This window comes from Electrophorus electricus, chromosome 13 (assembly GCF_013358815.1).
Source record: "Electrophorus electricus isolate fEleEle1 chromosome 13, fEleEle1.pri, whole genome shotgun sequence".
Taxonomy (NCBI): domain Eukaryota; kingdom Metazoa; phylum Chordata; class Actinopteri; order Gymnotiformes; family Gymnotidae; genus Electrophorus; species Electrophorus electricus.
Window position 1 is genome coordinate 5,966,541 of NC_049547.1, and position 144,179 is coordinate 6,110,719.

At 38.4% G+C, this 144,179-nt stretch overlaps 8 protein-coding genes and 1 long non-coding RNA gene across 16 annotated transcripts in view; 2 read left to right on the plus strand and 7 right to left on the minus strand.

Annotated features, from left to right (window-relative positions):
• LOC113579851 (signal-induced proliferation-associated 1-like protein 1) overlaps window positions 1-7,208 on the minus strand; it is a 39,192-nt gene extending 31,984 nt beyond the window's left edge. For all 3 annotated transcript variants that reach the window (XM_027014038.2, XM_027014037.2, XM_027014039.2), the window contains exon 1: window positions 6,981-7,208. The gene's annotated coding sequence lies outside the window, so the exon portion shown is untranslated. The remainder of the gene's footprint in view (window positions 1-6,980) is intronic.
• Window positions 7,209-11,629: 4,421 nt separating this feature from the next.
• gpx2 (glutathione peroxidase 2) lies at window positions 11,630-12,613 on the minus strand. Its single transcript, XM_027014047.1, has 2 exons — window positions 12,392-12,613; window positions 11,630-11,983 (listed from the first exon to the last, which is right to left on the minus strand). The coding sequence occupies exons 1-2, from the start codon at window positions 12,611-12,613 to the stop codon at window positions 11,630-11,632; spliced, it is 576 nt and encodes a 191-aa protein (XP_026869848.1).
• An 877-nt stretch (window positions 12,614-13,490) lies between these two features.
• On the minus strand, window positions 13,491-15,998 carry LOC113579856 (ras-related protein Rab-15-like). Its single transcript, XM_027014046.2, has 7 exons — window positions 15,875-15,998; window positions 15,463-15,523; window positions 15,162-15,222; window positions 14,949-15,026; window positions 14,702-14,791; window positions 14,477-14,542; window positions 13,491-14,325 (listed from the first exon to the last, which is right to left on the minus strand). Exons 1-7 carry the CDS (start codon window positions 15,996-15,998, stop codon window positions 14,188-14,190), a joined length of 618 nt encoding a protein of 205 aa, XP_026869847.2. The 3' UTR covers window positions 13,491-14,187.
• Window positions 15,999-17,078: 1,080 nt separating this feature from the next.
• On the minus strand, window positions 17,079-21,823 carry LOC113579858 (protein max-like). 2 transcript variants are annotated; one of them, XM_027014049.2, is made up of 5 exons: window positions 21,688-21,823; window positions 21,373-21,399; window positions 20,133-20,240; window positions 19,515-19,638; window positions 17,079-18,599 (listed from the first exon to the last, which is right to left on the minus strand). In XM_027014049.2, the coding sequence occupies exons 1-5, from the start codon at window positions 21,721-21,723 to the stop codon at window positions 18,415-18,417; spliced, it is 480 nt and encodes a 159-aa protein (XP_026869850.1). In that variant the 5' UTR covers window positions 21,724-21,823; the 3' UTR covers window positions 17,079-18,414. The 2 variants fall into 2 exon arrangements, with proteins under 2 accessions (XP_026869850.1, XP_026869849.1); XM_027014048.2 differs by having other exon boundaries at window positions 19,515-19,653.
• A 3,662-nt stretch (window positions 21,824-25,485) lies between these two features.
• On the plus strand, window positions 25,486-30,180 carry LOC113579865 (sodium/bile acid cotransporter-like). Of its 3 annotated transcripts, none has more exons than XM_027014065.2 (6): window positions 25,486-25,712; window positions 26,344-26,965; window positions 27,669-27,873; window positions 28,207-28,379; window positions 28,598-28,797; window positions 29,019-30,180. In XM_027014065.2, the coding sequence occupies exons 2-6, from the start codon at window positions 26,547-26,549 to the stop codon at window positions 29,072-29,074; spliced, it is 1,053 nt and encodes a 350-aa protein (XP_026869866.2). In that variant the 5' UTR covers window positions 25,486-25,712; window positions 26,344-26,546; the 3' UTR covers window positions 29,075-30,180. The 3 variants fall into 3 exon arrangements, with proteins under 3 accessions (XP_026869866.2, XP_035388416.1, XP_035388417.1); XM_035532523.1 differs by having other exon boundaries at window positions 28,207-28,343; XM_035532524.1 differs by having other exon boundaries at window positions 28,207-28,305.
• A 58-nt stretch (window positions 30,181-30,238) lies between these two features.
• On the minus strand, window positions 30,239-38,826 carry LOC113579864 (sushi domain-containing protein 6-like). Of its 3 annotated transcripts, none has more exons than XM_035533142.1 (7): window positions 38,740-38,826; window positions 37,504-37,642; window positions 36,673-36,873; window positions 32,188-32,382; window positions 31,793-31,931; window positions 31,060-31,418; window positions 30,239-30,930 (listed from the first exon to the last, which is right to left on the minus strand). In XM_035533142.1, exons 2-7 carry the CDS (start codon window positions 37,610-37,612, stop codon window positions 30,905-30,907), a joined length of 1,029 nt encoding a protein of 342 aa, XP_035389035.1. In that variant the 5' UTR covers window positions 37,613-37,642; window positions 38,740-38,826; the 3' UTR covers window positions 30,239-30,904. The 3 variants fall into 3 exon arrangements, with proteins under 3 accessions (XP_035389035.1, XP_026869865.2, XP_035389036.1); XM_027014064.2 differs by having other exon boundaries at window positions 36,673-36,864; window positions 38,744-38,821; XM_035533143.1 differs by lacking the exon at window positions 38,740-38,826 and adding an exon at window positions 38,254-38,724.
• A 1,192-nt stretch (window positions 38,827-40,018) lies between these two features.
• mthfd1b (methylenetetrahydrofolate dehydrogenase (NADP+ dependent) 1b) lies at window positions 40,019-53,756 on the plus strand. The gene is made up of 27 exons (XM_027014069.2): window positions 40,019-40,193; window positions 41,902-41,986; window positions 42,513-42,572; window positions 42,808-42,861; window positions 43,136-43,272; window positions 43,442-43,542; window positions 43,797-43,933; window positions 44,734-44,845; window positions 45,093-45,220; window positions 45,883-45,980; window positions 46,313-46,486; window positions 46,782-46,918; window positions 47,008-47,054; window positions 47,151-47,258; window positions 47,374-47,448; window positions 47,610-47,712; window positions 47,855-47,931; window positions 48,050-48,190; window positions 48,560-48,628; window positions 49,621-49,732; window positions 49,985-50,124; window positions 50,234-50,275; window positions 50,666-50,766; window positions 50,883-51,060; window positions 51,165-51,272; window positions 51,829-51,981; window positions 53,101-53,756. The coding sequence occupies exons 1-27, from the start codon at window positions 40,114-40,116 to the stop codon at window positions 53,188-53,190; spliced, it is 2,847 nt and encodes a 948-aa protein (XP_026869870.2). The 5' UTR covers window positions 40,019-40,113; the 3' UTR covers window positions 53,191-53,756.
• Window positions 53,757-55,485: 1,729 nt separating this feature from the next.
• LOC113579872 lies at window positions 55,486-58,848 on the minus strand. The gene is made up of 2 exons (XR_003410919.2): window positions 58,555-58,848; window positions 55,486-55,874 (listed from the first exon to the last, which is right to left on the minus strand). It is a non-coding gene; the product is annotated as an uncharacterized LOC113579872 (long non-coding RNA).
• Window positions 58,849-87,343: 28,495 nt separating this feature from the next.
• On the minus strand, window positions 87,344-88,488 carry tmem121aa (transmembrane protein 121Aa). Its single transcript, XM_027014071.2, has one exon. The coding sequence runs from the start codon at window positions 88,379-88,381 to the stop codon at window positions 87,431-87,433; it is 951 nt and encodes a 316-aa protein (XP_026869872.1). The 5' UTR covers window positions 88,382-88,488; the 3' UTR covers window positions 87,344-87,430.
• Window positions 88,489-144,179: the final 55,691 nt, after the last annotated feature.

Consider the following 144,179-nt stretch of genomic DNA (forward strand, 5'->3'; position numbering starts at 1 on the left):
ACCCAGCCAACTCCCCAATTACTATGAATCCACTCAGCAAAACAAGAAAATATAAAATATTTTCAAGGCAAAAAGTTCAGCTGTCTGCATGAACAAACTGTGAAAGTGCCGCCTCCTGGTGAACACACATGCCCCCTGGCAAGTAAACCAAGCCAGGTGGAAACTGAGTGGAAATTTGATGACGGAGGAAGTAACAAGGATGAGTCAGGGGAAGTTGGGTCTGCAGGTCCCAACAATCTCTGTGAATTTCACAGGTGAAAAGATGTAGTGTGTGCACCATGCCTGCTGTTAGAACTAAAAACAATATAAAACAATGTATTCATTAAAGAGTTGTGTGTGCGATCAGTAACACTTCATGGCTTTGTGCTGTCCTAAAATGGTTGTATTTGAAAGCAATGAATGGAACATCACAGACAGAGAGGTGATCTAAACTAATACTGTGCTGTATTCGTATGAACACTGCAAGCCTTATTTTGACAGTGGAAAACAAATGCCTTATTAAAATCTCAGCATTGCTTTGGGTGGATGTGCTTTTCATGGTGAGCTTCTGCAGTTAGCTACAGTTCAGCACCCAAGACTAAAAGAATACAGTGGTCAGTCACTTAACTGACTCTCATAAGCCAAGAGCCACACACAGGAATAGTGTCAAAGAGGACTCTAGGATCTCACTCTCTTTCTTCCCCCTCTCAGGGGGTGATGACTAACAAGCAATATAAAACAAGTTCTTGCTCACATTAAAATGTGTGCATTTTACCAGAAAAGCATTTTTCAAGCCATAACTGGTACCACAGGTGCCACCAGCACTTCACAATGCATTATCCACATCTAAACTAGACAATAGTGTGAATTACATAACATTATGGACACACCCATGTGGACTTTGGGATTGGTCACTTCTGCCAGGACTTCAGGAAGTGGCAAAAAAGAGCAGGACGCTGCCAGGACTGATAGTGAGTGGCATTTATTATTCATCTGCCTGATCATTCTTACACAACTCCACAGTGGTTCATCTTTTTATTTTACATTTCCCCCACAACTGGAATGAATTCTATGCAAACTTCTTAAACGTCATTACTTCTGTTGAGGACCCCTTCACACAGCACTGTAAATCCTTTTTAATGAGATTACACTTGTATTTTATATGATTACATGTGTATACATCCCCTGTACATGATTATTATCTAAACAACGTCTGCTTGTTGTTTCTATTACATACTCACTGTGTACAGTGCAAGTGCCACAGTCGGGATCTGTTTTTAAGTAAATTTTATAGACTGATTTATTATTATCCCAGAAACATAACATCATCTGTGATGTTATGATATCATTCCGATTAGCAAGCTTGGACTTTATGGGATAAGGAACAGCAGGGAACTCAGGCCAACGCACACAGGCAGCAACACACAGTTTTATATAAACATTTAAAGCCTGCTTCAAATCATTTACACCCTAGTCGTCACCTTTTCCACACCCAAGTTCAAGTCTGATCTTTAGTTTAGTTTGGTTCACATGCTATGCTTCAGTGCTCGTCTTTCAGGTGTCCTGCTTGAAGTGTTGCGAGTGGTAACACAACCTTGCACATTTAAACAAACATATGCACTACACTATAATTAAGATGGTGAGTAAGAAGACTGGATGCGAGACTGTGTGCAAGAATGTATAGATTGTAGGCTTTATAATCTAAAATGCTACCCCTGCTATTGGCCAATATTTCCTCCAGATAAAAACAGAGAGCAGGAGTCTCAATAAGTAAAACATGAGCCAGTGATGCTGACACTAATTACTCTTTCCTTGACGCACAAGTCTGTGTATGGGAAAGCATATATTATTAGTATTATTATTATTATTATTATTATTATTATTAATAATAATAATAATAATAATGACATATTAGGACCACTATATGACTAAACCCCCTAATAATAAATGGCTTTAATAAACATGACATTTTTTCCAGATCATTTTGCCACCAGTGAGCCTACAGACATAACCCAATGAGTTTCTTTTGCTTTAACTGGGGGTGCCAGATGATCACAGTAGATGAGCTGAATCCAGAGCCAGAAGGTCACAAAAGTGGTATGTCAGAGCAGAGTGGTGTTCCGAAAACCCTTAAGCCTAGTTTGTTAAAAAGTAATTGAGGGAAGACTATTGGTCTACAGCCAAGAGACACGTAAAGCATGCTAGACACAAGAGGAATTCAGAGAAATAAATGTTCAGTCTGATCTTAAAGGAGCAAAGTAAAGAGTGCACAAAGGGTCAGCCGACAACGGTCAGATACATTTAACAGAACTGAGACGAATTTGGGTCTCTCTCATTACTTAGGAACTATCATTAATCAAAAGGAAGGGTTTATTAACCTGGTAAACAAGCATGTACTGTATTTGATTTCATTATTTTGTAATTATTTTATGAAACATTTTTATTTTAGAATTTGTAGAAATATTTTAATCGATAATCTTCATTGTTACATCAATTTCATTTAATCTTTCACTTGTGAAAACTGAATTTAGATTTCAACTGAAAAGTGCTGTTTATACGAAAGACTAATTATTATTATTATTATTATTATTATTATTATTATTATTATTATTATTAATAATAAATGAGACCAGAAAAAGTAAATGCTTGAACTTGCTCTCCCCTCAAATCAATACCTTGATATGTATTTTGGGACTTGCACATCAAGACTTGGAACTTTTAAAAGAGTGAAAATTTAAAGATAAGGTAAGTTCTGTATTTTTAAAAATAGCTAAACTGGTGCTACATCCTGATAGACATTACTAAAGTAATTGCTCTCAGGGTGTAAAAGTCCCTTGGAATTTAAAATTAAACAACAAAATATTTTTACACAGTCACTGGCAGTATTAACTTAAACATACAACTTCTCTATAAGGAGGTGGTCCGACCTCACTGTCAATTATTTTGCATGTGCACCCATATGGGATGGCTAATCGCCAAGTGTGCATGTGTTCAGAAGGAGGAGCTTTAGAGGGAGGTTTGGATGGAGGGCATAGCACTGATAGAGGGGGTGGACTCCTTCAATTGCCAAATCTGAAGAAAAACAAACTTGATTACAGCACTTCGTTACAGCACTTATCGCATGTGTTTATTGCCCGTGATACTTTACTGAGGATCATTACAGTCCTAGTGGGAGGCAAAAGAAAATCTATATCATTCTGCCCCTACATGCCCCCTTGTACAGTAGACCAGGATGTTTAGGGAGAAGATACAAGGCACTGAGGCATACGTGTTCAGACACATCTGGCTGTGTGTGCTTCTCTGCACAGAGCACCTTATGCTGTGTTCCGTATAGTGGCTCCATGTCTACTCTTTTCCTTCTCAAAAGTCCTGTGACACTTGTCTGGTTAGGCAGAGGTCTGCCAAGGACTAACTATTTTCAAACAGTAGTGTCTGGGCAAGGGACTGAGACACAAAGGCATATTCCATGTAGCCATGCTGCAGTTCCAAATTAAAGCACATAGTCCATTTCTTTTCCAGGGTTCACAAGCTTATCATTTGTCCAGCTCTTTTGCAAATTAATGGAAACATACCATATACGTGGTGAGACTGAGAGATCTGACCATATTCATTTCCAATTGCCTTAAAGAGATTCTAAGAATGCAAACATGTTACCAGGGAAGCAATGGGGACTAAAAGGAACAGAGCCATTCTATATGCAAAGCTGAGATTTACAGCAATTGTAATTTAACCTTTCCAAGTCCATCATCACCAGGCTTCGAAAGATGTTGAGCAGAGGGACATGTGACGGTCAGGAGTTGTGCATGGCTCTTTACATGAAGCAAATGTCCTCTCATCATTGCAGGAACCAACAGACAAACCCAGCCTTTACCATCGATTTACCTTCCTCCACTAGTTGACTCTCACAGTAGACAAAGACAGTATTGACCAAGCTGACAGGAACCCACTAAAAGATTTAAGTTGACTGTTTGATGTGCATATCTGCTTTGCCAATCACCACAGTGTTTCTTGAACGCGGATGAAACACGATGGAGAAAGCAGTTTCCATTGTTCACATGCATGTCTTCCTCAGTGACCTGAAAAAGATGACATCATTGCTACTACAATCATAAGGCCTTTTCCCGCTTGTGATTGGCTGCTGCACAGTAATTCTAGAAACACAAAGCTTTACCATGTAAAACAGTACAACAGGAAACACAAATCACAGGCATTATTAAAGCATACAGGCAAATTAATTAAAACAGTGACCGCAGAGCATTGCATGGCCAAATAAGTATCTCAAAACTGGCCACTTAATTAATAACATCTAATATACTGGTTAAAGAAATAACTGCAAAAAGCCACAATTATACCATGCCAGTTGTAAGTACACCTGTTGCAGCATTCCTTGTCAATATGTATACATTGAAACACACGTTTCAGAAAAGTTCTGCTTGATCTGTTTTAATACACAACATATACTAATTATATTAATTAATCAGCTCATAGAAATGTATACTGTTAGAGGAGATATGATGGAACTGGCAAAAATAGCATTTTTCTATATCTCAGTTTAAATTAAATTCAACCTGAAGAGCAGTATTTTTTTCTGGCACTTTCCTAATGCATGTATGGTTTGGTTCCTAGGTGGAGAAATATTCCCAATAATCTTGGGTGAGGCACCAAGAACCAAAAAAGCCTGTAGATTTTGCTATCTCTGCACACCTGAGCAATTAGAATATACTGCAAATACTTCAGCACGCTAAAACAGTGGCCACATTACACCATGTTTGCTCATTTACAGAAAATCCAGTTGCTGCAGGTGAAACTGTAGAGCTATAAAATAATTTTTATGTTGCTATGGCCATCAGTCAGAAGAAATATTTATAAAAGTCTAAAGGCTCTTCAGCAGCAAACCCAGCACTTGTTTGCCTTACTTGGAATCTATTTTCCTGGGCCTGTGGCTATCCCCATGCATTTAATACTAAACCAATATTGGCTTTAGTAGTCTTTTTTGACAAGTGTTTTGCACAGTAATTAATTATTGACACATGATGACTTACATTTTTGTTAAACCTTTAATAATCAAAGAATTGTGACAACTCCACAAATGTTGTGCTTCCTTGATCTAGACACCATAACTACTAACTTACTGAGAACAAGTAATTTAAATACCTCATCCATTCTGCTTCCATTCTGAATTATTGCCCAATATTAAGCACAGGAATCACCAATTTGATCTAGGGATACAGTGACAGTCCTCTGCCTCCCCTGAACCTTCCACAAAGAAGTGCTATAAGGATCAGAACTTCTTTCACAGCTCTATGCTTAAAATGCAATTAAAACAAACACACATAAGCAGTAGTAAGGGAGAAATATTCACCATTCATCTATATGGAACAGTTTTTGGCCTTCCTTGAAGCTCTGAACTATTACTGGTGCCAGGGAGCCATCATCAGCATGCAGGGCAGGTGCCTCAACCAGGGGTTAGACTAAAGCAATGAAATGCAAGTCATGCTCCTCAGACAGGAAGAGTACCCTGCTGCAATCTGTTCAGCACTGAACATCAAAGCCAGATCTACAAGGTAAACACTTTCTCTGTAATGCTGCATAACATGCCATGAAAGATTTTTAGCAGCTTGCTCTGCTGCACATTCATGTGGCAGATGCTTTCTCGTAAAGCAGGAAAATGTGCACACAATGTCATCTGCTCAAAATTTGTTCTGCAAAAAAGTAACCTCAAATTGGCATCAAGGGGAAGGGCATCAGACTGATTTTGGCTAACCTAAACAACAGAAAGGCTTCTCAGTGACAGCATTTAGGTTCAAGGGGCACCGAATTTAGGACATTCATTTAGCATTTGTTCAAATGGGTTCAAATTGGTTAAAACGATACGGTACACAAATCACGGCTATCCCAACATAATGTTTTCATGCTGTGAGTCCTGACTGGAAATTTAAGATAAGGGTGTAGAAACGTGGTGGTGATTAAAATGACTGTTCATCCATTTCAATGGAATATGATAGACTGTCTAAATGACACTTGCTGATTTATCTACCGTCCAGATGTTCCGTGGCTACCTAAATTAAATTTTAATTAAAAGCCTGATATGGGGAGAAAAAGGTCACGAGTTCGATGTCGGCTGATAATTCCTGCAACCAATATTATACCACTAAGACACTTACCCCACACACTTTTAAACTGGTCAATGTAAACGGCACTAACAAAAACATTGAAGAAACGGCAAACGGTGAATTCACAGTTCCGATGTGTGTCCACAACAAATCTATGGAAAGGACTGACTAAATGATCATGTCTGCTGCTTACTCGAGCAATTTGCAAGCTCAAGATAAGCAGTAAATTATAGATGTTATCATGAATGATTGCATGTCTGAACTGTCAACGCTTTGCTAGAACGCAAGTACACTGTAAACCGCTAGAGATGAAGAGAACTGACTGACCACAGCACCGACGGAATACGGAATGATGAGCTCCAGCTAACCTGAGATGAGTTCCCCCCAAACGTCGCAACACAAAGCTCAATAAAGCGGTAGAGCCGCTACCACATTGCCTAGGATCTCCAAGTGTTCAGTCTACCTTACCACTACGGTTTTGGGGAAATTGGGCCCACGTTGACAGATTTGCAAACACATGAAAAAACATTTCAGAGGAGCTGAATAACTTGACAACCATCTAAAACGACAATTTGGTGGCGTCTCGAAAATCACCAATGCCGAGCAAAACTGAATAGTTTCTTGTCGTCGAAACATTTTCTCCCTGGCTCCGCGCCTTTGGAATTTCTCGGAGGGGAAATAGCCTACCCTATTCCGCATCGTAACTCGCTTATAGAATGTTTTTTTTTTTTAAAGAAAATAACAGGAAAATTAAAAACATACATGATGCCGCTCTAAGCGCATCACTGGACAAATTCGTGCATTCATACAGAAATAATTAAACGTGGCAACAATTAAACCATCGTGGATCCTGACTTTGAATTGCTTTACGCCGTGTTTCAGACTCACCTTTCCACTCCTTTTCAACTGCTGCCTGGCATGATCAAAATACTAAGCAGCACTTGCCCACCATTTCGTTTCTAATGAGAGGAACGCACACCAGCAACACACTAAAGTGCTCTCTGAAATTCAGCAACCGCTTTTCCACCACGTCGAAATAAGGTAATCCTGTTATCTTGTTGAGTAAGACTTAAAGTTTGCTTCAAAGTTGCGAAGCTGTACAGCTGCACTGTGCAGTTGCTGAAGCAATGAGATCACTGCGATTTTCTGTATCCTCCCCCTATCGGAGTCTCGCGAGAAGCATTTGTACAATGGCTTGAATTAGAATCCGGCTGAGAAAAGCGAGAACAGTAAAAACGATACAAATCGTAAATCACCAGCAGACTCGGATTTTTTAAATGCCTTTTCCTTTCGTTCCTTTCGTATCTTCCCTTTTTTAAGTTTTTGCCCTCCTTCTGTTACCTTTAGCCTCTGGAAGTTATTAAAGGATCAATAAGTAATTTCAATGATCATGAGTATAAGAAAGTTTTATTATTGTTATTATTATTATTAATAAATAGTCCTACCAACAAGTAGCAAACAATATTTATTAAAGTGAATATTTATTATTTTTTACATTATATAAAGTGCTGCTCACATATGATGAAGACTCAAATTGCTATGTAGTCCTCAAATAAACCAGTTTATGCTCCATAGAGCAGGTCCCCCAAACAGAGGCAACCATGTTTAAAATAGATTTAGCACAGAATCTCAGAAACATCCAGGCCACTAGGTGTCAGAATAATGGCAGACAAATAATTTGAAAATGGCTTATTGTTCCTTTAACTGCTCAAAAAGCAGTCATTGTAGTTATGTTATGACTCCTTACAGCATTGTCACTTGACATACTTGTGGTAGTGGAGGGCGGCAAAGACCTGTGTAAAGATTAAGCATAAAATGCACTCATAGAATGTAGCATAATGATAACAATAATGATAGTAATTCAAAGCCTATTTGAAAGCCTCCGAACTTACATTATGCACCAGTCAGTCAACCAGGAAATAATTTTAATCAGAAAGTATGGTCTAGGATAGTCTCTCAAAGGCCAGCCAACTTTGAATGATCACAAGTACCAAAAAATTGCAAGCAGTAAAAAAAACAAAAAAACAAACAAGCATCCTCTAGTAAGTAGATGTGCAATTTAATTTTTATTTTTTAGGCATGCACAAATTTCTTAAAAGACTCATGCACCCTGCATACAGGTCCAAACAGTTAACCTACCAAAAGCAGGTATCTTAATATCTAATACTACCAAATATATAATCATATCAGAGACTGTTCAAATAGATTGAACTGAATTCTTCAAGTCAATTGTATTCAGTTGAATTCATTTGAACTTTTCAAGATTTAATTTTTCAAGGGTTCCAGTGATTCTGGGTCTAATTGTTTTTTGAATTCTAAAGCAATATTTTCAACCATATTTTCTTGGGAGTACTAAATCTAAAGCTTACAAAAGATTTTTTAAAAACATTGGTGGTTAATGTAAATCATATGAATCCCTAATACAAACGGCTGTGCCTGGTAGCTTTCTTTCAAACTCTCTACAAGACTGCCTGAATTCACCAATTCATTGATAATTTCATTACATTTACTGTATTTGGCAGATACTCTCATTCAGATCCAAGTACCTTAGATCCTGGGGCGATAAAAATCAACAACTAGTACTGAAAAACAAGAAGTCTGTGAAGGGCTCAGCTCTTTAGACCATATCAGACATGTTTAATTTGTTTGACTAGACTCTGGACATAATGCAATACTGTTGCTTTTCGAAAAGACAAGTATGAATGGTTCCAAATAGATAGTGGCTGGATCTCAAACTGCTTCTCATGTCCTACATAAGTGTACTACAATAAAGCATAAAATAAAGGCTTCTGGCCCCTAGGTAATGCATGATATGTCAAATAGGGAGACACTGGGGATTTAGACAATGAAGACTGAGTCTGTGATACAGGAAGTAAGTAAAGAAAAAAAAAGCTTTTGATTTTGTAGCAAACAGTAATATATACAACAGTAATACAGTTAGTTAGATAGATAAGCAGCTGCAAACATTTCCCCATTCAATACATTTACATTTTTTTATCAATGCAAAAAGTGGCACAAACAACATCATTTCTCCACATCAATTTTTCAATTTCCTACTAATGTAAAATCATTTTCTGTGCAAGGTTAGTATTTCCAGTTCAGATACAAATTATAAGTTCAGTACTACTTCCAAATGCTTCATTCAGTTCCTAGAAAAATCTTCAGTTTCTACAAAATCTATCACATAGTGTGGATGCTCAGTTTTCTAGGATTTTAATTCACTTAAGTGAATAATATGATGCTGAACCTCAAAAAAACACTGTATTGAGAACTCAAACTAGTACTTGGATTTAGGACATGTTTTCTTAAATGCTAGGTTTTAGCATTACCTGAAAAAAATACTTTCTGTTCATGTCCTTAGGATATAATTCCACATCACATTTCTTTTTCAAATTTGACTAAAAACAACCAAAAACAATTTTTAATTAGTCTGAATGCTGAACAATTTGTTTATAATATGTTTTTAAAGCCAGGGTATTCTTTTAAAAAGAAAGGAACCTAATTAGTGTGCTACAGTGTTGCTCTGCATAGTTGAAACAATCTGGCAGAGACTTTGATGGATTTACTCAATTACCCATTTTATAGACTTATAGGGCATCTTAACAGATTTAGTTTTAAATCTAATCTAACACCTGTGCTTAATATCCAAAGGCTCACAGTCTTTTAATGAGCTACAGAGAGATTTGTCCACAGGAGGTTTGGACAACAGCCTGCAAACCCTGTGGAAATCAGACAGGAAGCTTGTCTAGTAGATTTATGTTACTGATTTATGACCTATGGAGTGTATAGTCAGTCCAACTCTAAATGAGTTCCAAAAATACCACTTGGTGACATATAAACAAGCTGAGGTGACAAATTGTTTTCTACTAGCCAATGAAAGAAACTTGAAAGAGAAGCTACCTCATTTGAAAAAACAGTGCCATGACATATTAGATTACTTATATATGTTGAGTTTTTACATAAACCCATGCATCGTTTAAATTCAGTTTACAAAAGGGTTTGTAAAATGTGGTTGCTCCAGGACACATAGCATCACAGCCTACACATCAGATTTAAAAATCAGATATGTGCAGATATATGCCTTGAAAATATGAAATCTAAAATTTTGCATTTTTATATTGGCAACAGATGATTGTGCTCTTGATGTTATGGGTTGTACAGTATGTAAACATTTCTACCCTTCACAGAACTGATCCAATGCATATAATCTGTGCAATATATGGATATAGGCAGTAATTTTGACAGGGATCCCTTAAATTATGAAAAGTAAAGTGTTGGGAAAGGAATGGAATTTGTTGGTCAAATAATAGAAGCTTTAAATAAAATATTATTGCAAAAATAATTTTTATTACCAAAAAAGGTATTTGTTTTGGATTAACAGTAAAGGGAAAGGAGAATGAGAAACAGGTGCACTCAGAATGTGACAGAGAGGCATGAGGGATGGAATGTTAATCACAGACAAGATTAAATCATTCTGATCATGTGACAACTTGTTCTGGACAAAAATAGACAACAAATTCCAGAATTGACAACTTTGGAGCACATATTTGAAATGTTTTATCAGGTGATATATGGGGATACATTAATTTAAAGATTTTTTTTTCACTGATATACGCATATTTAGTATTACAATTAGTTAGAACAGAATGATAATTGTTGATCCAAATAAGTAATTGAAAAAAATAGTATGAAAATATTTTCTCTTACACTGTATAATACATAGTACATCAAATGTATAGCAATTTTATCTGTGTATTTGCCTATTACTGTAGAACTATAAAGCTTTTAAAAAGTGGATTAAAATGTGATTGATGTTAATGAACTTTGCATCTGTAACAAGCTTTAGTCAGTGCTGGGACCATAGGGTGAAAAATATGATCTATTTATATAGTTCTGATATTGAAAACGAAACACTTTATTGTATGATGTGTGCCTGATACATATAGTCCTGTTGCAAATGCGTATCAATAGCACCATCTAATGGAGAGAATTAGATAGCAATAAATAAATAAATAAATAAACATCCACTGAATAATTAACACTCTCTGCCACACAGGTTTTCTAAATGACCGATGATAATTAAGGTTAGAGAGTTAGATAATAAAATTAAAATGATTATTAAGATTAAAGGAAAAATCATAACAGAATAGGATAGAAATGTATTGTGAAAGAAAATATATCTGAATATATTTGACTTTATGCACCATTTCTAATCTGTTGGCTATATTCACTTATTCATATACCAACCGAACCATGCTACCCCTTTGATATCAAAGTGTAAAGTGAAAACAAATTCAATGTTATTTTTGAATAGAATATTTATTTTTTTAGATTAAAGCATTATCATTGAAGCTGTTAGGAACCTCTACACTCCTTTTATATTTACACTGTTCCAGTTGATACTCCTTAGTGTGGTTTAGAGCACCAATTTCATTAAGTAAAATAAAAGAAGGTAGAGGATACTAAAGTAATGTGCTATCTCAATCCCATTCTGAGGCTCGGTGGTACAAGGAGAATGAATGAAACACCAGTTTTCATTAGTTCTTGGTCAGTCTCAATAACCTCTGGATGTCAGGCTCAATGGCAATGGTTTCAAACTTTCTGCTATATCTCTTCACTGGCTCGCCTTCAGGAGCAATGAGGAATTTCTCAAAATTCCATGAGATATCATTCCTGCTGATGGGACTCCATACTAAGAATTTGGGGTCCTGTATGAGGGAAACTGGGTCATCTTCAGGGTATGGGAGTTTGTCTTTTAAATATGAAAAGACAGGATGTGTGTTAGCCCCGTTCACGTCACACTTCTCAAAAATGGTGAAGCCAGGGTCATACCCTCCCCCAGGTCGTACGTGCTTCAAGCAGTTTAAGATTTCTCCATTTGTACAGTTTTCCTGGAAGAAGAGAAAGAGGAGATATTGCAGACAATTTCAACTGACAATTAAAGGGACATATCTATCATTTTAGGTATGGAAATGTACTGTAAAGAAAAGTATTCCACAAACTTACAAAGCCATTTTACAAATGACAATGATTTTTCTGTCATAACTGTACATTTGTGGCACATAGACTCCTGTCCAGTGATGGAGAAGACAAAGCTTTCTCAGAAGTGTCTTAAATGTTTATTAATGGTCTGTCCAATTTTGGCATCACCAATTCCATAATTTGCCATTCTTTATTTATTTTCATCATCATCCAACAAAGGATGAGAATAAAATACTTCTAGCCCTAATTTAACACTTTTTTTCTACCAATACTCTAGTAGAACTGGTTAACTGGATACCAAGACTTATCTCACCAACCTGATAGCCAAACTGGTTACAGGGGAAGCCCAGGACCACCAATCGGTGAGGGTACCTGTTCTGGAGCTCACTGAGTTGGTGGTAGTCCCGGGTGGTGGTCCCTCAGAGTGAAGCCACATTCTCAATAAGCACCACTCGTCCTCGGAAGACATTAAAATCTATTGAATCCCCTTCCAGCGTCGTAGCACGCAGGTCATAAAATGTCTTAGCTATGAAAGTCATGGTCCACGCTTCTGCATGCCCACACAGTGGTCCAGGTTCCTTTTCTAAATGTCATGCAAGTCCTCCTGGTCACCTAGCTTCAGCTATAAAGGTGGAGTGTCAAATAGCTTAGAAGAAAACAGATATACAAGAGACATGTGATATGTTGATGTGGTGAAAAGACCAAAGTAAGCCATCTCAGGTTTTAATGTGTAAACCTGCACCCATCTTCACACACATCCAGCCAGTTCTGACTGAGGTAAAGGGAAAATAGTCATATAAAAAGATTTTAAAATGCTCAAAAGAAGCTGACATTATCTTGACTGTGTTGTTGAAAACTATAGGTAACAAGGAGTTACAACAGAACAATTATATAGTCACTGTTTAGATGCAGATATTTTATGTACTGATATAAATTGTTCTCATTCACTCAATCTATGCTGCAGTTATTTGCCATATTGAAAAGGGAATTTAATCTTGATCTCATGGTCTCCTATCCACCAAAATGTGATGTGAACCCTCCAACTTCACTGAACCCTACAACTTTAGAGATGTGCATCTGAGCCATTAAACATTCAGGAAGTCATTACCCATGTTCCCAAGTCATTAAAAATAGATAAATGTTCAATCTAATCCCCTCCAGCGGAGCCAAGATTAAACTCTGATTCTATTACACAGAATCCGTAACGTGACATCACTGCTAATCTGCCAAAGAACTACAGCACAAGCTTGTTAAAAAAAAAAAGTGATGATTGCACTCTGATGTAATGGCCAATGTGTCTGCAAGACGCTTGCTCTTGCCAGTGCAAATGTGCATCCTTCACCATTTCTGACAATTACAGTTTGCAATTAATTAAAATACATTTATTTTAGAAAACATTATGAATAGGTCACATACATGTGCATCAATAACATTACTGTGGAAAATAATGTTTTAAAAACAAACACTGCTCTAATAGGTACACACAGTCATAGGAAATAACAAGTATACCACATCTTCAGTTTGTACATACATAATCAAATTCCAAAACTACCCCTTGACTGCCTGACAAAGGACTTCAGGCCAATTCTTGGTCATTTGCTGTATATCTAGACCAATGAGCAAAGATGTCTTACATATTTAAGGGTTTTTAATACAGGGAGATCAACACAGTCTTTCTTCAGTTCTAAGGTTAATAGGACTAGTATGGAACCTTTTTCCTTGCACAACACTGCAGGCCATTCAAGGTAATCCAATAACAAATTCAGTTCTCATGGCTCAGCCTATTTGTATAGAACCCTTTGGGATCATTCAAGTGGAACAATTTTCAAGTTCACCTGAAATCTTAAAAAAAAAAGGAAAAAAAAGAAAAAAAAAAAGTTTACCCTCACCTATGCCACTTTTTGCATTGATGATCAGGAGTGCACTTCCCGTATGTTTGCTATTCCTCAGAGCATAATATTGTAATTTTTTGTTTTTTATAAGCACAGTCAATTTGTTATGTACAACGAAAGGAGGCTGTTCAAATCATAAATCACCTATCTGACAGATTAAACAGGTATTTTGTATCAGCTAAAGAGGGAGGGCAAAGATCCTTTTCACGTCCACATTTCCCCTAACATAAACATGTGTCATATTCATCCTCCTCCTCCTCTGGCTCAGTAAGAGTGAACTCATCCCTGTTGGGTGGCAGTATACTCTTCAGCTCTGTCCTGTAGGCTTGCAGTACCATCTCAGTCAACCGGGTGAATGCCTACAAATGACAAAGCACAAGAGTGTAATACTAACCCCACATTAGTCACATTACAGTGGCACAGTAATGGTCCTGACACAGACCTACTACTGTAAGCATTTTAGAAGTACATTGCAAAACATCCACACACACAATGTACTTATGAACCAACCTCAGTAATATTGTAGTTGGTACAGGCACTTGTCTCAAAGAATTCCATCCCATAAGACTTGGCAAGCTGTAACATGCAAACTGTTTGTGTGATTTCATATTACATCATTTTATTAGAGCGATGCAAATATATATGTGTGTTTGCTTTACTTAAACTCAAGCCATGAAACAATGCAGACCTAAAACCTGTTACAGGAGACGTACATGACAGATCAAATATTGGCACCTTGCTCCCCTGTTCTGTGGCCACCCGTCTTCCGTGCTCCTCGTCACGTTTATTGCCTACTAGAATCCTCTGCACTGCATGCGGTGCACACTGGAGGCAGGAGCCAGAGATAAGCAGAAACATGCAGCCAAAGACTATTCAGCCAAATGCAATTAAAGGCAACACACAACCTCATCAAGGTGTGTGTGTGTGTGGGGGGGGGGGGGGGGGGGGGGGGTGTATGAGAATTCATGAGAATGAACCTCACCTCATCCGCATCACTAACCCACTTTACTATATTCTGGAAAGAAAGTGCGTTGGTGATGTCATACACAAAGAAGATTCCCTGTAAAAAGACAAAATTAACCAATACCATGATGACATCAATCTATTCCATGTCCAGTGATGATTATTTTAAAAAGGTACTGGAAGGTAACAGACAAGTAGAGGAAAGAGGCTGGTATATGAGCCATACACTGACCTGTGCTCGTCTGTAGTACTGCTTGGTAATAGTTTGGTACCTCTCCTGCCCAGCTGTATCCCTGTGGAGGTCAGATGTATGCACAGAAGTATTTTTTCAATTCATTAATTCAAATAAACTCCATTCTATTTTTTCCCCAACTTAAATTGACTATCCTCTTTGTGTTGGCTAAGGAACAACTGTGGCACTTTTAAGTCACTCTGGATAAAACAGTCTACCATAAATGTAATTAAAGAATTAATGTTATCCAAACAAATCCTATATGCAGAGATTTCAGAATGGGATATTGCCTACTACTTACCATATCTGTATTCGTACATGGATTCCATCTACTTTGAGAGTTTTCATTTTGAAATCCATCCCTGGATAAAGTTGACAAATGTCAGGATATATGCACATGACAAGATAAAAACTGTTGAGTTAAAACACTTTACACTTAGCCACACAGTGTCTTAGTTCGTTGACCTGGTGCCAAATAAACGTTCATATACTTGTTCGGCGTCAACATTGGACAAGAAAAACTCGAGAAACATAATATCTCCAGATATCAGTAAGATAACCCTAAGAACAACTTAGGATCTTTTTCCCCCAGTACCGTCTTACTTAACCTACAAACCTTGTGTAGGTTACTTCATTACAAACCTCAACTTCTACCCATCAGCTATGCCTGCGATCAATACCAATGTGATAGATACATGTGATCATGGTCTTACCAATGGTTGAAATATGCGGCGAAAAGAATTCATTTTCTGTGAGTCTGCACAACAAACAGGTTTTTCCAACCCCGGAATCTCCTAGGAGGAGTAGTCTGAATAGGACATCGTATTGCTTGGCCATAGCGTGGAAGAAACTCGATACAACCGCCCACGCTCACACCTGAACTGTACTAATTCCAGCGTAGTCCTCCTTCCTGTTTGTCATGGTTAAGCAGTGAGTCGTTCACCACCAGTGGCATCAGTCAAATCTAAGGGGTTTTAACCACTCAAGAGGAAGGTAAAGAAACCCTTTAGTGGTTTTTCCCTGCAATCCAATCACCGTTCAACGTGCGTGCGTTATTGCAGTAATTATCTTAAAATGTGATACGTGTCATCGTTTCCATTTGACGTGTCCAAGTCTATGCTACTTTTATCTACGTTTCTTTAGTACGTTTAGACTCTTGGCATGTTCACAGACACTGGTAGATAAGCCTTTTCGAATAAATAGTCTTCGTAAATTAATTAGCCGATTCGAAATGATCATAAGTTAAAATACTTATACGCGTGTGTATTTTCCATTGCTTTTTACTTAACGAGCTAGTCCTTGTCATTTGTGTAATATGTGATTTAAACTGACCTTACCCTAACATGTCCATAAACTATAGTTCTGCAAGTTGCCTAAGCACAATTTCGTAAAGGTCTAATACTTTAAAACTTTACTTTAACAGGCGCCTGTATTTGCAAGAAACACAAGAATATGCTGTAAAATACAAAAGGCCAGAATTATAATTTTCATTCATTTTTACAATTAAAATGACATTTTACATTAAAATAACGGGGACAGTGAACACATTTAATTGGCTGGTTGTGTTGTTTACACATAACACCACCCTTAACCTCGTCTGATCACAAGTCCCAAGTAGTACAATGGCGCATGACGACTGGATGGGGGAGTAGCATCTTGTAATAGGAGAAACCTGAATAGAATCACAAGAATCCTACTTCATGGTATCCACCTCTGGTCATTGCCAAACTCTTAAGTATTTTCTGTACGTATTCTTTCATTGTTTAGGCAAAGGCCAGCATAAAGAGGACACCGTATTTGCCGTTTCTCCTAGTCAATGCAACTTAAAACGTCTTGCAAATAATCCCAGTTCTAATACATGTGATTAGCAAAACGGGAATGCCTGTAAAGACATCAGTACCAAATAAAGCCAAAATATAAAAAGGCAAGTATCACTTTTAATGAAACCCACAATCTTAAGTAGTTAATATTTGAACATTACAGCCTGATTTATAATTGACCAAATCTGTCCCACTCATAATGAGAAACAAAAGGTATTGACAGGAAACCATATTCATAAAATCAAACTACTTTGTAAAATCAAATTGTTAAATCAATTATTTGAACAGTGACAATATAAAGTACAGATTTATGATAACGCAATGTGCCATCTAAATAGCATGCAACAACGTAATGGTATCATACCTTTAACGGTATGGAACTACTCTGCAAATAAACCCTACCAGCACAATCACAGCTGATGAGGATAATGATAAAATAGTTTTATTTGAGGTCTTGTAGTAAGGGTATACCTTAACTTGCAAGACAGTTGGCAGTATGTACAATATACCTGTATTTGCATGGAATGAATTAAAAGGAATACCTATTCATCACACTTTCTTATGAAACAACTGAAAAGAGAAACATTCCCCTCGCAGGCAAGATTTCATGGGAAGGTTAATCTATGAAGATTATTACATTAAGGAATATACAGTGCCATGTACTACATACTGAAATGGACATACTTACCTGCTGATTAAAACGACAAAAATGACCCTGTGTACTTGTGTAACTAACATTCAAGTTCCTGTAGGGAATATTACCTGTTTTAAAAGTCCTCTTCTGGCAAACCAAATAAAAACATCAAAAGTTCCAGACCTATGAGGTAAGGATCCATAAGAGCAATAGGCCATCTAATTCCACTCAGTCTCAGGAAAAATGACACACTACACATTATCAGGATACAGAATCAATGTTACATTAAATAAAATTTGCAACAAACATTTCAAAAAGTAGGGGGACATCAGACTTCATACCAGTGAGGTGGACTGCACCTTATATTCTTTTTTTTTGTAAAGCACCATTATTTTTGTACAAAGTTAACCTAAGTCCAAGTTAAACTATTTTTAATTATGTTTCTCCTCCACGCATCACCAAATAGGCTATTAAGGAAACAATACAGGGCTGCTTTGTAGCTTGATATAATTTGTGCATGACTACAGAAGAGGTTACAAAACACCTCAGTCCGACACTGTTGAGCTGCCACGTGTCACTGAAAAACGTGGCTGGTCTTGTGAGTGCAGAGTGGCATCAGCGTGGAGAGAGAAAAAGGTAGAAACTTTGAAGCCTTCCTTAGGATCCTCCCACACTTTCTGAACACCCGAGGGGGGAGGGGGGGATGATTGGGTTGTGGGAGGACACGAAGATGGGGAGCCCATTGAGGAAAGAGTCTGAACCGAGGCATTCCCAGGTGCAAAGGTGCCTGGTGGAGCATCTAGCTGGGCTCCACACGAAGTTTCTTCCTGGTTGGGGGTTCCTCGGGCTCTGATTCAGAGCTGGAGTCGGAGCCACCGTCGAAGGCCGACACAGCGCTGCCCTTGGGGTTGGTGTACAAGCTGCTGTCCGAGGAGTAGCTGCTCTGGAGCTGGATGTTCCCTCTGGCTTTTTCCAAAGCACGGACTGGTGTCAACACAAACATGCATGCACACAAACACAAAGGTTTACTGAGGTAATGACTGTTCAGGTTTAGGCACTTTCATTTTGATGATACTCTTGCAGTAACTGATTAAACTACATGAGTACAGGTACACTAAAAATCCACTGTAATCAAATTAAAGTCTCTAACAATGGTGAAAACGGCAGTGCTTAAGGCTGTTATATTTAGTGCTCTTTATGTAATTTGTTTGTTTTACAAGCATTTGCCAATTATGTTTAACTAGCAGCATGATGACAAGCAGAATGTAGTTTTATTATTTTTAAGACTACCAAACAGAAATGGCTAAGCCTCCCTCTTATCTACCCATTATGCACCTTGTTTTGCATTGTCAATTCTGTTCCTGTGTTTATGTGACAAGGATCACAACGGAAATAAGCTTTAGGGGTCAACTTGATTTTTTATGTATAATAGCTGCAAAGTAGTGTTGTGGGTATTTAAAATCAGCCAATAAATTCATTAAATCATTTGTAAACATTCCAGCCCACTTCATCTAAGAGTTACTGTGTCATGGCCATGTGTTGCTACCAGCTAATTTGTCTTTATTAACGACGTGGTTGCTGACAGCAGGTTAGAGTCACAGTTATGCATCCTGACAGCTCAGTTCCAACATACAGTACTGGTTGGTACTAGACTTTGCACTGCGTAGTGACCGAAAACAAACCAATAATAACCATAATAAACCAATTATGGATTTTAGGACCAAAAAGCAGGAATGTTCTTGACTGCACAACCTAAACCCGACTGAAAATGCAGACAAAACTGAAGGCCTCTGAAATAAACAAGAACTGAAAATGGCTACATTACAGGCATGACAGTATTGCAAGGGTGTCACCACATCTAATGATGTAAGGCACAATAGCCTCCACTGTACCACTCACCCTGCTGCTCCAGCAGAGCATTCTGTTTCTTTAGGTCATCAATGTCCTGCTGGTGCGTGTGATTCTTCCGGCGCATGTACTGGATGTACTCTGTGGCTTTGTCTAGAATCTGAGCTCGGGAAGCCTGTTTGACAGAGTGCTGTCAGCAAAGGATTGCATATCTAAACCATGATGCAGGGTTGCGCTGTCCATCACACACACTTACACACAGAGGTTTCACTTACTGGACTATTTACACACTTACCAGATGTGTACATACTTAAAGACTATGCTTCCATCTCTTAAAGCCCAGTTATCTGAACCCTGATTAAGCCTGGCTCCTACTAGATTGCAGAACCAAGGGAAATGTTCTTTATTCTAGGCACTAATAATTTCTACAATAATTTATAGTAATATGTTTTGAAGGTGCAAAATAAAACAAAACATGACCTAAGACAACCTAAATTTAAAAAATAAAGCATATGAGCAAACAGCAAAAAACAAACAACAGGTAAATCCAAGAAAGGCAGTTCAAGTTAATCCCCCCAATACAAACAACCACTAAAAATAACTGACAGATTTCTACAAATATGTATGATTTGAAAAACAAGTCATAGAACAAGAAATCTGACATTCAACCTTCTCTCCTTGTAAGGAAGGCACAGAGTCACGTAAACTGTGGAAGCTGTCTTTGATGTGGTCCCTGCGTTTGCGCTCCAGTGCATTGTGGTGTGCCCGCTTGTCTGCCTGTTTCAAACAATAAAAAAGTAACAAAAATTAATAATATTCTTATAACTTAAATTGTGAAGACTTGTTTCCCAGAAATATATTACTTTAAATATTTCATCTTGGTATGTTTCCAGAAAGAAAATCTGATTGAAAATGTCTAATGTTTATTATTGCTACTTTCTTTTAGTGTGACACTTGGAAATAAATTAAATGAAAACATGTATTAAAAGGTATTTTATTTTTTCATGCTCAAAGTAAAATAGCTGGTGCTACCAACAGCATCACCTGACATGACTCAATTTGCTGAAGAGTAGAAGAGTACATTTGATCACACACCATTATAAGCCTTTTTCTTTAAAAGCAGTCGGGGTCCTGGACCACCCATTCACTGTACAGTTCAGTGATTTCCCTGCCCCATCAATCTCATGTTCAACCTCACTAAAAGCTAGTAACTAACCTGATGAGTTGATTCTGCTGTATTGGACAAGAGAAAACACTAAAATATTCTGTGTTGACATGCTCCATAACCTAGACTGAAGGAAACTAAAGTGAAACTAAAGTGTTGGAAGACAAGGCTGCAGAACTCATCAGCTAGTTAGCGTTTCCAAGCTCACTGGTGTTAATCGTCCATGTTCATTCTCTGATCCACAATAAACAAATCCCTCGTCTTCTTAAATCATCAACGCTTACAGGTTCCCCTACGCGGGTTGATAGTGAGAATCTCAGCTAAATATCATGAGACGTTAGTTGGTCAAGTCATTCGTAGCCACTACTGTCGTTAATAACCACCAATAAGCATAAACAATACTTAATTCTATATTGTGCTGCCATAATCTAATAGCGTTTTAAATACATACTATCTTCGCACGGTTTACTTTGTTTGCACCCCAATATCAGTATTTGGCTCAGGTATTTATGAAATAGCTAGCGAGGGATTTTTATTTTAAAATGTTTATTGGCCAAGCAAAAACTATAACATTATATAAAATCAGTTGATAGACAAAAAATATTGCAAAAGAATGAAGGTGTATGTCTATGTTGATATCTTGCTTGGAATTCTTCGGGCTACAAAACAAGGCCGTGGATATAGAAATAGCTCGCCAGCTAGTCGAAATGCAGTTCGCTAGCCAGCCAGTCACTAGCTACATACCACTGGGAGAAATCTCGATGACTCTTCCTGCAAACAGAAAATCTAATTAACTGGGAGAAACATTCACAGTTGTGAATAAGCGTATATATCAAATGCATAAATCAAAATAAATCAACCTGAGTCGTAACACACATTAGCATAGAATCTGCATGAAAACATTGTTAGCTAGCTAACAATTTAGCTTTATCTAGCTAATGAGAAACAAGTTCAGCAATACACGCGTTTTACAAGCTTTCATATGGTGATCTTTCCATTTTACGAAAGACAGGAACTCCGTGGCTCATTAGAGAGTTTACAAAGACCTCTGACACTTACATCACTGTCCACCTCAATGTCATCGTTATCGCTCATTCTTTGACTGAGTTAAAAATATATTACTTATATCCTGATTAGATCGCAAACAGCCACCACAGCGAGAAGAGGAACTCGAGTAGATATGTACACGTGACTCCACAATTCCGAAACAACGCGAAAAGTACGCATGCTTGATAGCGCGAGGCATAATGGGTAAAATGTTCTTAAAGGAGACAAATCTTTAATATTTCTCCTACAGCTAAATTACACTTCACCTTGTTGGTTGCACAGAGCAACTGGCCTCAGCTGCAAAGTGCTTTTGCAATGACATGGGTGCATGCCCAGCATTTTTTACTTGTTCTACTTTAAAAAATATATATCTCACAATTCACGATGGAAAAAATACATCACTGGTGTAAATTCTAATCCTTTCAATGGTCTCTGTACACCTTCATATTCTAAAATTTGGTATAAAACAATGCCTGTAAATAAAATCTACACGGGTGTTACTACTGCTTTAAACCAGGAACTTTCTTTAGTTCCTAAAACAGATTGTTTTAGCATTTGAATAGCCTACATATTATTGCTTAAGAAATATATTTCATAAGTTTTATTGCACTGTGCAGTTTGGTGGAATTTTACAGGCCATCAAAATTAAGAACATTTAGTATAGACAGGGCCATAGCAATTTCTTAAGTATTGTTACAGTATGCAGTTTGTAACAGAATTACAGTATTATATCTGTGCCATAACACAACGTCCTTCACTGATGTGCAATATAGTTTTGATACCTGAGCAATTTAAGATACAAAAAGACTTGAGGGAATATTTCCCAAGTGTCTCCACTAACAGCAATTTGATGCCATCTGAATTGCGGAGGATTATCCAGTAGCGATGGACCTAGAACAGGAGCTGCTTGTTAATTCAAAGACATGCTTTGATAATTGAATGAGTAGTTTAAAAGCAAACATGATTTATTGGTGAAGCACACTAAGTGATGGGGGAGATAACATGTCTTTTAGGGCCTCTCCATCTCTGCATGCTGGTGCTTAATTACATGCCCTGCTTGTAGGAACTTGTTTATTTCTGTTGGATAGGTGGGAACCTTCTCAGATTCCTCTTAAGTGAACATCACTCGACCATATATAATAACTTAGTTGTATATGCTCCACATCTCCAATGCTACCTTTATATATAAATATATTACATGTAGGACAATTCTCAAATAAATATACTCATATATACAGTATTTAAGTATGATCAGCCATAACAATAAAACCACTGACAGTTGAATGAATAACATTGATTATCATGTTACACTGGTGGTCTATGTTAGGCCGCAAGAGAACAGTTAATTCTTAAATCTGATGTGTTGGAATCAGGAAAAAATGGACATAAGGATCTCAGTGACTTTGGTGGGTGGGCAAATTGGGATGGCTAGATGAAAAGGTCATAGCATCTCTAGAAGGGCAGGTCTGGTGGAGTGTTCCTGTTACGTAGTGGTTAGTACATACCAAAAGTGATCCAAGGAAAGACAACCTGTGAGCCACTGACAGGAACATTGATACTCCAATCTCCTTGATGTGCATGGGGAGCAAAGGCTGGAGGTAGTGTGGTGCTCTGGGCTCTGCGCTGCTCTGCTGGGAAACCTTGGGACCCATTTTTCATGTGGATGTTACTTTGACATGTGAAAGTTGCCATTAGATCTTTGTCATTTTTTAAGCTCTGTTCTCTGGGTTGTAACTTATTTATGATGTGCTTGTTTATTAAAGATTATAGTTTAACAGCATGTTGAACACTCATGGTTACATCTGCTAAGTAAAGGAAAATAACATTAACCCATTCATTTAGTTTAAGACAATTTTCTTTAACCTGCTCTCTCACCAAAGTACAAAACTCTCTTCATTCTTTATCACGGGTATATCAATTTGTTCAGTAATGCTTCAGAAAAAATCAAGTGTGTGCAAATGAAATTGAGATAGTCAAGAAAAAGAACAGAAGCAAAATGGCTAACAACATTCTGAGGTTTATTTAACAAACCCTCCACAACTGCCAAGTCCTATAGAACAAAAGCAGATATTCAAGCTGGTCACTTTCTGCCAAGCCTAACTGACCATGTGGCACAAATAAGTGTGAATGCCTGGATGTGGTAGATAAATGCTACTGCCACACTTAGAGGCTGCCTCTTTGGTTTACTCTATTGATGCTATGGAATACTTTCACACAGTGCTTTTGTCCTGCTTAAAAGCAGGCAAGTCGTTTCTCAATGGAAAAAACTTAATGCTAGGTGGCTTTGCTATTTACTTTGTAGAGTATGCCATTAGAAAGTCAGCAAGGCTGTGCAACCTGCCAGACTTACTCACTGTGATAAACTCCATCAGATCTTTACAACTTTTCCAGAATGCATGACTGGTCTTCAATCTTCTGAAGTTCCCACGTCACTCCACAGCTGCGCTCCCTTCATTGGCTTCCAGTAGCTGCACGCATCAGAATGAAAATCTTGATGCTTGCCTACAAAGCCAAAAATGGACCAACCCCTCCATTGATGATGTCAGTAGTCAAAACCTGATCTGTACCTCGAGAACTTCAAACCTCAAGTACAGCTCAGCTTGAAATACCATTCTTCAAGTCTCATATAAAGCAAGCATCGAGACTACTCTCTATCCTGGCTCCTAGATGGTGGAATGAACTTCCACTTGCTGGCCAGACAGCAGAGTCCCTTGGAATCTTCAAACACAGACTGAAGACCCATCTATTTGTGGAATATTTAAATGACCACTGACCAGGCTTCCTTGTTGACTAACTGAAACTAGTATTTATTGTAGGGTATTGTTTATTACACTGATGTTGACTATCAAACTCTCATACTTATTGTTTATTGCACTTACTATTGTATGATATAGAGCTTATGTATTTTGCACCTCTAGGCATCAGCACTGATCCCTGTATTTCAACACTATTCTAGTTCATTGGACTCAAACCTACTGTATGGCTAGGATGTATTCTATGAGTAAATGACAAAGCAGTTTTGGGACACATCATGGAACAGACAGACAATTGGATTAGGATCAGGCCAGTCAAAAGCTAATCTTCATCGATCACAATATCAAGTCAAAAGGAAAATAGAAGTTATTATTTTATGTGTATGTATTACACAGGGCTTCCAAGGATGTGTTTAATTTGTGCTCATGTTTGAAGCATGTGTAGCAGCCACACACCCATTCAAGGAGGAAATGTCATCAATGCGCGAGAGCGCACATGACCTTTTCCTTTATTTATTTATTTATTTTTAACAACACTTTCCCGACTTTCACTGGTGAGAGATCCAGAACTGGTTACAGACTTTCCTGTCTTAGTACCATCCCTTTGTTAGATTTTGTAATAATCAAAATCTTAATCATTACATTGTATTTTTTATTCGATTATTAACTTTATAACTCCTTAGTATGTATGGTTAATTTTAAAGTGACAAATCCATGGTCTTTACAACTTTTTAAACTTACTCTACTCTTCTCCTTTAGGTTGTTGCCTGATGCATGGTTGCCTGATCCTGGTTTTGTATTTTTTATTTTGTGGTTTGTAGTCTTGATTTATGTTGTATTTGTAGAATGATGTAGTCTCTTATATACCATGCAGTTATATTGGTTGGTGTATTATTTGGTGTTGGTTGGTATAAAGATTTTTGCTGTCCCTTGGAGGGATTTTTTTTTTTCTGTGTGTGTGTATGTATGTGTGTGGCCTAAGAAAAGGGAGACAAACAGCCCTGTTTTATTTATTCATTGTTCCTGGGATTCCTATGTTGTGTGCCTGGGATAAAGAAAAGGTTAGTGGTTCAAATTGGTTAACATAAGTATGACAACTATAAACCACGATGTGACAAAGATCACAAAGAAGAGTCAAAAAGGGGTTAAACAGAGGAATACTAGATGAGAAAAGGAGGATACAAAAGTGTGTGTGAGAGAGAAAAAGTGAGAGACCGATTCAGAGTGGCGGACTTGTAGAATAACTTACATCAACATTATTCCTGAATGTTTTCAAAAATGAAGGTAAGAACAAACATTTACAGTGTAATTTAAATAAAAAATGATGGCATATTGTTGTCTTCCAGTAGTTAGTAATGTTTTGTTAAAATGTCATGTTTTTGCTAACTGTTCTGGTTCAGTAGGTTAAATAAACTGTAATGATAATGACTAAATAATATAAACTTTCAAGATACAACAGATTTAAACCTTTAAATAGTGTTCCTGTATTATTATATGCTTTGGGTTATGAATAGAACTTGACATAAAAATTATAGTGGGTAATTAATACCTATAAAACCATTTTATGCTCTTCAGGACTTTAATTTCAACATGGTAGATTTTTTAAGTGATTTTCTATGGCTTGTTTTTTTTTTTACATCAAAGCAACAGATAAAAGTACACACTAACCATGGAGTTTCTCTCTCTGTGTGAGTGGTAAACTATAGAGAACTAGTAAGATGAACAATACATTATTTCATCCCTTGCAATAAGAATGATCATGCTTCCATTACTTTAGCATCTGGGTTAATTGTGTTAACTGTTAACTGTATTAAACTGAACAACTAAAATGATTTACCCACTGTTGGTATCAATGATCATTTTCCTCCTTTCAGCCTTTTTCATGTTCTTTGTTAATTTTTTCTCCTTGTTCCAGGACACGATGTGTGAAGTTCAACAGTTTTAGAGTGAATGAAAGGGAAGAACACAAACAAAAGTTAATCAAGACAGAGGGTTGCAGGCCCACCAAAAATCTCACAATACATTACAATTACAGCACTTTTTTAATAGAATACAAATTATTTCTACCACACTTCTCATTTTAAAATCCAGCAGTGAGCAGAGTAAGCCATAGTTGTAATGGGACTTATGAACATGACAGAAGATCACTACAGTGTTGTCAGCCAAAGCTATGACTACAGCCTCCTCAATATCACCTCAGAGAACATCACTGTCCATGGGGGCTTCCTGTCCCTCTTTTCTTCAGCCATGGACAAGCTCCTCAATGGCTTCTCGATCATCATTCTTTTCATCACCATGACCTCTCTAGGCTGCACCTTGGATATTGGGAAAATCAGGGACCACTTTGTCAAGCCAAAAGGTGTAGCAATAGCTATGACAGCTCAGTTTGGCATCATGCCTCTTGTGGCCTTCTGCCTAGCCAAAGTCTTTCAGCTAGAGTCTACTGAGGCTGTCACTGTGCTGATCTGTGGATGCTGTCCTGGTGGGAACCTCTCGAACATTTTGTCCTTAGCTATCCAAGGGGACATGAATCTAAGGTAATATAATCTCTCAAAGAGACACTGAGCTGCGCACAGGCTGACCATACAGCTGACCCTACATCAGCACTTTTACTCTGAAAAGTCTGTAAAAGATACGCAGAGCCTGTCTACATACAAATAGGACAATTTCCAGTCACCTCAAACAGTATGTAGAATTAGTTATAAATGAATCTGATTAGTGTTACAATTTGATTTGGACTACAGGGGGAACTGTATAAAAACTGTAATTATACCTGCTGCAGCTTTTTTTTTTTTTTTCTCATGGACTGAGGCATGGCAAGGAACAGAGTAAAATATTTGGAGGTTTTTATAATGTTTTTGTTCATTTTGGCCTAGTCTATTTAGCTAGCTTGGTATAGTACTTCCAACGATCGTTCCGGCAGATGAATACACTAGTATGATTCAAGCATGCAACAGTGGAACATTTGTGTCTGTATTAGCCATGTTTACAGTGTGTATACAGTGTGTGTAATATGGATGTTGCAACTGAATGGAGTCCAATGGAGTGGGTGGCTTTATTTTAATTTGTTTTTACAAATTATTCAAGCAATTGATATAAAACTATCTGAGGAACCTAGACACCACCCTATACGTGTATTGCTCAAATGTGAAAAAAATGTGAAAAAGGTGGCTTTTCAAAACATTATTGAAAAGAATACAAAAGTGATAAAAAATGATACCAAAACTCTATCTTCTACAGCATTGTGATGACCACATGCTCCACAGTCATGGCATTGGTTGCAATGCCTTTTCTCCTTTATATGTACTGCCAAAGTTTCCATGGTATGGAGTTTGCGGTCCCCTATGTTGGTATCATCATTTCCCTCATCACGATCTTGATGCCCTGTGCCATTGGCATCAGCATCAACCACTGGGCACCACGTTATTCACAAATCATCCTTAAGGTAAATCAGCACATAAGCCTGCCCCACAGTGCATCAGGAACAAAAAGCATCTCTAAAGCTAAGTGATTATTTCATGTGTATTATGGCCCATTAAAAACTACTGAGTTGTAGGAGACTACAGCTAGCCTTCATTGATTTGCAGGAAACTGTTCATTTAAAACTTTAAAACTGTATTATGGACTTTTACCATATAGCCTGCTGAGCTAAATATAAACTCATATTGATACTGATATACTGTAGTGTTTGCAATAACTTTGAATGAGGTTCCATGTCTAAAGACTTGAATGCATTTTGTGGAACAGAAAAAAATCATATTATTGCTCTTCTTATCAGGTTGGTATGAGGATTTGGATAACAGCCTGTGTGGCCATTGGAGTATTGTCTGGAATTGCTATCGGGGAAATGGTAGTGTTCTCCCCACAGCTCATGGCAGTGAGTTGTCTCATGCCCTTCCTAGGCTTCCTTCTTGGGTATATCCTGTCAACCATACTCCGCCAGAATGCACAGTAAACAAAAATCTTTTTAAAAGCACTTCTAAAACAAAATCATTTTAAAAGAAATGTTTACCTGTTAAATGTCTGATATTTTCAATTGTCTGTTGAGCACTTTGCATCTTCATATTAAATGCTTCAGGCCAGTAAGGCCACTCATGTTGCTAAATCTACCATACTTGTCCAGTGTTATCATGAAAGTGGAACTGAACAATTCTTGTTTGCCTCCACAGGTACAAGAGGACAATTGCCATGGAGACTGGCTGTCAAAATGTCCAGCTGTGCTTCACTATTTTGAAAGTGACATTTTCTCCAGAGGTCATTGGACCCCTATATCTTTTTCCATTAATTTACTTTGTATTTCAGGTGGTCGAAGCTCTGCTCTTCATAATTCTTTTCAGATGTTACCAAAGGTGTAAACCCTCAACTAAAGGTTTGTTATTTTGCCAGTCTGTTCATGAGAAATTAAAGTACTTCACATGAAAATACTTTGACTAGAGCTATAACCTACTTCCAACCATCAACCATCTTTTTGATATATGTACTCCAATATGTGATTTGTAAGAAAGCAAACATGAACAGATTCAAATGGCTGTCATTCTTGTTAACATGACATTCTGGTAGCTATAACATCTTTTTCTTTGGAATTTCCAGTAGAGAAAACTGTACCTGGCAGTTGTGGACAAACTGGAGAAGATGAAGTTCTCTAATAAAACACTTCACCTGGGCAGCCCAATGGACATAAAGGATTAAACTGCAGACCATTAAACTGACAGCAAAAAATCATCATCCAACAAAACAATTTACCCAATGTTCCATAGGTTTGTTTTAGAATTCTTAGAACAGCCTTAATACTGCATGGCATAGAATCTTCCCTTTTGCATAGAACCTTTCTATTTTTTTCCCTTTACTTTTTGAAAAATTGGTGTATATGAATATCTAGTTAGAATATCTTTAGTTAAAAAAGTCAAGTTTTACATTTTGGACAGTAATAAGGTAGGCATGAAAGATCAATGTCGCAAACAGTGTAAAGCAGTTAAAAGAATATTTAATCAGAAAACATCAGAAGTTATTTACAATGCAAAGATAAATTAAACTTTTATACAAAAAAAACCCCACAAAACAAAAAACTACTGCTTGCTAGTTATTTCATTCTGTTCCAAAATGAAAACTGAGGTGATATAGTACAGAACATCACTTTTTGGCATTAAATAAATCCATTTACATTAAATTATTCAGTTTGCTCCTGCAAAGAATCATTATATCCTTCAGTGAAGTTTTATTTTACAATGCTAATCAATAGCACTTCATATACAAGGTCTGTTTTTTCAAATTACTAAATAAAATTCTCCAATGCAAAAGAAAATGCAAACATAAAATCTGAACAATAAAACCTGTCATACTGTCAAAAACATTACGCTCACCCAGACATTTATTTAAGACATATTTATGGTTTTATGAGTCTCTAGGAAAATAATACAACCTTCAACAGAAACAGCTAGTTTTTAGATTTTGACATTGAAATATCAGATTTTGCCAGTGAGGTGGTAGCCTCTTTGATAATATGTATACTCTCAAAGCAAATATATGATTTTTTGGACCTGTTTATTGCCAGCCACCTCCTAATCCCATCCTAAAGGATCTTACAATGCTATCAATAACAACTAGCATGCCGTACATAATCAAGATATTTTGATCAGGCATGCTAAATTGTCACAATGTCCAGTAGCCAATTCTTAATCACACGCACACGCACACACGCACGCACACGCGCACACACACACGCACACACGCACACACACACACGCACGCACACACGCACGCACACACGCACGCACACACGCACGCACACACGCACGCACACACGCACGCACACACGCACGCACACACGCACGCACACACGCACGCACACACGCACGCACACACGCACGCACACACACACACCTCTTAACAAATGGCTGGCAGTGACAATGAATAAATGGGGGAAACTGACATGAGAATAGAAATAGCCCTTAGTATGGTGTGGCAGTTGGCCAAAAACAAATTGAACAAAACCTTTAGTGCTACCACAAGTATCCATGCATCATTCACAATGTCAAGTGGTATTCTGCGCATTTTAATAATGTATAAGGGTGAGGGGGTTTCTTGTGTGCGGGATCAAGTATGATCATGTGACCACTGTGGTTGACCTCTCTGAACAGAAAACCCCACAAACATTTAATAACAAAATATTTAAATACCAAGTTAGGCCTTTCATAAATCATTTGCTCTCTGTACAGTGCTGCTACATCTCCTACTCATAAACCTGAAGGACACAGAGGAGCATGTGTGATATACGCATATGTGGAATTAGTGGGAGTTCTTGACTGGACAGTATTGGTGGCTTCTATCAGGCACTGGGCCTGTCAAGTTCAGTATCACCTGAGATTGGCTGAGCGGTATTTTGCAGAGGTGCAGCACAAAGAAAGATCACAAGTCAGGCCTGCAGGACTGCAGTCTTTGTGGAGGCTGTATGGCAGCTTATAGATGTCCAGGAGCTCTCAGGATTCCTTTAATAGGGGAATGTCTACAGAGAAGAGTACAGGAAGATTAGTTATTTACTTACTACCACAAGCTTGACAATCATTTGGTTTAACTCTTGATATGACTTTGGTTCTCCAGCATGTGAAAGAAATCAATCAACCACAGTTCCTACCATCAGACAGGTCCTGCTCTGAGCCATGCAGAGACGTATGTAATCTATTCTGCTGACTAGCGTCTGGGTTGTGACACTGGAGTGCTGTGGATGCGGCTGTCGCTCCCTGCACAGCATCCAAGGAAAAGGAGGAGGAAGAGGATGAAGAGGAAGGTGGTCGATGCACAACTGCATGCTGCGCATGTGTGACTGAGGCCTGGGCTGAAGGCTGCTCCAGAGATTCCAGCTGCGCGTCAGGGTGTGGCCGGGTCAAGACCACACCTCCAGCTCCAGACACAGCCTCCTCATAGGACGGCAAGGTCACCTGTACACCCTCCACCATGATGGTCACAGGCTGCCCGGATCCTCTTTGCTCACGCCTACCAAAGGGGAGAAGGTGACTGAGAATATTCCTAGACTTCAAAGCATTTTTGAAGAATAACGCATGCTGAAAATGAATGTAAACAAAATGGAAATGATATATTATGATGAATAAAATTATTTGGCATATTTTTTCTCTAAACCTACATCTAGCACTGAAACATGCATGACATAGTAATTGGAATTGTTAAGCGAGAAGCCAGTCGCAGAATGAGTTTAAGTGCTTTGGTGTTTTAATGAGGCACACCATTCATTCAATTTATCATTTCCAAAATGTGCAAAAGCTTCAAGTTTGCAATAGTTATTCATGGGAAAATAAATCTGCCTGTTGTAATAGCTGGAAAAAAAGAAAAAAAAAAAAAAAGTGTTTTACCTTCCATGATTGAAAGACTTTAGCTTGGGCTGCAATAACACAAATAGCACCACCAGCAGGAGGACCAGTGCCACAGAGCTGGCAGTGGAGGCCACGATAGACAGTGTGTTTATTCCCAGTATGGGAGATGTATTCTTTTCTGCAGAGAGGAGAGTTTAAAGAGTTACCAAACCTTCCTCCACCGAGAGCTTCCAGGCAGGCGCATAACTAGGAAAAGTGGGGATTAGATGCATAGCCCTTGCTCCTTGCTTACCAGATCTAGCTATTTGTGGGAGCTGCTTCCTGCACTACACTTAAGTCATTTTTAGCATTAAAGAGCAACAAGCCTAAGCACACTAACCGTGCTTTTGGAGCTTAGGAATAAGCCACAGACATTAACAGATAATTACAGTTACCCTGGCTGAGCACACAGCTGATCTGCATGGGGCTGTCCCATTCGCCGCTCTGGCAGGTGAGGTATTTGTAGTCCCCCTTCAGTGTGTAGCCTTCGTCACAGAAGTACTCGACCACTGTGCCATCCGTCAGACGATGGCATGGGGATGGATGGCAGGTGTAACCCCCATTATTTGGCTCAAATGGAGGACCACACACTGGAATACAAAGCATGGTACAGAAAAAGGCTTGATTAAATGATGAACAGAGAAATTATGCTGAACGTCACCATTTTTCTCCTATATTCTCAAATGAACAGGACCGAATAGAAAGTTTTGCTATATAGAGAAGAATGAGCATAATTAGTTTGCAGTTTTTGAATAAATGTATTAATGAGCATTTTGTATACAAGTGTACCTAAAAAAATAAAAGAATAACATCAACCTAACCAATAAACTCATATTGCGCATGTTTATTAGTAGAGACATACTGTAAGTGAAGAAGAAAGATCCAATTTCTGTATGCATAAATCTGAGTTTAGATGGTTCTAAACAAAGGATGGCTCAAACCAAGAGCACAAACACATTTTGTTTACAAATTGTATTTAACTTTCATAAAGTATGCTCTTTAAACTATGCCCAGATGTTTACCAAGTCTCATGTGCAATTTTGGATATAACAACATTGTTGCCCTTGCTGAATTTCTCTGGAATTTGCAAGGAATTTTCACCAATTGTTCCTCAGTGAAAGAAACAGGACATCACCCAGAATTGTTCTTCTACTGCTATAGTCCAGGGACGGAATTTTGTCTGCTGTTTCACAAGAGGGAATTGACGGACCTTTGTTTTAGGCTGCATGTTGGCATTTGCAAACTTGCTGAGTTAACCTGGGTTAATCTATTGCCCTAACACTGATCAGATGTCAGCTCAGATTCCACCCTTACTCAGATTAATTAATTGGGGAGATAGGCCTTTCAGCCATTTGCTGTTGTTCAACTGTCCATGTGGTGAAGAAGGGAAAACCAGAGTGGGACGTGTGATAATAAGGCATTAAAGCTTGTATCTCTGCATGATACCTACCTACCTATTGTATGTCTGCTACTTTAACTAATGATGTCTTGTTTGATTTAACTCTGTACTTGTAGAACACATCTAAAAGTTGACAAATCTATCCACATAACGCATGGCATGCATCAAAGCTTGTACAAACCTTAATATTACTATATGACTATCACATCTGAACCTATGAACATCAAAACAATGGATGGAGATGGGGTTTCTATAGTGCTGGCACTATCCTACAACCTGCAATCTATATGAGGGTGTAAAATTCTTGGGCATCTTTTAACTAGAAAATTGGCAACATGGAAACAAGAAGAGTTTTTTAAACTTTCATCCCAGTGTCTCCCACCAAAAGGTTTCAATATTTTATAGTACTTCATTTTTTACATAAAAATGGAACATATTTTAAAAAAAGACACTTATAGCAGCATTTTAATGACTAAACATCATTAATAATTATTCTATCTTTTTTAATGAAATTAGTGGTGTATAGTTTGCAGACCTATGTAGTTTTGAACCTATGACACCACCAGTGTCTCTATTCTGTTGGCTTTCAATGCTCCAAGTGTTTTACCAGCACAATTAAGAATAAGTCACCAAAGCTTAATGAGGCTTCTTCTGCCCATCACCAACAGAGAGCAAAATTATGTTGCTCAATACTAAACACCTGGGTGCCTTGTACTGTTAAACACAGCCCATTTGCTTCCTTCATGGAAGCTTGCTTTGTGCATTGTGCCATCTGCTGGTTTGCATGATACCTACCTACCTATTGTATGTCTGCTACTTTAACTAGTAATGTCTTGTTTGATTTAACTCTGTACTTGTAGAACACATTTAAAAGTTGACAAATCTATCCACATAAGGCATGGCGAATGCAGGCATGAATTCTGTAGAATTTAAGAATTATGACTAGATTTTTTTTTAAATGTATGTGTAGCTTCACAACCTCATTAAGCTTGGGGGCTTGTTCCTAATTGTGCTGGCAAAACATCTGACACATTGGAGCACTGAAAGCCAACATCAGAACAGTGCCATCACCTCAGCCAAATCTAAAACTCTGGATGCATGGACTTCGGACTTACGTTTTATGACATTTACTAAAGTGACGAATGCAATTCAGGGTATGCAATTTATATTAATTTGGAATACAGAATGAGTTACAGTGTCATCGTCAGTGGAGCAATTGTTATCGAAGACCAGACGTTCCAATAAAATTTAACATACCTACCGCCCCATATGCAACATACATCATGCTTATGCTGTTTGGAGGGGAGTGTAGGAGCTAAAAAATAAAAAAGGTAACTACTGCACTACAGGAGGCCCCACCAGCATGCAAAAAGTTATGATGCATTATTTATGTTGCAACATCCTTGATCAATAATTCCTTTAATCTGATCCAGATTAAAAGTATAACCACACATCCATATTTACTGAGTTTGAAAGACAAATTCAAAATCTTATCAAAGTATTTGGTGGCACCACTAGACTGTTGTCACAACACCCATTTTGGGAAAGCTTGCCCTAAAGGGAATATTGTAGGAGAAACTTTACAGTATTGCATCCAATTTTCTTCAATGGGATTTTTTTTCTCTTCAATGCAAGGGTACTTCATTGTGCTTTCACTTGGAATGACATCTAAGAGGGAATCTGGAATGGCATATAAAGGGGGGGGGGGGGGGGGGGGGCTTTTGTGCGAGGGGAGGGGGGTCTTCAAATGGCTGAAGATGCTACTTGTGGTACCATAAAAGTTCTAGCAGTGAGGGCATTCTGTCAAAGAATGCCCAGAGGAGGTTGAATCCAAGTCCATATACAGATTTAGAGGCATATAAGAAACCCATCCTGTCACCAACTTCTACAACATATGGAATATCATAGCCATTCTCTGTCCACCATTTGTTTTTGAGCCCCCTTGTTCGGCACTGGACAAAAGCCATGGCTCTGGACTGAGCCTGCCTCTTGGCTTTGCAAGTGATGTCCTGCTGCCAGGAAGAATAGGCCTGTTGTTTTTTGGAAATAAGATGTTCATTGTTCCTTATCATTGTCAATGAACCAGTCCTGGCTTTTCTTTCTATGAAAACCAAGGACTTCTCAGTCAGTGTTCAGGATGATGATCTACACTGAACTCCAGTATGCCTCAACATCATTAAGGTACTCTGATGGCAGGCGGTCACACAGAGCAGCTTGAAAGAGTGTCTCCGGTATTTCCAGGTTCCTGATGTTTAGGCTGGGGCAGCATTGCCTTTTCTTCCCTCTTCTTTTGGTCTGATGGCTATAATTGAGTAGACAAGACAATAGGCTGTCCATCATCCACCTGTGCCTATACCTGTAGGAGTACCCTATGTAACACTGCATTCCATGTTCTCTACTGGAAAGGGTACCCTTTGTGACAATCATGTAGTGTCTGCATAGAAAGCACTTCATAACAGCATCGTTTTCCAGTGATAGGGCACCTTAAGTTTAGACCATTGTAGGAGCACCCTAAAGGGTACTGCATTTATTTCTCCACTAGAAAGGCATTCACTAAAACATATTCTCTAATTATCGTGCTCTAGAGGGCACAATAAAATTGCATAAAGATGCATCTTAGAGGGCACTTGATCATGCCCCCTACACATACCAGCTGTCATCCCCCGCCCCCAAGTCCACCAATGCAAACACTGATTATATTTTAATTAAAATGTAAACAAAATCATTGTTACAGATTGTTTCATCCATCACAAAGTCTGATCTCAATGGTAGGGCGAATGCTTTTCTGTTGCACCACTTGGGAGCATCTTTGCCAAATTTCTAACAAAAGCAATCAACTTTGGGCAGCCTCCTGCTGAAAAAGCAGCTGCCAGTGGACCTCTGATGCCCACAGAGGAGCAAGCAGCATCAGAGATTTGTTTATTGTCGCAGAATAATACTGTAAGCCCTGTACCTAACTTGCTCAAGCCTGACAAAGTAAACCAATTAGTTTTAATTGTTTAGTAAATGGTAGCCCATTTTGTGTGCTACTGTTTTCTTCGTTAAGCACAGCACACTGAATATATACCATTTTGCTGCCAAGACAGTGTTTTTCCTTTGAACTGTTTTGTGTTCATTTCATAAATGTCATGCTAGCTTATATTTTTTCTAACTCACTGTTAAAGATTTTTTTTTATCCTGTTCTCTGTGGACAATGTTCAATAAGAGATTAACCTACAGAAATATATAGCTAAATAGCATAGGCTATGTACATTTAAACCTGTAAGGTTTAAACATATTTGTTAGTTTTCTATTATTGCCATGTTGTAATGTTTGTAACATATGCAATTGTTCACAAAAAGTGTTTCTCTGCGCAAACTCCGGTTTATGGGGGTATTATTTGAAGACAGAACGAAAAAAGTCAATGCTGCCTGACCCTACCTCACAGGTCATTTTAAAAATTCAGACAGGACATTAAAACAAGTTCAGTTATATTACTCACAGTTATTGTGCAGACAGCGAGGTGGGCCTGAAGTCCAGAGGCCCTCTCTGGTGCAGATGACAATATTGGGACCATCCACAGTGAAGCCTGAATCACAGCTGTACTGGAGCACAGTGCCAACTGGGAAGGAGCCTCTGTTGGTCTCTGTTACATTGACTTGCCCGTGCTGGATGGAGAATGGCCTCACACAGCCTAAGAAGTCAATAGTCATCAGAAATTCCTGACATTAGACATGCTATGGAATCAGAAATGTTTTTGAAGTACTACTTCATAGGTGTGGGCAGAGAAAATGCAATCAATAATTGCAGGCTTATAAGTACAAGACCAAGGGAATGTGGTTTCATCTTATGCAATCATGGTGAGCCACAGAAGTGCTAGAAGGTTTTATTCTATTGTTGGAAAAAAAAAAAGAAAAAAGGATTACCTGCAAAAAGGTGATTTCAGCCAGAAAACAACATTCTGTTTTGTGTTTTGAGGACATTATTGACTGAGAGAATCTCTTTGGTAGGCTTGGGAAATGGGTTATTACAAAACTGTATATTACCCCTTAGCATTTCTAGGTTAACCCTTAAATTGCTAAACAAGAAGGATGTGTTGTTTTCACCCTCACAGACATTATATTTAAATGTACATAAGTCTCCCAAATACAAAGACAGCTCACAGATAAATAGATATAAACAGATATAAATATATATAGGCTAAATTTCCTTTAATACATATTAATATCATACTGTTTATTGGTTGCAATATTTTGCCTCAAACACAGTATTAAGCCCAAGATCAGCACTGCAACAGAGAACATAAATTAAAAACTGGCTGAATGGGTATTACTTGATGCCAGGGCAGTAGTTAGTGCACTCAGGAAGAACAATAGCGTCCAAGACAGTGGTGCTGAGAAGACCCCGACAGATGACGCACACTTATTAATTCCTTTTGACATCTTATTCCTCCACAGCAGGCCTATGGTCTCCTGAAGAATTAAACAATATTTAATCTATCACTGTACATTAATGTCGGAACGCCACAGTATAACTGCAGTAACAGATCAATAGCTTTCTGTTTAGTATGAAGAGCTACCCTGGCTTGATTTAATTGGGGTTATCATACATTTTCAAAAGATGACTTTTTTTTTTGTAGAACAATGTTTTCTAGTTGACCATACAACTGTGCAATCACTGTTTAATGCAAAGCCATAAATTACTGTCAGTTAACAGCTACACTTTATGTTCCACGCCTTGTGAATGAAAAACGACTTCCTTGTTTTGTTTCCAAATATAGTTAGTGCAATGTGACTTAAAACTGACGCTGAACCATAGCTAAATGTTGACGTGGTAGCGAAAACCCTGATTTTCATCACAATAATAAAACTATTATGCAACATATTTAACGTATTTAGCAATAAACTAAAAGATAGCTGAAAGATGATTTAACACCAGAAACGTTGCTAGCTAACTAGCCATCTACCAATTGTTTACAAAATCGAAACTGGCCGGTAGTGTAATGTTAAGAACTCTAACTTAACTGGAAAATTAGCAACACAGAACACCTTCAATGTTCGACTAACGAAATCGGGTAGCTAACCTGAAATGGTGATATTCTTTATTGACGTTCCAATTTATCTAGGTTAGCTACATTTGTTAGCTATCGTTTCATCTCAACAAAAGAAGCTGAGACAATGGCTACCTAGCTAACTAATCCTCGTTCCGTGTCTCAGATAGCTAGGTAGCTAAAGCGTTACGTCAGCTAAGGTTAATTAAAATTGACAGCTAGCTGGATGAACTGCCAATAATCTATCACAACAGCAGTTTCCCCACTGGTTGACAATATAAAACCAGCTAGGTGAGGTTAGGCTGTCAACGTTAATCTAGCTAGATTAGGTTGAATGTTTTGTTTTCTAGTAAGCAAGATTTTATAGTTCTTCTCATTTTGGTAACCGTAGCTAGCGAGTTAGCGAGCTATCGAGCTAGCAAAGCAGTTGAAATCTAGCCACTCGTGTTTAACTAGTGTACTCCGTTGAGCAAATGTTACTTCTCCCATGAAATATTAACATCGTATAATTTGACTCACTCACAGGCTCCTGTTCCGTGGACAAGCTGAACCTTGTTAGGGATAAGTAGCTAGCAAGGTAGCTGTGCGCCCTAGTACAACTGTCAGATAGCTGACCAGATGACCTGCCCGTTAAGCGATTTCGCTGCCCTTCTAAAAACAAGATAATTTCTAGAGAGGAGAATCGCCACTCTGCAATGTCTTCCGCGTTTTGTCAGACGCTAGAGGCACCCGCGAGAGAGTCCGGAATGATTGGGGTGAATGGTGCTAAGCGGCTAAAAACGAAAGGTTAAACTAGTTTATTACCACTTGGCCAGGATCTATCGTTAAAGTTGAAAGGCAGAAGTGTATTGTACACCAAAATAGCAGAGAAAACGTACACGTGTATTTCCTTTCTCCTTAAAGCCAGCGGGTTTTTAGCCGTAAAACGTTAGCATTTATGCTACTCCAGGGTCAGTTCAACAACCAATCAGCACTCAGTAGCAGAAACGCTGGCGTTTTAATGCCCAAAAACATTTGCTGTAGAACAAAATATACAGGTGCGTTTTGTTACCATTTTAGTTTAATACAAACTTTTACTTTCCAAAATTAGAGGAAGATCCTGGCGCTGTAATGAGAATCTTTTTTTCGTTTTTAGCCGTTTAACTATTCATGCACTGAAGACGCTTTCGCGGGCGCCCTCTGGTGTTTCGCAGTCATTTTTTATATAACGAGGAATTGTACGTGAACGAGATCCATTGACAACTACAACTGTAGCTCAGCTACAAGCGCAAACATTGTCTGCACACGTAGACGTTACGTTGTGCAGTTTCCGAAGAATGTGGTAAAGAGAATTTATGTGGTGTCGGTTATGTTATTATTGAATTAATTAAAACCAACCACATTCAGTTAAATCAATTAAACTGCAGCAGCTCTAGTTGTCCTTCAACAACACTGAATTCATTTTTTAAATAGCAGAAAAAAAATCCTAACTGGAGCAAGATACATCACAACCATCCTTGCTCCTTTTCACCTTGCTGATCTATATCAATTTTTATGTGTTCATTTACGACATGTCAGGGACCCAGGTCAAAGAACCAGAATTAATCTCAGAATTTTACGAATTTTTTAAACAGAATTGAACGTGTTTTCACATACAATTTAACTGTTAAGAGTCCAGTTGTTACTAGAAAATCAGAAAAATAGTTTCCCCTCTAATGAAGAATCACCACTTTTGTAGCTTTATGTCATTGGTGAAAAGCATTACGCCTACAATTTACGTCAGCTTTCATTGGTATTCATGAACGTTTTAATGTTGATATTGGGTCATGCACAGCTTGAGCGGTAGTCAAATTTTCGTGTTTAGCGCAAGTTACGTTCAGAGTTTCTAAACTCGAGGTTGTCCATTAAGTTTTAATGCAAGTTCGTTCTCCGTTAAGAGAATCTACAGAATCCGGCATGTCAGCCAAAATTATCAGCGGAAAAGAGGTTTCTGCGTAAGTTTTGTCTGTATTTTCTGTTAAGAGCCAGCGCTGTGCAAAAGTGATACCTAGGAATGTAACTTGGCTAACCTACCTACCTACTTAGCTAGCTAGTTAGCTAGCTAGCTAGCATTTTGGCATGCATGTGAGAACTTTGAGAGAATTTATGTAGTTTAGCGACAGTTCGCTTAATGATGGGTTGGAATCTTGCATAAAAAGAGGAACATTATTTAGCTACCTAGTTAGCTATCTAGCTAGCGTTCCTAGCTCTGTCGTGCACAAGAAACAAACGCGCCTGCCACGTGCGGCACTTACGCGTTTATAACTGTTAAATATTCCATTACGTTCGGAGTGATTAAGATGATTAATTAAGTACTGAAATTGTTTTATTATATTGTGAATGTGTATTATGTAGCTTGCTGGGGTTTTTTATTTTTTATGGTGGCCTCTTTCTCTGGCACTAAGTATTCGTCTGCAGTGTAAAACCTAAAAGACGTTTCTTTTCTTTTAAATCAAAAGTTCGTAAGTTCAGATATAGACCGAAGCGTCTTTGCAGAAAACCACCGGAGAGACCCTTGAGAATCATTCAGACTTTATGTCGTCTATGCCCAGCCTCGCGTTTGCACGCCCTCGCGTGGAAGTCGAGCATAGATTAGAGGAGCGTTTATATGTTTGTAATGCCGATGCTTCACGAGTAGAGAATGTTATGGTCCCTTTTAAGAGCAGGATTTTCACTTGATTAGCTGCACCAGTAGTAACAATTGCTTCAGCTACTTGCCTTGGTCACAAGACTGAATACCTAAGGCATTTTGTTTTGTCCATTGTGTGACTAAAGTCGTCAAGTTCTTAACTGTCAGCCTATTTAAAGAAAACAAACATTGTAAAAATTGTGTGATCTCTACTAACTGTATTTGAACAGTGATAATGAATGATGAGACCATGATCATTTCAAATCACTGAAACAATAACAGTTTAGGCCTGCTGACTGACAGAAAACGGTTCAAAAGACTTTTACCCATGTTCATGGCTAAGGATGTTTCATAGTGTTTGTGATTAATTACTGTTGGCTTTGGTATGTTTGTGATTCCATATCTATTCACAGTATTTATTCTCTTGAATCATTGTGATTTCCTCTATTTTAAATGGGAGTCACTTTTGCAAGACTTTCCTGCTGTCATTATATCACCTCTGGATTTCAACTTGGGCGGAAGCTCTTAAATCCTGAATTTCAAGACAAAAGCTTGTTTTTTTTGTCTTTTTTTGTTGTACAACAACAAAATCAAAATTTTGAGATATAAAATGTCCTCGTGACATTTACTCCTTAGAAATCCATACTTGGTAGCAATCGTTTTGCACAGAGCACAGTTAGCTGTTAGTTCTTTTTCTTTCTCTTGAGTGTATGGTGTTATTATCAGTTTGTTATACCATCCACCTTTGGAGTCACTGAAAACAAGGAAACATTTTGACCCAGTTTTGACTGTTTATCATTATGCGATCCATCCCAATGCACAGTTGGACTGGCTTTCATTCTTAAGAGCTTTAACCCCTTTGACAGAGCTTTTGTCCTTTGACCCTAGTCATGCCATGGCTTATATGGGGCAAGGGATTACCAATTTGAAATGGTGTCATATTGATTTTTTTTTTCTTTGTCTCTTTCTCACACTCTCTCCTCTCCCTCCTCTCTTTGTTTTTTTTTTTGTTTTTGTTTTTTTTCAAAATCTAGCCAGGTGAGAAAGGGACTGAAGAAGGAGGTGGATGCTTTAAAGTCACAAGACCCAAACTTCAGACCAGGCTTGGTAGTGTTACAGGTCAGAAAGAGGTTTTTTTTTTGGCATTATAAGCTCATAGCCAAAATATACTAGGAGTGTATGAGTGTTTGTTTGTTTTTAAAAAAAATGTAAAAATAAAAACCTCACGCCTCTCACACCTCATTCATCTTCTGAACTGCTTGAGGCAGGATGATAAAATGTTCCAGCATTTACTCATAAATACAAATAACAAGCTGCCCTCCAAAATAGAAAGCTCCCACTTGGCTTTCTATTAGTCACATTATTTTCTAGTCTTATTCTGGTGGTGTTATTGACATTACTCAAGGCAAGAGAGGCATGTAGGTCCTTAGATGTTACCCTAGGACTCTTTGTGACTTCCCGTAATATTATTCGCCATGAAGTTAGATATTTGCATGATGACCACTCCTTGAAAAAGGAACATTTTTTTTTAGGTCTTTAATGTTTGGGGGTGGGGCTACCATAAACTACTAATAAATACAGTTGACTTATTAAGTCTGTAACTTGGGTGTTTACTGGTTACTGCTACACTGTATCTGCATTGCAGGTGGGAAACCGAGAAGATTCCAACCTATATATTAGTATGAAGCTGAAAGCTGCCAGTGAGGTAAAGAGCTGTATAGATTAGGTCATACATCTAGGTAGAATTTTGTTTATAATTTCCAAGTAATGAATTACAATAATGTACTATTATTATTAATAGAATTTTATCTATAAGCACCTTTCAAGATACCCAATGTCACTGTACAAAAATATGTAGTAATATTAGAAACACAAATAAAAATTATACAACAAAATTAAGATATAATAAAGGACAACTTTTTTCTTCTTGTTGATTTTAGATTGGAATCAATGCCATACACAAGAGACTTCCCCAGACTGCTACTGAAGATGAGGTGAGAGAACCTCAGGACTGTTTCCTAAATCTGTTGGCACTAATATTGTTTACAACATTAAAATATAGTGACAACAGTGGGTGCATATGCTAAACTTGTCTACACTGTATTTAGTCAGGAGGGTACATGCAAGCAAACTCTAAAAAGGAAAGTTATGCAAATAGAAGTTTATATTGTAATGCCTCATAAAATAATGTCATAATGTAAAAAAAGCAAGGTAGTAACCCTTATACCTCCCCCACTCAACACAACACACGCATACGTACACTCACAGGTTCTGCAAAGCATCAGAGAGGTTAATGAGAACTCCAGTGTCCATGGATTCATAGTACAGCTGCCTTTGGACTCAATTCACCGCATTGACACAGAGAAGGTCACCAATGCTGTAGCTCCAGAGAAGGATGTGGATGGGTAAGAAAGAACCCCTCACCCAATTCTGATCACAATGACACACATGTTAAAAAAAAAAAAATGGAGATGCTGATATTTATTACTTTCAATTTTGGAAGGCAAAGTAACTAAGACTTGTTGAGCTTTTCAATAAGAAATAATGCTGTAAAGTGTGCTTTCTGTTTCCTAGTTTGACTAGCATAAATGCGGGGAAATTGGCACGTGGTGATCTTGGAGACTGTTTCATTCCCTGCACTCCCAACGGTTGTATGGAGCTCATTAGACAAACAGGTTGGAGACATGTTCTTTAGTTTGAACCTGCTGTGCTGAGACTTAGTTGCACCTTTTGAGTCTTGCTTGTTTGTGAATGCAGGTATTATTGGTGACTTCCCTGCACTACAAATAAAGCATAAGAAGCAAACAAGCCCATTGTATTTCCTAGAATGATTTTGTCAAAAAGCATAAATAGGTTCCGCACTCACCAGTGGTTTAACAGTTTGACTGAAGGCACATCTCGTGGATTAATGATTCATACATTTATGCAGGTGTGCCCGTAGCAGGAAAAACAGCTGTGGTGATTGGTCGCAGTAAGATTGTTGGCGCGCCTATGCATGACCTCCTGCTGTGGAATCATGCGACTGTGACCACCTGTCACTCAAAAACCACTGACTTGGCTTCTGAGGTAAACCTTTAAACATACTTTCACTGGTCACCTTACTAGAAACACCCATTTTGCACCTATGCATACTGGCCATTTAATTACAAAAATATAATGGGTGCATTTTATAGGTGTACAATTACATACTGTAGCCCATGTTTTGCTATGCACAATTTCTCAGTTACCCTGTTCATCACTGGTCAGCTTTTAACAACAGGATCACTGATGCCTGAATATTCTCTTGGTAGTGGGTTATTTGTAAAACAATGGAGACTGACTGCTATGAGTTGTTAGGTTTTTACACATCACTGTCACTTCTGGGTGGGAGTGGTCTGCCACCCCAAACTATGAAACAAACAGCAGTTCTGTGGTCAGAAAGCTGATTACTGAGAACATGCTAGAAGATAAACTGTCTGGCAAATGATCTATAGTTTCTGACTGTACCTACAATGTTGGTGTCTCTAATTACGATGACTTTCACTCTGAAAAACAAATGAACTAAAGTGGTCAGAGAATTTTCCTGTAGACAAGAATGATATACTCAAGCAAACATTAAATTGAGATTTCACCTAAAACAGATTTAGATGTGTTTAAAGCTATACTGAATATGTTGTTCTAGATGAGCAACAACATGATTTTTCTGGGCCCTCAGGACTTTAGTGCTGTCTGGCAGTGAGAAAAATAGCTGTTGTTTAATGAAAAATGTCAGTATTATCACTAGTCTGTAAAGAGTAAATGAATGTGTAAAAAGTAAATGAACATAAGTTTATTAAACAGAAATTAAGGATCAGTAAAGTTGTATGTGAATACAAACAACTTCACAGGTAGGAAGAGCGGACATCTTGGTGACTGGGATTGGGAAGCCAGAATTTGTGAAGGGCGAGTGGGTGAAGAAAGGTGCTATAGTCATTGACTGTGGCATCAACCATGTTCCAGGTTAGTCGGGAGGGAAGAATGAAAAAAGCATGTTTCAGCATGAGAACATTTGAACAAAGTGTCAATTTGATCATCTTACTACTTTTTTTTTTCATTTAATTTTTACACAGTTTTATCTCAGTGCTAGTGTTAGTCACTGGCATAACCTCCCTACTGTGAAATCTGAAGCCCTTAATGACCCATCTCCATATCTTGCTGATCTATTGAAGCAGCATTGCCTAACCACTTTTACTGAATCTCCCTGCAGACAGCACTAAACCGAGTGGGAAGAGGGTGGTGGGTGACGTTGCTTTCACCTCTGCTAAGGAGCAGGCAGCCTTTATCACCCCTGTTCCAGGTGGAGTTGGCCCCATGACGGTAGCCATGCTGATGCAGGTACACCTCACTTTCTTCATGTGTTATCATGTGTGGTATCATACTTGCACCATTTGTAGTCAGATGCAGTTCTAGTTGCATATGTTAGACTCAGGCTTCTCTGGATTAACACAGGAAACAAAGCAAATTAATGATATAAGCAATATATATATTAAACCAAATCCTGTACTAACTGTAGTATACTAATGTAGTAAAAGATGAGATGTTTGAAATTGGAGTGAAGTACACAAGATGTTCACAGAAACGGAATGTTTCAGACAGAGGTCCATCATCAGTGGTCCAAGCACAGTGCCTCTGGAATTCTTGGATGTGGATCCAGATTGTATTAGAAAAAGCATTAGAAAAATTGTTTAAATTCTAACATTCATTCTATGGTGTACTAAATTTCCGAGAGTGTAGATCAGTTCTTTTTCTTTGGGTTTCCTAACTTCATTACTGCCATAGCAACAACTGGCAATAAAAACGTGTCACATTTAATGCAGTGTCCATGAGCACTGATGTGCATAACCACTTAAAATGACAAATCCTTGATTTTATATAATAAATATTTGTGTAATCCCTCACCTGTTTTGTACTGTAGGATTTTGGGTACTGGATCTTTTTACCTTTGTTATTCATCTGAGCTGTATGTCTGTCTTTCCTCTTCACTGTGTTCTCATCAGAATACTGTTCTTAGTGCTAAGCGTTTCCTTCAGGCACACCAACCAGGCAAATGGAATATGATTTATACCAAGCTCAACTTGAAGAGACCTGTCCCGAGGTTGGTCCGAAATAGTCAGATGTTAATATTTGTTAGGTAGTTACTACTGTCAAGTAGTTGTTCCCCCAGAAAGATTTTCATTTGATTCTGTTGAAGATGAAGTGTGTACTGAAGACCCATTTAAGTAGATCAGTCAGAAAGTCATGGCGTCTTATCAGACATTAAAAGTATCATATGTAATCCTTCAGTGTGACTACTAAAGATGCCAATTAAAATTGTTAATTGTCAGTTTACCAGTTGTACTTCTTGGAGAATAGAATAATTATTTAAATATCTTTTTATCTGTGTTTGGTGTTAAAATATTTGTGTCATTTTTCCTTTATTCTTCTCAGTGATATAGACATCTCCCGCTCTTGTGTGCCCAAGTGCATTGACCGTTTGGCCAGGGAGATTGGCCTTCTCTCTAATGAAGTAGAACTGTATGGCAAGACAAAGGCCAAAGTGCATCTGGAAGCTATTGATCGATTGCGAATCCAGCCTGATGGTAAATACGTGGTGGTGACTGGGTAAGAAATCTGTTTAACTGTTTTCTGGTCAGTCAGATGTTTTCACATGTGCATCAGAATAACATATTGTTTCACTTTTTGACACTTGATTACTCTGGCTAAGATCATTTTAAGACGATGCTTTCTCTTGCACAGCGTTATACCCAAGTTGATTTTTATTTAGATTTTGGTTAAATATTGGACACATTTTGTGTGACACCTCTGTGAAAGGTCTGACACCCTTTATTTGTAAAGACTGTATATGACTGTATAAGAGGCCTTGTCAGTAGTTAAATGTTTGCCATGAATTTTGTAGAATCACTCCCACACCTCTTGGAGAAGGGAAGAGCACTACTACCATAGGCCTGGTGCAGGCACTTGGCGCTCATCTCAATAACAATGTGTTTGCTTGCGTACGGCAACCGTCTCAGGGCCCCACATTTGGCATTAAAGGTGAGCCAGGCCGGTCATATTGTGAGATTTGCCATAATACTTTCCCACTTAAACATGGAGATCATTACGGTTCAATGTTTTTTCAATAGGTGGTGCTGCTGGGGGTGGCTATTCTCAAGTTATTCCAATGGAAGAGGTAGTTTGGCTTTTTGTAGGCTACATTTGCAAAATTCTGCTTCAGACACATTGTTAATATTAATATTATGTGTGCTGTATTTTCCACCTGATTTAGTTTAATCTGCACCTCACTGGCGACATCCATGCCATTACAGCTGCCAACAACCTGGTGGCAGCTGCCATCGATGCCCGCATCTTCCATGAGGCCACTCAGTCTGATAAAGTGAGAACTGACATTCTTTGAGCATAGGTAGAACTTGGTGTGAAAATGTTCTGATTTACTGACATTATGATGATGACTGGTAACTCTTATATGTGTTCTTATGATTACCATTCAGGCACTTTTTAACCGCCTAGTACCGCTAAGTGGAGGCCACAGGACTTTTTCCCCCGTGCAGATTAACAGACTAAAGGTGTGAATATTTGGCAATGTTGTATTGTTTGTTGAGTTTAATGGGTTCGATTTTACTTTGGGCATTTCCTAAATAAGGTATACACTTTCAATTAATTTTAATATTAAAATTGTGTATTTTAATTCCTGTGCTTATTTGTAATGCTATTTCTTACCTTGCAGAAACTGGGCATAGAGAAGTCAGACCCCTCCACATTGACCGAGGAGGAGATCACTCGCTTCGCTAGGCTGGACATTGATCCTGAGTCCATCACCTGGCAAAGAGGTATGAGAGTCTACAGGCACAGAAATAACTACTGTGTGCAACAAATACTAATCCATCTTCTTCCTTCTTTATACATTTCTGGAGTCTAGATGTCTGTACCCCTGGCTAGACCTTTTTTTGTTTGGTTTTTCTTCCTTCTTAGTGTTGGACACCAATGATCGGTTTCTACGCAAGATCACTATTGGTCAATCTCCTACCGAGAAAGGCTATACCAGAACGGTCAGTGATATGAACACACTACACATCTGATGGATATCACAGAAAATTATTCAAGTGAACACTAAAGTGTGTAGTGGCTATTTAAGGCTCAGGTGGTGTGTGTGTGTATGTGTTGCAGGCTCAGTTTGACATCACGGTGGCCAGTGAGATAATGGCTGTGCTAGCTCTCACAAGCAGCCTGGAGGACATGAAGCACAGACTTGCTAAAATGGTAGTGGCCACTAGTCGCAATGGAGAGCCAGTCACTACAGAGGACCTGGTCAGTGACAACAGTGATTGAAGCATATCATTTCTTTTATTTTATTTTTTTTTTTTTTTTGAAAATCATTATGAGAGTGTCTGTCTGTGTGAGATGTGTGGGGTTTTTGTTTGTTTGTCGTCCCCCGCCCCCCCCCTTCTTGACTTGTACATAGGACTGCTTCCAAACATCTGTTGCATCTGTATAGATTTTTAAAAAAGGTAAATCAGTAGAAAATCACAATATGTGACTCAGTGCAGCTTATCACCATTAGCTCTTATGCTTTAACTGTGTATGGGAAAGCTAGGCTGGTATACACACTGAGGAATACAGGTTTAATATTTAATAAACCCTTAATAAAGGTTTAATATTCCTTCTGTTTCCTTTCAGGGTGTGTGTGGAGCACTGACGGTGCTAATGAGAGATGCCATCAAGCCCAATCTTATGCAGACCCTAGAGGTGTGTGTGTGTGTGTGTGTGTGTGTGTGTGTGTGTGTGTGTGTGTCATACAAGGTCATACATATAGCTGTTCAGCTCACGCTGGTGTGCTTGTTGTTTTCCTTCATTCTTATTTATTTATTTGTAATTTATCCCAGTTACTCTCATGTTTTCTGAGAGGTTATTTTGTTCTATGGTAGGTCTTGCCTGTTTCTGACTGAGTGTAGAGAGAAGCCTTGACCAGAGTGTATGAGTGGAGCCAGAGCAAATACTGTTCCCCCTCAAAGAAATGCAGTCACCTTGCTCCTGCTCTGCTGGTCTTCTGTTCCCTGCTCACTTTCTTCCCACTTACACATGAAACAAACTTGCTACGTTGTAGACTTTGTTTTCATGATAACACTTCTGATATTCTGTTTTACTTTTTCACTGACCATGTTTTTAACAACTGCTAACATGTATAAAAAAAAAAAAAACTATTGTTAACAATGTGTTTAACATTGCCATGTATTGCAATGTGGTCAGCACAGGGGTTTTCAACCTTTTAAACCAGTGCCTTCCTTCTGTTCCCCTACTAAAAACACCCCTAATCTTGAAAAAGACATTCTACTCCTACTGAGAAGATAATGAAGTGCTTAAGATTACCAGCAGAATGCTGTTAAAATATTTACTTCTGTTGAAATATTTATAAATGTGAGTGTTAAGTGTTTTAATCTAAAAACCTTATCTCACGCCTCCTGACAGGTTGCCCCACTGGTTGAAAAGCCCAGTGCTGGCACATTCTCATGGGATGTAGCTATTGGAGTGATCTTGGCATGAGTGTTAACTTTAGCAAAAGCTGTTCCTTGCCTCAGGCCAAATCTTACCACTCGGTGTTCTGTTTCCTTCTGTACCACTCCATGGTCTAACACAGTACTCGAAGCTCGATTGGTTTGCTGAGCTCTGCACACACGGGGCACATGTCATCCCTTTAACTGTAAGTAATTGTTTGACTCCCAGTATTTCTGCCTTTCTAGGGAAACCCTGTGTTTGTTCATGCTGGGCCTTTTGCCAACATCGCTCATGGGAACTCTTCCATCCTGGCTGATAAAATTGCCCTGAAGCTGGTGGGTCCAGAAGGATTTGTAGGTAAGATTTTATAAAGGGCCTGAAATGCATCAGCACTGGCCTACAGTTCTCAGGTAACTTCTGTACCAAAAAGCATCTCCCAGATTTTAGTTATATGACAGCAGTACAATAAATAGACTATACCGTATGCATACAATGCTCATCTTCATGAATTGCTGTATTCAGGTATTTTATCACATTTTCTCATTCTCTCTATGTCTCGTAAGTTTGTGGAATGAAGTCTGTGTGTCCTTTGTGCTTTGTTTCTGGTAGTAACGGAGGCAGGCTTTGGTGCAGATATTGGGATGGAGAAGTTTTTTAACATTAAATGTCGATACTCTGGACTGAGGCCTCACGTAGTGGTGTTGGTAGCCACTGTCAGAGCACTGAAAATGCATGGAGGGGGACCATCGGTGAGCGGGATCACTTATTTGTAGGACTTAAATAAGATAATGCTATATAACTTGCCTTAGTCAGCCACGATAATAAAATAAAATAGCTGTTTGGTGTTTTTTCCCCTAGGTCACAGCTGGCATGCCTCTACCAAAGGAATATACAGAGGAGGTAATATTGTGTGTTTAATTAATCTGCCTGAGAAGAGAGTTGTGTGCATTCTGTACTGCAGACATAAGTGAAAGAGGTGATACTAAATTATGATCTAGGCACAGAGATTTGGAACAAACTGACTAGTCAACTGTCTTACCCCACCCCTGTAATGATGATTTTACATTTATGGCATTTAGCTGATGCTTTTATCCAACGCAACTTACAATTATGAGCAACTACAACTTGAGCAATTGAGGGTTAAAGGTTTTGCTCAGGGGCCCAACAGTGGCAACTTGGCAGTGGTGGGGTTTGAACCGTAAACCGTCCCATTACAAGTCAAGTACCTTAACCACTGAGCTACCAATTTCAAATATTTGTGTTATGCATAGTTATAGGATTATTTTTCAGAACCTGGAGCTGGTGGAAAAGGGCTTCTGCAATCTGAGGAAGCAGGTGGAGAACACTAAGCACTTTGGTGTGCCGGTCGTCGTAGCAGTTAATGCTTTCAAGTATGGAGTTATTGATAAATAATAGGATATTGCAGTAGACTGTAAACTACAGTGCCTACACAGACATGTCATGCATATTCAGACTGGGAGCTTTCTCACCATGGGGTTGTGTGCAGGACTGACACAGAGGCTGAACTGCAGCTGATCTGCAAGCTTGCTAAAGAGGCAGGAGCTTTCGATGCAGTGCAGTGTACTCACTGGGCAGATGGGGGTGCTGGAGCCGTCGAACTGGGCAAAGCTGTGCAGAAAGCTGCGGAGGCCCCCAGCAACTTCAGATTCCTGTATGACACTGAGGTAATCCCATTTTCACTTGCTGTGACTTGCTCCTTTCATATCCATGTCTTTTTTAAGTAGTTTTTACAAAATGTTTAATTTTGCGGTGCCCTACCATTCTATAGCTGCCTGTTGTTGATAAGATCAGAATCATCGCACAAAAGATTTATGGGGCAGATGAAATTGAGCTGCTCCCAGAGGCCCAGCATAAGGTTCATCTGTACACCAAACAGGTAAGGCCCTACCATGACTGACTATGAGGGTTCCGTCCCCTAAATGAAAAATGAACCACGTGTCATGTCATTATTAATAGGTTGGTTTAGAGAATGTTTGTAAAGCCCCAGGTTCCCACAGGTCAAGAAATTTCTGGAACATGTAATTTTATAAAGTCTATTCCAGACATGGAAAGTCAGGGGATTTGATCATTTTTGGGTCAACTCATGGAATATCAGTGAATTTGGTTTGTGGCATTTTTACATTTTAATTGCCATTTATCAAAAATGCTTTTATTTTATATAGTTTCCTATATTGTGTGAAAGTGGTTCTTACGGTTACTTCAACTTTCTACGCCCCTTTAACAAATACGGCCCATGTTTCCGTTCGTTTTAGGACATGGAAATTTTACTCTTTTAGTCTGTAAATTTTTAAGGAAACATCAGGGAATTTGACATGTGACTTGGTATGGGAACCTGGAAAGCCTGTTTGAAAAAATGTAAAACTGCTTCTTGACAGAAAAAATGAGTACATCTGTGCGTGTGTGCATCTGAAATGTTCTCTTTCTCCCCATAGGGCTTTGGTAATTTGCCAATTTGTATGGCAAAGACCCATCTGTCTCTTTCTCATGATGCAGAGAAGAAAGGAGCTCCCACTGGCTTTGTTCTGCCTGTCCGCGATATCCGTGCCAGTGTTGGCGCTGGGTTCCTCTACCCACTGGTTGGCACGGTGAGCTCTTCTATAGGAGTAATTGCTTTCTGCCCTCAGTGGACTTTCCATGAATTGAAAGGATTGAAGTACCATAGGCTAAGATTTGTGCCAGGGAAACATAGTGTGCGTATACACAGAGTACCTTAAGCATATTTAATAACTGGGATTTATGGTTATTCATTAATTTTCATGTGAATGTTAACATTAATGTACACTTAAATAGGGCTGTAAAGATAATGTCCCCCATGTGGATATATGTTCCAATATCAAGGAACCTCTGAACTCTGCCCATCAATTATAATTCACGCGCAAATCTTTTGTGTGCTATACAAAGGGTTAACTGAAGTCTGTCACATATGCCCCCATCCAGTATAAGCTCACAAAATTTATACAAATTCTATTTGAATGCAAGTTGCTAGTTCGGAATTTGAGTGTAGGGAGACTGCAACCAGTGAAAACGTTCATTCAGTAGCCAGGTCTGTTAAAGAAGTCACATTTTAAAGTTTGGTATTAGATTAGTTAACAAGTGCATGTGTTGTATATTAACATTTTAATGAATACATATAGTAGCCCAGGTGAAATTCTGGAGAAAAATGCTGGAGGATCTGAAAAAAATACAGTCACTCACCTGCCATAACACTTGCTCCCAGTTATGTGACCACAAAATCAGTGGATAATGTCTGAAACACCTGTGATTTGAGGCCAGCGGTTTAGGCCAGAGGATTACAAACGTTCTAGCAATGCCTCCATTTCAGTGTGAAGAGTATAAAGTGACCTGTTGAGTCAGACACATCCTATTGGCACCTGTTGTCATCATCATCTTGGGAAGGAGAATGATTAGTTTCTTCAGCCCAACAGACCAAAACTCATTGCAAGTTGTAATGCAAATCTGTGTAATGTAACAATTATGAAAAATTTGCCCAGCCCTCCCAGAACCTTTTACATACATGTTTTTCAGTGAATTTCCCACAAAACATGTTAGAAAAGGCATGCAACTTCAAGTTGATGACAGTTTCCACTGTTTATTGATGGATGAGTTGTGTGATGCATTGAAAACCATCGTCATGGAACAACTTATTAATGTTCTTGTTTGCATGAGAAATAATGCAGTTTTCACTTTGCAATTTTTCAATGCAGATGCCGACCATACCAGGCCTACCAACACGCCCCTGTTTCTATGACATAGATCTAGAGCCAGAAACAGGAGAGGTCATCGGCTTGTTCTAGAGAAGACACAGCTTGTGCAATAAAGAACTCACTTCTAGATTGCTTGCTTAAAAGTCAAATCAGGGAGCTGTACCTTTTTTGTGTGTTTATTGTTTGTTTTTTTGGTTTTGTTATAAGATTCTCTTTGCTGAATATTAGATGTTAAGAAGTTGTCTGCATCACATGGCAGAGATCCTTTGAGTTTGCACAAGAGCGTGTTTGCCTAAGGGTGTGGCCATGCTTGGAAACTACTGTAGGAGAATGAGGGTAGCACCTGTGTTTTTTTTGTTTTTTGGGGGGGTTTTTTTGTTGTTTTTTGGGGGGGGGGGGTTGGTGATTTTTTGTGACTGACATCACTTTTAACAGATGTTCTTACATTAGCATTCTCTGTCTGAGATGATGCACACTGAAAAAGTGAAATGTTTAGATTGGTTTGGGTTTTTACCTTTGCATCAATGAGACCCTAAATAATCTATATTATTTCTGTATATAACCCTATGTAAACTAACAATTCTTTGAATAAACTGACATTTTACTGACCTTACTAGAACTGTTAATAAAATCACGTTAGATGCCCACTGAATGGCCAAGAATTTCCAGAATGTGTGTTCCTTTGTCTAAGCAGTAGCTAAATGCTATGTCTCACTTGCTGTAAAAATAGCAGGAATGTGATCATTTGAGTTTAGCAATGTTACAGTAATATACTTATCCGTTTTTCAGATTAACTATAGTTTTGATGTCTATGGTGGAATGGCGTAAAATTATACTGTTATACAAGTTAAAGGTGTTAGTGTTTGTAAATTTTATTGAAAGTTTGTTCTAATCATCCAGTTATAAAAAAGAAATTATTAACTATTTGCTTTTGTGCCTTGCCAAGCCTGATTGGCACTTTTATAAATGGTTGTCCTTGCATGATCCTTTTTTTAACTTTCTGTGCATGTCCTTGAAATTGCTAAGTAATATTTAAGAAGCAAACAGAGTGGGTCTAGTCCGAGTTTGCATTTCTGTCAGTGCGCTCAGATATCGGGTATAGATAGCTGCTTGGTTATATTTCACTCCCTTGGACAGATGTCCTAACATGGATCAGCCACAGCTGCAGAATAGCAGCAGCAGCAGCCATAAATCACCTGTGCCAATGCTGTGAAAGGCTGTACTGTCTATGATTTTCTTTGATTTCTTTTACTGTAGCTCTGAATGGGTCCACAGAAAGTTTTCATTTTGCAGTGTTTTTTATGACCTTTTTTCCTGGTTGGCTGGTGAAAAAAAAAAAAAAAGTCTCTTTGCCCTCCTGAGGTATCACTTAATCTTATTTTCCTTTTTACAAAAAGGAAGTAGTCCACTGTCTTCAGAAATAGGGTAGCCCCCTTATATTTTCTGTCTGTCTTAACAAGTTATGCACGGTATTTTTTCTCTCTCACATACATACATATAATTTCTAAAGTAACCCTCTTGCCATATGCTTCCTTTATATTTAAATGAAAAGATGTGACCTGATTCTAAACATGGTAAGTTTTACATTGTAACCACAGCTACAGAAAAATGCATTGATACACAAATTATTTCTACACTTGCATGCACATTACCAACACTGTCTTTTATGAAAGGAGTCGTGCTAATATTTAAAATTGCAATATGCACTTGCAGATTTAAAAGTTTGTTTGCATTGTTAAGGTTAGATTTTGGTCATCAGGGTTCTAGCTTGGAATAATGTTCTGAGATGTCTAAAGAGGCCAAGGCCACTAGTCAGCAGAATCTGCAAAAAAAAAAAATCACACTGATTTTCTAAATATTCTTACAGAAGTCAAATCCTTTACTTACTAAATTGGCCATAACCAAATATGACTCACTAGATAGACCTGATTCAATGGCTATTCTACAAGCTACTCATTAGCAAGCTATAACCTCAAATTAAAACTAAAACTAGTAACTCAAGGTTCTTCAAATATCCCAACATAATTACACCTTTCAGGCAAATAAGATTTAATTGTATCAAAATGAAACAAAAAAAAAAAACTGCTCTTTGACCTCGCCCAGAACTGCTATACTGAAAAAGCCGCGTAGATGTTAAACATGACAGTGCTGTCAGTATGGATGTATGCTTGTGTATTGTCTGTAAAAACATGGGTCTATGCAGAGCTCACAGCCTGAATGTATAAATACTATATAGTGTCTTATGAAAGGTAATGGGTGAATCCATTTATATTTTCATTTTTGATAAAACATTTGAAAAAATACTAACCTGCTTATAGATTCCTCATTACTAAGTTCTTCTCTTACAGGAATTACACTACATGACAAGATGACCATAAATAAATGTTTCAACACACTGGTCTTTAATCAGAATAGTACATTACAAGTCAACATTCATACCATAAACTGTATTTAGTCTATGGTTCAAACCAACTGCTCTATATAATGAGCACATGATATTATTATAAACAAGGACAACCAGTGTCACTGAGATGAAGCATAACATAACACATTCAATTTCAGCAGGTCAAGACATCTTGTGCTGGGTTTAAGAATTAAATCTCACAACAGTTATTTTCATAACAATTTAACTACATATTAGATTTTGGTAGCTCAAAACATTACAAACTAGCAACTATGTGAAGATGTGCCCTCTTGAAGCAGGGTGTAGGGATATCAGCCTACGGACATGGGGATGGTGTCCTCAACACAGGACAGTTGACTGTGTCCATAAACTGCAAGGGAAACTGATTTCACTTATCTGTGGCATAATGTCATCAATAGCAATGTTCTTGTAGCTCCTGTTAAACAGCGACACACGACCAATAAGAACAGAGTCAGTATATGGTTGAAGGTATGACTGGACACAAGGATAAAGATAAGACAGAACTCTGTTGTTCAGTTGATACTGTGCTAAATCAAATTTTCAGTAAACACAATACTCAAGTTCTCTCACATACTTATTGTTCTTGATTCAACTATAGTTGAGGAAGAGTATGCTATACCAAGAAAGTTTAAATTCAAATCAAACTTGAAAAAGTAAAAAAAATAAAAATAAAATGCTGCTAATGCATCACAAAACCCTGGAAATCATGGAGGTTTTATGTTGACCAGTTAGTAGCCTGTAGAACATTCAATTTTAATTCCATTTTAAAGCATTTTGGACTAAATTCTAAAGGGCTTTAGTCAATAGGTGGTATTTCATGCCCTACTCCGTTGGGTGGTTACAGAATACATGCAATACATTACTCAGGATACAAAAAAATATAACGGCATTACTTGTGGCCATTTTATCATTATTTTTATCTTTAGCTGAAGAAAGAGGGTTGCACTGAGAAAAGCATGGAAAGATCTCAACCTTGTTTATTTTGACTTTTTTTTTTTTAATTTGGCATACTTATTATAAACTAACATACTGCATGTTCTCTCATTGTGCTTAACTGCATTCCAACTGTATTCCAAATATTATATTTAAGTACCACTTCAAACATCAAGTGTAAAACCATAGTCTAATTCATGTAGTTATCAAGCTATTTAGCAAAAATACCAAGGTATTACATTTTAGTCCATATTGTACAGCACTACTTCACCCCCGATCTGTGCATAGTTGCTATCAGCCTTGCTCAAGGTCTGAGAAGCAAAAGTGATAGCAACCTCATAGGGTGATGCATTGCATGCCAACTGTATTGACATGGAAGGGGTAAAGTGTGTGAGTACCTTTGACTGTGTTAGGGCTGTTTCTGCCTCATTAAAAGCCTTCTCACACCTGTCCGTTCATTTCCAGTGTACATTATTGACTAAACTAGCTGTTCTTTTAGTGGTTGCAGTGTTTTAGCCAAGTTGTGAGCAAACTTTTGTAGAGGAAGCTGCAGCCTGCTCCTGCAGTTAAACCTAAGGTACCCCAACACCCCTCACAGAAAGTCTCCTTATCAAGATGCTCTGGAATGCCAGTTGCTGCCCTGTGGAGCAATTGGACCATCACCCCTGGGACAACTCATAACACCCACTCTGAAAGGCCTTGTTTTACGAATAGCAGAACAACTTTGGCTCAACTAAAAGGGTACTACCTTATCGGTCTCCAAACCACTCTGTGAGGAAGGTTTATTACCCCGCCAGGACACATGGCCTAAACTGTAGGACCTCAGACCTGGACTGTGGGGGGGTAACAAAGTCATAAAGCATCTCATGTGGAATTTAGGGATGACTTCACAACCTGGAATACTTTGATCAAGAAAAACTTATAAAGACCATATGTTTGAAGGAATGCTGGAATTTGAGGTTTCCTTTGTGAAAGGCCTTTTTGCGAGCATTGCAGTGAGACCATGATCATGTATAATCATGTATATAATCTTATCAATTGTTTTTTTTTTTTTTTTTTTTTCTTTTTAACAAGGTTTTGTATTTCTGACAGACTGTATGGACAATGGATGCATAGAACCCCGCAGTGCCTATAACAGACTTTCTGGATTCGTTAACCATGTATGCCCAAAAATGCATTGTTATATACATATCAGGCTCAACACGCTCAATTTGTGATGAAGTCTAACTAAGTTATCATCAGTGAACTTTCTATTTATATTAACTTTTCTTATGTTTGGTTATTTCAACTATTCCATCGTTTGCATATTAACCATTGTACATGTATTACTTAGTGACTACCTCTTAATCTCAAGTATAACAGACAGGAAGATTATTTGAATTATTAATACTAGTAATGCAACATACATGCAGAGTAATCATGCTCTCTCTCTCTCTCTCTCTCTCTCTCTCTCTCCCAGTAACCCAATCTGTTTTTAAGTTGTGTCTCTTGGAAAATGTAACTGCTTTCTTACATATAATTGTGTGCTTTATATTTCTTATCAGAACATCTGCACTCTATATCCATATATGTGGACAAAATGGCTCAGGTGAATTAAGGTAACTGACCCCACCTATTATAGTTTAAAAGACATATGTCTCATAACCAAAGATCACTACCTATTTGTTTTATTTTCTCTTCCTTTTTCGTTAAAACTGTTTTTTATTTTTATTTTTACACGCCAAAGTCGGACAAAGAAGTATAAATATGCATGAGCGAAGCTGAGAATGATCTATCCCCCTCCCCGAGTAAGGGTTATAATCATCAACGCCCAGGATCAAAGTGTAATAAGGAGTTTTTAGGTGGTTAAACGTTTGGAAGGTTGAATCCACAAAAGAAGTTAGAACTTCTCGCGACAAGAATTAAAGACTTAGCATAGTGTCTTATTTTATGTTCGTCTTATATCTAGTGTGATAGTCTTTCTTAAACCACTTAATTTGTTTTCCCCTATTCCGTCAAGATAGTCGATTTTTTGTTTCGGCCAACAGTAATTAGTACTAATTGTACAACCTTAGATTTCTACAAACCACGTCTAGGATACGCTCTCGCATTGATACCTGCGAAGTCAAGGGACCGTCCATCTCAGCTCTACACTCAGTGAAGCTCAGGCTCGCCGATTCGGGACAACCTTTGGTACGGGGTCGTTGTCAGCGCACTGGAATATTTTGGATCAGGTGTATTTCCAGCATACAACGGCCACACCTAAAACTTCAGTGATCCCTCTTGCGCGGACGGACCGGCCAAATTGACGATTGTCCCTGGAAACTGACTTAAGAACTATATTCGTAAGAGCCTAGAGATAATCCTGTTCAGGTTAATTTAATACTTCCGCCACTCGATAGTTGGTACAATAATAGGAATAGGAATCTCCTCCCTTTTTAGGCAACCTTCCGGTAGTGACGCTCACCGCCAGCTCCGTTAACTTTCTGGGATAGGCTAGTCTTAGCGAAGTTAGCACCCTAGCTAAACGGCTCTCTGGCTTGTACGAAAGTTCTTCCCTCTGATCGCAGTTCTTGTCTTTGTTGGTGGTTTATTTTTATGTGATTCATCCTCTTTATCTCATCAGCCCCCTTTCTTTTTTTATTCCGTTGTCACTCGTTAGGTATTGAGTACGCCTGGGCCAAATCCGTCATAGTAGTCTGTAGCACCCGTTTCACAACGTCAATAATTCGTTTATTCATTGATCAATAAACTTCCTATTTATTCAACAAGTTGGTTGTCGTGGCAAATGTATTTGAAGCAATGGTATTCGTGAACTGCACAAGATATCTCATTTAGGAATGAGACTGATAACTTTAATAAGCTTTCGGTATTTCACCATTGTTAGTTGACATATTTTCCATATATTTTAGGGTGATGCCCCTTTTCAATAATTCATAAAATGATCTGCTTTTGCTACACTTTGAATAGTACATTTGCAATCCTAAGAACGACTTCAAGTGTCTCAGGATGTGTGTCTGGTGATGTGTCTATAATCATTTTGAATGTAGATAGTGCTTTATGGAGACCAGTGCTCTCAATTATATGACCAAGGTACGCAAAGGCACAATGAAAGAAGAGTGAAAGGGTGACATTTACCTTGCTTGACATGAAGGCCATACTCCTGTATGAAGAGTAGCTTCAAGGTTTCTGAAATTATCACAGTCAAGTTGTCAAGTTAGAAATGACAGAGAAATGCCAGCATATACATCTTACACAGTGAGGTCACAAAAGGGAGAGAATTTCAGACTCTTGCATGATCTGTTTGCCACTGACAGAGTACAGTGGGACTTGTATGCAGAGAACATTTCACTTTAGAGAAGAGGTGATAATGGGCATTGGCACCTCTGCTCTGCACAGTCCAGGATCACTGTAGTGTCAGCAATAGTTCTTGAACTCTGCTGGCAAATGTTCTCTTATTTTCTCCCCTGGTATGCAGATCCTGACTGACCCTAGGACAGTGTACAGATGCTCAACATTGAAATTATCCAAGTGACTGTGGATTGGTGGACTCCATACTGGTTATCAAGCTCACGCTGTTGTGAACCCAGTGCAAGATAGTTCAGAAACTTCTATGGGCGGCACAGATTGAGTCTATTAAAATCTAAACGTTACATGATTTTTAAACTTTAAAACAAATTCCATTAGCCCTGATCATTGTCATGCTGTATTGTATGGTCCATGGAAATTATTGTTATTCTTATTGTTGTTACTCTAAAAAGTTCTTACTGCAGTGGACTGTGAAAGTGCTGCGCTGTCCTTGTCACACTGACCATAGATGGCTGCAAGGGCTCTATTAAGGCCTATGCACACATGAGGACGTAGTAGGATGCAAGTGTAAAGAAATACAATTACAGTTAATTAGACATTAACTTTTTAATTGGGACAGGTGAACATGCCTGTAAACTTAACTAATTTTAGTGCATTTACCTTTAATCTGAGTCTGCTGTACACCTTACCTTGTAAAAAACCGAATGGCCCTGTATGAGCCAGCAAAGTGGTGGATCTCAAACCACTGTTTCATAGTTAGCTTCTTGGTTTGTTTCCTCAGATAGAGAATCTCATCTCTGAAAGACATATTTTCATTGAGAGCCAAGTGGACACCTGCAGGATCCAGAGCTCAAAGGTTGTTGTGGTTCTCGGGGATTGTAGATTGTTTCATCCCCTGCCCATTGCTTTCCTCTCTCCCAAATCCCTAAGTCTTCAAAGTGAAACTGAGAAATTGTACAACTCAAACAGCAGCAGAACTCCTCCCTTCTTTAACAGCTGCCTTCATGTCTCAGAACCATGCCTGCCAACACTCCAAAATTTCTCAGGAGTCTCCCAAGAAGAAGAATTGCACTTCTAAATTTTAGTCCACTAGGTTCAAGACCTGTCTCTTTTTAAGTGCTACCCACATCAACAAACCACAAGCATTTTTTAAGATATGTTGGGCTGACTTTAGCTTAGAGCACAGTGGAGAAAACATGCTAGATAAGTACACTAAACACAGACAAGCCATGGAGGAACAGAGTGCAAATTTTTTCTTATTTGTTATTGAAACAGTAGTCCAGATTAATTATTATTCTATGAGTGTTTGCTCTTATTATACTCCTCTTTTAGGAGTCACAAGAAGTATGTAATTGTGCTGCTGATTAACTATTCAGCTTATATTAACACACACACACACCTCTCAGTTTCAGTTTCACGCTCCATTGGACTCACTTTTTTATGTCTCAATTTTTTGTGATGTAGATTTTAGATATTGACTTTTTAACACTTTTGTACATTCTGTATGTCTTTTGAAGTATGTTAATATGAGTTATGAATTTAAGAAGTATTCAAAGTAATTTTACTTTCAGTGCCTTGTATTTATTTGATTACTCTGTGGTGTTGATTTATATGGGGGTGGAGCGTTGAATGTAGACCATTTGCTGACAACCCAAAAAATCTCCCTCGTTTAAATAGCCTCAAACACAATAGGGAGACTAACTGTGAATTTTTCTCTCTAGATAGAAATAATAAATTTTTGCCTGGCTTCCGCTTTGGAGGGAGATATATGAAAACTACAATAATGTATAAAAAGTACTTTGTCATACTTACAGGAGGCTTGTATATACCTTTTTGGTTGGACATCTGGTTTCTGCCCCCATCCCCCCCGCCCCCTTATGTTTTTCCCCATAAGAAATTAAAGGCAGAATATTGAGAACATTTATACACACACAGAGTGTTACCTGTATTGCTCATGGTTAGCTACCATGGAACTTCTTGGTGACCACTTCTTTTTCTGAGACATTAAACTAAAGTACGTTTCCTGAGACATTATTGCCACTTGACAAAAATCACAGCAACAGTATAAATAGTAGACATGATTTATCTGGCTGAGATTTAACTGGAAGATTGTCAGCACCACCATGTGATAAAAGCAAAGTCACCTCCCTGTCTTCAGAAAGACCACTCCCTAAAAGGGTGAAAATAAACTCTGTAAAATACTGGTGCCAAATTGGAAAAACAAGTAGCACTCTGCATAAAAGTCACATTTGTACATATATACACAACCATTTTCTATTGTAGACGAAGTAGGTTTGAGGAAATTTGTTCAGTTACTAGGCCCTACATACACTACCCCTGGGAGGAAACCTTGCTGAAGACAAAGAACAACTCAATGTCATAGTGAGGAATCGGGAGTAAGGCGAGAAACATGCTCGTGGATGGCGCAGCCTGTGTGAACCTATTACATCTGCAACATGTCACCTGCCTCATATCTGTCCTAAATTTGATTGCCAGATGGTTACTAGGGCAAACCCCAGAACTGAAGATCACTTGCACATGTGCATGAAAAATACTGGTACATTTTAAGTTAAGCACCACAGCCAAACAGAATATGTGTGATAACCAGGCGCACATGGGCAGTTCAGAGATTACATTTTAAGAGGTAGATATGAGGTGCATCAGCAATTTTGCCATGCTGCAGAGGCTGTATGAGCTGAGGGAGCCCCTGGGAGCTGCTCGCACCGCTCTAAGCACAGACTTTGTGCATGATACAATTCATTGGTGTTTTGAAATTCAGTCCATTCCACTATGACAATGTAGAGCTCTCAAGATAAAAATAGATCTCTAGGTCTAAAGTCATAACTTAAAATAAAAATGCTTAAGCATTACATTTCTGTAAGGTGTGCCGGGATGAGTGATAGGATTGGTACTACAGTGGCCCATAATTTACAGACGAATATGGCTGACAAATTTTCTGTGCTTGAGAGAACTGGCCCCCTATCTGCAATACTCTTGGATCCAGGATTTAAATAAGTGGGTTTCTGCAGGACTACTTGTGCACACACAGCAGTGGAAAGAATCACTAGAGAGTGTGCCAGTTTGTCTGATAAATGTACATGCAGCACATGATCCAGCCGCAACACCAGGGACTTCAGCTCAACCACAAGAATATAATCTTTAGGCCCTGCTGACAGCTATGTGCAGCCACAGCAGCAGACAAAGTCCAGAGGTGCAGTGAACCCTCTAATGCTGACATCTTGCCCCTTGTCAGCAACATTAACACATTACACAATCAAGTCTGAACTATTATACAACTGATATATATCAACATCAGGAGTAAGGAACACAAAAGAAATACTAAGGACTTAGAGAAGGTGGAAGGTGAAAGCAGCAGTGGTTCCAGTCACAGTCAGAGCACTAGGGGTGATCCCAGGAGCAACATCCAAGTTACATATCTTGGATGTTGTGTATCTACCACGCTTATTTAAATCAGTTACCTTTTTTTTTGCACACCACTAGATGCCACTGTGTGCCAAATTCTCAAAACCTCAAAGCTTTGAATCCTCTAAATCATTATAATAAAGAAAAATCTGCAAAAGCTTCACAAGGCTTCATCTTACGATCACTTTAGCTCCTATTTGGGAAAAATATCACCAACAATGACAATAAAACATGTAGTAGCAATTAGGAATTCAAAATCAGCACATCAAGAAACAAAGAAAGCCAGTTTGATCCACCACTCAATTCAATCTACACACACCCCTTCCACCTGAGCCAGCCAATCCATCAGATGGATTCTATCAACTCAGTCAACCCAGTAAATTAGACAAGGGTTACTTGGATTAATGTAGATTAGGTGTCAAAATAAAAGTACTAAAATAAAGGGGAGAAATAAATAAAAAAGTAAGAAAAAGCTCATTTCATTTCAATTTCATTACCATTCTCATTTGAAGGGCAGGATCCATTTCTAAAACCTCTCCAATTGTCCTTGCACCTCACAAAACACTAAAAAAGACACACACACACACACACACACACACACACACATTTTATATATATATATATATATATATATATATATATATATATATATATATATATATATATATATATATATATATATATATAAATTCCCCCCTCAGCCTTTTTCCTTCAAGCTTGGGTCCTTTACCGGAGGACTGGGAGCTTGATAGTCCTGTGTAGTATCTTATCACTCTTCTGGACCTGAGATCTCAGATGTTGTTCCTGGGATCTGTTGGAGCCATTCTTGTCTGTCTGTATCTGTCCCACAGGATCTTAGCACGGTCATTTTCTACTTTGATCTCCAACCTCCTTCTCAGTGGAGGACACTGCTCCTTGATGGTGTTCATCTCATAGCCAAGCATCTCAAGCATCACTTTTGCTGTGGCACATGTCAGCTTGTTGGTTTCACTAATGGTCACAGTAGGAATTGTCTGTAGGGCTGCATTCACATCTTCCAGTAGCCTTTCAGGTACTTCACTTGGTCTTGGTAGTATATATATACAGACACACAAACACATTATATATATATATATATATATATATATATATATATATATATATATATATATATATATATATATATATATATATATCAACTGACCTTTTCAGTTGTCGTTATGTCTGTATGTATTTAAACCCCTGTTGGTGTGTCGGTCATTGTTCATGTTGCCTTTGTTCATGATTCACATTGTATTTATGTTCACTGTTTACCTTATATGTGAGTGACATTGTCTTTTTCGTATGTTAATAAATGTCTGTCTCCGTTGAGGGAGTCTGTACGTCCTGCTCCTTGGCCTGCGCCACTCGGACTGTTACAAAAAGTACCTCTGCAACATTTGTGTAGTATTTCTTTTGATGCAGTGTTTTGCTTTAAAATATATTTAAAATGCCTCTCTAATATAAAATATTGATGTCTGCTGGCAAGCATTGAAGACTCTGCTTGCAACTTGGTAACCTGTGTTTTCTGGGACAGGGAGAGATGGTCACCATAGGGGACCAGAGCGGGACTGAGGGTTTTGGGATCCTCCGGACACAACGAATTTTTCTCAGGAGACACCATCACCAGTGTAACAAGAACCGCCTCTCTCTCAAGGGTTTCAAGAAGCTGAAGTGGTAGATTTAGAGTGCATTGCCCCTATCTGTGTATTACATCGTAGTTGCCATGCTCCACTCACCATGTGACCTTGAATAGCTTTTGCCAACTGATGAGTGTTTTAGAACTCAGCATGGGGAGAAATATAAATACTTTATCTCCTGGTCTAAACTTATATTCCTGTGTGCCTCCGTTGCTGAGTGCCTGGTGTTCTTGAGCCTGAAGCATGTTCTCCTGAGTTAGGTTCCCTAGTAAATAGAGTTTTTTCTCTCAGGTCAAGAATGTACTGAAATTCAATTTTACTACTTGAAGATCCCTCCTCCCATTTCTTGCAGTTGACAGATAGCTCCAAGGATTCCACCCAAACAATAATCTCAAATGGGGCGAATCCCATAAAGGCTTGCTGGATCTATCACATGGTAAACAGTAGTGCATCCAGACACTTATCACCTCTTTTTGCACAAACCTTTCCATCATATTTTAGAGGGACTGATTAAAGAGTTTGATCAAGTCATTGGTTTGGGGATGATACACTGATTTATTTAATCCCTAATAATTTGTAAATTTCACAGAGGGTGGGCTACATAAATGTATAAATGCTTTGCCTTGATCAGCCAGAATCTCTTTTGCAAGATAATGTGGAAGGGTTTGGAAGAGAAATTCCTAATCATTATCAAGGAAGCACATATAATGAATATCACGTGAGCAAAGGTTCCTTTATACTTCAATCGTGCAATTCTTATCAGCATTTCTCCAAAGTCAGTATTATTATTTTCATGTTATGCAGAAAATGGATCCATAAATTTAATTACTTTATAAATCTGTTAATACTGTATATTCAATAAATATATCAATACATGAAAAAAAATCAATACATGAAAAATTTCTCAGAAGTGGATTTGCAAAATTGTGTGCTTGCCTGCTGTGGCAAGTCACTGCTTCCACATATGACATTACATAGTCCACCAAGACTAATACACAAATATACCCCTCGACTGAATGGAAGGGGCAAACGGCGCCTTTAGGATGGCCAGGGGGTTATCCAGCTGGCAACTGCAACATGCACATGCACAACATCTGCATGCACTACTACTGCTACATACTACATCTACATACTACTGCATACTATATCTACTGCTGTAGATGTGACCTGAGTCACACAGACACACACACACACACACACACACACACACACACACACCTCAGTACAAATTATTGAGCTGAAGAGATAATAATAATAATAATCATCATCATCATCATTATAACAATGACAACTTTATATTGCACATTTAATATATAAAAATATATAAAATATATAAAGAAGCATAAGGTGCTTCATAATAGGCAGAAAAAAAACATTAAAAAGACTTGAGATAAATAATCAAACATGAAATAATAATATAATGCAACATAAAAATAAAACAGCAGGATTGTTTAGAAACAAAACCAAGCAACCAAGCAGAAATTCAGGATAACTTATTAAAAACCTGGGTATATAAATTTTAAGTTTTAAGCTTCTTTTTACATCTATTTAGCAGTTTCACAAAGCTTCTTCTTATAAAAAGGATCATTAAGGAAGCCAGCATTTGTTGATCTTACAAAATGATTATGGATGTAATCTAGCAGGCAGTCTGCAGGCAGTCATGCAATGCCATTAAGAGATTTGAAAATGAATAAGATTTTAAAATATATTCTTCATGTCACACTTAACCAGTATAGCTCCTTCAGAATAAGAATAATATTATTTCTCTTAAGTGTGTACCAAGCAGCTGCGTTTTATACTAAATGTAATGGATAATTAGTCCATAAAATAGAGCACTACAGTAATGTAATCGACTTGCAACAAATGCATGGATGAGTTTTTCTGCAACTTATTGTTGCAGAATAGGTGAACTTTTACACTGTCCCTCGAGTTATAATATGCAATCCTGGAGGTTCTGTTAATATCAGGAACAAAGCAAAAAAACATAATCAAATTTGTGACTGATAAAGACAGAGAACTCCTTGTTTTTCTCATTTTGATACACACTGTAACTAAATGAATACATGAAGGAATTCTTATGCTACAATCCAATAATCATAAAATATTACTTCACCATTATAAACACATTCTTATTGATTCAACACAGTTTGCAGTTCTGCTGCACTCATTTTGCCAATCTCTGCACACACCTCTCAGAACACTGTTCAATTCTCATTGGGAACACACCTCTCTCATTGTCCTAATCAGTGGCATCACAAATTGAAAGACCACCGAGAGGAAGAGGCAGAGGAACATGAGGAGGTTGGGGAAGACAGCCAAAGACATTTGAACAGTTTTTGTGGATAGTGTCATACTGTAAACCATGGAATGAGCATCACTGTAAACATGCAGTACTGTTGCAATACTGCATTTCCCTCAATTTTTTAATATACTGTAATACAGCAATTTGGGGTTTTTTTTGGTGACTTGTCACAATTTATGGGTAGATTTGTGAACAGTTACATGACTGTAAGTACTGTAAATGGCTTATTCAGTGGATGATGTTTTGAGGTCTTTGTATTTTGATAAAGTGTTTTGTGCTTTGCAGCACACTGTATAGCTTTTTGGTTTGTGGGTGGACATACCTGCTGTGTGTGTGGAGTGTGTGTGAGTTTTTCAATCAAAATTGAGTTTTTCTCTGCTGGTGTAAGGTATTGAGAAAAGTTTTTATGGTTAAGAGCTTTGAGTTTTTAGTTTTAGGAAATATGTGTTTGGAGAAATTGTCACAGACTGCTCCGCACCCCACAAGTCACGTGGTACGGCCCGCCGCGTGCAGGGGAATTCACAGGCGTACTGTTCTGTAACCACGCCCCCACACGTGTACACACGTGCCCAGGGTTTAATGCTGCGTGTTAGTTTGTCTATTTAAACCCCGTCAGTGTGTACGCCCGCGTTGGCCATTATCGCTACCTTGTATAACTGTTGATACATGTAATCATCGCTGTAGCTGTAACGTCTGTTTGTGTCATCACCGTTTCATGTGTATATGTTAGTCGTTAAATGTTAAACGTGTTATCAAGTTCAACCTAAGTGTTATGTGAGTGCCGGTTTTGTTGTATGTGTTTAATGTTATTAAACGTCTTGCACCATCGAGGAAGTCTGTGCGTCCTGCCCGCGCCCTGCGGCACTCGGGCCAGCAGCGTAACAGAAACCTGTATTACCAATTAGAGAAAAAAACCCCCTGTAAACTCACACACTAATTCAGAAAAAAACTTGGCAAAAACCAAACAAAAATTAAGTATAAAGACTGCAGAGAGGAAGAGACAAAGGAAGACATAGAGGAATGGGGACGACCAAGAAATCTTTCTAATGACATTTGAACATTTTTGGTGGACAGTGTCATAAACCATGGAATGAGAGTGAGAAAAAGCTGGGCTGGAGTCATAAGGACCTTTTGTCTTGAGAACAGGTAAGCTTTGTAAATTCATACACTGTCTTTCTTACACACTGTGTTTCTGATAAAAGCCCCAGCTTATAGTATTTACTTACAGTATTTCTTCCTACAGAATAGGGAAGTGGGAGGTGGTGGGAGATCACAATTGTTTAACCCAGACCAAGTGTTTTGACAAATAACAGTAGCACACTCCGGGATATCCAAAGACACATCATAGAGTACAATGTGGTGTATCCCACATAAGGAATGTTGCCATATCCACTATTGATCTCATGCTTAAAAGTCAGAGTATGCATGTAGCAAATATACTGAGTTCCATTTGAGAGGAACTCTGAACATATAAAAGAGATGCAATATGTGTTGGCATAAGTATGTATCTGTTGTATACTGTAAAAACTACCGTAAGTACAATATCAGTTGTGTGGCTACTGATTTACCGTAAACATTGTATTTTCTTCATTCAGAGAATGGAGAGCTTCCTGCAGGTCCTCACCCAGTGGAATATTTCTATCAATGCAGAGGAAGAAACTTCACTGAGAAAATGGAAATAGTGGAAGTCCGTGGGCAAAGAGGGGGAAATATAACCATCTGTGTTGCAATTAGTATACAAGGGGTGGTTCATCGCCCCGCAACCATTGCCCTATAAAACACAGCACTCCTTCTAGAATCCCTCCAAAGTCTGTATGACATTTTCTTCCCACCTCCAGAGTGACAGCACAGTAGTACACCCAAAGCCTCCTGTGTTGTTATATCGGAAAATGTAAGTTTCCATCATGCACGTGCCATTAAAGAATGATTCACCACACATTCACAATATTGCATTTCCCTCTGTTATGTAATACAGCATCTCAAAAGTTTGTTTTGTTACATGAATGAACATATGTAAACATGTAACATATAACTGTAAATATGTTCAATTACAAGATGGAACTGTACATTGTGTACGTACATATATACATATCCATATATACATTGTACATTGTGTATATAAACATAATATACATATATTGTACATACATTGTTAATATATTTCTGTATATATATAGATATATATTTCTCTATGCACCCCTGTTTTTCTTTTTCCTCAGCTCTCTCAACTATTTCACTGCGAGTTATACTGTGTATGACTATGTATGTGACAAATAAACCAAACTTGAACTTGAAAACCAATGACTAAGTAATTTATTTATCTTTAACGTCTTTGTATTTTGATAAAGTGTGTTTAACATTTTGGAGCACACAGTATAAAAGTGTGGTTTGTGTTTGTACATGCCTGCTGTATGTGTGAGGTATTTTGTGTGAATTATTTGATTCTGTGTAGAGTATTTCAGTCAAAAGGGAGTTTTTTATTTGTTGTTAGGTTGTTATGTTAGGTTCTGAGATTAGTTTGGTTAAGAGCTTGTGTAATATTCTGAGAAATGTGTATAACCAATCAGAAAAAAAACAAACCTTTAATTATTCTCTTTTTTGTTTATCTCCTGTAATTAATTTTGTGGTGTCTGCTACTGACGTGGCAGGGAGGGCATAGCTAGGTCTACCAGTATGGGGTACACCTCCCTGCAGACAGTAAATTAGTTTAGGTGTTTACAGTTTTTTACAAATGCTTAAAAATTTTGAAAACAGGGCTCATTTTATCAAAAACATTACACATAATTCACAAAGCCACACACAAAAGTAGCAGGGCACCTCGGATCTTATGCAAAATGAATCACTTCATTTCTGTTTTTTAATTACATATTCTAGGTTTGATTTTATTCAGAGATACTGTTAGAGTAAATTACATAAATAATCAAATACAACACAAAAGTCCAGTATTGCACACTGACAAATGTTTATTCATCTCCATACTGCAACACCAGTCAATACATCCATGCATTTCCAAAAGTTACATTTTGCACTGAATTTCAGAACAAAACATATTCTAAATAGAATACAGTACATAAACACAGTGTGTTTGAATTTATGGAGACAAAAAAAGAAAGCATATTTTTTTGGAAAAAACCCCCCAAAACAATCATCTCTTTAGATGGATTTAGCACTTCATCCACAACACAGGCTATGTCCTCTCTCACAAGACAGCGAGGCAAGAGTCTTCCTGAATGGTACATTTGGTCACAGGCCTCCTCCATGGCTCCAAGGCTGTGGATTGTATTACAGACAATAACTCCTCAGAGAGGTTAAGGAAGGAGATTATGGTGAGAGGTATTGGAGTGTAAATTGTGAATACTGATAATCAGTTTTGGTTGCTGTATCTATTATCAGATGTACATCTATTAGTATGTACAGTCTTTTTACATACACCCTTTATGATAACTAAATCCAAAATATGCCCGTCAATCTATGTTGGCATTGATGCATGTTGTGAGTAAGACATTGATTCAATATATTTTATAATATCCACTGTTTACAATCCAGAGTAATATCAATGTATAACTTCAAAATCTCTAGTTAGGAGAGATTTATCGTCATTGGCTAACAGAACAGTCAATAGTTCATAAAATCAAGCAAGGAACTCCATATAACTTGGTGGTCTAAAAATAACTATAAATATTGATATTGGTTTTTGGTATACCACAAGAGCTACGTGTTCAGAAGATGAATTCCAGATGTGAAATGCATGTTCCCACTGAGTCAAAGGTGTTCCATTTGCAGATAACAATGTTTCAGTAAGAAAAAAATAAAAGTAACCTCATGATCAAGTATTAGCTGACCAATAAGACATGCTTTTTATAATAGACCTAATATTTATTTAGTGTTGTTTAAGGTGTGTCTGTGAGCTTAATAAGGATATAGCTGGTGAAAGTGAGTTTAATCAAATTATTAATGAATATTATTAATGATTATTATAATCAAATTAGGAATGAACAGTTAACAGTTTAACAGTTATCCACTATAGGCTGAATAGATTGGGTATCTAATTATAAATTGCATACATTAGAAACAGCAAAGAATATGTTGTATGCTAAAATTCTCCCCAGAAAATGTCATCTATCTTAGGACCAGGAAATGCTTAGGTGGAGCAACAGCTGATGTTTTTAACAATAGCTGATTACTAGTGTAGAAGGCTATTATCTTACGGGCAGATCATAGCACACAGTCCACCTTGATGTTACCTGGGAGTGACCCGGCAGAATCAGGGTGAGCAGGGGCTCACGGGCTGTGGTCATCTTTCTGCTTGTCTTAAAACTATGGTGGCGAATGAGAGCGATGAATATCATAGGGTTTTTTGCTTGATTGTACTTGATTTGGTGAAGAATGGCTATTCTGCTCTCAAGTTCTGTAATCTTCACAATCAGTTGAAAGCAAACATCACATCCAGAAGAATCAGTGAGTGGTAATTTTTAAAGAATACTAAGAAGCCAATAGCATTTTCTCCTGATTCTAGCCTAAAGTCAAATCACACTAACAGGCGAAAAATCCACCATGTTATCCGGTTAAACAGGAAATATAGAATATTCATGTATATAGTTCTCCTCATGCAGAGTGGACTCAAGCACAAGCTGAGATGTGACAACCTAACAAACACAAACACTCTCACATAGAGCTCCTTGCAAAGAAAGGTACTGAAGAGATAAGGCCACAGGTGCACAGAGAGCAAGGTAAGTCTAGACATGAATCCCTTTCCCATCAGTATCTCAAAGGGAAATTATGAATCCTTGTTTGCATTCTGGCCAGCTTGTTAGCAAAATGAGGGCTGTATTTATGTGCTGGCACCACATACAGTATATATTTAGATTCCGGGCCTCTAGACCTGACCTTGCTGGACTACAAGAAGGTGTCCCCATGTTAGCAGGCCAAACAAAAAATAATATTTGTGTATACTCATTAGAGAACCTCCCCATGCTCCAGTATATTAGGATGTCCTCATATAAGACCTTTGTTTGAATTGTCTGACCAAATAAGCACTTACCACAAAGACTCTTTGGAGCCTAAGAAATCTGTTAGAACCCAGAGGAAGTGCATATCAGTCCTTGGGGAAGAAAAGGTTGCTTTTCCCCTCTTAAAGATATGTTTCTTTCCCTTAGACACCTGTGTGCTTTAATTACCACACATTAGACCCCTTTATATCCAGTTTGGGTGATGACATAGGAAGGGAGGGGTAGCACAAAATTGGTTGCTTGAAATTGTAAACTATTTTTTTTTAATTAAAGACTCTTCATTTGGGTAAAATATTTGTTTATTGATTAATTCATCTTTGATGTTCTGTATGAATTTCAACCAATCCAGTGAAAAATAAGCAGTCAGTGAGTCTTAGAATGCACATGCAAATAATTGAAAAAGTCATGAGATTTTGCTCAGAGGGCCTAAAAAACTAAAAAACTAAATCATAACTACAAAAGTATTTCTTAGAGAAGCGCTATGGGATTTTGCAAAATCTCATGAATTTATAGATGTTTTCTATGATTTTCTTCAAGAAAACCCATAACATGGACTGGGAGGTCTAGGTGAGTGGAATGGCCCTTAAGAGAAGACAATCCTGTTTGGGTTTAAGGCCAAACTGTTTGGAGATAAGTCCCTTCCATTTGGGGTTGATCCAGCCTCCAGGAGTACTTTAATTAATTCCTCTGCTTCTTTATTCACTTTCTCTTTTAGAAATGATCCCAAATGTAGCTAATTGCTAGTTAGCTATTGTAGGTTACTACATATTTATTTATTTTACTACATATTTACTATTTGCCACAGTTCAGACTCATCTTTTAATGAAAGAAATGGGTCAGACCTTTTTCTCTCTCTTTCTGCTCCCTTTCATTTTTTTTTTCACTAAACCCTTTCATTTCTTAAATCCTGATTTTGGATTTTAACCTGGCCTGAATTACCAACTGCTATCTAGGCAAGAATGTAGAAATTAAAGGATAGTTTGACTTGAGGAGGCTCAAACCACTTTTGCTTTTGATAGGGGTTAGGGGAGAAATCAGAATCAGAATCAGGTTTATTGGCCAAGTATGTGGACACACACAAGAAATTTGGTTCTGGCTGTGAACCTTTAAGCAATACAGGCAATCAACATATAATACACATTATACAAGCAATATACAGATCATGGAACCAGTGGATTATGGAACTAGTCAGCTATTTATGAATGTGATGGCATGAGGGAAGAAACTGCTCCTGTGTCTGGTAGTTTTAGTGTACAGGGGTCTATAGCACCTGCTGGAGGGGAGGGGTTGAGCAAGGTCGTGTCCAGGGTGTGAGGGATCTATAATGATTTTTCCTGCCTATTTCCTGGTTCTTGGGGAGTACAAGTCCTGGAGAGAGAGCAAGGGAGCACCAATGACCTTTCTTGATATCCTCACTTTTCGCTGCAGTCTGTTACTTTCATGTTTACTGGCTGCTCCGAACAAAACAGTGTAGTACTGACTCAGTGGCTCCTGTGGTAGATGATACTTCCTTAGTTGTATCAGTATGAACATCTTCTACTGGTCCTTTTTGAGGATGATGTTGTTTGACTTGATGTTGGTCTCCCATTTTTTGGGTTTTGGGAAATGGTAGTTACCAGAAACATGAAGGACTCCAAGGTTGACATAGGGCTGTTAGATATTGTAAGGGGGATGGTCTTCTAGTTTGTAATGTCTTGCAGGCCTCACCACACTGATGAAGGGCTGTTTGCTGAAAATCTGTTTTTTCTGCTTAGCCACTCTGATCTCTTTCATCACTGAGTTCATGGCCTGCTTGAATAGGGCTATATCCCCACTTCTGTAGGCATCCTCCTTGATCTGATGAAGTTGTCTTAGCATGACTGTGAACTATGACTTGTTATTGTTGAATGTGTGATTTTGGTTTTGGCACACACCTCTTCACAAAAGCTGATGTACGATGTCACAATGTCAGTCAGTTAGTTCTTCCAGGTTACAATGAAATTAAATGAAAATAAACAACATGCAAATAAACAGAACTTATGATGGACGACACAGTGTGGTATTACTTACCGCTACAATGACAGAACATTAAAAAAACAAAACAAAACCAATTTATTTCCCAAGGCTATTGGAGCAGACCCCATCCAGGGAGGGCTCCAGGTAGTCATGTCCACCATTATTTGTCTGACACCCTTGCATATACAAGTACAAATGTAATTCTGGACAGGAAGGGTCCAGCATAAAAGATGGGAGGTATAAAAAACATTTCTTGCGCTCTATACGGCAGCATGAGTTTGAGTGTCAGCATCAGGTAAGCACCAATGTCATCTAGCATCTGGGAAGTGAGTACCATGTAAAAAGTATATTGTTGGAAAACAATTCATTTGAAAGTACATCAGCCAATTTGGATTCTTGTTGGTGATTATTCTACTGTACTACTGTGCAAGTGATTTTTTTGGGGCTGCATTTTCTTTTAACCAAACACTGCTTCTTCAATTATATACAAGAAGAGCTAATGTGAAGGTAGTGGTGACGACTCTCCAACAGAACACTTCTTTGGTGTATGCAGGATGAAGATCTGTTCCTTTTTGGATGTGCTACTTCTGAGTGTTATTCTAAGACCTATTTTGACTTTTTGTTCCATGAATGTCTTCACATCTTGTAAATCTGCTGCTGCTGCACATTTGTAAATCGTGTAGTTTTTGTTTCACATATTGGTAGTTGCCGTTTCTGTGGGGACTCTGGGTTTTGTTACTGTTTTGTGTTAGGGAGTTGGTGTAGTCCTGTGTGGTTGTTTCTTTTTATGTGTAGTCTTGAATATTGTTTTGTTCTTTTGTTCCTGCTGTGGGTTTTGTTTGTTGTTTTGGCATGGGTCTCTCCTGAAGACATTTGCACCAGCTGTACATATTTGTCACAACTTCTATATTTTGTGCATAACACACTGGCAAGTATTGCACTACCATGGTCTTCCCTTGGGTTTTTTTTTTTTCTTTCCACATACATTTGTTAGCTATATACCTCAGCACTCTTCTTACAGTCTTATGGCCTGGGCAAGGTCATAACAGGTCAATTTCAGAGTTGAGCTTTCATAGACCTAACTAAATCCACAATGTAGGAAAGACAAGTCTGAAAAGGTTGTCCAAAGTGATGATACCATTGGTCAGAGTTTAGAGGAGAAGATTATGTTTGGCTTTTCAGAGAAAACTTTCTGCCTGTAGAACATTGCAGTGTCCAGGCTACCGGAGTAGTCATGGTATATTTTTGCAAATGGACCAGAAGACACTCACAGCTTACACAGTTCTGTAGGTCCACATCTTGAGAGATTTTTTTCTCACCAGCCATTTTCCCCAGTTCCACTTGGTCTCCTATCTCCATTTCAATCTTTCACTTTATTTTGAGTTGTCATTGTGTATAAAACGTTCTGTACAAATAAATCTGCCTTGCCTAATATTTTGAAGAATTCATTAATACAGTATTAGTAGTTTTTTTACAATTAGAATGTAAAACCAGGGATTCCCTGTACATCTAGCATACCTGATTCATCCCCTGATTCATCCACAGAATCACAAGTTTTCAAAACTGATATTGATAGCCTCTGTCCATTTTCTGCTGATATCTACTTTTTTTCTTAGCTCAGTTTTATATTCAAATATCTATTCAGTATTACATCTAGAATTTAACTGTAACTGGTTATGGAATGTATTTAATGTGTTTCTCTATGACGCAGAGATTCTGTTCTGGTATCACTGGCTCTGGTGTTTCAAATTTTACCTCTTTAAATTTGTCTTAGTCTGGGATGCAATTAGTGGTCCCAAAGCTGCTTATCAGATTGATTACAGTGACAATTTTTAATGCTGCTGCAAACTCTCAGGCAGTTGGATGAAAGCAGTGACCCACTCCACCCCCCCATATAATAGAAAACAGATTGTGGAGGTGGCAAGGACAAATACAAAATAACATAAAACTACACTCATACGCAGGTGTAAATTATTGGTGGGTTAGTAGAGGTGTTTGCAAGGAGGTTGCATTTTACAGTGTAATAAAATATCCTTTATATTGTGTGCACATCTAAATTAATGGCATATGTTCTAAAATGCTGTCATAAGGTTACAGTCCTGCAGTCAATACAGTCCTGATGCAGACTCCTCAGTGTCATGAGAAAACTCATTTGCCATGGAGGTACTGTACTAAATCTATATGGAAAATGAGAATTGACATTATTTGACAGTCAAAGCCAAAGCAATATGTTTGTGTATATAAACTGAATTTCTAATCAGAAACCCAAGTAATGCACTCCTTGAGATGGTCAATCTGATTGATATTTCTGGATGTTAAGAGCCATCTTCACTGTTTTGATTCTTTCAGACTTATCAAGCTAAATTTTGATAAGGATGCTATGACTGTTTGCCATTCTGGGCACCAGAGGTCCTCGTCCCTAGAATACTGATTGCTCATCATACTCACTTGCTCCCTGTTACCTCAGTCAACCTCTGTATAAGTTTCTCAGCCTGGCGGTGTTTTCTGAAATTTGTAGTTTGTCTCTGTCCTTATATTTGTGTTCAGTAAAGCAGTCTGAGTCCTTCATGTCACACATTTGACATTACATAAGAGTATGAAAATCTCACCTTGATTTTAGGATGTCAAAAGGATGACTGTCAGTGACTGTCATGCCTGCAAACCACTCCCTCCCTAAGACAGTCAATCATTGTTAATCAATAGACCACACTCCTTTAGATGCCTTCACCAGAATACTAACACTCTCCATCTGTTGACTGATTACTTCCTTATATCGACTTGTTACACTCTCTTTTTTTTGAAGTATTGTTTTGCCCTGAGCTGATATACTGTATGTCCTCTAATATGTTTCCGTGTACTCTGGTTCTGACTCGCTTGTGTTGACTGCCTTTTTGCCTTTTGGATAATGTTTTGAACTTCTGGCTTCTGATCTGTGTCTGACTTAGCCTGCATGATCTGTTTTTATCTTTTGTGTGATTATGTTTTTGTACCTCTGACTTATGATCTCTTGGTATTTGACTGCCTTACCTCCTTTTATTTATTGATTTTTTGCTTGCTCTAATAAACTTCGGCCTTACTGTTGGATCCCCTACATCCCTTACAGAATATTGGTCTCATTTGGTAAATTTTTCCTCTCAAGACACTAACTGTGTTTACATACACAGTAGTTATAATTTTGACAATTATTATTGACAGGAACTTCACTTAAGATCAAACTATGTTTTATAAATGAGGACCCAGTATTACGAATTACTGAAATAAATAACTATATTGAAGTAAATAGCATTTCATGTACATTTATGCCATATATGTTTTAAATTGTTCCTTATGGACTTGAGGGATGTCACAAATTATTGGAATGGTAGTCCCCCTCACATAGATTGAATGAGCATATTCATTGGCATTTTTCTTAATCAAAAAGGCCCCAGGCTGCTTCAGTGCCTGCATTTGGTGCTTGGTTACAAGCTACATGTCACCTACAGATGGGATTCAAATCAATATTTTATTGCTTCTCAAAAGAAAGAATCAATGGCCACAGATGTTTGGGAGAAAACACATCCAGTGGGCTGAATAGGGATATACAATTTTTCAGGTAAATACTGTATACACATCTGAGAACCATATAAGTGAGCATATCTCCATAAATTCAGGCATTTTTATCTGTTGCCTGTTTTACCTGCTTTGGACCCTGATGGATTCTGATGTGAAGTGCCATTTTCATTAATATTAACAAAATAAAGTACATTCATAGAAAATGACTTTGTTACCAAGTTGTTTAAAAGTATTTTTCATAAATAGCATATCTTTCTTTGAAAAACTTAATCTTTGCTTTTCTTAAAGGAGTGGACTTGTAACAATAACAATAACAACAACAGATCCATTCATAAATAATAATAATAATAATAATAATAATAATAAAAGGTCCATTGCTGAGTGTTGTTGCAGGAATACTTGTTGATCAGTGTAAATGTGATAAATGGTTAGATGAGGAGAACTTATTGAACATTTACCTATTCTGTGCACCAATAAAGAGTATCTTGTTTACTTACAGCTATTATTATATAGTGAAATCTAGGTAATTAAAAAAATACATGTATGTTTCCTATTGTTCTACACTTAATTAAAATAGGAAAGCACATTACTAGCTAATCATGCCAGAGTTAAAGTTTGTCTCTGTACTAGGTTTCAGGCTCTCTTAATGTGATCTGTAATGTCGAAGTCCCGGGCCATTAGAGCAATTAAAACATTGTAAAGCAGCACACAAATAGGGCATGGCGATTTATCTAATATAGAACTGCATTTACAGAATATTTGTTGAAAAAATAAAATAGCAGGGATAAGGGGGGCAACTGTGATGTTTTGGCTAGCTAGCTACATAAGAGTGCAATACATAACTATCTTCAGTTCATTTTTAACAGTAAAAATTATTTAGTCATTAGCTTGTATTAGCTTAGCTGGACTATGCAAAAAGCTAGACAACGTTAAATCTTGAAAATGTATGAGCTGGTTAGCTAGCTGACCGTTAGCAACAGTGACAACACGATACATTATATTAAGCAATTTGCCTTCTTAAAATTAAAACACAATATTCAAGATAGGCAAATGTCATGTTAAATAGGCTACTTGTACTTATTTCATGCCTCTTTAAGGGTATATTTGCTAAGTCATTCCAAAACCAGTTTGCAATGTACCTAGCTAAGATAACCGTTAATAAAACCTGTACTTCTGAGATGTTTGCGCAGTCATATAAATTAACCCTAGTCGTTAGAATTACTACCATACAGCCTTTTGGTCCTACACACTAGCTAGCGCAGCGTCAAATCCAATTCCGATACGTATTTAAATTAGGGAAGCTGGGTGGGCGGGCACAAGCAGAGGTCCAATCAAACATCAAGGTGGAAGAGCGACCAATCAGCTCTGTGTATTCCTTTCCGTGCTACATGAAACCAGATTGCCCAAATATTAAATTTTCTGCAGCAGGCAGCATCCTGGCAACGTGTCGCCACAGTATACAGTACTGAGTCATATTAGCATGATGATGCGTTTCGTTTCATGATTCAACGATTTCGCTTTGTGGGGAGGCGGGCTATTTCACGGTATCGTTAATAAATCCGTGTAAACCTGTGCTTTTGAGGTTCTCTTACAACTGGAATAGGCTATATTTTACCTTCACTGGAGTAGACTGAGATAATCTAAAAATTGCTGTATAATTTCATGCATGGCTGGTTCCGTTTTATGGCTGTGTCATTTCATGTAAAGGAAACTGCATGGAGTTGCGGCCGCATGTGCAGAATGCGCACATCACATACTGTGAAGCTATAGACAGACACGACATTAAAGATATTAACGTTACGATTTTAGGTGCTTCAACTATTAATGGTTTTATTAGAATTAGCGTTTAACGTTGATCTACATATTGCAAACTTAAGATGCTAGATTTTTCTTTTTATTAAGATGGACCTTGGAATCTTTTCAGATTTAGTGAAAAGAGCCGTGGATTCAAAAGAATGATTCGTTAACGAATCGGACATCTGTAGACGTATGAAAGTTATTTATCTAGTTAGCTGATGCAATTGACCTAACTGCAGTTGCAGCTGTGGAAATAAATGGTGAAAATATTGTTTCGTAAGCAAATTAATAGCATCAACCCTGTGTATGGTTATCGCCAGAAGATTGTTCTTGCGACGGTCCATATTTATGTTCGATTAGTCTTCCAAGTCCTGCAGACAGATTGAAAATGATTTATCTCGAATGTTATTTAGAAAATACAGTTTAATAGTCTGTCCAACCTCCGGTGTTGAACTAAATTCGTCTTTGTCTTCATGATTTTCTCTGCACAGCTCTTTGTGTGGTTCATATTTATGCTTAACGCTTAGGCGTACCTGTTTTACGCTCGATAGCGAACTGCATAATATCGGCCTCTGCTCCACCCATGTTCTTTATCTTATTACATCGTCTTAAAGGTCTGTGCTTACAAAACAGGAATTAGGACCTCTTAATTTTGTTCCTATATAATCCGGACAATAGGAAAAGTATTCACACAGTGGGTAATGCTATTCTGTGTTTTGATTATGAGCGTAGATTTCTTAATCTAGCTAAATTCCTCTGTTTTGTACTGTTTCTGGGTAAAGCCGATCACACCAGACAGGGTAGCGTTAACTGCTGAATGCTGCGAATACGCTCCTGTGGTAATTGTCATATCTTTAATATAAACAAAATATGGTGGACTTCCCAAACTCTGGGAGCGGGCAACATTCATTTCCCTGGGGTACAAAGCTTCAACCCCTTTTGATTCTCTAAACAGAAGCTCGCTCTCAATTAGAGGTTCTAGCGCCGACTAATAGTTTTCAGGAAATAAGTAATAGTGCCCGTTTCCATTTATACATTTGCTCATGCTACTCACTAGATTAATCTGTGTAATATTTTACGCCAGCATGAGACCGCAGCGGTTGCAATATTTATCTCTTCTTGTTATCACGCAATCTAAACCCATAATCAAAATAGAAAACAGCTATCCTAAGATGTATTTTACCCTGCAGCATGAACGGAAAGGTCTATACTAGAGAGAACTAATACTTTATTTAGTATTCATTAGCATTCGAACTTTTCTAAGGTAACAAATGACAAAACTCTTCGCCACATCCCTTCTGGTGTAAAATTGACTTTGCGACTTTTAGATCAATGATTAACGTCTCTAGTGAAAAACGGCTAAAATCAGGGCACATCCGGGGAGGTCTAGCGATGACATGCAAGCTCCTAGCTATCCGTTTATCTTGTGCGTGAAAGAGAATAACGTTAGCTATGGCCTTTGTTGTTTAGCGGGTTCTCTCTCTCTCTCTCTCTCTCTCTCTCTCTCTCTCTCTCTCTCTCTCTCTCTCTCTCTCTCTCACACACACACACACACACACACACACACACACACACACACACACACACACGTTATTTTCTGTAACTGCAATATTAGAAACTAAAATAGTGTTTCCCAAACAGGGTGGCACAGAGATTGGCATGGATTTTTTGAATTCAGGTTTTATTTGTTTAGGTCTACTTAACAATTCAAACAGCACAGCCAGACTGAAGACAAATGAAATTAATGTATAACTAAGTCCTTGAGTCATCACTGAATTTGCTGCACACTTACAGTCTAAAGTAGCAGATGTCAGGGCCCACTGGTGTTAGATGATAAACTGGGTACTATAACTACAGCTAACATATTATCTTGTACAACTAGTTAGACATCATGAGAAAATGTAAGACTGTATATGCAAATTGAAAAAGGTATCTTTTAAAAAATATTCTGCATGAAGCATATTGCAGCACAGAAGCAGAATCCCAGTTCCACTAATGAGGAGGTGATCAGGCATGATCCATGAAGAGCTGGGGGTAGTGGATACATGAGATAAATCCTATGTACATGACATTTACTACAATACTCCTACAGTAACTATGTCATTTCTTAAATTTATGTAAGGAATTTGTTTTATGTTTTCCATTATATGTGCAGCTTGAACACTGCTGAATATACAAATGTATGCATTTTAATTTCACGCCATATGTGCATTTTATCGATAAAATTTTATGTGTCATGTATATCTGCAAAAGTGTCTTTTTGTGTTTTAAAAGTCTTTGTGCTCATAGAGTTGCATTTGTCTTCAGGGTTTGTATTTTTTCTTTTTTCAGAAAAAGAGCACCATGATCCTGCCATGATTTACCTTGAAATCATCCAGGATAGTGTAACGTGAGCTCTTTGACTGTTTTCAACTGCATGAAGTCCATATGTGCTTCTCACACAGCCCGTTACATGTAACAGACAGCAACTGTTCATGGCACTCACCAATTTTTGCTTTCTTTTGTGTCTGTGGTGAGTATGGATTGTAGCACAGTTACCAATCTAGAAAGTCAAGTTTGATTCTGTGTTTGTTTTTATTTTATTCCAGGACTCTCTTGTAAAAGATTTATTGACCTCAATGGGACTTCCTGGTAAAATTAAGGGAAAAACTGTAAACCAGCTAATGATTCTGGCATTCATTTTAACCCATTATCCCTGTGTGTGTGTCATCAGTTCCCAGAAAGCAGTCAACAGGAATAAAGCTGTTTCACTAGGTTAATTTCACAGTTCTTGCTGAGAAATATGAATTTTTTTAACAGCTGGTGTTCTCTTGAACTGTGTGACTCTGGTTGAAAAAATGATTGGGCAAGGGATAATGGAGCAATAAGAGAATAGCTGAATTGCATTGCTGATTTTAAGTGTGAAACTGATTCTCATACCCAAAAGAAATGGGAGCACACTAGTTGTATTGCATCCAGGTATGTCCATAAACATGTAAGAATATTTTTAAAGAATTCACAATACTGAAACTTCATTTACTTCACTGTTGGCTTCCCTAGCTAGATCTTAAAGATCTTACTTTGATGTCATGGCATAACAAGTTCACAGGCAGTATCATATCTGTATTTGAGGACATAGCTTTCAAATATTTGTCTTTTTTTTTTTTTTTTAGCACTTTAGCACATCTAGATAATCTGGCTGTGGTATCTTTTTCAAGAGAGCAGATAGATGCACAGTGGCACTGCTGTCACATATCTCGGGACAGGGACTTTTAGACACTCAAGAAAAGTGCCTTGATCCTGTATCAGAGAGGCTTGCCATAGAAATATCTTTATTAATCAAGCATATCTATGGGAAGACAAAATGTCTGCATTTATCAAATTCCTCATACAGTTTCAAGAATGTTCACATATTCTTGCAGCTACCAGGCCTCATGGCATCATGTAGTTAAGCTAGATCTGTTATTAATGGCTTATGTCTGACAGCTCTCTCCCTATGGAGAGAGGCTTTCCTACTTTGTCAAGGTGCAGCCTTAGGCAGAATGTCCTTTCACAAAGTGGTAAAAACAAATGTCTCCTCCAGAGGTCAGGGAGAAAAATACAGGGGAACAAAAGTAGGGTGATCTTAAAAACAGAGAAGACTCCACAGTTTTTGATTGACTGGGTAGCTTACAAGCATTACTTGCCTTTACTGAGGAACTATTTAGTTCTAATCGAGACAGGAAATACATCAGTGGTGTTATACAGGTATAAACAAACTGTGAAATTATGGTATACAGAAAGAATTTCCAAGTAGATAACTAGTGCCTTCCAGTTTGCTTGGATCTCTTATCTCAGGCTTGGAGACAGATGCTGTGTCTGCATGCCATCTGAACATTCTTGGAAAGAGGTTTACCCACTAATGATCAGAGCTGAAAGCTTACAATCAAATTTAATCACCACTATTCAAAATAAAAGAGCATGCTCTTCTAAAGGTCTCTCCTCCTAGAGTGTGTTTTTGTGTAGGGAAGGCGCCTTGAACTACAGGACTAAAGCAAGCAGTAAGGGTTAGAAATAAGTGTTTATCTGGTAGCTATATATGCTTATCATGTTCATATTGATAGCACGTCACCATAACCTTACCCCCTTTCCATAAGCTTTTTGAGGAATATGCATCATTTAAAGCCTGTAGGTAGGCTGGATGCCTCTAAAGGAGCTCACTTCTTGCTCGGAATGTGCTTTACAGCTCCCCATTTGAACCTCTGGTGTCAATGGACATTTCATATGAAATTGCACTGCACCTTGAGCCTCAGCATACTGTGTGGCTGACCTGACCTATCATGAACCCCATTTGTAGCAGGTAAGGTAACTCCCCAACCCTAGGGTGTCTAAGGTGTGATCCATGTCCTACAGGTCGTTGGCTTTTGTGGTCCTCTCAAAATTGTCCACATTTGACTTGCCCTGAACAAACTTACAAGCAGCTATATTCTTAATACTAACAAGATTCAAACCAAAAAGACAGAGACAGTTAAAAAGACTGTCTGAATCCTTTTGGACAATGTGCACAGGTTCCCAAAATAAATTATGGCATCATTCTGTTCTGCAGTGGTGCAGAGTGAAAGAATTACATGGAGTTCTGTTTTTGAGTATATTTGTAACAGTCCTCACAGAACTTTTACAGCTGTGGTTATTTTTGCACGATGTTCTTTCTTCATTTGAAGTATACACTCTGTTTAATGCATATACATTACATAAACTCAAAGTTTTCAAATGTGACAAGTTGCTAGTCACTTTTAGTAATACAGCTCATACTAAGACACTGTTTAAGCAGTGCCTTTCCAACAGGGTTGTAAAGGCCTTTTTCCTAACATATTGCAACAAGGGACTGCTATTACCTAAGATGTTATAAGCACATTCCAAAAGAGTGGTGGCTACCTCATCTGTTCTGTTCAAAGGGGTTTCTGTAGCAGATACTTACAGGAGTCTCTTGAGTGTATTGCTTGGATGGTGTGGCTCAATCAGTGGTTCAGTCTTTTCTTCCTACTGGGACATGGACATGCTAGGACTCTGATTGGCCTCTGCTCTGGAGAATAAGAATATATGTCCATACAATCTTTGCCATACTGGGTGAATTGAATGACAGGAGATATTAAGTTATGAATATATAATTACTGTATAACAGAGAGATTATACATTTGTATTTTATACAATTCTGTGCTAGATCTATTGATCCTTTTATGATGTTCTAAAGTTTAATTTTGGGCTGTTGAGCTATTTCCTGTATTATCAGGATAAAATGCACAGTATCACAAATTCTTGTGTTATAATCTTCTATAACTCATTATAAATGTCATACATTGGTCATTGAAATTTATTATACCCCTGAGATGCGTCACAATCATCCTGGTGATGCTCATCATTATGAATATTATTGGGTTCTAAAAAACAGATCTTAGATGTTCATTTATTGTGAGGTTATAAAAATTACTGGATAGAATTGTCCATGAGATAACACAATATAATCCAGTCAGACCAGTAGTTCACTTTTTTTTTTCCTCATTCATCCAAACTGATAGAAAATGACAATTTTAATGAATGGCCATAAGTAACAAGTTAACTAATTTAATCAGTACAGCAACAGTTAAACCAAAGTTATGTTGAGCATAAAGAAATAATTTACTCTAGTCAATGGTGTAGCCTCAGCCCACTTCTGTAAGTTACAGTTTAGTTTGAATTTACTGTCATTATAATATCAGTAACTGCTTGCCCTGTCCAGGACTTGTAGTGGCCAAGACTACCTGTATTACTTTTTACACTTGTGGGCTATCTAAACAATTATATTGAAAACTTAGTCTTATTGTATTTTTTGTAAATTTCATGGTACATACATTATGTTTATCATTGCTTGCTGTGAGTGATTTTAAAAAAAAGCATAGTCATAGCTTAATCACAGTGGCATTTATAGTTTCCTTTAGCTCAAGATTACTTTTAAGTTCCTAAATAAATTCATGTTACTTTCATGATTGGCTTCTGCAAAGCATGGAGACACTTCTTGGTTGGCCAACTTTGTAATTTTTGTAACCCAACAACAAATGAACTTAAGTGACCCGATTATGACCACAGGTTAGTTATTAATTTATAAGAGATTATAGACATTTATAACACAGGACTTTATTACCCATTATGGGTTGTATCCAGCAAACACAATCATTTATTACAAGAAATAATCTTTAACCCATAAAACATTTTATAACTAGAAAAGGGGGAGGATTTAGGAATAAAAGTGTCGCTGATTTTGATGTGTAAAACCCAAATGTACATTGTCTCTGATAACTACTAGCCCAGCTTTTTGACATTTTTAAATTTTTCAGTTGTTGTCACCACAACTGTTGTATTTGTGTCACAAGCATGTGTTACATTCCACTATGATAAAGATTGCACCTTGCAGACAACGTTCTTGAAGCACAAACATACATAATACAGCACAGTAAAGCACACCCTCACTCTTCAGGTTTTGACCCCATTATTCCACTTGGAATTTTCTGGCAATTCAACCCCTAGTAATGAATTAAAATTATACAAATATTATTTCGACTAAGGAAATATTATATTCCCATATCTGATTAATCCATTTTCTATTTATGAAGCATATCATCATAAGTCAAAACACCAAATTCAGGCATTTTTAAAATGCATTTAATAATAATTTTGTCACAGTTGATGTGTAACATGTGTAACATTAATGATAGATAAATAAATAAATAAATATTGCACTGTTTCTGATATTGATGAAAAATGTTTAGATTTCCTTACTGAGCCTAAAAATTCCCTTCTCTCTCTCTCTCTCTCTCTCTCTCTCTCTCTCTCTCTCTCTCTCTCACACAATAAACACAAAAACACACACACACACACACACACACATACACAAAACAAAAACAAAAAAACAAAAAACAATGTATGCTTGATTTTGTGAATTTTCAGGACATGGATTTATACATGTTATATATGTATTTTATATACATGTAAATACCTATATCTAGTAAGAATTCCATACCTGTACCTTAACCTCTTTTAATTAAAAGGTAAGCAGCTTTTGTAAAAAGCACTTTCTGTCATTCTAGGTTATGTTACTACTGCTTTTCTCTGTTTCTTCTGCACAGTCAGGACATTTCTGTCTTGAAAATTCATGTAAATAAAACACACAAACTTCATTAATACATAACCTTGGAGGCAAAACCATGATGAGGATTGTTTGAATATGTAGTAAATTGAATATGTAGTACAGGACCATAGAGGTACTGGAATCAAGACATGGTTCGAACTGTCACAAAAAGGTTTCCTAATTTCTATCCATCACAACCTGTAGACCCTGGATAAATATTATTAATAGCATTATTATGGTTCCTCAAACAGCAAAGCATTGCAAGGAATGTTTCAGGAGCCAGAAAGGTTTCCCATATTTATATCAGTGTACCCACAACGACACTCTTAAAAAAACTTTCTGAACTCTTTTTAAGAGTGAGGTAACAAGCATTAACATGTTTAACAAAGTTATTGCAGCTGTATGTTCAACCAAACACATATTTCTCATTTTACCTTATACCAATCGTCTTTTCATGATAACATATATACTCCTTTACTCCTTTTGTACTCCAATGCAGCTGCAGTTTTACTAAAAAAATCATTCAACATGTAACAACTTCTTAAAATGACAAAATACCCCATAAATTATAAATAGTCATGTCATTTTTTGGTGGCAAATTAGCATTCAGCATGTATTGCCTTGGAAATTCAGTTTAGGGCAGAAAGATAAAAATACTCTTTTAAAAATTGAACATCAGTGTGAAACTTCAGGTTGTCTGGTTCAAGGAGTCACATAAAGGAGGAATTCCATACCCTGTCCTGGACAGAAATGATTTGTTTCATCCCCTTTAAAGACCAAATTCATAGACAATCTAAGATGTTGACTTGATGTCTGTGTAAGCTTTGGTTATGTGTCTATGACCTCACGAGGAGGTGATAGCTCTTCAGGCAGACTTGTTGTAGCATTTGGCAGAGTTTGGTTATGTGGTACTGAGTTTTGCTGGATCTCCATAGCAATGCCTGCAGGATCTTGTGGTGAGAACTCCTTTACTTGGCGGCGGTACTCCAGAAATGTGCATGCCTTGGTGGCTATTGCCACCACATTCTTCCCAATGAATATGGTGGAAACTCGGCTGTCCTGGAACAGCACCATGTTGACTCCACGAATTAGAATAGTAACAATGTTAATGGTGACCAGGCTGAGCACAGGGTAGAGCATCATCTTCTGTGGTGAGACATGCTCACCTTGTACACTGATCTCACTTAGAGACACACATGGTAGAATCAGCAGCAGGATGTAACAATAGAAGAACATGAGTCCCTCAGCCCAGATTGGCAATCCTGTTCGCTGTGGCTCCCACAGGTTGGCCTGGATATCCAACACATCCAGAAGGTCAAGTGCCACCCAGAACAATCGACCTCGCATGTCTTCCTTTTTCCGGAAAGTTCTCACATATTCCATGCTGTCCAAGGCCACTAGGACAAGATAGAGCCCTGGAACACAAACTGAAAGCAACAAAGTCAAAGCTTTTCGAGCGACAGTTTCCAGACTTTTGCGGTCAGTCTTGTAGTTCTGGAAGACAAAATAGAGTTTGATCTCCAGAACAAAGATATAAAGGAACCAGAGGATCATGGCATAGCCACGCTTTGCAGTCCTAACTTCAGCCCCCACCCACACAGCAACATAACGTAAAACTATGAGGAAGCAGATGTCCCCTACCAGGACAATGATGCAAACACCGATTTTACGTGGACCCTGGTTCTGCTCCACCAGATAGGCATCCATAAAAGCCATGCTGGTCATGATAACAATGGTGGTTAGACAAACATGACGTTTGTCAGGGGGTGGCAGAACCATGGTGAGGGTCCCTCTGCTCTCACTTCAATCCCTCAGTTCACTTAATTAAAATAAAAAAGGAATAAACAGGAATGGTATTCCTGATAAAAACCCCCAAAATAGCTAGAATGTTATTTCATGTTTAGAAAGGTCTAGACCTCCATTAATGCGGGTCATTAATGTGAGTAAAAATTGGTAAATCTATGTGATGCAGTGGCAAACATGTACTTTCAGTGAAATTCCATTGAGTCTGTAGTGTTCTTTCAGTCCTTCTGTGTTTTCATGGCTTTATGCAGCTCCTAACCACCATTGCTGAGCCTTTTGGATCCATCCTTGCCTCTGGGGTTGTGTGGTAGAATATCTGCACACATGTATCTTCAGATGAGATGAGTTGCAGTGTCTTTTTGCTGCTCGCCTGACAGACATACACTCATTCATTTGTGTCATCTGACCCAGAAAAGCAGCATGGTTGAGTATGCAGGCCCCAGAGGCCACTCTGGAACAGTTAGCTTTAAAGTGAGCAGAATGCACTAGAACTCAATAGATGGAATCTGCTTCATCTGTTCTGCTGCTGACTCTAGATGAAAAGTGGTCCAGTTCGTGGTGGGGCCTGGTGAGGAAGCTGCAGGCTCTTTTTTGGATTTGCTGGTACAAAAATTCTGTGAATAAGAGAAGTTGATAAGTCAGAAGTTTGTGGTGCACTTTAGAAGTAAAACATTAGGTGTCAGTGTTGTGATGTGGTTTAATCAAGTAAAGCCTTTCTGTGCCTCTATATTTAAGTTTTCTCATCGGGAAAATATGTCAAGTACACAACATTTATATTAACATTTAAAAAAATACCAGCATATGAACATTTACAGGTTACTATCATGAATAAGTGGTGCAGTGTAACACCAAGTTTTTCTAACTACATATTAATTCATGACTTCATGACTATCAATTCAACAACGTAAAGATGAATATTTTAACAAATGAAATTTTCCTCTGAGGTTGGTTAGGCTGTATTTCAGCAGCAGTAGAATACTAGTGCCTAATGCATGTGCATAGATAACAAAGGCTGATATAGGACTGTCTGATAGTTTGTTACAGGAATATCTCCACCTAATGCTCTCCTCAAGCTCAGAGCCGGTAGGTTCCATAGCAACCACTTCTATTAAGAAGTGATGATGAGCTGAAAGCAGTGGGGGACCCTTGGATTTCTGAGAGATGTGAGATTATTCACTGAGCAGGAGAGTGAGACTCTGCACTGAATATAATTGTGAGAGGTAACATGGACTGAAAGACAATGACCAAAATTTAACTTGGGAACTGAGTGTGCATGATGTTTTCAATGTTGTTGCCAAAGTCAATTTGTTTCATAAAATGTATGCAAAGTAATGGATTCACTTACATCGGCTTCATGCCTTTGAATCACTCCATGGAAATGCAACCTAAAATCAACACCAACTGTTCTGTACTTTCCTGATGTACCTAAAATAATTATTATTTATTATCAATAATTATCGTTATCATAAAAATCACCTTACTCAAATATCTAATATACCATTTTACTTCCACTTCTGTAAATTCTGTACAGTAATTTTTAGGTCTAAACGAATTTTATTGTGATAGTGGCAAGCCGCTGTAGTGTTTTTCCTGGCTGGTGAGAAAGTGATGGTTATTGAAAGGTATGTCGCAATCTGGTGTCTCCACTTATGAAATTTGATGTACAGGATGAAAAAGTTCCAGAGGAAATTCTATATGTCTCAGCGAATGATTGATTTTTATGTCAGAGAAAATGAATTTGTTTTGTCACACTCTGTAAATCATTATCTGGATACAGATGAATAGGCATACTGCTAACTGATAGAGGTACTGGCAAAAAAGGACTGCTGCACTCAAGATACATACACATACCAACAACTCTCCCTTTCCTTCTCTCTGTCTCTGACACACACACACACACACACACACACACACACACACCTACACACACACACACACACACACACTTGCACATACTTTTACTCTGTGGAGAAGGTTTCAAAGTGGAGGCTTTAAATCAAGCGTTTAATTAAAATGGCAACACACATTGGTACTAGTAAATATCTGCACTAGAGAGGTAATGAAGCGAGCTCATCAGGCCAATCAATGCACACAAAGGGCACATTCCCCTCTAAGCAATTGCAATGACAGGCCTCTGTCTGTGCTAGCAAATAACCCCTGCAGTTTATTCAACATATTCATAAGACTGACGCAACACACCATGTGGTAGCAAATTCTTTTTGAACTTGCAGATTCAATCTACTGTTTATTCAAACCATTCCATCTACAGAATTGGATAAAACAGCATGATTACTACACTGTCATACCTAAACAATACATAATAAAATATATATTGGGTGTCTGAGTCCTTTATAAAGAAAGGTAAGAAAGGTATCTCTTAGTGTGGTCCCAAAAATTGATGCAGTAATTTACGTATACTAGAGGAACGCCAAGACGATCATGGGTGTCTCGCCTTCTAGGGCCTTGTCTGCAGCTGGATTTTTACAAAGTCTTTCATCACAAAACATTACAAAAATGGAACCAAATAAATTATGCCAAGATTTTTAAAAAGATTTTCAACATATAAAACATATTAGCTTTGGCATGATAAATGTTTAATTGTCTTATGTGAAAAATCAGTTTTTATACTATACAATGCATTCATTCCTAATATACAGCTCTTCATTTATATGCTCTGAGAAAAAAAAAATCAGTGACCAAGTGACTAAAATATGACTATGTGACTATGATAACCTGAACCTCTTTGTAAAAATTAAATTTTATGTAATAATTAGAAATGGTACTGAGCTAAATACATTAAACAAGCAGGACAGTCTACTCTAGACCTGGGTATGGTAGAAAATGTGCTCATGACATTTATGTAAGGAAGTAAATCAGGGTGAGTTTCTGAATACACTTCAGTACATTTCAGACTCAAAGGCACAGACAGATTCAACTATTTCTTCTCTCTTTTTGTGAGGAAAGCTTTTTTAACTGTTTACATTTCAAGGTGATTTGCATTAATCAGCACACAGATATTTAATTAATTTCCAAAGAGAACAAAGTAAATTCATCTTCTCACCAAAATGGATTCGTATGGTAATTGATGTTTAATGTTTATTCTCTCATGCATTCTTAACAAATGGCAAAATGAAGTTCATGTGAATGCTATCTTACATTCTTGGCTCTGTCATATGCACACTCACAGTTCCAGAAAGGAAAGGTTGGTTGTGTGTGTGTTTTCTAATACTTAGGAAAACGGGCAAGAAGGCCATGTTGCTGTGGTAACAGGCATTCTTCAGAGAGATATACCAGTATCTTCAATACAAGACAACAATAATGAGCGTGACTTGTGGTTCCCTTCAATAATGAAGGATCAAAAAGTCTTTGTGATGTTGTGAAGCAGAGGATATTGCTATCTTCGAATGGTTTTGGTAACATCATATATTACTTCAAAAAATGTATTCTGAGAAAAAAAGAATGTCTTTTATGATACCTATTATGATCTATAAAGTCTGCTGGGGTATAAACATATTCTATATTTTGCCTAGGAATTTTAATTAGATGTTGCTAATGCACATGTTTCAACATGTTTTAGAAAAATGAAATACAGTAATTTCAGAGACTTCCCACTGTAATGGTTAATGGGATCTTTTTTATGTCCAGCATTCCATTATCTCATCTTTTCCATTCTTTGCCCAACAGCCTTTTTTCACCCCTTTGACTCCATCTTCTGGTCTAATTTGCAGCAGTCCTTCTGCCATCAATATGAGATGTTGAGGAGAGTGCTCTCAAAGTCTATCCAAATCTCCTTCAATTCATTGACTGACCTCTCTCTATTCTCCAAATTCATCCCCTTAAATTAAAATCATAGAATGGCACAATAGGAAAAACCTTAAAAAGAAATGAGCATGGCTTCAAACATGGTTTTGTATCCCTCTCTCCAAAAGTACATTGGGCTCTATGTGCATATCACTGGATGCGTAAGGGGACACTGTGAGTAGGTCAGTATGAAACAAACAGAGCCGAATGGAAGGAAATAAAGCAAAGGAGAATCATATGGCAATCTGGCCCAGCCCATGGACCCCTCCAGTAATCATATCAACATTTTCGCCTGGGCTGGCCTGTGCAGTGAACAACTGCTCCCCATGGAGCTATATCAGCAGGAGCAGTCTGAGCTCAGCAAGGAAGACTCATAATGCTGTCTCCCCTGTAGCCTAGACCCATCCTTTAAGCCAGAGAGAGAGAGAGACCGGAGAGGGGGTGGCATGGGGAGGAGAGAAATTAAGAAAGAGAGAACAAATTGGAATGCTAATTGACAGTGAGCTGGCATGTTTGCTGCTCTTCTCTTGTCCTCAGTTACAGCTCTGGAGGCTGGCCCAGCTGCTGGACACTACTGTGTTTTTCTGAAATGCTTCTCCAACTTGGCAGAATGCATCCTGATGCTCTCAATGTGCTTTTCACACCGGCAAGAGCAGGCAACAGATGAATGTGAAATGGGAAATATTGAAGCAGTCAGGGGTTAGGCCCAGAGCACCACTACTTTCCTCTCTCAGCCTTGACTTCATTCATCCTGTGCTTTAAAATATGGTCTTCTGTGACCAGCTGTAAAGCTACATCATAGTGTGTCGGTTATAGCTGGGAGTTATACATTCTCTTAAGCATGCCATTGTAACAGGGAAAGCTCAAGGTAGATAGCATCATCTGGTCGGACTGTTGCAGGTTCAGAATCTCCCAGCTGAAAAAAAATGCTGAATACTGTTCACAATGCAAGATTTATCTGGACAGATCATCAAAGTAAGACCCTGTTGGGTTCAAGCCAGACATGCTTGGCAGTCTGCATGGAGCCTGTAGGTGTCCTTGTAACAGCTGGTATGGGATGACTTGTAAAGAGAAGTGTACTTGGTCATGCTTTGAAAACTAAATGACGGCACTTTTACAAGCTTTTTTTGTGAAACAGAAGGTAGATTTTGAGCTCTTTGCAAAGTGAACTAGTGCATTTTTGACCCAACAGTACATTTGGCTATTGCAGTGTTGTTGATTTCTGCTCATTGCTGACATATTGTGTAGTCATTAGTCAAACAATCAGAAAACTTGAAAAATCAGGATACACTGACAAATTGTTCAAGGGATAAAATCTGTATGCAACACCTTATTGGCAACAACGAACAAAATTACAAAAAGTATTGTCAATACATGCTTGTAAAATTATCCACTGCCAGTGTAACAGTGATCAATAAATCAACATTGGTGGTTTACACTACCTTAAGACAGCACCGGTTCATGAAGCACTGCAATTAATTGAAATTGTACTGAAACTGCTAACATTTGAAAGGGAAGTACCACTGTCACAGTGTCTTAACTGGGCAAAAAAGCTTTTTTTCCCCCCAAAAAAAGAGGTGCATGTAAGATTAAAAAGTATTAAAAAGTAAGATTAAGATCATAAAATTGTTATTTATTAATTTGATCTAGATCTTCCAAAATTTAGGTTCTCCTTGAGCAATAGTACATTTTGCTTGGTCCTTCTAGTGGCTTGTCAATCACAGTATTTAAATTTATGGGGTGTTGTTACAAAATGACTATGCATCCCAATTTATTCTGCATCTGATAACCTATTGACTTACTTCTTTGAACACAGCACTGCCAAAGAAACCAGAAAACACTGACAATAGCATGCACATTGCTTAATATGCTGATTTTCTGCTGTGTCAAGTTATATCTGCCAGGGTGTAAAAGAAAAAAAGTAATGAAAAAAAGCTGTCTGGGGGAAATGTTAGGTATGCTGTATGATCTTCTTTAGCTCCAGTGATAGCTACACAAAGACTGCTGTTCAGATATTAAATAGTCATAAACAGTCAGAGTCTAAACCAGGATCTGATGGTACATCAAGAGCAAAGCTGCAGGCTCAATGTTTCAGAAAGCGAACATTCCTTTTTATCCTCAGACTTAACTTTCCTACCCTGTACCTACCCTAGTCTTTTCTGTTCTCCCTCTTTTCCTTTTTCCATCCCTCTTTTTGCACCTTTGTCAGTGACCGTTATTTGGGCTGACTCCACTCAGCTCTTCTCTTTAATATCAAGTTCTTTGCCATGTCTCTGGCTCAAGACTTTCAACTTCCTTCAAATCTTCAGGGTTTCTTTGTCTCTGTGCAACTTTTGCCTGCCCTTTAAACTTCTTTTTCAGAAGCTTTTTACCAGTGTTTTTAGAGGTCAGCTGGGATCAGAGCTTTCTTGTTCTGACAGGAGTGAAAGGCAGTCAGCAACAACTCTTGTGCAGGTAGCCTTTCCCCATTCTCTCATTCAGCCCTCCTCACAACTTCTGACCTTTGAGTAGATTTTAGCCCTGGTTGAAATGGGCCCTGTTTGATCACGCCTCTGTCTGAAGAACATGAGAGATATAACAATGTTTGTAGCTTGGCACTACATTCTAATTTGAGATGCGTTGCACTTCATTGCTCTTGTGTTCTAAACCTCAGAATCTGCACAGTCACACAGTCAAGATCCCTCCTAAATTCAATTTCCAGACATCATCATGCAGGCATGCACTCACTGTGAGGATTTATGTTTTAATTTCCTCTATTGTAATGCTATGCCCCCTCTACAAGCTCGTTCATCCTATGCATTTTGCCAAAAGAATCAGACCTTGGTGGGAGGTGAAGCCCAGAGGCAATTGCTTATGGGAGGTATTTGTCCTCTCTCATCTCTTTCACTTGCTCTATCACAGCACCTCACTCTGCTTTTAGTGTTCTTGGTCGTACTTGGCAGAAAGAATCGCAGAAGCTAAGGTATAACAAGCTCGGTGTTTCGAGTCATCTCACGTCTATAAGATGTTTTATCTCTGTGTGACACTGCTGTTTCCAGTGTGTTGCAGTGAGGAAGGGCAGAGTGTATCCTCTCCTCTTTTCTTTGTGGCAACTCTGGCTAAGAATGACATGCAGTTTGCAGCTAGCAGAGTGCAGTGGGGTTAAGGAAATCCAGAAGAACTGAGAGGTTCAAAGGAGCTGAAGAATAAACAACAATGGCTGCAAGATTACCAAATTGGTTGCTGGAAATGAGGGTCAATTTTCAAGTAGCTGCCTCCTCTTAATTACTGGTGTAAATGTTTGACGGGCTTAATTTATAATTTACCTAAAATTATGTGTTTGCCATATGCTGTTTAAGCAGTATATAAATAGATGAAATTATCATGTATTAATTATATATCAGCATATAAATAACATGATATATTGAGTATATATTCTTGACTTGTGATTTAAATACCAAAATGGAAGAAATATCATAATGCCTTGCTGCACATCTAGGTATCTTACCATGAACAGGTAAAAGATGTCTGCTAGGGCTGGCAGTGTCAAATGGCAATGTGAATGACAAAAACATTATTTCCCGCTTTCTTTGCCTTCGTTGGCTCTTATTTGTGTTATTGATGTTGTTATAGTGATACAGTGATTTGTTTACTGATCTCCAAAAACAGAAAAGCTGCTCTTCTTTACCCATAGATGTCATTTTAAAGACAATTCTGGATAAATCAGGTGAGCCCCTTAGCATATATGGAATTTTTTGGGCCATCAATTTACAATTATCACGAATACACAGTAATCTGTGAACAGAGTTGTGTATGAGTATAATTTATAACCGAAGTGACAGTTATATGAACTGACCAACAAAAATATAACAAATATAAGAACACAAAAATGTCCCTACATGAACTCTATTCTCATATTCTTATACCACCCCCCCCCCCCCCACCCCCACGTTCCCTTGCATTGTTGGAGGCACATTGGTGACTCAAGGTATAGCTCCACTCTGTTAAGTCTTTATTGCTGTTGGCAGGTTTACATAAGCCTGATATCTCTCTTCTACATATATACGTAGAGTCACAGACAACTCAGATATCCACTTTCTTTTGTCAGTTGTTAAATGGCAAGATCAATGACAACGCGATATTGAACATTCTTGTCCGGCACACCACACTCACTGGAGCAGAACAGTGTGTTAGATTGAAGTGTGCCATTTAAAGCTATTGTCATCTTGGGAACGAACTCTCAGGCTACATCACGCTTTCAGCACGGTCAAAATTGTCAGACATTCTTGCGTGGGTTGGTGAAAGACACCGCTTGTGCACTGACAGACAATTCCAGGAGATCAGAATAAACCTTATGTGGATATTTTGCATAGGATTCACACAATGCATGTGATTCACAGTTACCTGTGCAAAAACAATCCTGAGTATAACTGTGATAAAGTTCTTTGCAAAGTAAATCCAGTAAAGTCACTTGCTAATTGTTATGACAAGTTATATATTTTTATATTTGTTATGAAAAGCTTTCTGTCTGTGAAAATGTTTCTCTTACCTGTTGTTGGATAAAGCATTAGCACTGGAATTTGAAGTTGGTGATAGAAGCAAATGCCTACATAGCAGAGACCATGAAATAAGTTGCAGTTGCAATTGGGTGCTCAGTTTGGCCACGGTGTTGATGAACTGTTTTGGATTGATTGAAAAGTGCCGCCTTGTCAGCAAAACACTGTTTTTTGACAAAGAAGATATACACTGTATACAGTGTACCATATTATACAACTTTGCATATGAATGTATATATGGACCAATTTTATATACATTTATCGGAACCATGTTATACCACATACATAAAGAACAGCCAGAGTTGTGAAAGTGATTGTGAGGCACCAGTGTCAATGAGGTTGTATTTCGGCGGGTGACACCGTTAAATTCATAGTGTGACAGAACAATGTGATGGTGGTTGGGTGGATGTCTTAGCTAATCTCCCATAATAATTCAGAGAAAAAAAAGTGAGATCAAGAAGTCCAAACAGTTCTATTTTAAGACTACTGTATTAAAACATTAAGATGCTAAATATTTGCTTGTAGTCAAATCTCTGTATCTTTGCATGCATCCCCTTGAAATTGCTTACACTATCACTAACCCGGCTCAACATGTAAGAATTCAGACACTATTTTTCCACTTTCTGAGTCTAAACAATACAATTCTGTTATAATTTCTCTGCTCTCTCAAAAATATAGCATCCTGCCAAGGTTGTATGTATAAAAAACACCTGGTAGAAAGTTTCCCCAAGTATTCAGAATTCCTAGTAGACTTTACAGCTTCAGTAAGTGTTGTATCCATACTTCAAGAGGTCCTCAGCTCTGCATAAAGCAATCATGGAGAGATGGCCTATGTCCAGCCAGCTCAAATCAAATCTCTGTACTGCACATTCTCCAGCTGTCTGTACTGACTTTGTGAAAATAATTAGTTAGCAGGGATTAAGAACTGGCAGGGAAATGGACAGTGCCGTCCTGTATCTCAAAATGGTACGTTATGCACATGAGAGCCTGAGGTTAGGAAAGGTCCTGTGGGTTGTAGTTCCATGCTCAGTTCCAATTAGGGAGTACATACCAGAGTATCAGTGATGCTGTGATTAAGATGGAGTGAGTGGTGAAAATTTCAGTGTGAATTCAGATCACTTGCTAGGCAAGGAGGCAGTGTAAATATGATATTTTATATGCAATACCAAACTGTTGAGCATGATCTTAGCTACATCTAGGCAGAGCAAGAGAAATGACATGCCTCAATATATGCACTTTGAATTGCTGTTGAAAGGTGATGTATAAATAAACTTGCCTTCCTTCAAGATGTCTCAGTGTGCAGCAAATCACAACACTTAAATCATAAAATTTAACATTTTTAGTGTTGTATGTGTGTGACTAACAGAGCGGTGGAGGGTGGGCAGTGCAAGTCAGGCACAAAAAAATACACAAAGGCTGAAAGGGCTTGAAGGTCTTCCAGATTGTTTATGTCTGTGTTTGAGTCCTCAAGAGCGGACCCTGAAGGCTCCTTCACCTGGCTAATCTTTGCACTCACTGCAGCAGTCTGGCATGTAGGCTTGAAAATGACTATGGGATGCACGTCAGTGCAGTAGTTTTAATGGATGTTTGTAGTCTCCCTTTAGACTTCTATGATCCAACACCACAGAAGTTTTTTTTCCTTGTTTGTGGAAATGGAAATGACTACAAACTCAAATCCGTACAAATGAAACTGAACGCTTAAATGGTCATGGAGTGTTAAAATCCAGCGCAGCCACAAGAAAAGGAGTGTCACCAAAAAAAAAAAAACCCTGCGGGATTAGTTAGTTGCCGCTCTGAATTCATGCTCAGACAAAGGTTGACCGATACTTCCAAAATGTTACTAATGACATATCCTGACAAGGCTCGGACCACGCCTCCAGTGGAATAAATATTAACAGTAGCCCAAGACAAAAGCGGGCTCTCTCGAGTATGCAAGGTTCGTTTTCATTTTTATCTAGACGTAGACAATTACGGAACTCAAAGCAGTTCAGAGAAGGATAATTTGATAAAGATTTGGTAACTGCAGGGCTCATACCTAATCTGACACTTCTGTATGTATGAATATTTAGTGTGAAAGTCTAAATATACATTATTACCACATTGGAACCACTCTTTAATTTTTTTTTTTTTATTTAAAGCACAACACGTTTCACGCTTCCAGTTTAAGCAGGACATAACTGTGTTCGGTGTAGTTCATGACACTGGGTAATTCACAAATCTGCCAGGAACCCTCCTGCAACAAAATGCAATCCACCATAGACTACAGTACCTCGCTGATTCCGATATCCAGGGAGCTGATCCGTTTTGACGGAAGATTGACGCTTTCAGGGTTATTTAATCCGCATGTCTGCATGAGGAGTAGATGAGGTCTAAATACCGACGCGTTACGTAACCACAAGAAAAATACTTCTCTAAAATTAGTTAAACCTTTGACCACCACGTTTAAAATAAAAACGCAAGTAACACGCCGACCGGTCTTCACCAGTCCAAACTACGCTCGTATCTCTCTCTCTCTCTCTCTCCTCCCACCCTCCCATCCACTCCTCTCCTGATTCAGTATTTCAATATCCCCTCCCCCTCCCCTTAGCTGGGAGCATAATTTATTGGCAATTTGCTTAGGTCGAGAAACCTCCCCGCCCTTTGCAATGGTCAGTGCAAAATCTAACTGGAAAAAATTCGTCAATAGTCGTTTGTATGAGCGCGCGCGCGTATGTGTGTCAGAAAGAAAGTGCGCTTGTGTGTGAACTGAGATAGCCAGGAATGTTAATCAGTTTCTCGCAGTTAGAGTCCATTTCTCTTCGAAATTGGGGACACTGGCAGGGCAGCGATTACACCAAAGAAGGCTCCAATTAGTTTCACGTACAGCCTATTTGTTCCCCGCTTTGACATAAAGGCAAAAAAACTTATGTACAGTGTTAGTTAATATACCAATACTGTGTGTGAACATCGTATTATGATTTACATACACATTAAATCTGTTATTTAGCTGAGATAGCACCAAGAATATTTACTTTCATCATATAAACCCGATGACACATCTTCTAAATGAAAAATACAGTGCACATTGGTTTCATCTCCCTCCAATCGCACGTTGTTACGATCCCTGTGGCTCTTCCCTTTGCATGGCTGGAGTCATTATAGAACCACTGAGTGCAATATGTTCTGTGTAGAATTCCACAAACCCCCAACTCTCCAATTATCTATACTGATGGTTGTTATTCGGGTAAAAGTTGTGCATGGAGTATCCAAATACGACATGGAATTGTGCAAGGGAAAAACACATGAGCCCAGTATCTCGATTCTGTTGGCCCTGTTTGAGCAGACATTTATTGGAAGCCGTTGTGGCTGCTGTTTGACTCAATGAAGCGTCATTTAGGGCACGGTCTGACATGTAGATTTAATTAAATTTCACTCCGATTTTATATGCTCTGCTTCCCTCCGCTGGCAGCTCTACAGCAGCCCGGCGCTTGCGCTCTCCCTCTCATTAGCCTTGCCCGCAACTCGGGCAAACCAATTAGCAGCGGTGCGTGTGCACAGACGTTAACGTTTTCTTTGAATTTGCTATAGCGTCTCCATTGTCTGAGAAGTTTATGTAACTATGCAGCTGTTTGCGTTGGTATGGACTATAGATTAAGTCGGATAATTTGATGGTGCAGCCAAAGGCATTAATAAAGTAAACCTTTCTAGCACCAGCCTGACAGAGAGTAGGTTAGTTAGAGCGCTACTTTTATTTTAGATTCAAATATCATGATTCAAAATACATGGACTAGTAAGAATCTAATACTCAGACAAGACACATTTTGATATTTGCTTAATTTGTAAAGTGTTTATTGCTTCTTTCCCTTTCTTATATTCATATTACATATCATATTCATGTCATATTACTCTTTTAAGTACAACAAGATTTGGTTCTTCACATTGTTTGATCTATGAATAATAGTAATGCCACACGGAAATGTGAATTATGGCCATACTGAAAATCTGTGAAGTGATGGCGAGTTCACAAAATGCACAAAATGTGCATGACATCTTCTATTATTACTCATCCATTTTTTCTTGACATATCTGAATGTATGTGTTGAGTATTCATTTTATTGAATTAATTTAATGTAAAAAATCACTGAAGTGAGCATCAGCACAAAACAACATACAGTTATCATTAGCTACCATACGTTTATGGTACCTTTAATACACTGCACATAAATCATTCTGAAAACATGTGGTCTGCTGAAAGTTCACTGAAATAGATATCAGTGAGAAACCTTTGGGTTAAGACAAGGGAGAGTGACACAAAAAGAGTACAAGAAAGCTAGGGGGATGATAGAGTTTATTAGGTGAACAGCCTCATGCTCAAAACCTGCCTCCTCTAGTTATTACTAATCCTAAACCTAGTCTAAGATCCTGTAGAGTTCAGCCATGAGCATATGTAAGCCACATGTGGCATGTTCTGTAAGAAAGTGCTTTACTAGGCTCTGTGGGTCATGATGTTCAGATGTAGATGTATGATTTTTGACTCTGGTTTGCACAATGGAACTAAAATACATTTGAGGGAGGAGTGGAAAGTAGGTTGATTCTACTTTGTCCTTTAAGTAAATCAATGTGTTGCTTGGCTGTTTGCTACTATGCCTGTCTGGAACATTCCAGCTTTGGCTGTGCATTGATTATGCCACTGATCGTTCCTTTTGTTTCAATTGTGTTTAGTTTCTTATATCTCTGTGTGTATACATATAGTTAATGTGTGAACTATTATGTTTTGTGAAGTGTTTCCATGTGATAGTGTCATTAAGCCATGGTCCTTGGTTACCTTAGTTTGTGCATTTCCCATTTTTTAGGCTTTTGTCCTATTTAGCATGCTCCTGATTTAGATCGTGGATCTGCCTTATGTTACTGTGTATGCCTATTATGAACCCCCAGCCAAGGATTATATGACTATTGAAAACACATTAATAATACACACTCATCCTATCACTCTGGATCCCAAATGCTACACTAACATTGGAAAGAAACAGGCAGTTGCTGTGGCCTGGCTTCAGTGGAACAACTGTGAAGGCACATCCTAAGAGAATGCCCTAAATATCAGTACTAAATTCTGCCAAAATATTTGCAATATTTGCCACAAAGTGCCAAAAAACATAGAAAAAGGAAAACTGTTTTACATTCTAGGAAATACATTTTGCAGCCTCCTATTACACAAGGAACAATCAGTGAGGCAAGTCAAAACAAAAATATATTCTTATTTACATCATGTCACTGCAACTTCAAATATTTTGACCACTCTTATCTTTGAAACATCCTTTCACTTCTATCAACATATTTAACTAATATCATTTATAGTTAATACATAGACCTCAGAGGTAAACGAACTTATGTTTAAGACAAAAATGAAAAGAGAAAAAAGATGACATTACTGTAGATACCAAAAATCACACTCCTTCACTTGAGAATAAGACAAAACAGGAAAAAAAAGAAAATAGACCCTCACCCCCTTTCATTATTACAATTTAGTTTCTTATATTTATTTATTATTCCTCTTATTGACTCTTCCATCATATGTTTGGTAAAGTCTGTGTTTCGTTGGCAACTACTAGAACAGAATAACTGTCTCCATGTTGGAGAGCTGTGCAATGCTGATTTTAGGGGCAAAGCAGGCACATTTTAGACAGTATTAGTGTAGTGGGAACATGCCAAAGCTGAAAATATGAAATATGACTGGGAGCTATTAAAATTAAGCACCTAGCTGCAGATTTCAAACTTCATTCCTTTAGAATGATAACATTACAGCTGGGGAGGCATAACACAAATAATGAATGATCTGTGGGGATTCCAAACCCAGTGCACAAAGAGACCCTCACAAACACATGCCTTCACATACATATATGAATGTATAAAATATACTAAGACATGCTTGTAAGATCACTGAGAGATATCTAAAGTAGAGTAGAATGAGTCCAACTCAAATGACATTTCAAGACCGAAGTACCGATAAATGCAAAAGTGCTTACTGGCACTAAATAAGAAAGAGGGACTGAATTACTTGCTGACACAGTGATGTGCACACATACAACCTTTTAGGTGGACAGGTATTATATTATATGAATAAATGGAATCTGTTATCATCCTTATTCAACTCATTATCCACAGGCCTTGGACAACATGACAAAAAGCAGTGCTAATCTACAATTAGACTTCCATCACTTAATTGTAAAATCTCAGTGTGCACTGCAAAAACACAGCTTCACTAAAAACATCAACACCTAAAAAAGATGTCATTCGTTGTTCTTGGTGTTAATTCTAATAGATGATAGCTCTGTTCTTGTACTCCAGGTTGCTGTTAATTCATTTTAGATGAATTCAGAAATTTGCATGTACAGAGAAAGGGTTTTAAGAGTGGAGTTAGATAAACCTTTATAGCAGAATGGATACAGAACATTTGATCTGTATTTCTTATCATCTCCAGATTTTATATAAATACATAATTTTCATTTGACAATACTGACAAAGTAAAGGGTATTGCATCAGAAAACATTATTTTTACATGTTTTAATATAATATTGAGGAAAAAAAGATGTGCAGTGTTAAACTCATTCAAACATTTCAAGGTTACATACTGCAACTGAAACTTTGACAACTTTGTTGTCTCAAAGGTTCATCATTAAAAAAATGTTGGTCAAACTGATGGTCAAACTGAGGCAAATGGAAAAAAGCTGGTAAGTTTTATAAATTGTATTATCTAGCCAAACCTTTACTGTTTTTTGAGTGCTAAACACAACTACACATTACAAGAACATACCCTAAAGTAAACTTGTAAGATATAGACCATGTTCAAAACCCTGCTAAAATGCCTATTTTGTAATGTACATTGCATATTGCACTCAGTATGTACTGAATACTGCATACTGGTCTCTGTATGCAATATAATATCCAGTATGCAACAAAGACAAACCATACTACAAGGTCACGTGAACATAGGTTCTGCCCACTTGTGAAAGATTTTCCACCACCACTGCAAGATGGAATGCAGTAAAGCACAAAGATAGCTCTGGTCGGGTACTGTAATGTTTGGCGGGAATAGTATGTTATCTGGGTATTTTTCGTGTACTAGAAACATGTATTTTGGTTGCATAACTGCATACTGATTTTGGGGCCCAATGAGTATGCAAGTGGTATGTAGTAGGCTGTTTCAAGATCAAGGCTTAATTTTCTGGCTTAGCTGGCTAGTTAGTTCACTGAATGTCCAAGTATCAGGTTACACTAAAGCCCTCTAAGCATGGACAGTTCCCAAACATACTGGGAATGCCTCATGCTGGTCCCTCTCATGAAGTGCAGACCTGCAGTCCTGTTGATGGAAGATCTTCTTGCTATCTTGAGAAAAGGAGGTTGCTTGCAAGCTCTTTTTAGATAGATGTTAGTGAAGCAAAACATGCTAACTTAGAGACTTGCAAAGCAAAGAGAAGGTAGGAATTAAGAAAAACTCTTAAACAGTGTTTCATGGGAAGACTATTCCATTCCCTGGAACTGTAAGCTGAGTTAAATGTTTTAGTAAAAAGTCACAAAAGCTAACTAAGCTAGCTAAGAGAGATGGGAGGTGTATTTAGCAAGGTTAGGAGCTGAAGAACTTGGGAAACATGTTTGTTATGAAGAGTTCTAAGCATGAGGGTGGGTCACAAAGAATCACCAGCCTTACAGATTTGAATAAAGGTATCACCCACAGTTGTGAGGGTGTCTAGCTATATGTCAATGAATGTAGATGTGGATGGAATGTGTGTCAGTTAGGGTTCCTGCACACTACAGCCAGCACAGTATCAAAACAATTAGGATACTGCATTAGCTAGGACAGCCTAGAGACATACCTGTATGCAGGGAAACACTCTGTTTTGTGTCAAAAAACTTTAAACCACTTCAACTTTTGCTGCACTGAATTCTGATGTATAAGTACATATGGGAATGTATATGGTAATGGAACAAAGGACAAGTAGGCACAAGCTGTCAGCACAGATCCAGTTTGAAAATGATTTACCTCGAATGTTAGCTTCAGTTTAGCTACTACAATTGACCTGACTGTCCAGCTTGCAGCTGTAGAACTAAATTATGAAATCATTGTGATGTTGCCTAAGCAAACTAATGGAATGAATCCAAAGCCATGACTTCTTTGCCTTCATGTTTTCTTTTGTTAACTCTGTTTATGGTCATCACCTGCAAACATTTTCTTGCAATTGTCCATATTTATGCTTGATATTGAATTCTCCAAACACTATCTCTGCACCAACCATGAACATGCTTTCTGAACTGACAAGATCTGCATGAATATGCATCTACCTTTCCATCCATGCATCATCTAGTGTGTGGGTAACCTTAGGGAGTGGTGTTATGTGTTCACGCTTCCATTTCCACACTGGTATGCTACTTGACTTTATGTAGCTAGCAAAAAGATCATTAGCTAGCTAATGTTAGGCCTACCTCAGGTGGCAGAATAATGTGCCACGTTTTAAAAAAAAAAAACACCGGATATGCCACTGTTATTTAACTGTAACATGTGGAGGCTTGGCAGAATGCAAAGATGAGCCATTTTTGACAGATACAACATAGTACATAGGCTAACAAGGTCAATCACCAACAAACACCGACGCCTAAACAAGACCTTAAATACACACACATTAACAACAGAAAATGAGGAACAGGTGTGATAGACAGGGAGGGCGTGGCCATACAAACACAAACACACAAACACACACACACCCCGGGAGATGTCTGGGAGGAGGGGGCTGTACCATTACATTAACCATTTTAGTGCCATGTTATGATGGAATTCTAGAGAAATCTGTGATTAACATGTAGTGTTAAAGCAATTGCCACTCTGACAGAAAATGAGTATAAAAAAAACCAAAACCCAATTCCCTCTCCCACTTCCTTAGCCCAGCATATGCTCTGTGGCTTTGTGCCTGAGTTACCTCCCCTCTAAACCATAGAAAGATTTTGTGACCACCAACTCTCTTGTGAATTGACCTACCTTTATTGATTTCAGCAAAATTGACCTACCTTTATTGATTTCAGCAAACCTTTTGATTAAGAAGGAAGTCTTGTTTGATGTACTCTGGTTTTATGGAATCCCAGACCCAGTGGTCAAGGCTTTAAGCGTGGTGTCCTGCAATTCCCAGAATTCAGCACTAAAGTACAGTAACAAGTCCAAAACCTTTTGATGTGCTTCCTGCCTTGATACCCTTTGCTTCCCCAATCACAGAGGGTTTCTTGAGTATTCCAGATTTGAGTCCAAGATTAGCTCTTAAAAATAACTAGTTAAATACCTGTCTCTCAGAGTTGTAATATACATTTACACATAATATAATTTACACATAGGTCTACATGTAATTGAATAATGTAGTTTTAGGTACATTATTCTTGGCAAGTGTGAATAGACCTAAAATGCCATCTAAAGTATAATCTTAAAATGCCATCACAATAATGAGGGAGTTTGTGAATTGTTGAGATTTACAGCAAGTGATTCAAGTTATACTGGCCCATATTTGCAGCTGTGTGGATGCTGTTCATGTCAGCTAAGGCTTTGAAGGCCTTTACTTAAGCAAATACAGTTTATGCAGCTCTTGATTGACATATCCCACTTATATTATCACATTGTGTCAAACAAATAGTGGCTATGACAATGAAACATTTTATGCATGTGTGTGTCTGAGCCCATGACAATGTAATCTCAACCATTTTTTTCCTCTCTTGAGCTTGCGGGAAGGGAAGGGAATGGAACGGCAAATGATGGATGGTGCTACAGCACTAGCATTGTTGCAGAAGTAACCTTTGTCTTCCCTTGAAGACCCCTTTCTTACGTGGAGAAAGAGGACACTTCCTAGGAGAGAAAGGGCCAAATTGTTTGTATGTTACAAAGGAGAAATCTGCAAAACCGGGTCAGATTTGAAACATGAGTTGAATACAACTGCTTGTTCAAAGTTATGCCCAGGCTACAAGCCGCTCCAGATGGTTATACCAAGGAGTTCTCGAAGGAAACTGTGAGGTCATGGTAAGGGCTGGGAGTTCCTGGGGTTGAGCTTCAAGTGGTGGGCTGTCATCCATAATGCAGTGTCAGCCCAAAGGGTCTGGTCTCCATCCATCAGTTTTCTAAATTAGTGTTCAGAATCAGCAAACATGGGTAGTGCCTTCATAAGCAGTATACCTACAGCAAACAGTTTGAAACCCATCTGAAACTGTTGGTGTTGTCTTTAGGGAGCTGCCCATGTGGACATGGTAGGTCAGTTAAGGTGCTTGACTTGTAATCAGAAGGTTGCTGGTTCAAGCTCCACCACTGCCAAGTTGCCACTGTTGGGCTCCTGCCCTTAACCCTCAATTGCTCAAGTTGTACTCAGTCATAATTGTAAGCTGCTTTGGATAAAAGCATCAGCTAAATGCTATAAATGTAATAGCTGTTGTCTTGTTTGTTCCTATTCAGCTCTTTCCAGAATAAGAGAAAAATAAAGAAATTTTCAGTAATGCTCAACCAGTGTTCCCAGTTAGTAGATAAGCACTTCTTTGCAGTCACTCATTAGTTTCTCTCTCCCTCAATCTGAAGAAGACAGATATAGTTTGAGATATAGAGAGAATACATCAAGGGCAGATAGAGGCAGGGAAAAGACAGAATGGGATATGGTATAGAGAAAGAGAGACTGATGGGCACTGGCCAGAAGGCAGATGACTCCAGGGTGACATGCACACTCAGCAGAACTCAGCTATAGTGGTTACATGAGGAAAATTAGTCAGGATGATTACCCCTACCGTCAAGGACAAAGACTGGGCAATAAAGTGCACTAATTGATAAATTAGAGCATCTGATGGATTTGGTAATAGTGAATGACATATTAGCAATGGTCTGATCTAATTGGACAAAAGAGTTAGTCTTGAGAAACTGTCACTTGGATCTGTTATAAGAAAAGCCAGTCTTACGCAGTCATGGGATCTCCCACCTCCTCTGTGTTCTTCCAGGCTCGTCTCCATCACGCTTCAGATCTGACACTACTGCACTTTTGTTCCTATCAGCTACACACGCATCTGCTGAACATTCTCTCATCATTGTCATATGTCTATAAGCACTTATCATAGATGCTGTGAGATACACGACTCAGAATATAACACCTGGAAATTTGCGATGAAATCATTTTCACTCCTGTTCAGTCTGTGATATGGGCAAATACTTTTTATCTAAATATTTTATACACTATTTTCATATAAAGGATAAAGTTAATAATCCAAATATTCTTTTGCTGACTAACTTTATATCTTTACTGACATATTTAGTTCACTGAGATAGCTATAGATTGAGCAAAACACTGTGCTGTTAGAAAATATAAAAATTTGCAGATTCACTTGATATAACCTTACAGGTTTATCAGATAAATCCTGGTAGTCATTAGATTTATCGTTCCTATACTGGACATACAATAAGATATGAAAACAAAGTTAAATTTGGGAAACAGGTATGGTAAGGTGTAACATTTTCTCAAATTCACCAATGAAAACACTAGCGCACAGACTGAACTCTAAAGGTTATAAATGAAGGTAACTTAAAAGTTCTTAAAATGAATTTAAAAGTCCCTTGAGGTTTAGTATGTTCGAATTGAGACTTTCAAGGTTCAATGTTTAATGTTGTCCTAATGCTGGGTGTTTTGTTTTTTTTATTGGGCAGCCTTAATTATTTTAAACTGCATCAATGTACAGGGCAAGCTTTAGAGACATCCTCATTTAATTCGAAATTTGAATTTATATTCTACAATTAGTTATGTAGCTTGCATGCATGATATGTCTGGGCATTATATAAATTTCTTCAGTACTTTGCGAGGTTCCACAAAGACGTTCAGATCTGCTATTCTCATCAGGAAAGCAGCAGATAGTGACAGTCACATTACAGGAGGTGTGAAAAGGATGCAAGTACACAACATATTCTCTCCTGGATTATGAAAAGATGCCCCAGTTTCCAGTCAGAGAAATTAATGTGTGTAATTGTAAACTAAAAGTGCAGAGCCTCGTGTGCAAGCTATTATTAACTTTTTAATGTATTTTATATTTGACATTTGATAACACTCCATCACTATTTCAAAGGGAAAATTGTAATGAAAAATCTAAAGATTTCAACAGACAACCAAAATGTCACAGAAACAGAAAAGGACCCTGTGACCATGACAAGGCATCCATCTATGAAGCATTCAAGAAAACTACTGCAGGAAATGTCACAGTAATGAGTACATTATATGTCAATGCAAAGTAAAATTACAGTTTGAATGGAAAAGAATGGGATGGAATGGAGTGGAGTTAAATGAAGTAAATTGCTTTATGTCCAAGAATAAGACATAGTCACAATAGGAGTCTTCTAAAGGCAAAGTGAAAGTAGGTATTCAATTATCAAAATACATATTGGACATTTATGTTCTATATAATGATGGGCAACTCTAACATTATTATAAATTATTATAGATTATAAATGATATATAATTATTTAATTGGAATGGCATATTTTTTAAACATTATTAAAAATACAGTATATGTATTTATACATGCATATCACAAAAGCAAAGAATTCAACTGTCTACAGATTCAGAGTGAGGGAAACCCACAGTATCCTCACAGGAATGACAGAGCCCTGTGAAAAGCACTAAATGTACGAAACTTCACTGAACCTCTTAGCTATTCTTCTCAGTACACTCCAATAACTAATGCTGAATAATATTAATAATAATAATGTACATTTATGTAAATCTTTTGATTTTGAGTTCAAATCTCAAAACCTTTTACATAGAAATAGTTGAATTATTAGCAAGAAATATTTTACTCATGATTCGGTGGTAACTTTCACAAACATCTTCTCTTCCTCCTCTCACATCTCCTCTTCTGATAGCCTACATAAACATTTACTAGAGAATTAGTGAACACTTTAATACTGTTGCCCCTCTAAAAATGTAAACCCTGTTTAAAAAGTCGGTGTCTAGATATTTAAATGCCTCATAGAGAAACTCAACCTAAATTAAAAACACAAGAAAGCAGAATTCAAATGAAGGCAAACTAAGCGTAAAATCCACCATATTTCTACAAATAGATTTAATTTAGCCAGTAAGGACTACTTTTCAAGCTTTATTGACAGTCATAATCCAAAATTCTTCTTCTGTGTCTGAGCCCATGACAATGTAATCTCAACCATTTTTTTCCTCTCTTGAGCTTGCGGGAAGGGAAGGGAATGGAACGGCAAAGCTTTACCACATTCAGCTTATGCCCTCTCAGAACTATTAAATAAAAAATGTGTTGAGTTTGTCAACTCTTTGGTAAAATACTTTCCATGAGGGACGGAATGGTAAATGATTACTGGTGGGCCATATACAGCAAGGAAAGAAGCACTTTGTCTACATTGTCATCATGAAAAGAAAAATACAGTGTTTTCAGTTCTCAACACTACTAGGCTCCTTGATCTCCTTGACCTATGGAATTTTTTAAAAAGTGTTTAGCTTACTCTAAAGGGAATTCTGGACATTACAGTCGTGTCAACAAGGATTTTTTAATATATATATTTGTAACGCGGGGTGGCCCGAGTGCCGCAGGGCAAGGAGCAGGACACACAGACTCCAACGTCTGGAACGTACATTTTTTAACTTTTAACATAGAACACTAATGGCACTCACAAGATTCACACACGATTAATACAAACAAGAAACGGTTAACACAAAATACGGACGATAAACACGTATACATCTAATAATAACGAAGATAGCATTTAACAGTACCATTGACAATAACACACATTAACACGTTACGTCAACAATGACCAACGACGCTGCATACCCTGATGTGGGTTTAAATACACATAGACAAACGAGGTGCAGGTGTGTACAGGTGTGGCGTTTCTAAGGTTCCAAGAGTTCTTTGAGTTTCTTTGAGTTTCCTAATTTCATTGCTGATAGAGCAACAATATGTCATTAATGCAGTATCCATTAGTATTAAAATGCCTTGCCACTGGAAATGCCAAATGCTTAATTCTGATGGTGCAAGGGTGTTCAACAAACCAATCAGCAAGCCTGCTCTTGGTTTCTCCAATGTAAAGCTGATTACATATCTTACAAATAATGTAGTAGACAACTCTTGCAGTGATGCATGAGGAGGAATGGGTGATGACAATTGATTCTTTTGTGCCAGTTATTTTAGTGGCTGAGTTAATATATTTACATGTAGCACATCTAGAGCAGTTGGAGGCTACAGTATTTCAGCCATTATTTGAATGGTTTTTCATCTCACTCTTGATGAGTATGTCTTTGATGTTTTTGTCTCGTCTGTAGGATTAGTGGAGGGTCCTTAAAAGGGGATGTGGCCTCCACATCATCATGGAGGATTGTGATGTTTTTAAGTATAATATCAATGTTTTATTTGTTGGATGATAAATCAGCACCAAGGGAATTCTTGTAGTTTTAACAGCAGATTGTTCAAAGGTCAGTGCGTCCACTCTCTAAACAGGTACAACATGAACAAAGGCATCATCTATGACTTCCACAGGAAATTCAGTTTTGAAGATATTCACACATTTTCATGCTTTTCTGGTGGAAGTCATCTTTCTCACTGCAAATGCATTTAAGTCTAAGTAAGAGATAGAGTTTTAGAGGCCTTGGGATGTGAAAACGTTTACTGCAAATAGGAATGAGAGTCTACAGGTTTATAATAGATGGTGCTACTTAAACAAGAATTAGCACTGAACTTCACTGAAACATCCAACATTTTCAGGCCAGGATTAGCTATACTCCATATATACTCAAGAGCTGATGGAACTTGGAGAATGAAGAAATGAACAATTGGAGGTTTTCTAATGTGCAATACTAAATGTGTCATCATATATGTGTGTGTGTGTGTGTGTGTGTGTGTGTGTGTGTGTGTGTGTGTGTGTGTGTGTGTGTGTGTGTGTGTGTGTGTGTGCACGCACACGCTACTAGTTATCCTTCTTAGATTGTCTAGAGAACATCAAATACTTGATGTGTAACAAGGTTCTGCAGCTGAACAAAGTCTAAAATGCCACAAAGTCTAAAATGCCACACTGCCACATTTGGTGTCCCTGTCTGTGAAGTCTAAATCCTCTGTCACAAATCTGCCTGATGCTTTTAACATCTGCTTTATATTTTAAAAAGCATATAAGTAATGTTTGTAAAACCACATTCTATCATTAAGAAATATGTCCATGGTCCATGACATTCTCTTGATAGCTCACAATGAAAAACTTGCTTTTAGGTCAGTTCTTCTGGACTTCTGTAATGCTTTTCTTCGTCTTACTATCTTTACTGTCTATACTATCTTTAGCTTAAAGAGAGTACACAAAACATGAGGGAATGAGCAAGCATATTTGACTTGTTCTCAGACCCCTGTTCTGGGCACCTGTTTTTAGAAATTTTAGAATTGGTCCAGGTGAAATTAAAATTGGTCACAACTGTGAATTATTACTGGTAACTAACGTATATGCTCACATTTCTCCCAATATGTTATCAGATATAAAGAGTGTATGCTGAGCCTTCCTATGCTGAAAAGCAAAAGCAGAAAAGCAATGCAGAAACCTCTGCCTGCAAGGATTAGTTTACTTAGACTATAAAAATAAATGAAAGAGCTCCAGGTCAAACCCTGCTTCCTGCATCCTTCCTCCTTCCCCAACCAGGATATTTCCACTATGACTAAAGAGTTGTGAGGCAGCTTTAACTTACTATGGCCCAAGGCTTTGGAATTCCTTTCCTAATGACATGAGGGCACTGATAATCTAGGCACATATAAAGATAATCTAGGCACATATGATCAACACCACATGAACAGGGCAGGGATTTAATAATTCCTGTTATTAAATAAATAACCTTTCCTTGTTGTGGTGGAAGGCCTTAAGTAGTGTTGATCTCCAGGGTTAAGTGGTTGAGAGCATAATGCTCTTAGTAGAGTCTCCTATGACACACAAGTCTGGGGTAAAGATCTGGACAAACAATCCATAAAAAATCAGAACTCTTTGACAGTTCAGAAGAACCCCTTAACAGTCTCTGTCCTACTCAGGAGCTTCCCACAGAGTGAAGTACCAGGTGGGTATGGGGATATTCAAAAGGGCGCAGCGGGCAACTACACATTTGGAGTTTGTGCCAGTAGAAGAAAAGGTTGCCTCAATGCGACTTTGTATTTCAGAGAGAGAAACTCTTGATTGTTGCGTTCGCATATGTGCCCAATGCCAGAGCAGAATATTTAGCCTTAATAGAGAAATGAGTGGAATTCTGGAGAGTGTCCCAAGCACTGACTCCATTGTTTTGCTAAGGGACTTTAATGCTCACATGGGCCATGACTGGGAGACCTCGGAAGGAGTGACTGGGAGGATCAGTCTGTCTGATCTGAACCCAGGATCTTATTGGATTGTGCTAGCAATAGTTTGTCCATAACAAACTTCATGTACTAACACATAGATCAGTGATTGACTTTATCGTTGTGTCATCTGACCTGAGGCCATATGGTTTGGACACTTGGACAAAAAGAGGTTTGTAGGTAACAATTGATCACCATCTGTTTGTAAGTTGATCAGATGGTGGGGACCAAGTGCTACACATATCTGGTAGGCCCAAATGTGTAGTGAGGATCTGCTGGGAAAGAGTACACAAAGACTACTCAAACTATAATGATAATGTTGGCATCTAACACACACACACATACACACACACACACACACACACACACACACACACACACACACACACACACACACACACACACACACACACACACACACACACACACACAGTTCAATTCCCACCTCAGAGAGAGCTTCTCATATGTTTCAGAGGAGGTGGGTTTAACCCACTGGGTTGCAGGGCATGCTCTCCATGATAGGGTGAGCTGGAGGAAATGGCTGAGGATAGCTGCACCTGGATTTCTTTGCTCACCCTACTGCTATCATGACACTAAAATGCACAAATTAGATGAGATGATGATGATCATGATGATGATGATGTTAATAAATAACCTCCTTCATTACTGAACTCCACCTACTCTAGGCTGCAGTACATTTTAAAATAAACTATGACTATCAACTGCCATCCTTCACTGCTTGCACAAGTGTTATTATGGCCGTACCAGATGTTTTATACCTTGTATACAATGTGTTAACCTTTACTGGCATCTTTCTTGACTGACTTGGCTTTTAGGGTGGGTATTAGCTGAACAAGCATTCAAGGAACCTATTACACTTTTCTGGGTTTTCCCTTTTCTTTAGTGTATTGTGTATCTTTCTGTGGATGTAAACATTCTGCAAAGTTACAAAGCACAAAGTGCATGCCAGAGGGAGTAACTCTCTCCCACAGAAATTGCTTTTTTCAGCTGCCTGAAATGCCTCATTGGAATTCCAGAACTTTTCCTTCACTCCAAGATGACACAATCTCGTGACACAATCCTTATTGCCCACATATCAGCAAGCTTGGCTAGAAGTAAGTGGGTGAGTTGACCTATAGGAGCTGGGGGAGTTGGGGTGGGTGGCTTAAAGGCACAGGAACTATAATAGAGCAATTCAAACAGAGGGTGGATAGAAATGTACAGTATGAGAAAAGTAATATGTCTTTGGAACACTAACATATGTAAATCTATTGTAGTAGACCCCCCCCCCCACCCCAAATACAATTATGAATATTTAATTTCAGCATAAAAGGTCCCCTTTAATATACATGTATATTCATTAATATTTACAAAATATCCAGATTTTACCTGCTTTGTTTTCAAAAATCGTTAATGAAAGAAGGATATATGGGCCACTGGATATATGAGAAAAAGACAAGTTACCACAGTCAGCTAGTATTAATTGCCAATATCCAAAAAAAAGATTGCTAACCTGCAGGTACAGCTATAGAGTTGGTGTAACTAATAAAGTGATCACTCACTGTATGTCCAGTTTTAACTAATTAACATAGCTGATTCACTAAGAGTGTTTCTCTCAGACATCCAAGACATCTAATACAACAGGTTCAAAAACAAAATCAACAAAATTGCTGTAGCACAAGAACTTACCCACAAATTTATATTTGCCATATCTCATACTTGCATTGTACCATTTCATCAAGGTGAATGGTTACCCCTCAGAAAAACGTAGGACACAGACCATTGCACCAGCATGTTGTAGCCTAGTCTCCAAAATCCTGTGCTTCTACCTTTTGCTTCTCCTCTCTCTACACTTAATTGCTATGTTTTACTCTTCCAGGCCTTCTTACTGTTATATACACAAAGAGTTCAAGTTCAAGTTCAAGTTCAAGTTCGGTTTATTCGTCACATACATAGTCATACACAGTATAACACGCAGTGAAATGGTGGAGAGTGCTCTGTCCAAACTGAGGAAGAGAACCAGGGGTGCATAGAGAAAAAATATATATACAGATAAATATATATATTCTATGTATGTACAAAAATATATTAACAATGTATGTACAATATATGTATATTATGATTATATACACAATGTACAATGTATATGGTTGAGTATATATGTACACAATCTACAGAATGTACAGATCCATTTTGTATAATACCATATCTACAGTTGTTGTGTAACAGGTTAACTGAGTATAAATCTAAATCTATATATACAGATGTACAGATATACAGTCATGTTACGTGGTGGTGGTGGTGGTCCCCACAGTTTATCAGTTTCCCTGATTCAGGGCCCGAATGGCCTGTGGGAAGAAGCTCCTCTTCAGCCTCTCTGTCTTGGCCTTCAGGGAGCGGAAGCGCCTCCCTGACCTCAACAGAGAGAAGAGTCTATTGTTGGGATGGGTGGGGTCCTTCACAATTTTCCTGGCCTTGGTTTGGCACCGCTTGTAGTAGGTGGTCTGCAGGTCAGGAAGTTCCGAGTGAGTGATGCGCTCTGCTGAACGCACTACCCTTTGGAGTGCTTGTCTGTCCTGCTTGGTGCTATTCCCAAACCAGACTGTGATGTTCCCCGTGAGGCTGCTCTCGATAGTGCAGGTGTAGAAGTTCCGAAGTACCTTGGAGGGCAGTCTGAAGTCCCTTAGGCGTCTGAGGTGGTAAAGACGCTGACGAGCCTTCTTTGCCAGGGAGCTGGTATGGCGGGACCAGGACAGGTCCTGCGAGATGTGAACACCAAGGTACCTGAAACTATCTACTCTCTCCACTGTGGTTCCACTGATCCTCACAGGTTGGTAGTGCCGCTCCTGCTTCTTGCTGCAATCCACGATCAGCTCCTTTGTCTTACTGACGTTTAGGAGGAGATTATTTTCCTGACACCAGTTTTCCAGGTGTTTAATCTCCTCCAGGTAGGCCCTCTCGTCGTTGTCCGAGATCAGACCCACGACAACGGTGTCGTCAGCAAACTTGACAATGATGTTAGAGCTGGAAGTGGCTGTGCAGTCGTAGGTGTACAGTGAGTAGAGCAGGGGGCTTAGGACACAACCCTGAGGAGCTCCAGTGCTGAGGGTGAGGGTGGATGAGGCGCAGTTGCCCACCCGTACTGATTGTGAAAGAAAGACAGAAATAAATAAATGAACAGAAAAACAAGTAAATAAAGGAATAAATGAAGAAATAAGAGAAACAAATATATACATAGAAACAAATTAACTAAAATGAACCACAATAGATCCTATATAACCTTTTGAATTTTTAAAGAATTCTTACCCGTTACTTCATCGTTGATTTATTAATTAGTTTATTTTAAATATTGTCAGACCTGGTACCCCATAGTGGATGATGCTAGGGAGCAGAATAACAAGATGGGTGAAGAGAGGAAAGAAAAACATCACAAGACAAGGACAATAAAACAGTCAAAAGAATTATAGTTGTTGATGATTTTGGGTAGTAATGTATTGGCAAAATGGTCCAGTGAGGTTTCTTAATGAGACAAATGGGTTTACTAAGGTGTCATAAATAACGGCTTAATGATGGCTAGCTCAAAACACTTGTTTAACAGGAAAGTTTAACAAATTAATATATATATTTGCGGATGTATTTGGAATGTATTTTTATCAGTATCATACTACAGTTATTGATTTATCTTCTAGTGTTCGTCTACTGGCTTTTATTGTGTCTCTGATGCAGTTTTTCTTTTGTAGTGCACACAGGCTATAGTACACAAACATAGTAACATTGTGCAGTATATTGAAAAGCTGTCTTCTTTGAAGAAACATAAAGTGTATTTGGAGAAATACCCAATGGCATATTTCTTCTGGGAATTAAAAAGACAGACCAATTTATTTTAATTTTCTTCTGGCAAGTGGCTTTGCACAAAAATTATATTGAAGGCACTATGAAACCTGGCATAGACAATAGCCTACAATTGGCATATTGGTCAGACAAGGTAATTGCAGTTCTCAAAAAAGCAAGAGTCTATGATGGTTAGTTTTATCATTGCCTTAGACATTGCATTGGCATAAAAACAATATAATTTGATAAATTCACTAAACCGTAAAATGTTTACTCTGAAGGCAGATAAATGTGTATGTCATTATGACATGGAACACTGCTTTTGTTAATATAAGATAGTTGAGACAGTAACAGATGTCTCTGAGTTTATTGCTATTTGTTTATTTTTGCAAAGTTAGAGCACTATAAAATAATGTGCAATATCTATTGTACTCATATGAATAGGTCAGTCACTGATATAAATTTGAATATCATTATAAAAAGAGTTAGTCACATATTAGTAATGACAATTGATAATTATACCCAAAGAGACCAAACTTGGAATATGAGGCCTCTTGACATCAGAAACTGACATAATGGATTGCTGGCAGCCTACTGCTGAATTATGTCTCTACTTTTATCTCAATAAGCCTGAGCATTTATTGCACTCAACGGTTTGGGATATCTGAGAATCAGTAACAGTCTGATGATTTGTTAATTTAGGTACTGTATTAAATAATAACCTCATTAAACCTTCTACCCTAATATAACTTTCTATCACATTTGAAAAACAAGATGTCTATATTATGTCTATAACAAGGCATAATAGATGGTGAAAGAATCTTTCATTCAGTATCATCTAACGTCACCTATTGAGGGAGGATATGGTTAAAATGCAGGTGGGCATATCCATGATTGCCTGAATAACACGCTACCTGTGGAACAGATCCCAGTTTGTCTGGGATCTGAATACTTGCTGAGTAGCACTGCCAAAAGGAATGTTACTTTCTTCTGTCTTCACCAAAAACACCTCATCCAAAATTCATTTAGCGCTTTACACCAAAACACCCCAACTCTTTGCTTATTTTATAATGTAAATTTACTAATTGTTTTTTTGTGCTTATTTTTTTTTCTACTTTCTACTATTTATCTATCTATCCACTTTAACTCATGGCAAATTTAAATAATTGTTCTCATATAAATTGGTGCTACACTGTTCAAAGTAGACCTTAGTGGTGTATTTAAACTATCAATAAATTGATCAATTTGTAATATCTGACATTATCACATTTTAGGACTAGAAAGTTATCAATAACTGCTTTTTTTTGTAAGTGGTATAAGCTCCCACTTCCTAAAAAATACTAATTCCTACAAAATCTAGTGCAAGAGTTTGTAATGATATGAAAATGTAAAACAAATGAGTCATTGATTGAAAAGGCAGTACATCTTAATTCAGGGGAACTGCAAGTACCTTATTAACATCAATACCAAAGGGCTGAGTTAGTGTGTTCATTAAACTTGTGAGGGGCTCCTAATTCTTAATAACGCCAACAGAGTCCAGAATGGACATAAAGGCTAGCCTTACAGAGGTTACTTTTATTTTTCATATAAATATTCAATTCAATACAGTAGACAGAGTGGCAATCCTGGTAGTCAACTATTCAGCACATGAAATTTAACAAACATAAAATGCCTTTTCCCTCTTCTGCTAATCTGAAAAACTTTCTTTCTTCATAGAAGCCAGATAATGAGAGAACAGTATGCAGAGCAGAGAGGATGTGAAAGCAAGATTAATGTGGCAAGGGTAAAGCAGAGAGAATCTGCTACTCTTGCACTGTAAACTCTTGTCCTGTAAATTCACAAATTGTTGAAATTGAAGTGATTGTTTTAAGTGATGTAATTTGTTTCCATTTAGATAAGTCATTTGGTAGATGTAGGGGGAAAAGAATTAAGGAATCATTAACCACTGATTTAGAAACAATTAAATGATTTATATGACGTATAAGTTAATTTGAATTTTATATTGTATATAGCATATGATTTAATATTGGTTTTATAGTGTTCTTATAAAGAAAACTATAGAAATCATATTGCAGGTCCTTTAACACAAGCATTTACCTTAGAATAAGTGGCTTCTATCATTATGAATTTGATATGATCCGAAATATGACATATGAAAATATGATCATTGAAAAATTTGAACTTAGAGCATAAATTCAATTCAAATCCTTAAAATATCTGCAAATACAAGACCAGCCCATATTGTTCAAACTCTAACCACTATTAGAAAACTACTAGAAATAGACATGAATGATAGGTACAAGTCACTAATAGAGACACAGATGTGTGAATAAAACAGACAGAGAAAGATAGAGTCCAATGCCGTGCTACAGCAAGCCTCATTACAATCCAGCCCTGTTTCTTCAAAGCCAGAGCTCTTTAAATCTCATTAGCCAAATGCAGCACATGAAAATATGGCAAATAAATACTGAGGCTTTATCTTATACTACTGCTCCAGATCTATCTCTGTCATTGTTTTTATATTAACTAAATGTGCTAACAATCTGGCAGAAGATAATGGTTTGCTGGCATGAATGCATCGCTAAAGAGGCAGCTTTTCGTACACGGTGCAGTTTTGATCCTGGGCTGTGTTCCATTGACATGTTTCCATTGAACTTTCCACACTTCAACTGTAAATATATTGTGCCATTTTTATTTGGGAGGAAAGGGCCTTTTTCCTTGGCTCCAAGTGGTGATGGATTACTAGAGTAGTGGAATTTGTGCTCACTCTTTTTCCACTTTTATTTGTGTGCAGTGGCCATTTTTCATCAAAAAATTGGTTTATTTTGTAGTAAAGACGGGAAATGAAAGAATGTTTCTGAGACATAAGGAGGCCCCCAAAATGAGCATATGGTCTTCACAGTGACTGACACCTTCAGTAAACATAGCAACTTGTTTCTACTAGGTGCAGATGTGGCTTTTTTGTTATGATAAAAAGAGCAAGAGCAAGAGGAAAGTTTAAGAAATTTAATGCAATAAGGAGACATGTGAGTAAAATGTATTAGATAAATACTGAGTAGAGTTAAAGTGTAGCTGGTCAGATTTTCTTTATAGATCTTAGTACCTGTAAAAAATGTAGCTGCACTGCTGCAATTTATAAAGAGGTTTATACAACCTCTTTTCCTTTAGACTGGATGTAAAACTATTTTTAAGTCTAATTAAATGCATACACGCTAGTGCCTTCTTACTACCAACTAATCAGCCAATTTGGTTTGTTTGTTTGTTTGTTTTTTGTCTAGCCAAAATTTGTTTTCTCTTTGCTGCTCATGACAAGTGTGTGCACAGTTGGTTCAAATGTTATATGACTCTAAATGCTAGTAGAAGATTCATAAATGCAGAAGATTCATAAATGCACTCCATGAACTGAGTTAGAAAGCAATGCATTTTCCCTTCCAAACAGATTCCTCCAAGCTCTAACTACCATTTGTGCACTCATGTGGGGTATAATTTGAGTGCCACACAAAAGCCTTTATGACTGACTCTTTTCAGCACTATCCTTATTACAACTCTGTTATTTCAGTGCCACATTAAGAAAATTCAACAAGTGATCCTTGTAAAATTTTTCTCAGTAATCTTTTCCTGTGTATTTGCGCATGGAATGTGACCTACAATTATCCAAGAAATGCCAGCATGTTCTTGTTTTATCCCACTTCAGTATGCTGCTTCGTGGAGAACACAGCAGCTGGAGCTGAGAGAGCACACACACAAAAGCAGCAATAGAAGACGTGGGTGGGTGGGTGGGTGATGGGGGGTGTTAGCGACTGCCTACTTCATATTCATCCCATTGTACTTGAAAAACTACTGCAGTGAATTGCATGACCACTAGAAAGTCTTCAATGAATGGGAGCTAAGCCAGGTCAAGTCAGGTTTATTGTCATTTCTACATACAGTTTGTATACATTGGAATGAAATGTAAAATGAAATGAAACAGCCCTCTGGACTATGCTGCAACAAATACCAAGAGCCCAGGACTGCATAAGTACAAATACATAAGAGTATGAGTCAAGGGCAGAGAAAGGGGTAAAACTCACAATAAGTAGCATAAATACACAGGGCACTAAATAGACAGGATAGTGAGAGTCACACAGGACCGGGTATACTGACTAATCAGGACAACCTAAAGTACTTTGGTGGCTGGGTGTAATCTAAAACAGAGTGGAAATAACTATTATTTAAATAGCAGGTGATTTAAATGGCAGGTGTGCAGTGATGCATAAAGGAGATATATAGATGATGGAATGAGTCTTTACAGTTCTGAAACTATTATTAGTCCAGAAGGGTGTTGGGGGCAGCAAAGTATTAAGTAGTCTGACTGCTTCCAGGAAGAAGCTAATACTGTATCTCCCAATGATGACACAGATGCTCCAGTACCCTCTGTCTTGGCAGTACAGTGAAGAGTCCATAAGAGGGGTGAGAAGGATCAATGCAGGTGGCCTGCTTATGGTAGCTTATGTTGTTGATGGGTAGAGAGACCCTAATGATCTTATCAGCTGTTTTCATAATACACACTAATGTCTTGTCAGCTGAGAAGGTGCAGTTTCATATCAGGCTGTGAAACAATTGGTCAGGATGCTCTCTATTGGCCCCACCACTATTTTATGTCTTTTAGTAGTCCAAAATCACATCAATAAACTATTTACAAAATGTACAATATTCAAGCAGGGTTCAAAGTTGTGAGTAATTTAGCGTGTGTAGATGTAAGTATTAATATAATGTGTGGATAACCTATGTTTCTAAGGGTGGTTTTATTCTGAAATTATTATGAAAGCATTAGAGCGCTGAACGAATTTGAATGACTCTTAATTACGTGCCTACACACTGTGGGGCCCATTCAAGGTATGCCTACAGGGCAGTTAACCCTGTTCCTTAGTAATAGATAATGGGCACAAGCAACACAGAGACTCTGATGAAGTCATATTGCTAATTGGTTTTAAAATTTTCTTTTAAGCTATACATTACTCATATATTTTCAAGGCATCTTGCTGATCAAGCTCATAAAAGCAAATGAAAAAGTGTATTAAATGAGTTGAGATATAAAAAAGAGAAAAAAGGGGAAAATAACACTTTCTAGTGGTCTGCTAATTCATCTATTTCTACATATTTATTATGGAATTAACAATGGGGGTGGGTCATAGTAAAGATTCCACTTTTAACTCTGCTTCCTGTAGAGTTACTGGTCCAGTGTCACAGTTGGCCACGCCCACTCCTGCTCAGGATCACACCACACACCTGCCTCACTCCTAATCACCTATTAATTGTGTTCACCTGTTCCTCATTTCGTTTCATCACTATTTAAACCCACAGGTCCCTGAAGGTAGCGCTGTACATTAGTGGACCATGGAGTGATGTGTCATTATAAGGCGCAAGGCTACTTAGAGAGCTTGATTTAAAAAAAAATTTTTTTTTGCGCTCCCTCTTTCATCAGTGCTTTTGGATTTTCCATATTATGGATAATAAGAGCACTTCCTCACCACCTCACCTCTCTCTTCCTCTGTGCCGCCCCCGTCACATCCAGCTGAAGTGATTAATTTTAATTGGGTGTATATATTAAAACCCACTTCACTTTGGAAATTATATACTGGTGGAATGTTCCCATTATAAAGCATTGTTAATGTTAACAAATTACAAGTAATCAGGGAAATATTATAAAATGCTGAAAAAATTTCCAAGGTCAGGATTAATTGAGATTATTTTGGGGCCTTTGGAAAAGGAAGCAAAACATATATATAAACAAAAACTTGAAACACTATTGTAGACTGTTTTCTGTCTGAAAAAGCAATAGAGAGAGGCAAAGCCTTCTACTGCTCCTTCCATGGTTGTAGCACCTTTAGAACCTTGGGCTGGGCAATTAAACGATCCCCCAGCATAAGAAGCTCCTGTTGAATTGCAGCTTATGCTTACTATACAAGCAGTCTCAATGTCACAGTTAGTGGCTCTGGTTCACACAGCTACAGTGTCTCAAACAGTAAAGGTTCTCAGCAAAATTCTCCCCAATATCACACTGGATCAGTCAGACAGAAGATAGTACTGTCCAAGGGATTATAGGAAAAGTAAGGAGCAGAAGAAGGAAGTTCAAGTTCTCATGTCAGCATAGAGCTTGCCTCTTAGTTGCATTATCCAAACCCAAACACAAGTCTAGAAGGTTAGGCTACAACTATTTGTTTCCTCAGCAGTTGACAAAAATGCTAGATGTGGTCAACAAGCCTCCATGACCATTCAATTATATACCTTTGTGTGGGTCTAGTGGCACTTTATATGACATGGGACCATGTGAAGGGGGTCTTCAACTTCACTTTGGGCCAAGACTGCTGGTCTGAGATTATAAGATGTATGAGGCTTGTCTGAGTACTGTAAGACACTTAATGTGATTTCTGCTTACTCAGGCATCAGAACACCTGCTGCCTGTGAGTTTTTGCTAAAAGACTGATGGTCCTAATGGCACACTCTCTGCCTGCTATAAGAAAACAATGCAAAAACCTCCTGTTCTTCATGGGAAGAGGCCATGCTGGATGATGCCTGGCAACATCTTAAATGTGCATAGCAACAGCTGGTGGAAAAGGAGGAAAATAATACAAACCAGTCTCAGCCATCACAGATGATGTTTTATCAGTCTGCTGCACCACAGCAATAGCAGCAGTTCCAGCTACAGTGCCCATCAAACCTGACCAACCATGGGTTTTGTCAAGGATGTTGTCAATAGACACAGCCCATAACACTGCTCCATGAAGGAAACAGAGAATCAGTGGAGTACTGTGCCACCAGTGCAGGTTATGGTCAGCTATCCAGTGCTGAGTTCGAATAATGTGGGAGGATCACATGTAATCACTTCTTTAGAGGAGCTGGTGCCAATGTCCCTTAGCCCATAACCCTCATAACAACCCTCTCAATTTTGAACTGTTGAGTATTCTTTTTAGTCAATAGACATGCATCTAAGTCACTTTAAAAGCTTTGCTCTAGATCGATCACTATCCCTGAGATGCATTGTCTCTTTTAATGTGTTCAGCTTTATTGATGATTGCTTATTGATTTCAGAGACCTTACCTGTCCAGTATGGAGCCCATACATGCATACACTCATTTCTAGTGTCAACCTCTTGTCTTGTCTATCTGTTAGATCATGATTTATTATGGGACCTTGGGGTGCACACTGAGTGCACATTGAGCCTTCAGTTAACCTCTGAACTCTTCTCATTTATAAATCCTGTTGAAACTGGGCATTCATGCTTTTATTCATGCAGTGTCATATTAACCTCTGATTCATGTTCTTAAGCTTGTTACTCTCATCTTCATCATTTCCAGAATTTACAGCAATTGTGCTTTTTACCACACTTACAATGAACTTCAATGAACTTTGTAATCATTCTTGTTTTGACATTGTCATTCCATGCTGTAGAAGCTGCTAACACATACAACAGTTCAATCCCTTACTGATACACTATATTGCCAAATGTATTCACTCACCCATCCAAATCATTGAGTTCAGGTGTTTCAATCACTTCCACGGCCACAGGTGTATAAAACCAAACACCTAGGCATGCAGACTGCTTCTACAAACATTTGTAAAAGAATGGTTTGCTCTCAGGAGCTCAGTGAATTCCAGCAATTCCATAATAGGATGTCATGTGTGCAACAAGTCCAGTCATGAAATTTCCTCACTACTAAATATTCCACAGGCAACTGTCAGAGGTATTATAACAAAGTGGAAGCGATTCGGAATGTCAGCAACTCAGCCATGCAGTGGTAGGCCATGTAAAATGACCGAGCGGGTTCAGCGGATGCTGAGGTGCATAATGAGCAGTTGACAACTTTCTGCAGAGTCAATCGCTACAGAGCTCCAAGCATCATGTGGCCTTCAGATTAGCTCAAGAACAGTGCATAGAGAGCTTCATGGAATGGGTTTCAATGGCTGAGCAGCTGCATCCAAGCCTTACATCATCAAGTGCAATGCAGAGCATCGGATGCAGTGGTGTAAAGCCGCCACTGGACTCTAGAGCAGTGGAGATGTATTCTCTGGAGTGATGAATCATGCTTCTCTGTCTGGAAATCCCATAGATTAGTCTGGGTTTGGTGGTTGCCAGGAGAACAGTACTTGTCTGCATTGCATCAAGTGTAAAGTTTGGTGGAGGGTGGGATTATGGTGTGGGGTTGTTTTTAAGGAGTTGGCTCGGCCCCTTAATCCCAGTGAAAGGAACTGTTAATGCTTCAGCATACCAAGAGATTTTGGACAATTTCATGCTCCCAACTTTGTGGGAACAGTCTGGGGATGGCCCCTACCTGTTACAAGAAGACTGCATGCCAGTGCACAAAGCAGGGTCCATAAAGACTTGGATGAGCGAATTTGCTGTGGAAGAACTTGACTGGCCTGCACAGAATCCTGACCTCAACCCGATAGAATGCCTTTGGGATGAATTAGAGCGGACACTGCGAGCCAGGCCTTCTCGCCCAACCTCAGTGTTTGCCCTCACAAATGTGCTTTTGGAAGAATGGCCAAAAATTCCCATAAACACACTCCTAAACCTTGTGGAAAGCCTTCCCAGAAGAGTTAAAGCTGTTATAGCTGCAAAGGGTTGGCTGACATCATATTAAACCCTGTAGATTAACATTGGGATGTCACTCAAATTCATATGCGTGCAAAGGCAGATGAGCAAATACTTTTGGCAATATAGTATATCTTGCACACATGCATCCATTGCTAGAATGGGTTGTGAAGATCTTATGATCCATAAGTGGGGTTGCCTTTATGAGTTAAGCCAGCTCCGATACACATTGCACAAAAACACACTATCCAATACTTGCATACATGCCACGGTAACCATGCATGTACATTATCTCTATATCATTAGCCACTGTCAGGGTCCTGCCCCTGGCGGTGTGCCTCCAACACTTCACCTAACCTGAGTATTGAGATTACATGTTCTCCATCTCATTACCTGAGTACATGCTACATGTTCTCCATCTCATTATCATCATGTAAATAAATGTTGGACTATTATTGCAGTGTATAGACTCACCTCTATGTATTGCTGCATGTCTTGGACTCCCAGTTTCCTGGCCTCTGTCCTATTTCTTGTTTATTCATTGTGTTAATTTTTCTGTTTTGTCAAGTATCATTAAACATTTTGTTTGTGCCTGAGCACCAGCTCCTCACACTTTACTCAACAAAGGCTGACTGCCTAACTATACTGAAGATAAGTTCCATGTGAATGTCATTATCTATTTATTATGCTCATTATATAATTGTAACGCGTGGTGGCCCGAGTGCCGCAGTGGTAGGCGAGGGGTAGGACGAACAGACTTCCTCGACAGGGACGAACATTTATTAACATAAATGACAGCAGCACTCACACGTATTACAAACGATGAACATGAAACAATTGATGTTAAACAAAACACGATACACAAGGATACATCTAACAAACACGTTACATTCAGACATTATATCTACAATGACAAACCACGCCGCACACCCTGACGTGAATTTAAATACACACAGACAAAATGAGGTGCAGGTGGGTGCAGGTGTGTGCAGGTGTGGTTACAAACGAAAGTCCTCCTACTGCACGTGGCTGGCCAAACCACGTGTCTCGCGGGAGGCGAGTGTTCCGTGACAATAATTCACTTAATCACATGTTTTGTTAGTTTGCCATCTGGTGTTGACAAGAGGAGGATGGGTTTCCCTTCAGATACTTGGTTCTTCTAGATTTCTTCATCTCGCTCTTAGGCAGTTTATCTTTGCCACTATTGCCTTTGGATTGTTCACTAGGGATGGGGACCTTTTTTTGGAAACCTGATTTTTGTTTTATGACAACAACAATTGTGGTAAAATGAAATACACAAATATTTGAATTTGAATTGGACATCTATGTACAGAAAAGGGAGATGTATGTAAGGTCTTAAATATTAGCTGCTGTTTTCACATTCAATTTCACATTCCAAATAATGCCAGGAAGTTCATCAAATATATAAGAGATATGTGTTGTTGTGTTCCTTCAATAACTGTTTTATGAATGCATTTCAAGGGGAGAGCAAAGCAGATATGTTTGCGCAATCTCAGCAGAACAGGAGGTGACTGGGTGATCAAATTTTCAAACCCTGAGGCTTGCAGTGATTCTGTGTGATCATATTAACTGATAATTGATAAAAAAGGAAGGAATGTGAAATTATTATGAAAACTTCAGAACACTATCCTCTTCTCCCTAAAGTCTACTTCTCTCTGCATCATGAATGATCTATTCCAAACAACACCAGCAAGACCAAAAGATTCCTCACTGCTGAGCTTTCAGCATTATTCATATTAGATTTGTTAGTGTTCTTACCATATGCAAACCCCCCATTAATTGGTGGTAGTAGTTAGTAATAATGATTATGCAATTTTAAAATATTGAATACATTTGAATAAAACAGAAATGTGTAGTGGTTAGTAGTCTGTTATGCCCGTCTGCTGAGATGTATGTGTGTGTCCCCTTATTGGATAATGCGAGACCAAAGCAGATTTTGAACTTCTATCATCTGGAACACAGATGCTGAGGTTACCTGGCCTGAACTACCTGGACACTTGGACCATTTGAATCCGCCATACCTGAACCTGGATTGGCTTAATGTGACACTTAATGAGTGCTGTGAACAATATTAATTTGCATATTGCAAATTAGTTGTCACAGTTAGTCCCTCCCGTCTTTCATGTTTTCCCCATCTTGTGTATTTTAGTTCCCTTCCGTAGTTTCGTTTTTTTCGCTCCTTTTTTTGTTAAATCCATGTATTTAAACCCTGCCGTGTTCCCTGTGTCTTGGCTGTTCATTGTGTTTGTTTGAATGTTTGGTTGTAGTGAGGTTCATTGTTTGGATACTTGTATGATTGTATTTAGGTTTGAATATATTGGATGTATATAAGCCCGTCTGTGTTTTGAAGCCTCCGTTTACCTTAGCCTGTTTAATTCTAGGCGTTTTGGGGTTTTTTTAACCTCCGTATGTTACTTCCTAGTTTCTGTTATAGCCTGCTTCCCCTGTTTGCCTTCGTGTTTTTGGTTTGTTATTCCTAGCCTTCGTTTTTTCCTTGCCCGTGTTTTGTGTTTCATGTATTCTACGAATCTCCGTGTTGGCTCTATGAGCCTGGATTACTCCGACGACTACGACTCTGGACTTGCCCCTAATAAATCTCGCTCTTCTCCGCACATGCTTCCACCTCCTTACCGCTCAACGTTACATTAGTAGACCATGCACTTGATACCACAGGCTAGTACATTCTTAGTGTACTAGATCATTCTTATCTAAGGCTATCATTTTTATCTATTTTAATTTTTCATCAATTTACATTTATTGTTTCCAGTGAATAACACTGTTTTTTGTACCATTCAGGATCACCCAAAAACCTTGCTCCTTCCATGAGAGTATTTCTTTACCATGGTCACCTTTGGCTTGCTCATTGCCTGTTCCTCTTTTCTGATTTTGCCTCTGCATTTATTAAAGTCTGCCTGCAATTGCATCCTATCTACCTCTTCATTCATGATATCTGGCTTTGAATATTGACAATGGCAGCATCCTTCCAGCTGTCTGGGAAGCAAAAGTTGATCCCTATGGATAGTTTACATACATCCCTAGTATTCCTCAGATTAACCTGATATACAGGCAAGTTTGTTTTTCTGCTACTTGGTAAAACACAGTGCTCTCGTTGGTTTGAAGCTCATGTTTGTCTTGTGGAACACTGACTATGAAAAAGATTCAGCAGACAGGGCTTGTAGCATGTGAGCTTCATTTATTAAATGTTACAAATTCTGTCCAGCCCACTGGGTTTCCACATCCAGATTATCCCACTCCAGGGAGACTCCCCAGCTAAGCAGATCATCTTCTCCTGAGTATTAATGTGAGACACATGTTTCTTTCTATTTAACCACTCTCTGTCCTCTTATATAGACTCCATCCCCCCTGACTTCTTTGCTAAGTATTGCCATCTCAATATGCATACCAAGCGTATTCTTCTCTTGTTGATTTTCCTGGCTATCAATCTGTTTTTTCCCCCCAGACTATGCCTCGCTCCTAGTCCTTTGGTACCTTCTGGACAATGCCTGCCAACTCTGACCCTGTATTTGACTGACTACTCTCTGCATAGTGATCTCCTGGTCACTAAAGCCAACCCTGTGTTATTCTCAACAAACTATTCCTACATATCTAATCTGAGTTGTGAAACAAATGAAGACTTCAGCACTTGGATTCAAATGTACCTGTACCCTAGCGATCATTAGAATTAACAACAAATGGAAAAACAAAAGTAAGTGAATACACCACTTTCTAGTTGCAGACTTGCTGGGTCTTGATTGACGTTTGTAGTATCTGGGGATGCTCACTACTGTCTGTTCTTTCTTTTGTGTCTAGGAGCCTACGGGAGCAGAAAGGCAATTTAAGTAGGATACACAGAAAAAGTACAGGTGCACCCCATCATAATTACCGGCTGATCATCTTGAGTGCTTCCACCCACAGACAACGTTGGGCCACTGCCACAGTCAACAGCACAATCACACTGTCCAAAAATCCACTGCTGACTCTTAAATACAAGTGTTCATATTTAAGTAAAGCAGTATTTGAATTTGGGATCTCTTTAGTTGTTTCCTATCCTTCAGAGCAACTCATTACCTTACATAATTAAGTAATCTGTGCCAGAGAAGTTGCTTCTAGAGAGGTGGCAGAAGATCAGGATTACAATCTACAATCTATAGGAGATTGACTAATATGTGAGGTCTTGGAGGGTTCTTGAATACATTTATACTGACAAAGGACTGCACATTAGACTGGGGTATATTCTCCCACTCTCACCGGTTTACTCCAACACTTATGTTTTGTGGCAAGCCAGCACTGATGCTGTTCTGGAAACTAAAATCATAGATGGCTAGGGCTGCAAGCCACTGTGGCTTTAACCTTGGCTGAGGTTAATGCACAGCTGAACTGTTTGTGTAGACAGTTTGTGCAGCCTTATGTTAATCATGAAATCTGTACATAATTGTCCAATTCATGGACAGAAACTCTGACTCCTTCACCACACACCCAATATAAGACAGAAACCTCAAGTATAAGTCAAGTCCTTTCAAGCTATTAAGTATGGTTTACTCTGGAAACACTAATGCAAATAATTATTTAGAAAAAAGCATGCATACACCATACTTCAAACATGTATAAACAACAAAAGCTAGTAGTAACAGGACACAAACTAAAAAGCATGGAACACAAATCAGGAAGAAAATAAACAGGCAACAAAACAAATATAAGGCAAGCGCTATACACAGGCCCTCAAGACATGGAATAGAGACAGGGTGTAGGCACGAGGGAAGATGCAAGGACTGAGGGAGAGTACTTATGAGGAGAGGTTAACAGACAGGTAACGGGGAAGAGGAGTTTGCATTGAGGTGAGGGGATAGCACTAGGTTTAATCTGCCAAGCGTGTAGAGAGAGGTTGTCAAGTGTAATGAGTGGAGAGTAATTACACAAGCTGAAATAAAAATGAATAAAAATATGCTGCTTCTTTAAAACTGGAAATGTTAGCAGAGGCATATATCTTAGGCAATTGAGTCACTACAAATCTACTTCTGACCCCAAATGGTTCTGACTCTTTAAAGTAAGACCATTTTATTTTTGCTTGGCTTTCTTCAATGCAGAGTTGGGCCTTTTGTGAGCTAATATATCAATGACTGGACATTTGCCCTCTTCCATCCTCTTTTCTTGCAATCACTATGACAAGACTGCCCACAAAAATGCTTATTATGTATACCTTATTAAAATAATATTTGATTTTCTTTTTGTGGTGTTTAGACACTGAAATATGTTCTTTGTTTAGACTGCACTATTGAAAATATAATTCTCCACTGGTTCACTAGTTGAAAATAGCTTGTGTCCCCTGCCATCAGTGGCTGATTGATCTCAGTTAGAGTATGTACTTCACCATTTCTCTCTGTTGACTTGTCTTAGGAAAAGAGCATGTACAGTACTTCGTTCTTTCCCTCTATTGAGGTTCTTTTGCTAATTTGGTTTCAAAACATCTTTGAACACCCTGACACTGTTGCCACTGTTGCCTGACATTAAACTTGTTTTTTGTATATTCATCATGTTATGACTAACATAACATAGCTAAAATTAAGAGGTATCAGTACATACAATGCTTTGTATTTTTGTAATCTTTTTGGTACATTTGTAATCAGATTTTTCTAGTTTATTTATTATTACTACTATTAATAGTTGTAGGATCCTGTACCTCAAATTGCCTTGCACTGCTGTGCAATAACAATAAATCATTCTAATTCAGTAGGGAAAAAAACACGAGAGGGAATTGGTTCCAAGTAAGCCTTAAATACTCTTTTCACATATTACTTGTATAGGTATAGACAATCACCTAGTGACCCCCATGTGACACTGCCCTCTAATGATAAAGAGACGCCAGGGCCAAGAGACGCCATGTATTACTCGGAAAAGAAAGTTCACTTCTGTTAAATCTTATTGGTCAGGACCCAAAATCAGCTCCTTTCCTCAATTGTGATTTTCTGGGGTAATTTTACATCCATCACTACATAACTCTTGTAACGATACACATATGTAGGGTCGACTTAGATTTCAAATGTCATGACACCTGATTTAAAAGGGATATCTGTCATTAAGACAAATGTTTTCAGTGTTTTAACAAGAAAGGGACATATGTTCATCTGTGAGCAATAGAAAGCCTGTCTAGTTCCCTAATGGTTTTTCTCAAGACAAATATGAAATAGATTTAGAGCTAATGCACTCTTTCCAGGTCAAAGATGTTATAATGTGCAAGCCTTGTCTGTACTTGACTGTGTTGTATGTACACCTTTATCAAAAGATGACAAGCGATAATGTCATTTAGTCTGAGTAATTCAGTGATTCTGGGATGTGAAAGTTATGTAGTGTCCACTAGTGTCCACTATGAAAGGAAATTCACAGCTTCAAGTCATAACTTGTCTGGGGTTCTCTCTCTTTCTTGTAAAGCCATTTACACATGGTTTGTACATGAATTGTATTCTGATGAGATTAAAACCATTTACACTTTGTAGTTAAACACATCTCAGTATGCCACCCTAAAAATTGATTACAATATTCTGTAAAATGTGTGAACCTAACAAAGAATTCTAATTTTAAGGAATACATTTTCTCTTTCAACTTACCTTTTATTTAATTGGCATTCATTGAGCTACAATAACTTAATATCAAATATACCTAATACCTAATCTGTGCAATCACCCAAACTAGGCCAAACCTTTTATCCATGTTCACTTTCTTTACAAGAGTTAAATGAAAAAAAGTAGCAGAAAGTGGATGCCACTTTGTAGTGTGCTTCAGCATAACTGTTTTTAGTTCTTTAGTGCTCATTTGTTCTACTTTACATCACTGTATTACTGTACACACGGTGTGCACAATTATTAGGCAAGAGAGTATTTTGAACATATTATTATTTTTATGCATATTTCCCAACTCCAAGCTGTATAAACCTCAATGCTTATTGTATTTAAGCGTATCAGAAAATGTGTATTTGTGTAATGAGGGAGGATGTGGCCAAAGGAGATATATCAAGGAGTGCATAATTAATATGCAGCTTCTTTTGCTCCAAATATTTTTTTAACTGACTCTGAAAAGTAAAAAAATTGTAAAAAGTATTTTTTAGCACTCTTAAAATTGCTAAGATATTGGGGTGTGATCACAGAACCATCAAACGTTTTGTTGCAAATAGTCAACAGGGTCGCAAGAAATGTGTTGAGAAAAAAAGAGACAAATTAACTGCCAAAGATTTGAAAAGAATCAAACATGAAGAGACCAGGAACCCATTATCCTCCATTGCTGTCATATTCCAGAACTGCAACCTACCTGGAGTGCCAAGAAGTACAAGGTGTTCAGTACTCAGAGGCCAAGGTAAGGAAGGCTGAAACTTGACCACCACTGAACAAGACACATAAGGTGAAACATCAAGACTTGGCCAAGAAATATCTGAAGACAGATTTTTCAAAGGTTGTATGGACTGATCAGATGAGAGTGACTCTTGATGGACCAGATGGATGGGTCTGTGACTGGATCAGTAACGGGCACAGAGCTCCACTTCGACTCAGACACCAGCAAGGTGGAGATGGGGTACTGCTATGGGTTGGTATTATTAAAGATGAGCAAGTTGGACCTTTTCAGGTTGAAGATGGACTCAAAATCAACTCCAAATCCTACTGCCAGTTTTTAGAAGACATTTTCTTCAAGCATTGGTACAGGAAAAGGTCTTGAAAAACCTTTCAAGAAGACCATGATTTTTATGCAGGACAATGCTCCATCGCATGCAACGAAGTACTCCACTGCGTGACTAGCCAGTAAAGGCCTTAAAGATGAAAGAATAATGATATGGCCCCCTTCCTCACCTGACCTAAATCCTATTGAGAACTTGTGGGCCCTTCTTAAATGGGGGATTTACAGTGAAGGAAAACAGTACAGCTCTCTGAACAGTTTCTGGGAGGCTGTGGTTTCTGCTGCGCAAAAAGTCGATCAACAACAGATTCAGAAACTGACAGACTTCATGAATGGAAGGCTTATGACTGTTATTGAAAGGAAGGGTGGCTATACTGGTCACATTTTTAATATTAGAAATGTTTATTTGTAAATTTTGAGTTGTTTGTTTATTATTCGCACTTTAACAGATGAAAATAAACAAGTGAGATGGGAAAAATGTCCATTTTTCATTTAGTTACATCATAATTTTGCACACTAATAGTTGCCCAATAATTATGCACACGTAGATATTCTCCCAAGAAAGCCAAAATCTCATTTTTTTTCTTTCTAAAATATTCAATTTTGAGGTTTAACATTTTGGACTGACTGAGAGCACTGTAGTTGTTCAATAATAAAATGAATCCTCAGAAATACAACTTGCCTAATAATTGTGCGTACAGTACATTATGGGTGGATCAGTCCAAGACTAAAACTTGATTATGACATATTAGGACACAGGAGTAAGTTATGATGGTGACAAACAAGGAACAGCATTTAATAACTAAAAATAAAGAGAACACAAAGCAAAGGCACTTAGAGAAGGGCAGGCAGGATGTTTGACTGAATTGGGTACACTGTTGAGAAGTAAAAGTAGCAAGTTAGACATCAGGATGTGGTGTCGCAATGCACAGCACTAGAGGTGGGTGCCTGTTGGATTTAAATAAGGCTAGAGATAATGAGGTTCAGGTGAAGGTGATAATTGGTATACTGGGGATTGGAACCAGGACAGTGACATGTGATCTGTGGAATCCTGGCCCAGACCTCAGGCTCTGAGTTCACTTACTTTTGTCTTAGATTCTGTGCAATTCAAGGCTTGTTGTCTAAACCTAGTTGTTAGTTGCTTGTTAGCTGTAATTTCTCACTACAGGTGTAGTTTTGCCCTGACCTTAGATGTGAATTGAGGGGTGGGCTCAGCAATTATTGAACTGAGTTAAATTAGGACGACACATGTGTCTGTAGCAGTAATCAACATCTGTAGAAGGTTTGGTGGTGTTCTCAATCAGTTCATCTACATCTCACCTATAGGATTTCACAAACTCAGCTAAGTATCTTCTCAGATTATTTCAATCCTTTATCTCATATATCCAAAAATCAAGCATCTAAAATGTGTTTCACAATTCCTGTCCACATATCCCATAGAGCTCCTCAACGCAATCATAGATGTCACAATCTCAGCAACCTCACTGACTCACAACGCTCCACACCATCACACATCGTGGTGGCAGGAGGGCTCTGGAACTGCCAATCTGCTGTCCAGAAGGCTGACTTCATCTCAGCATTAGCATCCCTCCACTTCCTACACTTCCTGGCTCTGACAAAAACATGGATCATCCCTGAGAACTCGGCGACTCCAGCTGCCCTGTCCTCTGCCTTTTCATTTACGCATTCTCTGAGGCATCTTGGCAGGGGTGGTGGCACAGGTTTACTAATGTCTCGAGAGTGGCGTTTCACTCCACTTTCCTTCTCTATACTTTCCATCTCCTCCTTTGAATTTCATGCCATTACACTCTTACCCCAACCAGACTTCTTATCATTGTCATCTACCGCCCTCCAGGTTCCCTAGATCACTTCATTGATGAGCTCAACATCCTTCTGAGTCAATTCCCCATTGAAGGAAATCCACTCATTCTCCTTGGTGACTTCAACCCTCCATCAGGCAAGCTGCATTCCTCCTGCATCCTTCTGCTGTTGACAGCATTTGACCTCACCCTCAACCACTCTCCTCCGACTCACAAAGTGGGCAATATTCTGGACCTGATCTTCACCCGTACCACCACAACAATGGACATCGCAGTCAGCCCCCTCCACCTCTCAGACCATCAATTTCTATCCTTCTCTCTCTCTTCCTTCCTTCTCTTTCCATCCAGTCCTCTCCAACATGTTCCTCCTCCCTCCATCACTCCATAACTCTCTCTTCCCTTAGTTCTACTATTTTGTCCATGCTTCTTTACCATGACTCTCTATCCTCTCTCTTTTGGATACAGCTACAAATACTTTCATTTCTACACTCTCCTCATCAATAAATCTTCTGTGCCCTCTCTCGTCTAGACCTGCTAAGTCCTCCCCACCTGCTCCCTGACTAATGGAAACACTTCGCTGCCACAGGAGAGAACTAAGGACTGCAGAGAGGCGGTGGAGGAAATCTCGCATAGATTCAGACCTCAGCTCATACCAGTCTCTCTTCCAAGTTCTCACTGGAAGTAACATCTGGAAAGTCCTCCTACTACAGAAAGAAATTCGAATCATCATCCTCATCTGATTCATGCAAGCTCTTCACTATTTCTTCTCTCCTTAATCCTCCCCTTCCTTCCTCATCTCTTACTCCGGAGGATTTTATCACCTTCTTTGAGGAGAAGGTTGCAGCAATCCACCAGTCCTTTTCCTCTTTTCCCACTTCTCCAACCAATGTGCTTTACCCAACATCCAACTCTGACTTCTTTTTCTCCTCTCTCCACAGATGAAATTCAACTCCTGACTTCCAGCAATCCGACTACATGTCCACTGGATCCAATTCCTTCTACTCTGTTCCAGACAATTCCAAGAGATCTGCTTCCTTTCCTCTCAAAAGCCCTTAAACGAGCAGTTTATAATCAATTGTCTCTTTTCCTCACCCAGAACCAGCTGCAAGATCCCAATCAGTCTGGCTACAAACTGGCAAATTCTACAGAAACGGCCCTCATAGCAGTGACTAAGAAACTTCATGCTGCTAAAGCTGCCAAACAGTCATCTGTTTTGATTCTTCTAGACCTTTCAATAGCCTTTGACACAGTAAACAACAACATTCTTCTCTCTGTTCTTTCCAGGCTTGGTATGACTGGCTCTGCTTGAAGATGGTTTCAGTCCTATCTGGAGGGACGGTCCTATCAGGTGACATGGAGAGGATCCACATCCAAACCCTGTAGACTCTCAACTGGTGTTCAAGGCTCAACATTAGGCCCCCTTCTCTTCTCTTTGTATACTTGTTCTCTTGGTGATGTAATATCTTCTCATGGTTTCTCCTACCACTGCTATGCTGATGACACTCAATTATTTCTTTCTTTCCCACCCTCTGACACGCAGGTCTCCAGACGTATCTTGGCATGCTTGACTGACATTGCGTTATGGATGACATCCCACCACTTGAAGCTCAACCCCAGTAAAACCGAGCTTCTGTTCATCCCAGGTACTCCCAACCCTTACCATGACCTCACTGTTTCCTTCCCTGGTATCACCATCTGAAGCTGCCCATAGCCTGGGAGTAACTTTGGACAACCAGTTGTCATTCTCAACTCATGTTTCTAATCTAACCCAGTCTTGCAGATTCCTCCTTTGTAACTTACGAAGGATACAACCCTTTCTTTCACAGGAAGCTACCCAGGTGCTTTTGCAGTCTCTTGTGATCTCAAAGCTAGACTACTGAAACTCGCTACTTGCTGGTCTTCCTCTAAGAGCCATCAAACCTCTACAACTTGTCCAGAATGCAGCAGCACGACTGGTCTTCAATCTTCCAAAGTTCACACATGTTACTCCAGTGCTGCACTCCCTTCATTGGCTCCCTGTAGCTGCACGCATCAGATTTAAAACCTTGATGCTTGCCTACAAAGCCAAAAATGAATCAGCCCCTTCATACATGAGGTCAATGGTCAAAGTCCAATCCGTACTTCAAACCTTAAGTACGGCTTGGCTTGAAATACCTTGCTTCCGGTCTCATGGACAACGAGACTATTCTCTGTCCTGGCTCCAAGATGGTGGAATGAACTCCGACTTGCTGTTCCGACAGCAGAGTCCCTTGCAGACTGAAGACCCATCTATTTGCAGAATATTTAAAGGACCACTAACCCTGCTCCCATATTGACTGATTAATTTAGTACTTAGTGTAGGGCATTGTTTATGTTTAACAAACTAGCACTTATTGTTTATAGCATTTAAACAATGGTAAGATAGAAGTGCAGTCTGCTAAATGCTGTAAATGTTCATATAAGTGGAACAGTTAAAGTTGAAGCTGAATTCTGTCAAATTTATCTTTCTTCTAACGTTTTTTTACCTCATGCATTCTATGTAGCAGTGCATTATTCTGTTTGTGTCTCCAGTGCACTGAGCAGGAGGGTTGGCAGGTAGACAAGTTGAACTTGTGCTCTGTAGCTGTTCTTCTGTACATAGCTGTTCTGTTCATCTTCTGTAGCTGGAAGATGCATGGGCATTATGCATTTGCTGAGACAATGAGGGAGTGCAGGCATACATTCAAACACAAACATCTAAAAAAAAAAAAGAGAAGCAGCATTGTATTAGAGGTTATTCTTGGTCCTGCTGCTATGTCATAACTGTTTTAGGTTTGTTCTTTTTTTTTGGTTTGTTTGTTTTTCCCTTGTATCATTTCATATGTTTGCCAAAAAATACAAACTTTTTCTGTCCTACCTTGCACCTTACATTGGGTCTGCACATTACATTGGGTCTCTGCATATTGACCTCCCCCTGTAAAAATGGACTAATATTAAGTTTGTCACATTTGTCACTCCACATCTGTTCTCAATTTTTATAGAACCATTATCTGCCACTATTTGGCAAAATACAAATATCAAAGGTATTTGGACATCAAGCCTAGAACATAAAATGTGCCTATATGTGTAACGTTGAGTGGTAAGGAGGCGGATGCATGTGCGGAGAAGAGCAAGATTTATTTAGGGCAAATCCGAAATCAGAGTTGTTGTCGTAGTCCAGGGTCAAAGAGCCAACACGGAGAGCATGGGGATACATGAGTAAACAAAATAAACACACATGAAGGCAAACGGGGAAGCAGGCTACAACTAAGGCTAGGGAAAACGCAGGGCCAGGAAACACAAAGGTTAGGAAACACCTTTTCCGCCCCCCCAAAGCACAGAACACCGGGGCACGCAAACACATGGACCACTAAAACCAAAAACAAAACAGGACTAGGACGCTACACGAACAGAACAGGCAAGACACGGAGCAGAGACAGGATCCAGACGAGACACAGGAGCAGACAGGCCAGAAACAGGAACCAAACACAGGACACAACGAGAAGCCTGCACAGGACCTGGGGCAACAGGAGAAGGCCAAAGAGGACAAGAACCAGGAGCAAAAGCAGAAATGAAAAAAGGAACAGGAGCGACAGGAAAAGAAGCAACAGCAGCAGGAACAGTCATGGACGCAGAAACAGAACAGAAACAGACTGAGGGCGAGAAAAGTGCGGGGAGGGAGGATGAGGATTACAAATACGCAAAATAGACCAGGCCAGGGACAAAGGGACAGGAACAGGGACACAAGGATGGGCACAGGGACTGGAACAGGCACAGAAACAGGCACAGGGACAGACAATACAACAGGAGGAAAAATAAAACCAGGCAACAGAAAAGGCAACAACAATGGGGCAGAAGGAGCAGACAGCAACGGAGAAACAAGAGGCATACGGGAAACAGGAGAAACAGGCCGAGGCAATACGGGCGGGAACCCAGGGGTGGAGGCAGTAGAAGACGCAGGAGAGCTTCGAGGAGCGACCAGAGGGACAGGCCTGGCACGAATCACGGGAACTGGCTTGGCACGTGGCACGGGGACTGGCCTGGCATGAGGAGCTCTAACCATTGCCAAAAATAGTACTGATGAACTGGAAATCAAGGAGAACTACTAAGATTACTCACTGGAAAAATTATTTATAGACTATGTATCATAAGAACACCTTTCAGCTTTGTTCAGAATCCACTGAATTCAGGATGACTTGTTAACATTCATTAACTTTCTGCAAAAGTAATATCCCAAACTCAATCTGAACTCAACCGATATGAAATAATAATCTAACCAGCTCAGTTCTCTTAATAATTCATACATAAACAGCCACTCCACATAGCTATCCTTTTTACAAATGCTCCCCCCACATGTGCATGCACACACACACACACATACGCATGCACACATAATCAACTAATACTATAGTAAATAGATATTATTTATAAATCTGTATTTCCCTATGCATAAATGTTAAATGTCAAATTATTTTTCTTTGCCCCCCCCCCCTTTTTTGAGGGAAGAGTATTACCACAATAGACAGTTTTTCACTTTTAAGTACTGACTCTCAGACTTAAATAAACATGTAGTGTTTTGCTTATTTGTAATTTTGTTGTTCAAATTAAAAAATAATTGTATTGAACCTGTGTATCTATGTGGAAAGGCAGTATAGGAAACCCCTCTGAAAGTGTGTAAAAGGCTCAAGGGTCTCTAAGATGCTGACCATACTCCACAGGATTAATGAGGCTGGGTAATTAAGTTAATTGTCCTCCAGTGCATTTGACTTGCTTCAGCTTTGGAGAAAAAAAGTTTGTGTTAAGGGTCTTTCTGGGTGTGAGACACAGATGCATGACTTGTGCTGACAGGTATGTGCCCAGCCATGAAAAGTTTGATTGAGAAGTTTGATGTATGCTTGATGTATAGCTGTCACATTAACTGAGCAGTGAATGGAGGCCCAGTGCTTCATATTTCTATAAAAACCTCATTACTGCAGGAACCAAGGACTTAATTTTACAGTGCATTCAATCTCATACGCACACCAATTGCTTTTGGAGCTCATAAAAAATTAATAAGACTTAATTTAGGCACATTTCACATTAGATCCTGTGTGTAATCTTGTGTGAATGGGTTGTGAAGATATCTTGGAGATCTGCTTTGTTTATGCAATTGTAACAGTGGAACCAAATACCCCTATCTTGGCTCCTAGATTTTAAAAAAGTCTTGAAGAACATTTGGCTTCAATCAGTTTGTCTTTTTTTTTTTGTAGGGAGCTCTAATGTCCATAACTCACTTACCATTTAAAATGTCCTTTTATAGACTGGAACACTTCAAACACGTCACGTACCTAATCACCTTTCTTTTAATTCTCAGAAATGACATTTCTAATGTTTTGGTTCCAGTGTTCTAGTGGTTTGGAATGGTGTATAGAGGTAAAGACATAGCTTAATTTTGATGGGTGACATGACACATCCGAGCAGGCATCAGTGAGTGTTGCAATAAAAATAGATGTACAAGTGTTCATGTGATGTACCCATTAGCACATGAGGAGTTGCAGGCTGTAGCATCTAACACTCAGTAGTAACTGTAAACTTTACAGATCTAACCAAAACATTTGAAAGCATAAATTGTTTGTAGGGATGTGTGGAAAATACAGTTTAGTTATTTGTTGAGAAGACTCCTTCTCCATCAGGGTTCTGAACAGAGATGGTGTTGATCCAAAATCACATATTGGAATCAGGACAGAAACGTATTGGAACGGTATCAATATTGGCTGAAATTCAAATGCAGGATGCTGGTATCGGATTAGCACAGAAAAACTGGTATCATGCCATCTCTAGCTCTGAAGTAAAAAAAAAAACAAAAAAAAGAGGATGAAGGGCCAAGATTAGAAAGAAATAAGCTTTTACTTCTTATGTTTTTTTATGCTTGTTTCTATGATTTTAACAGAAGTGCAGTTGTGTTGTATTTGAGGTGCATTGTGTTGAAATTGAGGTTTGACATTGAGAACAAGATTGAAGGATAATATCACCATTTGCCATATTTACACGAACAATTTGATCAGCTCAAAAAGTGGGGGAAAGTGCTGGTACTCCTGACACTTATTCATATGTCTGCATGTGCATTGACAAATCATTAAATATTACATGCCGAATCACCTGGAGAGAGTTGTGGGCAATCGATGTGAGTCCATTTTTGCTCAGAGCAACTTACGACATCATTCCAACCCCACAAAACCTTGGACAGTGGGTCAGTGAAAATCCTAGATGTAAATTATGTTGGCACACTAAAGCATATTTTATTGGCATTTAATGTTAGTTTGTCACAGAAACGATATACATAGAGACATAATCAGGTGCTTAGCGCATTTGTTTTTTTGATAAGTGTAGAGAGGTTAAAACTTTGTCCAGTAGTGATATGGATAAAGAGGTTAAGTTTGTGTGTGAGGTACAGTGTATTGGAGAGCAAGTGTGGGGTGGAGGGCTAAACCTGTTAAGGGGGAAATGATCCCGATTGTATCATAACATAAATAAAATACAGTTGGAAGACCAAATTAAGATGGAAAATAAAATAAATCAATCAGAAATAGAACATGAAATTACAGTAACATATAACATTTCCCTAGAACTACAAGAAACCAGGAAAGCCATTGACAGGTTTCTCAAATATACAGAGGATGGAACTTTAAGGTTTTCCAAAGAGATTCTATAAGATGAGGAACAATGCCAATCATCTTTTAATTTTGTAATGGCCAGGCTAATTATGTGGTTTACATTTATCCTCATTGTCAGAAGATATCAGATGTTATAGAAGCTGAAATATGACAGACATGATTTATCCCTGGCAGATAAGATTTACGAATATTAAATGTTATAACCTCAAGAAAAAAATTCTAACTTAATTAGTTTTGATATACAGAGAGCATTTGATACTGTGAACTGGCAATTTTGTACAAAACGCTGGCTGCTATGCGATTTCATCTTATGTTTGTGGATTGGGTACAAATGCAAAGTCACATGTTAGAGTGATTAGATTCCATTCAGAATTTTTTTCCTTGTCCAGGGTCTGGCAGGGGAATTTTCAGTCTCCTGCTTTTTGATTTAAGTATTGAACTAATATTAATAAGACAAAATTATACTATTAATGGTTCAAAAGATGAAGGTCAAGCAGAATATAAGTCTGGTAAAACTGATTACATTTCTCCCAAGAAATACAATAGACACCTCCTACTGCAATACGTGAGAAGGAATGGGCAATAACTTCAGAACTGTGAAATGAATGAAATGTTATGATTTAAACAATTACTTTTTCTAATATAAACTGGTGTCACCTCCTAGAACTTCAGAAGAATTTTGCTTGCATGGCTGATGATGGACCTCTGTCTGAAACATCCTTTTTCTCAGGATGCCTTGTGCACTTCACTCTCTCTCACACTCTCTCGCTCTCTCTCTGTGTATGTGTGTATGTGTGTGTATATATATATATATATATATATATATATATATATATATATATATATATATATATACACACACACATTCATACATGCGTGTGTGTGTGTGTATTTAGAGTTCCCTTCCTTGCTTTTCCAAGTATTGCCCACAACCTTGTTGTAACCTTGTTGTTTTTACACTGTGTGCCTTCTGCCTTCTCATCCCTAAGTGCCCCTACCACATGCATTTCGACAGGTAATTCTGAGCACTTGCGCATACCTGGCTCCCCCTGATAAGTATGATGGCTCAGCAGGAAAGTGTACTTTTTTTTTAAATGCAGCGCTTTATTCAGTTCTCTTCCTTTCTAGATTGCCACCCCACAGACTCTAAGTAGCATTTCAGTTATTTCCTCTACTGGTAAAGGTCTTGATTGAGCAACTGCTATAAACCATCATCACACCACAGCGTTTAGTCTGTCATTTGCAGATTTTGAGATTATTTAAGGGAAGACTTTGAACATCCAGTTGCAGGGGAAAATGCAACTGAACATGAATAGGGCCATTGCCCTGCTGCAGATTTGACTAGAGTGCTAAGGTGAGCACTGCATCAGTACAACTAATTTGTCATTAGGGAATGAGCAAACTTCACTGTGTATCATTCCTGTCATTGTGGCATTGGGTATCCTTCATTCTGAAAGCATATGTCTTTACATAACCCATTCACCTAAGATCCCAATAGCTTTAGGATTACCTTTTCTGGCCCAAAATAACCTCACCTTCTTGTGGTGAACAGGGGAGCTCACATCATGGAGTCCACAATGTATTACCTCTTGCATGCCCCTGCCACGTAGATCCACCACCAAAATAGGCACCGCAGTCTCATTCTGTCCTCAGTATAGACACTTAGGTGAGGGGTTTTGTAAAGTAAGGCCCACTGAACTCCCCATGCCTCAGACCATAAATCCATTGACATGCTACAAGGTAACATCTACTTGCTGTAGAGCTTACCCCAGTCTCTTCCAGAAATGCAGGCTATGGAGGGATACAATAAGGAGGCCCTAGTAATTGGCTACATTTGACCCTCCAGCTATGTTGCTGCTGCAGATTATTTTTTTAATTGAGAAAATAGATGATGGTTTTAGACCTTGCATTGTTTAGGGCTCCTAATGCTGTCACTATTTAAAAAAAAGAAAAGAAAAAAAAGCGTAAATCTTTTCACCTCTTTATTAGAACAAAGGAGCAAATATCTTAACCATCTTCGACCTCATGTGCGTTGAAGTCCTTTTGTTCATGTTTGTGAAGGTGATGCATGGAAGACATGCTCAGTCACTCTGTCATTGCATGCAAAGGTTCCATTTTAATCTATTTCTCCAGTGATTCTGAGCATGTTTGTCACAATGCTCTCTGCAGACTTTTTGAACACAAGCTCTTTGTCAGACAAGAAAAGTGTAAATGCCATAAGGCATCTATTGCCTTTTTGGATTGCAAAATAAGACAAAATGGGGCGGAGATATATAACAAAAGTTAGAGCAGCTGTAGAGTGACCACAGCCATAGACAATTAAGCAACTGGTGGTTTTTGACTTTGCACATTTTTACTGGTGTTCTATAAGACATTTTTGCTGTTTCCACTCCACTCCTTTGCTACTGATGAGTCAACTGCATAGGTTGATATGAACTGATGCAACTAACCAGGTATTCAGTGATGTCAAAGCACTCTTTACTACGTGTACCAAAGCAACAAGATTTCGCTCTCCCCATTGAGGAAGTGGATGCC

Coding starts and splice junctions, on each gene's coding strand:
- LOC113579865 (XM_027014065.2), top strand. CDS start 26,547: ATGGGACTTATGAACATGACAGAAGATCACTACAGTGTTGTCAGCCAA. Junction 26,966..27,668: donor CAAGGGGACATGAATCTAAG/GTAATATAATCT, acceptor TATCTTCTACAG/CATTGTGATGACCACATGCT. Junction 27,874..28,206: donor ATTCACAAATCATCCTTAAG/GTAAATCAGCAC, acceptor TCTTCTTATCAG/GTTGGTATGAGGATTTGGAT.
- mthfd1b (XM_027014069.2), top strand. CDS start 40,114: ATGCAAGTTCGTTCTCCGTTAAGAGAATCTACAGAATCCGGCATGTCA. Junction 47,259..47,373: donor AGGCCACTCAGTCTGATAAA/GTGAGAACTGAC, acceptor ATTACCATTCAG/GCACTTTTTAACCGCCTAGT. Junction 49,733..49,984: donor GGGTCCAGAAGGATTTGTAG/GTAAGATTTTAT, acceptor TGTTTCTGGTAG/TAACGGAGGCAGGCTTTGGT.
- tmem121aa (XM_027014071.2), bottom strand. CDS start 88,381: ATGGTTCTGCCACCCCCTGACAAACGTCATGTTTGTCTAACCACCATT.
- LOC113579864 (XM_035533142.1), bottom strand. CDS start 37,612: ATGTCAAAAGGAATTAATAAGTGTGCGTCATCTGTCGGGGTCTTCTCA. Junction 36,874..37,503: donor AACTACTGCCCTGGCATCAA/GTAATACCCATT, acceptor TGATGACTATTG/ACTTCTTAGGCTGTGTGAGG. Junction 30,931..31,059: donor AGAGCAGGACCTGTCTGATG/GTAGGAACTGTG, acceptor TCTTCTCTGTAG/ACATTCCCCTATTAAAGGAA.
- LOC113579858 (XM_027014048.2), bottom strand. CDS start 21,723: ATGAGCGATAACGATGACATTGAGGTGGACAGTGAT. Junction 19,654..20,132: donor CTTCCTTACAAGGAGAGAAG/GTTGAATGTCAG, acceptor CTTTGCTGACAG/CACTCTGTCAAACAGGCTTC. Junction 18,600..19,514: donor TGCTCTGCTGGAGCAGCAGG/GTGAGTGGTACA, acceptor TGTTGACACCAG/TCCGTGCTTTGGAAAAAGCC.
- LOC113579856 (XM_027014046.2), bottom strand. CDS start 15,998: ATGGCCAAGCAATACGATGTCCTATTCAGACTACTCCTCCTAGGAGAT. Junction 15,223..15,462: donor CATGTACGAATACAGATATG/GTAAGTAGTAGG, acceptor TGACCTCCACAG/GGATACAGCTGGGCAGGAGA. Junction 14,543..14,701: donor CCACAGAACAGGGGAGCAAG/GTGCCAATATTT, acceptor TGCATGTTACAG/CTTGCCAAGTCTTATGGGAT.